The sequence below is a fragment of the Rhipicephalus microplus genome, chromosome 6, assembly GCF_043290135.1.
Source record: "Rhipicephalus microplus isolate Deutch F79 chromosome 6, USDA_Rmic, whole genome shotgun sequence".
Classification (NCBI taxonomy): Eukaryota; Metazoa; Arthropoda; class Arachnida; order Ixodida; family Ixodidae; genus Rhipicephalus; species Rhipicephalus microplus.
In genome coordinates, this window is record NC_134705.1 from 86,883,995 (window position 1) to 87,002,272 (window position 118,278).

The 118,278-nt window shown below is 45.4% G+C and overlaps 1 protein-coding gene and 1 long non-coding RNA gene across 5 annotated transcripts; both read right to left on the minus strand.

Annotated features, from left to right (window-relative positions):
• Positions 1 to 48,328: 48,328 nt before the first annotated feature.
• Positions 48,329 to 73,965, minus strand: LOC119167510 (uncharacterized). Of its 3 annotated transcripts, none has more exons than XR_012884202.1 (4): positions 71,977 to 73,957; positions 60,326 to 60,514; positions 53,371 to 53,451; positions 48,329 to 49,186 (listed from the first exon to the last, which is right to left on the minus strand). It is a non-coding gene; the product is annotated as an uncharacterized LOC119167510 (long non-coding RNA). The 3 variants fall into 3 exon arrangements; XR_012884203.1 differs by having other exon boundaries at positions 53,390 to 53,451; positions 71,977 to 73,956; XR_005109237.2 differs by lacking the exons at positions 48,329 to 49,186; positions 53,371 to 53,451 and having other exon boundaries at positions 57,954 to 60,514; positions 71,977 to 73,965.
• A 7,477-nt stretch (positions 73,966 to 81,442) lies between these two features.
• On the minus strand, positions 81,443 to 114,960 carry LOC119167509 (Transcriptional adapter 2B). Of its 2 annotated transcripts, XM_037419004.2 has the most exons (17): positions 114,879 to 114,960; positions 114,663 to 114,760; positions 109,893 to 109,952; positions 108,037 to 108,137; positions 106,746 to 106,786; positions 103,420 to 103,470; positions 102,040 to 102,096; positions 101,606 to 101,709; positions 100,381 to 100,628; positions 100,031 to 100,110; positions 92,907 to 92,978; positions 92,323 to 92,387; positions 90,815 to 90,870; positions 89,339 to 89,376; positions 84,908 to 84,990; positions 83,663 to 83,725; positions 81,443 to 81,840 (listed from the first exon to the last, which is right to left on the minus strand). In XM_037419004.2, exons 1-17 carry the CDS (start codon positions 114,883 to 114,885, stop codon positions 81,718 to 81,720), a joined length of 1,347 nt encoding a protein of 448 aa, XP_037274901.2. In that variant the 5' UTR covers positions 114,886 to 114,960; the 3' UTR covers positions 81,443 to 81,717. The 2 variants fall into 2 exon arrangements, 1 of the variants encoding a protein (XP_037274901.2); XR_005109236.2 differs by lacking the exon at positions 81,443 to 81,840 and having other exon boundaries at positions 83,677 to 83,725; positions 90,815 to 90,886.
• Positions 114,961 to 118,278: the final 3,318 nt, after the last annotated feature.

Here is a 118,278-nt window from a genome sequence, read left to right on the forward strand (position 1 = left end):
GAATGCAAGGAGCACACTTTTCTTTACGTTCAGGGTCATATGAATATTTTTAAGCCATCTTTCTATCATATTGAGATAATTTTGTAGACTCTCGTATAATGATTGAAGGTCGGTAGTACTTGCGAAGAAAGCAATATCGTCCGCGTACACATATAACTGAATATCCTTAGTTGATGGAATGGAGCTTAAGAAAATGTTAAATAAAACTGGCGAGAGGACAGCCCCCTGTGGTACGCCACGTGTCTGCTTATATCTATTTGATGAGTACCCATCTTTAAAGCAGTAATATTCTCTCCCTCTTAAAAACTCCGACACCCACGCAGTGATGTAGTTGGGAAAGTGGTGATATGCCATCTGTTTTAATAAAATTGAATGTTCAACCCTATCGTACGCTTTAGCCAAATCTAAAGTAACTAAAGCACAGTATTGGCGCCGACGCCGAGCCAGTTGTATTCGGCTCTCTAAATCGACATGCGCACACCATATTGAGCAACCGGATCTAAAACCAATTTGACTGGGGTTTAATATTGCGTTATTATTAATATATTTCATTACCCGGGCATTCAAAACTCTTTCAATTAGCTTAACCAGATTTGACGTGATTGATATCGGCCTTACATTTTCCAAGGCGAATCCTTTTTCCTGCTTTTTAAGAAGTGGAATCACTTTAGACAGCTTCCATTCCGCAGGTATCCAAGCTTTTGTCAAAGAAAAATTCACCAGATTAAGTACTTCAGTTGGAAAAATCTCGAATATTACTTTTATCATTGAATTTGTTACCCCGTCTGGTCCAGGTGCCGAAGGAGATAAGTGCCTTATTATCTCTGCCAGCTCATCTAAAGTAACCTCCTCGAAATCCTCGCCTGCCATTGGGTTCACAATGTGCAGTGGTAGAGTTGACATAAATCTATCTTGGAGCCCTTTCGCAATATTTTCTGCTAAATCAGAGAGCTCACGGGGGGAAAGAACAGAAGAGTCAATATTTTCAGTGGGTGGTAACATTTTTTGAGATCTTAAAAATCTGAAGAGCGCTTTTTTGTTTTTAGCCCTAGAAAGATACTCATGTCGTTTCATATTATAACCATCTTTTGCTGTACTTACTGTGCGTTTGAAGTCTGCTGCTGCGAATTTATAATCACGCCAATTTTTTGGACATTGGTTGACCAGCAGTTGTTTCCATGCAGCTTTCCGTTTTCTATAGCTCCTCGTGCACTCTTCAGTCCACCATGGACTAAAAGAACCTCTTGTGGCCGAGTCTAATTTAAACGTTGCGTCTTTTACTGATCTTTTTAACACTGCACACAGACTCATAGCCCTAATGTCACCTGGTATGTCCTTGCGGTAATCAAAAGTAGCCCTCAAGTCTTTTTCTAATTTTCTATAGTTGAGGAATGAGCGGGCCTTTTCGGCAACATGTATTCTTGGAAAGTTCAGTACAAAACTAATAGGCAAGTGGTCACTGTTAGTAGCACAGTCTAAAGTTTGCCACGAACATATATTTAGAGATGAGCTTGAAAATGTCAAGTCAATTACAGATTTAGAGAGACCTCGGACAAAAGTAGCAGATTGCGAATTTAAACAAGATAAATTCTTGTCCATAGCCCATTCCCACAATCTTTTTCCGCTTAAATCTGTTTTAAAACCCCAGGCCACATGATGTGAATTGAAGTCTCCAGTGATTAATATATCCTTTCTGCAGGCAGAAAACATATCGTCTAGACTTCGTGTGTTTTGCACCCCAGCTGGAAAATACGCATTTACAAACGACAAGGGAGAAGCGTCTGGTAATATTATGTCTACTATCAAAATTTCACAATCTGGAGTCACACAACGATAAGAGATCGTAGCTTTGTGACTACAGGCAACCCGACATGCTGGTTGTATTCCTCGACCTCTTCGTCGTCCACGCAGTCTCTGAGCAACCACTCCGTAGCACGGCAGGCAGCTATCTGCGGAGTGACGGTGAAACCGAACAGAACCGGTTTGTTCTATGCGAGATAAACAAACACGCACATTGCACGCATTCGCGCAAAGCAGTTTTAACAGGCAATGCGTAGCTGAGATATCACTGTAGCGGCGCTGCCATCAGCATCATACACGTTATCTGGTCCTGAGAGGGGTTATATTCCAACAGGGGAATCCCCTTTTCTCGGCGGCTTGTTTGTCTACTACCTACTATGAGTCATAAAAGAAAAAAAAACGCCAGGCCTCCACGCAGCACAAAGAGTGGCCTTTTAGAGCCTTTTCTTAACACTTTTTGAGTAACTGATACAAACACACTTGCTGGGTACCCACGGCACCGTAAATCATCATAATTTTTGTGTACTATGCTATCCTTCATCATTCTTCGGAGAAGCGTGGTATCCGTTGCAAACTTGCAAGGAGTTATGTGCACTATTCTCATGCATTAGCTGATGACGATGAAGAATTATGCCTGAAATGGGTATGCGCCCCTCACCTTTAAAAAATGTAACTAAAAAAGGGGGCAAGTGCAAGCAAGTAGGCAGTAACTGCAGCGGTTACTACCTCTATTGGACCGTTACTAAACTTTTGCTACATGTTTACTACCTACGTTAGTAAACAGTAACTAGCTGCAACCTTTACTAAGTTCTCGCTACCGGTTTACTACGTAGGTAAGTAAACAGTAATTAACTAGAATAAAAAAGGTAGTAACTGCAGCCCTTACTAACTTTCTTGCCCCGTTGCTACCTTTTTACTATGCAGCTGTTGGCTGTCTAATCGAAAACAGTAGGTGATTCTTATTGTGACAGTTTAACAAAGGAATCGTCTCCACGTATCATCTTTCAATTAGAAAAAAAAAGACGCAGGAGATATCCACAGATAATGAAAAATGATTTTGTTTCAAAGTACTCAAACGAGATATGTAAACGTCATTCTAACATTGCCGTAATAGAGAAGTAGAAGTTAACGAACCATAAAGACGTATCCCACGCACTGTAATAGACAATTACAACAAATTCAGTAAATTACAGCAAAATTAATAAGACAAGCGGATCACAATTAACAAGGTGGTGGAATTCATCTGGAGTCCCTCACTACGGCGCATGGTTGGTAACGGCTAGGGTAGTAACAGTTACTAAATGCTGGTTGTGACAGGAAATGTAGTAACTGTTTATAGCTTGGCGGTTACTAACTGTGCTTACTACAAGGGTTGTGACATATGTGCCAAACCATTACTACCTCAAAAATACAATACCTTTTTTATGAGTGCAGTTAATAGGTGAAGCAGAACAAGCTTTTGTAATGGGTTGGATCATTTAACGACCAACTCTTTACGCAATTCTCATTGTGTGACACCTGGTTGTTCCTTTGATGTTTTAACCGCTTTATTACTCATTTAGCGCAATTCTTTTCCCGACATCAAGCCTGCAGCCGCAGGCCAGTTTTGAAAGTTTCAAGGGCCGGCGTGGCTCAGTGGCACGAAGCGGGCTCGTGTTCGCATCTGTCTGTGTCCTTCTTACTTTTTTTTAATGATGATAGTCTTTCTTGGGGACCTTCGACGGAAAAATTTTGGTCCTTCTGTCTGTCTGCCTGTACATTTGTCAGTTTGTCTGCCCTAACGATACCTCAAGCGGCACCAAACTGCCAACACCACCTGCAGCGTCCACCAATATTGCTCAAGGTATAGCGTTCATAGTTGTGCGATTCTCAATAAAAAGCAATTATTCCGCATATCTGAGGCGCCACAACAATGCTTCGATGTTTTGTATGTCTGCCTTTATACTAGAAGAAGCACACACAAGTAACTCTAAGGAATGTAGCGTTTAATCGCGCTGCGCTCACAGTGCAACGTGATGCTCAAAAAGGTGTTTCCAACGCTTTGCTACGACGTCACGGTGGTGGCACCTGCCCGTCGCTTTTCGCCTACACCTTATCACCTCCGAGACTGGAGCGCATCTTTCTCCGCGGGCTGCACGGCTTCGTTTTCGAAGATAACTGCCAGATGGCGCTTGTGTCTAACGTACCTTGAAGCGCTCGTTCGCCTCCGCTCCACGCTCGAGGCACTCTAACGCAGCGCCTGCAGAATACCATTCACCGATATTCTTGCACGGAACATCAAATAAACGTTTTGTTCACTCTCTCCGGACGCAATTTATTTATTGAGTTGTTTTTTTTTTATTTCTTGCTATATCGGTTACGGACAATGACGGCTGTGGCAGCGGACAGCTGCGGCGCCACACGCGACCTGTGTTCTGATCTCATAGCGGCTTTCTCTGTGAAACAGGCACTGCTTCTAAACTCGCACAAGAAAGAACACACGAGGGCAGCACAAGATGTGTTCCTTCTTGACCGTGTTTTCCAGACAGTGCCTGTTTTCCTTCGTGATATATATTTATACGAATGAGCCCACGTTCAAATCTTTTAAGGCCAGTAGCTAACCTGTATCGTTCACCGACATTTGCCTGGCTCTGGCTTATAACTTGGTACTAGTCATACAATAAATGTCACTCTTTGGGATCACTTAATAAAAGGCTTTAAGTAAATCTACATCTTTCTTTTTCATCCTATGTGGCGTACTTCAGTCTGTTGTGGGTGTCAAGTCTGAATTTATATGTGCCCAGAAAGTAAAAAAAAGAGGTACTTAAAACAATGTAAGCCTAGGGGAGTGGGCAAGTATTATTTTTGGAACGAAGCGCCAACAAAAGTATAGCGTTAAAAATATGGCAGCATATTCACGGAGTGAATGATGGATAGTGGGGCGAAACATCCCTCCGTCCATTCGTTCTTGCTTCCGTCCATCCATGCGTTCGTCTGTGTGGCCGCCCGTGCGTCCACCTGCCCGTCCGTGCGTGCGTCTATTCATGCGTCTGCACGTCCATCTGTGCGTCCGTCCATGCGTCCATTCATCGGTGCAACCATCCGTGAGTCCGTCCATGCATCTGTCTGTGTGTCCGTTCGTCCATCTATTCAACACTCCAAGTACCGCCACCTCGCATCTTTTCATCATATATCCCTCATATAGACGCACCGCCATCCAGCGGACATTCCAAGGACTAAACGAAGAGGAGGCACACGCACACTTTCTTACGGCTTGCACTTCGTGTCTACTTCCCACCTTTAACCACCTCGAGTTCATGGTATACCGGGTGTTCAAAATTAAGCTTTATGATTTTTTTAAAGTTAGGCGCTCGAAGGCACGTGAGAACCACTTGTGCAAATAAGTTAAGCGGCCAGGGGGACAGAAAGTTAGATGATAATTATCGCTGTCAGCAGCCCAATTAACTAAAATTTAATAATTAACTTTTTACTGGCTGCGGTAAGTTGGCATGTTTATATTGAAAAAATGTAGGCAGTGGTGTTTGTACACAGTTTCAGTTGGAAGATTTTTTCTAGCACGCCTGTGTTCCGAGATATCCGGCTCCAAAGTTTAATTGTCTTTCGCACGATTACGCATGCAAGAGGGTGAGGGTCCGCGCAAAGCTCCTCCCTAAAGTGACGCATCTGTTGCGTGTGGTGTTTAGTGTGTGAAGAGGGTGGAAGCGTAGGCATAGGTGATAGCAATTACCCTTGCCCTCTTCGGCCGGCGAAATCAAAATGTGACAGCGCGGTGCGCCATGAGCCTTACGCATGATCCTGATGAACGCGATAACAGGAGACCATTTTTCGCGACGTTTTTTCGTGACTTTAGATCACACTGAGACATCTTCTTGTGAACGCGTTAGCAGGACCGTCCTGCACTAGGGTGCCTCCGGTTAGAGCACAGCGTCTCTGCATTGAAGGTCTACCAAGGAAATCCACGTGGAGTCCTTTCGAGCTAATATGGCTGCTTCTGGCGTGAGGTATTCTACCAAAGTAAAAGTAGACGTGGTGCTTGCAATGGCTGAAATGAATGGCAACGCTTCGTTAGCAATGGAGCTTTACGCGTCTCGCCACCCACACCGTCCCCTTCCAACAAGGCCCACTTTCACAAACCTGTTTCGACGCTTCTGCACAACAGGCTCTGTCCACCTTCCGAGACGGACCAGGAAGGCAATCGTCGATGAAGACTTTGAAATCGACGTTGTCGCGTGCGTAACCTCGATGCCAGAGCTCAGCATCCGACAGATTGCCGATCAGTGCGGTCGCAGCATCGGAACAGTCACAAATGTTTTAAGAAAGCACAAGTTCCATCCATATCACGTTTACCTTCATCAGGACCTAAATGAGGCGGACTTTGAAAGGCGAGTTGACTTCTGCAATTGGGGCCTCATCAAAACTGATCAAGAAAATGACTTTTTGCACAGAATAATTTGGACTGATGAAGCTCGGTTTTGCCGAAATGGAAGTGTTAATCTTCACAACGCCCATTATTGGGCACAAGAAAACCCACACTGGCTGAGGCAGCACAAGCATCAAGTTCGCTGGAGTGTGAATGTGTGGTGCGGCATACTCGGGGACAGGATCATCGGACCTCACTTTTTTGAGGACAACTTGAACGGAAAGATGTACACAGAAGAAATATTAGGTGTTGTCATTGATGATCTTGTCTGCAGTCTTTCCCTGAATGACCTGCGCCAAGTATGGTTTCAGCACGATGGAGCACCACCACATTTTTCTACCAGGGCGAAGAACTGGTTGGACAGACGTTTTCCACAACAGTGGATTGGGCGCGCAGGAGCGATGTTTTGGCCACCAAGATCACCTGACCTTTCTCCGCTCGACTTTTTCCTTTGGGGCTACGTTAAAGATCGAGTTTACGTAACAGAGCCCAGCGATGTTAATGACATGAAGGACAGGATAACATCTGCCTGTGCGAGTATTCCTGCAGAAGTACTGCGCCGAGTCATCGAGTCGACGCGACAGCGGTTCATGCTTTGCGTTGCTGCCGAAGGCAGGCATTTTGAACACTTTTTGGGGCATTGACGTCTTGAGAGGTGAAGAGTTTCGATGAGATTTGTGCATGACCGAAATATGCTTATGTAGCAGCAGGAAATATGCGTTAGCAAGGATAAAACTGTTTCAGTTATTATTGGTGGAGTTGTTGCTCTTGTTTCAATAAAAGTTACAGTACTCGGACATCAGCAGTCACGCTATTCGCGTAGCCCAGGCAACGACCACGCATGCTTCTCTAGTGATTATTACGCACGCGCACTGGCATCCAGATTCTCCGCTCGCACCATTATCTCGGCATGGTATCTGCCACTATCGTTAGAGGCTCTGCAGTTGCGTGTTACGACACTGGTTGCAAGCGTTCTTCGATTTTTGATTTCGACGGCCGAAGAGGGCAAGGGTAATTGCTATCACCTATGCCTACGCTTCCACCCTCTTCACACACTAAACACCACACGCAACAGATGCGTCACTTTAGGGAGGAGCTTTGCGCGGACCCTCACCCTCTTGCATGCGTAATCGTGCGAAAGACAATTAAACTTTGGAGCCGGATATCTCGGAACACAGGCGTGCTAGAAAAAATCTTCCAACTGAAACTGTGTACAAACACCACTGCCTACATTTTTTCAATATAAACATGCCAACTTACCGCAGCCAGTAAAAAGTTAATTATTAAATTTTAGTTAATTGGGCTGCTGACAGCGATAATTATCATCTAACTTTCTGTCCCCCTGGCCGCTTAACTTATTTGCACAAGTGGTTCTCACGTGCCTTCGAGCGCCTAATTTTAAAAAAATCATAAAGCTTAATTTTGAACACCCGGTATACTAGTTCAGTGTATTCATGGAACTGCGGCCCAACGCTCGCTAAACCTTTCTAAAACCAAGGAGGTTACGCCCAGCGAGTATAACGTAGCAACCCTTTCTTTTCTTCTGTGCGTTGTTGAACAATAAAAATTCGCAGCGTGCGCGTTAACTAAAAGCCGAATTCTCCTGCCTCTCATTCCCCTTTAGCAGCCAGTAGCATGTACATTGAGCGCTATCTTTTATTGTTCAACAACACACCGAAAAATATCTCACCGGCACCACCTTGGCGGTCAAACTGTTATACTTCTTACACACTACTACAACGGCTACAAGGGACGAACGGGTGCCGCTGTAAACAGCTTCGCCCATAAAAGATGGTGAACACTGAGTGACGTATGACATGTTTCTGGGCCCAATGCTCCTCTGGTCTTTCGTCCCCTGATAGATGTCCATGTGGGCGATTAATATTTATCAGTAATGACTACACACTCTATTACGAGCCGCGGGAGAGTTGTGCACGTAACTGACATGAGGCATGGCTATAACATATTAAAACTAGATTCGTTGGTTCGTTTTACCAGACAGCAGTGGCTCAACCCACCACGGGTGATCGGCCATAAATCGCGCGGCATTGAGATTTTGAAAAAAAGAGAGAGGGGGGGATGCCGAAAAAGATGTATTTATGTACACGAAAGAACTAATTGTGCCATCACTGTATCCGCTGTTTTATTTAGTGTTAGTGCACTGAGACCTGGCAACCACACTTAATGTACAGCACGAACATGATTGAGCATATCTGTATAAAATTCTGATAAACAAGGCGATGTCTTCGGTACTGTCAGAACGGTGCAAACGAATAAAGAATCAGTGCAATATAACCACCGAAGTTGAGAGCTTGCGTATTGCCAGAATGACTGCCAATAATTCTCCTGCAATATCGGCGTAAAGCAGTCTAAGTGAAAAAGAACAGTTTGATGCTCTTGAATGGATGCCCACTCGCGCTTTCTCGGCATTGCCAGAAGCTTCTGTGGCTATAACTGAACTTATCTATAGGGTATAGAGGTGGTCTTCAATCAACCAAGTCGAATATCTTATCGGCAAAATTTTAGAATTTTTTCGAAATGTGTCATCAAATTTTCTTCTTACCGTAGGAATTCGTACCTGTGAGAAACCGACGTCCCGGTTTTTACCCCTAATGGCTTTCAGAGAACACTCACAATAAAAAAATATATGGATGGCTCGCTTACAAATACGTATTAGGAGCGTGTCTGTGGGGAGGGATAGATGTTTAGAAATGTTTGAACAGTTAATATGCGAAACCTAGTTTTTTAGAGGAAGCAGATATGCTCCATGACGAACAACATTATTAGCGACAAACTTAGGGATGCCTAAACATATGCGCGATTCATCACGCTCTATATAGAGAAGATGCCGTTATTTATAAACGGATCTACCAAAGAACAGCACACATCCAAACTCTACTTTCGGGCGGACACACATGCAATATATCATCCAAAAACTTCTACGCATTCCAAATCGATCATTGTTGATGCGCCAGAACAACCCAACCGCACGTAATCGCTTAGACGCAATATATTTAGTATGTGACCAATATTTCAGATTTGCAGTGTATATTATACCCAAGTACTTTAACGAGTCTACTTGTAGAATAAAGTCCTGGCCATGCATCAATGCGATCCGCATAGGAGAGCTAAATAGAAATGCAAGAAGGGCACTTTTTTTAATATTAAATGACATGCGCAGGTCGCTAAGCCATAATTCTGTGGTATCCAATTATGACGGTCAAAATATTGTACAACGAGTGCGTCTTGGCAAGTTGGAAATAATGCTATATTGTCTGCGTGTATATACACTTGCACATTATCGTGAGTAGGGATGGAGCTTGATAATATATTGAATATAATTGATAAAATAATGGATCCCCGAGAAACCTTTTTTCTCTGTTTGTATCGCTTAGAAAATAGCCCATTCTGCGAACAATAAAATATACACTCACATAAAAATTTTGAGTCCATGCGATTAGATATATGGGAACGTTAACGCTTCGAAGTTTACTAATCAAGATGGTGTGCTCCGCGTTGTCATGCGCCTTAAAAATATCTAAGGTCACCAGAGAGGCGTATAGCGTTCTGTGCCGAGCAAGTTTATTTATAGCTTCTTGGTCAACATGGGCACATCATATGGGGCACCCAGCTGTAAATCTGATTTGAGATTCACTCAATATATGTTTGCGCACTACCTATTTCGCTCTATGTTTTCGCTCTACCAGAAAAGTTTATAAAGTTAACGAGATCAGTGGGAGATAAATGAAAGGATTTTTAACATCACTGTAGTTGTATCATCTGGACCTGGAGATGAAGCTGGGAGTGATTGTACTTCCTCTTCTATCTTTTCTAGTGTTGTTCTCTCTCTTCTATCTTTTCTAGTGTTGTTGCCTTATATTCATTACATTTTTCTGTGACTAGTACAGTGGGGTAGCACTGACAAAAAGCGATCTTCTAATCCTTTCTCAATTGCTTCCAATGACTGCAACGATTCTGCGGGTGATACACAAATTATTCTATATTTATTGATGAAAGAACAATCTCTTTATACCGCAGGAACCTAAAGAGTACTTTCTTATTTGGGGGGAAAACCGCTTAAGCTGTGGGTCGTGCGTCCGTGACTTTAGTAGTAGTAGTAGTAGTAGTAGTAGTAGTAGTAGGAGTAGTAGTAGTAGTAGAAGTAGTAGTAGCAGTAGTAGTAGTAGTAGTAGTAGTAGTAGTAGTAGTAGTCGTAGTAGTAGTAGTAGTAGTAGTAGTAGTAGTAGTAGTAGTAGTAGTAGTAGTAGTAGTAGTAGTAGTAGTAGTAGTAGTAGCAGTAGTCGGCAGCCACCTCCACGGCCTGCCTAGAGGAGCAGCACGCGCGCACTCCTTTGAATTGGGTAGAAAACCCACGCACGTTAATCATAAATAAAATGGTAGTTGTTTCTGATGAAATAATCTACATAGACGAGTATCGGGGACTTCATATTCAATAAAATTTGCCTTGAATTTTATGTTTATGAGAAAAAACTAGTAACGGAGCAACGCACTATTAGCACTATGTGACCAGAAGAGGTTTCCACGTTAAACTCGCTGGGCGTAACCCCCTTGGTTAGGCCGCAGTGCCATGAACTAGCGGTGGCGAAAGTTGGGAACTACACACGAAGCGCAGGCCGTAAGAGAAAGCACGCGTGCCGCTCCTCCAGTACAACCATGCCACCTCTCGTTTAGTCCTTTGAATGCCCGCTGGATGGCGGTAGTTCTATATGATGAATATATATCATGAAAAGATGTGAGATGGCGGTACTTGGAGTGTTCGCTAGATGAACGGATGAATGGACAGACAACGGACAGTTAGACGAAATGGTGACTGTGTGGTTAGACGAAATGGTGACTGTGTTTACCACTCCTAAAAATGCCATGTCATCATCTTCTGAGACATCGTCTTGCTTTATAGGCGACCTGGATAAGCAATCAGCATCAGAGTGCTGCTGTTCCGACTTATAGACGACCGTCATATCGATTTCTTGTAGGCGTAAGCTCCAGCGCGCTAGCCGACCGGATGGGTCCTTCAAGTTGGTCAGCCAGCAAAGGGAGTGGTGGTCGCTGACTACGTGGAAGGGTCGGCCGTAGAGGTATGAGCGAAACTTCAGAACTGCCCATACTACAGCAAGACATTCCTTTTCCGTTGTGGAATAATAGGACTCGGCACGGGAAAGCGTCCTACTTGCATATGCAATCACTCTCTCGGCTGAGTCTTGCCACTGGACGAGTACAGCGCCTAAACCTACGTTGCTGGCATCAATGTGGATCATGGTTGGAGCGTTCTCATCAAAGTGAGCAAGCACAGGTGGTGTCTGCAGGCGCTGTCGTAGACCGTCAAATGCTGCTTGTTCCTCTTTGCCCCATAAAAATGGAACATCGTCTCTTGTTATGCGTGTTAAGGGCGACGCTATGTGCGAGAAATTGGCGATAAACCTGCAGTAGTAGGCGCAAAGGCCAAGAAAACGTCTTACGGCCTTCTTTTCTGTTGGCACCGGAAATTTTCGGACGGCGTCGATCTTGTCGGGGTCCGTACGAACACCTTAATGGCTCACCACATGTCCTAAGACTCGGAGTTCCTTGAAACCGAAATGACATTTCTCAGGTTTCAGCGTTAAGCCAGCGGACCGTATTGCTCGAAATACTAATAGCAGCCGTCTTAGATGTTCCTCGAATGTTGGTGAGAAAACAATGACGTCGTCGAGGTATACCAGACACGTCTGCCACTTAAGGCCTAATAGGACGGTATCCATCAGTCTGAAATGTTGCTGGGGCTGAGCACAATCCGAAGGGCAAGGCTTTAAACTCGTAAAGCCCGTCAAGCGTAACAAAAGCAGTCTTTTCTTTGTCCCGCTCATCGACCTTGATTTGCCAATAACCGCTTTTCAGGTGCATCGACGAGAAGAAGCGTGCATGCCTCAGCCTGTCAAGTGAATCGTCAATACGCGGTAGTGGATATACGTCTTTCTTTGTCACGCGGTTCAGCTTGCGGTAGTCCACACAGAAGCGTAAGCTACCGTCTTTCTTCTTGACTAGCACTACTGGTGATGCCCAAGGGCTTTTTGATGGCTGAATGATATCATTATTGAGCATTTTCTGAACTTGTTCTTGGATTGCTTCGCGTTCTTTCGGTGCCACGTGGTGTGGGTTTTGTCGAATTGGTCTTGCCGTCCCTTCCATTATAATTTGGTGCTTTGTCAGTGGCGTTTGATTTACCCTCGAGGTCGATGAAAAACAGTTTTCAAACTGGCCGAGAATATCTAGAAGACTCTGCCTCTGCGCTGGCGATAAATCTGTGCTCACGTCGACAGGCAGTGGTGTTGAAGCGGCCGGCGTCTCTGCCTGTTGTACTGCGAAGCACTCGCGGAATTCTACAATTTCTTCGAAGTATGCGACTGTGGTACCCTCTGTAATGTAATGGACAATACTGCACGATGTGGCCTGCTTCCCCACAATGGAAGCACAGGGGCCTGTAGTCAGGGGTACGCCATATGTCGGTTTTGCGGAGTGGGGGTCGCATCGGCGTCGACGTTTCCCTGTAGTACCAAGGCACTGTCGGTGGCTGTTGCTGGTGGTACTGTTGAGGTGGCGGCACGTTAGATCTAGGCTGTCGACGGAGAATATCTGCATATGTTGGCCTAACTATTTCAGTGTTCGGCTCGGGAAGTGAAAGCGCTTGCCTTATTTCTTGGCGAACAACTTCTGTGACCGACGCAATCGCGCAGTCATTCGGTGTGGCAGCGAGCTTCTTCACCTCTTCTTGTACAATTTCGCGTATCAGGTCACGCAAAGAACGCTCGTAAGGTGTCACAGTGGTCACGGCGGTTGCGCTGATTTGTCCGCTGTTGTTTGGGTGGTCGTACAGGCGGTAGCGTAGCTGTAGTGCGCGTTCGATGGCGGTCGCCTCCTTCGAAAATTCGTCGACGCTTGAAGGTGGGTTCCGCACGAGAACAGCAAACAGCTGCTCTTTAACACCGCGCGTGAGGTGGCTGATCTTTCTGCTCTCGAACATATCTGGATTGGCTCGATGAAAGAGACGAGCCATGTCCTCAACAAATATAGCAACAGACTCGTTAGGCTTTTGAATCCGTGATTCGAGGAGTCGTTGTGCATGCTCCCGCCTTTTGGTGTTTGCGAAGGTGTCCAGAAACTTCCGCCGGAACTCGTCCCATGTTGACCACACGCGATTCATGAACCATGTGCGAGCCCCGTCTTGAAGAGGGAAATACACGTACCCCAACTTCTGTGCGGCTTTCCACCCGTTAACGTTGTCTGTCCGCTCGAACTCCTCAAGCCAGTCATCGGCGTCCTCATATGTGTTGCCATGGAAGTCCACAGGAATTTTAGGGGTGAAAACAGTCACATGTGTCGTGCTTGAGCTCGTCATGGTGGGGCAACTGCTTCCCGGCGCGGTCATGTTTTCCGTCCAAGGACCGAACTCTGGGCTCAGGCCTAACAGGTGGCGGCTGGTGCGGTGAACGGGTGTTTCGACAAGCGGAAGTCTTTGTGGACTAGATCCCGGGCTGTTTGAAGGTGTCCTGGACATGTACCCAGCACCTCCACCAGTGTCACGACGCAGACACAGCAGGAGTCCGATATAGAAGAGCTCCCTTTAAGTAAGTTGAAAGGCGCTCGTAAAGAGGACCAGGCAAGGGCTTCGTGTTTCTTTATGGCTGCGCGAGCTCTCCTCTGAAAGTTGAATGTGGCAATATATATATATATATATATATATATATATATATATATATATATATATATATATATATGTGTGTGTGTGTGTGTGTGTGTGTGTGTGTGTGTGTGTGTGTGTGTGTGTGTGTGCGTGTGTTGTGTGTGTGTGTAAATGAAGGAATTAAGTGCATACTTGAGATCTCGTTTTTACCTGTTAGACACAATATTAAGGAAATCTATAGACATTATTGCAAGGAAAGTATAGGGAAAATAGATTAACTTCGTGATTAACCAAGTGCCATGGCAGATCAACAACGGAAGGAATGCCTTTCGTGACCTGCAAGTACCCGAGGAAAGCGTTGCACAACCGACAGTCGTGGCTGAGGAGGCGCCAAAGGACACCTACACGCCCTTGTTTGATGGCTCCGCGAAAGCACAAGATACACAAACTCAAAAACAAGAGTCTCGAAGCTAACCTAAGCGTGCTGTCTCAGACATTAAAGAAAGCCAAAAGATAATGTGCTGCGATAGACGAGGAAGTCCTCGTCGAAATGATTCAGTCACTTTCTTCAAAGTAACAACATGCCATGCGCCATTGCTTTGAGGCGTCTAAGAGGAAAAGTGCACGTGGGATGTTGCACGACAAAGAGTGGCTACTCAAATGCATCCTCTTGAGAACTAGGAGCCCCACGCTGTATCAGCACATGCAAAAACAACAGATCCTAGCATTGCCCAGTGATTGGACTCTTAGGAAATACACAGCTCAGTAACCAAAGCAGTTACGGATTCAACAAAAAGTGCCTGGTGCACTGAAAAGAAAAGGTGGTCCACATGGATCAGTTCAAGCAGCATGAAGGGATAATCATCGATGAAATGAAGCTCTCAGAACATATATTCGTCACCACTGGTGCAAAAATTGAAGGCTTTGTAGACCTGCGCCCCTACTCCTCCGAGGAACAAAAGAACTTTACCGTGCAACCATGGCCTCGTGGTTACGTTCGTGCCCTTGATAGGAAAATGGATGCAAGTTCTTGGAGCTTTTGCAAGTAATGAAAATGTTAAAGGTGAGCTCCTGGCTAAAACTATGCTTGAAGTTACTATTCTCGCTGAGAAAATGGGTTTATTTGTAGACTATGTAACATGTGACGTGGCTTCGTGGAACAGAAAAATGTGGCGCGTCTACAACATACAAGCCTCGCTAAAAGAAGTTGTTTGCAAAAAGAGGCACACAGTCAACTCAAACCGGTTCCTTTACTTCTGTCCTGACTTTCCTCATCAGGTTAAAAATATTCGGAACAGGCTACTCCAAACCACTTTTGACATGACAGAAGGACGTGTGTCCATAGAGTTTGTCAGAGAGGCTTTCGCTATTGATAATCATGCTGTGACACTGAAGCCCATGTCAGACATAACTTGCGTTCACATCTCGCCAAACAATTTCGAAAAATGAGAGCTAATTACGCTTTTCAACTGTTTGGCCAGGGGCCTTTGCACGCCTTCTTTCTTTATCGCGTACAACTTCAAAGGAAACGTGGTCCCATTGACGCCACACAGAAATTCTTTTCCAGAATGACAGATTTGATCAGCATCATGACGGCCCCCTTCGCATCGGAAGCATTTACACCTGCTTCAGATAGCATAAAAAATATTGAAGACATGCTGCTATTTTTGGAATGGTGGGAACATCACGCCGATAAAAAAAAATGCTTAGTGAATCTACTGTGGAAGGCTTAAGGGTTAGTCTCACAAGTACCTTAGAATTATTGTGGTACCTGAACAAAGAGGGCGGTTTCACCTATTTGCTTACATCACAGCTCAGTCAGGACAAGGTGGAAAGTTTCTTTGGAATAGCCAGACTGTCACTCAGTTGCAATACACACCCCATGTCTCAGCAGTTCTTACTAACAGTTAACTGCCTTTTGTATTACAACTTGGCGAGCAATGTCGTAGGTAGCAACGTAGACAAGGACCTGATAATATTGTTGCTTAACACCGGAGAGCTAGATGAACAAACACATATGGAAGGCTTCTTCAATGTTTGCAAAGCGCACATCGAAGCAGAGTTGACTGCGGCTTCAACATCACAGCGCGAAGTTGAAGACCACAGGTACCAGGTACAACGAAGCGATTCGAGGCTGACCTACTACGTGTGTGGATATGTGGCAAAGAAATGCATGCTCCCAAGTGGTTGTTCCGCGTGCATTAGTCTCTTTTTGCTTACACCGGAGCAAGGCGGTTGTCTAGCAGCTTCAGCATTGGTGCTACACAATGACCAAGGTTGCTTGGTTTATCCTTCGATCAATCTCTTTCGCTTCATCACGCGCCTGGAAAAGGTGTTTACAGGGTGTTTTTCTACGCGGAAAGTTCACCGCGAAAATGTCCTTGACATACTCCATATAATCCATTGAGCTTCATCGATGAAGATTGGTTGTTTTGAGCATACGGAGGTCCTCACTCCGCAGGTTATCAGCTTTTACCTGACAACGAGGCTGCACTTCTAAGGGCTGAATAAATCAAAGCTGCAGGCGAAGTGGAATTCTGCAAAGCACCTGAAACTTTGTAGGCTTTATTAGCTTTTATGCCGAACTACTTGCTTGCATGCACGTGTTTGTGATCACCCTACCACACATCAGACATTGTGAATGATGTGCTGACACTGTTTTGTTCATAAGCCTGTGTTGTGCTGTTTTCGAACCATTTCTGTGCTTGTGTTGCATCGTTTTGGAAGTTAAGTCATTCCACGTGTTATGTGCCTCCGGCTACTGCGTTTATGTTACGTGACATCCACCGGACCACAGTTCATCTCTGCGCGGTAGCCGAGCTGAAAGCACCTGAAGATTGAAGTAATTACCTCAGACACGGTCTGCATGAGCTGTGCTCAGAACCTACAGAGCACTTATGCGTAGTCCATCACAGCAGGAACCATTGAAAGAGGCTTGATTTCATTACAACCACTTGCACTTTATTTATTTATTTATTTATTTATTTACACTCACACCCACAGCGCCATTTAAACATTACGGGGGAGGGGTTACACAGAGAATTTATAAATCATACATTTCAAGAACATTGGTAGTGAAAAACTAAGGAGAAATAGCGGCGTACATTGTTGTCAATACACATGAATTTCATAAAAATATCAGCTAAACCAGACGAAGAGAGAAAACAAAAATGAAATTTATACTTTACAAACATCAAAATACAAAAATGATGTGATACGAACTAAACACTGCATAAAATTCGACTGCAGCTGAAGACAGAATGAGATGTCAAAGAGCGGCCGCAAAAGCATCGTTATCTATTATGCTGACCTTGTCAGCAGGCAGACGATTCCATTCAGAAATAGAGAGACGCGCTTGGACGCCGGAGCGAGCGGACGCGCGTCGCATGCGCTCCGCCGAACGTGTGCTCTCGTTGACCGGATTACTTCGATATCGTCGCCGGCACTGTGTCGGATCATCAAGTTTTAACTGTCCTGGGAACCGCACACCCTTCCCGAGGCTGTAGAGCATCTCCATTTTGCTCTATCGCCTTCAGAAGAACCCATGTGAGCGCTGGGCCGCTAGGCCTAAGCGTCGACCCGGCTCGCCTGTGCGAGTACGGGTGACTAGGCCTAACGGCGGGACCCCTTCAACAACAATATGGACGCTAGCACTACGCCAATTGATGACGTGACTACTACCGGATGCGTTCAACCTGCATTCAGCCCCAACGACACCCATGTTAACACGGAATCTCTCGACCTCGACGAGCTCACCTCGGCAAGCGAAGATGAAGTTGCCGTGCACCATCCTACATCGTCTGCATCGCTGGGACCGGCGAGCGACACCGACGCCAACTGGAAACTGGCGATTTCCCGTCGCCAGCATCAACGCCAGAAAAAATTCGACAAAGCTCGAGCGGAATTGATGCAGCCGGCCGGTCCTGCAAGCATTCCGCCCAGCCACGTCAACGCCGGGGCAGCTGCGGGTGCGAGCGCTCCTGCTGCGCAGGCAGACGCGGCCGGCGTCGCACCGGCGCGAACACCACCACCCGTAACGAAGCCGCGCCAGCTACGACGGAAGCTGCCCCCGCTTCCACGCACGGACATAAAGATTATCATGCGCCCGAAAAAGGGCCTGGCCATTCGGAACTTCACTACGCATCAAATCTCCCGAGCCGTAGCACTGGCGGGCAATTCACGACAACATTGTACTGGTGATCATTTCATTATACGTACTCGCCCCGGGTCGAACATCATCATTGCCAGCTCGCCACATGTTGAGACGGCCGAAATTCTTCGTCGGATCACCACCCTCACGCTTGAGAGGAAGACCTACGAATTCAATACCTATGTGGCGGCCCCTGAGGGCACCTTGCGGGGAGTTATTCATGGGATAGACCCTGGCACAACTCCGGAAGAACTCACCGCCAACCTCCGCGTGCGCACGCAGGGAGTGACAGTGCACAGTGCACGAATGCTTGGTGCTACCAAATCTACCGTGATCACTTTTGAAGGCCCCCTTCTGCCCCGATATGTACTGTATTACGGTGGGGAGGTGGCCTGCCATCCGTACAAGCCGACGCGACAAGCCTGCCAAGTCTGCTTACAACCGGGGCACCGCTCAGACGTATGCTCCACGCCAAACACTCCTGTGTGTCGGCAGTGTGGTATACTCAACCCCGTTGACGGTCACCACTGTGCTCCCAAATGTCACTTGTGTGGAGATGCCCACTTAACGGGCGCGAAAGAGTGCTCTCAGAGACTGAAGGCCCCGCGCCCACGGCCACCTCCTCAACCAGCAGCACCAGCCAGGGGTCGCAACCCCTATCGTAACCCACCCACTCCCAAACGTAGGTGGTTCAGCAAGGAAAACGAGACCTCATGCAGCCACTCCCGCTCACGCTCGAGGTCACAGTCCTTCCCGCCCCTCCCTTCTGTGGAACCTGGCCAACAGCAGCAACCACAGCAGCGACAACATCCGAAGAACCAGATGACCAAGAGGCAGCAGCAGCAGCAACCCACCTGTCAACAGTCCCAGCACGCCTCCAGCAAGCATAATGAGAAGCCCAATCCCACTCCATCAGCCGGTGCCGACAATAAGGTGAGCTGGTCAACAAATGTAGATCCTCCCATCGCTCCACTCAGTACCCTGTCCACCGCATACGAACACCTTCTCGCGGAAAACATAAAACTCAAACAGGAGCTGGCGGCCGTCAGGGCACGTCAAGCAAAGGACAGTTCTCAACTTCATGCCCTAATGGCACGTCTTGGATCGCCGCCCGACTCCCCCGAAAAAAAACCCCCAACCTCCCCCAAGAGACAGAAGACCCCTAAAACGGCGCTATCAATTCCTGCTGCGTCGGGCACCACAGTCACACGCGAAGAGTTACGCGAAATGCTCTCAACGCTCGCGCAGCAGCTATCGCAACAATTCAGTGCCGTATTCACGCAGTTCGGAGAACGCCTCGACTCTCTCGAGACACGCTTCGAGGCGCAAATTGCTGAAACAGGCGAAAACATACGCAGGAAGAGGGCCACTCGTAGCTCGCACGCCACGACAGATCAAGGTTACCATAGTCTAGGATTGGAATCACATGCATCCGAAATCCTCGCTACCCCCGCATTGACACCCAGCGCCCTCACCCTCACTCCTACATCGGCGTCGCAAGCCGAGATTCCGATACCCACGCCTTTCCACTCAACGAATTAACCATGGGCAGCACAGCCCCACTCATTGGCGAACATTTAGATGTCTGGCAATGGAACTGCCGCGGCTTCCGCAGAAAGCGGAGCCTCCTCCAACAGTGCATTAACACACACCTTGCTCGGCCAGATGTCATAGCGCTTCAGGAGCCCGGAACGCCACCCATATTTTCAGGTTATGAGTCCTATAATAGTCAAACAAAGGGCAAAGCGGCCATCCTGATTGACAAAGCGCTAACCGCAGTTGGCTTAGACAATATCCCAGACACCAACATAGAACATGTGATTGTGGAGCTAGTTCTCAGGCAAAAAAAGAAAGGAGAAAAGCGAAGTATCATCATTGTCAACGTATATAGCGCCCCAAAGCAAAAAAAACACTGATTTCCATGCCCTCGTCCAAGGTGCCTGCCGATTGGCCCAGGGAAAAGAACTCTTTACTGCTCGGCGACTTCAACGCTCTCGACGAACGCTGGGGTTACAACCGTTCGGATGTCAAAGGCAAACAGCTTGCGGCTGCCACTGAAAAATTTCAGCTTGAACTGCTTACGGATCCCGCGTTCCCTACCCGGATCGGCAACAGTGTGTGCAGGGACACTTGCCCCGATCTCACCTTCGCCCGTGGCCGTGCAAACTATAACTGGGACAACCTGCAGGAATCCTTGGGTAGCGACCACTTCATTCTCCGCACAAAAGTTACAGAGAGCGCAGCGCGTCGGTCTATTGGAGAAGCACGCATCACAAACTGGGACGCCTTTCGTCGTGAGAGCGAATATTCACTCGACAGCCTCACAAGCCTCACCGACTGGTGCACCCAACTTAAAGAAATTCGAGAGCGTTGGACCACCACCATTAACAGAACACCTGCACTGCCGGAAGTGTACGGCCATCTGCTACATCTGTGGGAAGCCCGAATAAGCCTCATCCGCAGATGGAGGACGCAAAAACATAACCGACGCCTCAAGCTAAGGATCGCCACACTCACCACTCAGGCAGAGCAGTACGCTACAGAACTGGCGCGACTCAATTGGGCCCAGTTTAGCGACTCTCTTCGAGGCTCATTGGGCACGGCCCGCACGTGGCACATTTTGCGCGCTTTGATGGACCCCACTCGCACAAAAAATGAGACGAATAAGTCAGTCATGCGCCTCATACATGCCTTTGAGGGTACTGACGATGAGCTGCTGGATCAAGTCCGGCGAAAATGCTTTGGCGATTTCTACCCACCCGCATCTCAAGCTGCGTATCGTGGACGTGCCAATGACACTCTCGACCGACCAATAACGGTGGACGAAGTTTACGCAGCCATTCGCAGCAGCAATCGCAACACAGCTGCTGGGGCAGACGGAATCACGTACTCCCTTATCAGGAACCTTAACGACAGCGCCGTACAAGAAATCACGGCGTTTTTCAATGATCATTGGCAACGTGGCACGCTTCCTTCTGAATGGAAGCACGCGGAGGTCATAATGATACCGAAGCCGGGCAAAAAAACTTCAGATCGAAAACCTCCGACCAATATCCCTAACTTCCTGCCTTGGTAAACTCTTCGAACGCGTCATCACTAATCGCGCGCAAGATTACCTCGAAGACAATGACCTTTTCCCGCACTCAATGTACGGGTTCCGGGCACATCTTTCAACGCAAGATGTACTGCTACAATTAAAAGAAGTCATTGATAACGCCCCCCAGCAAGGAGAAAACATTATCTTGACTTTAGACATTAAGGGCGCATTTGATAACGTTAGCCACCAGGCCATACTTGAGGGCCTCGAGGCCCTTCATTGTGGGCAGCGCGTCTACAGTTATGTTCACGCCTTCTTGTCGGACCGCACTGCCACAGTCGGTCTCGGCTCCATTCGATCAGATGTTATCAAGGTTCCGAACAAGGGCACCCCGCAGGGCTCAGTGATTTCCCCGCTACTCTTTAATGTAGCTATGGTTGGCCTGGCACATGAACTCCACCGCATCGATGGCATCCATCACGCAATGTATGCGGACGATATCACCGTCTAGGCCACGCGGGGGTCCCTTGGAGAAAAAGAATATAACCTGCAGCAGGCAGCCACATGCGTCGAACAATACGCGCAGGCACGAGGTCTGGCCTGTGCAACAAAAAAATCTGAGCTTCTACGAATTTATCGACGCAAGCTCCCACCATCGACGCAGAACAACCAAGGCTCCCGCCTCCAGGTTGTCCTTGCTGGCAAACAAATCCCAGAGAAATCCACCATTCGAATATTAGGCATGTGGGTACAGTCGAACCGCCATGTGAATCACACACTTTCCCTTCTCCGCACCACTACACTGCAAGTGGCCCGAATGATATCTCGGGTAGCCACTCGTCGCCATGGCATGCGCGAGGAGGATACCCTGAAACTCATACGTAGCCTCGTGGTCAGTAGGGTGACATACAGTTTGCCCTACCAACGCCTCACCAAGAGCGAACAGGGCCAAGTAGACGCAATGCTCCACAAGGCCTACAAAGCGGCACTCAAGCTACCACCGGGTACTCCTTCTAGCAAGCTCCTCGCATTGGGCCTACACAACACCTTTGAAGAACTTTGTGAAGCGCAAGTCGCCACACAACTGCAACGGCTCAAGCAAACACCTACAGGCCGTGACCTGCTCCTACGCCTCGGCTACATCAGCCAGTTTCACGACGCAACTCGTCGCAAGCCCATTCCGGACCAACTTCGTGCCACTTATAAGGTCGCTCCCATCCCCCGCAATATGGATCCCCGACTACATCAGGGCCGGAGGGAAGCCAGAGTGGAAGCCCTCGAGCGAACTTATGCACACAAAAACACTACGTACTATGTTGACGCCGCCAACTACGACCATGCAAACAATAAGGCTGTAGCCACAGTCGTGGACCACACACTCACAGAACGTACCAGCGCTTCCGTGCGGTGCCGCAACATCACCGATGCTGAAGAAACTGCCATGGCGCTCGCTCTCGCCCTCGGCTACAGACAACGAATGTCGCTGACAGTTCTCACGGACTCTCAAGCAGCTTGCCGCAACTACCTACAGGGGCGCATCAGCCAACCCGCTCTCAGCGTCATCATGAGCGTTACAGACACTGGCGAGCATTCCATTACACATCCACTCAGAATTTGGCATCGGATTATATGGACTCCGGGCCACATGGGACTGGAGGGGAATCAGGCAGCGGATAGGGTAGCTCGAGGGTATGCGAGCCGAGCACCTTCCAACTCCGCCCCTGAGGAACTCGTTCCGGTCCCTTGCGACTATTCGGCCATCCTAAACCATTACAGAGGACTTAGGAAAGCTTATTCGCTACCACACCGAACACTAAATAAAGAGGAATCGGTCAGCTGGAGGCAAATTCAAACCGGCACGTTTCCAAATTTGCACATCCTGAGTAAAATGCACCCCTCGGCATACTCTCCTCTCTGCCCATGGTGTTCAGCTAAAGCCACTCTGTACCACGTCACGTGGGAGTGTCAGGCCATTACAGCCTTACAACCAGTACAAAATCCAACAGCGGAGCGATGGGAGGAGCTGCTGGCCAGCGAGAACCTGGAAGATCAATTGAGTCTGATCAACCAGGCCCGCAGAGCGGCTGCTGCAAGCGGAGCCCTGGACTAAGGGCCCCCACCGCAAGCCAAGCATGTCCGACTACTCGGAGCTTCTCCGCAGAAAATTTCATGTAATTAAATAAATAAATATGTTTCCACCACCACCACCACCATTCAGAAATAGTTTTGGGCAAAAAGGGTCTTTAAAAGGATTAGTCCTGCAGCTATATTCTCTAACCTTGAGCTCATGATCTGTTTGTCTTGATACATAATCGGGCTGAATAATATACTGATTACGGTCTATTCCAATGTGGCCATGATATATATTGCCGCGAACCATGCATTGGGTTTGTTTATTTGTGTTTTGTTTTTGTTTTGTGAAGGCACGAGCAAAACTCGGTTGCTCCGATGATGCCTAGAAGCCTCCGACGCTAGATGCGCCGACCTTTTACACGCGCCGAGACGCTGAAGGAGGACGGAGCAGCACCGCCATTTGAGACGCGTCCAGCGTCTCTGTGAGTCGCGCCCAGCGTCCGTGACGGACGCACTCGGTGTCTGTGCGAAGGGCGCCAGCACGCTAATAACACTGCGAAGCATCGGCGTCGTCTGCCTAACAAACAACGCTTGAAGCGTTGTTTCCATGCATGGTTCGCGACACTATCGAACAACGCCTGAAGCGTTGTTCGATAGCGTTTGTTCGAAACGCTGTGGTAGCGTTTGTTCGAAACGCTGCGAAAACGGCGATAGCACAGGCTGGCGCAGCCAGGCCGAAAAAACAAAACACAAATAAACAAACCCAATGCATGGTTCGCGGCATTACCCCCCCTCTAGGCTGAAGAAGAAGAAGAAGAAGAAGAAGAAGAAGAAGAAGAAGAAGAAGAAGAAGAAGAAGAAGAAGAAGAAGAAGAAGAAGAAGAAGAAGAAGAAGAAGAAGAAGAAGAAGAAGAAGAAGAAGAAGAAGAAGAAGAAGAAGAAGAAGAAGAAGAAGAAGCGCTATCGAACAACGTTTGTTCGAAACGCTGTGGTAGCGTTTGTTCGAAACGCTGTGAAAACGGCGATAGCACAGGCCGGCGCAGCCAGGCCGAAAAAACATAACACAAATAAACAAACCCAATACATGGTTCGCGGCAATATTGTGAAAAAGCATCAAGCGCAAAATTTGCCTTCTTTTTTCTAGAAGCTCTCATTTTAATGTTTCCTTTGTAGCAGTAATGCTAAGGTTTCTCCCATAGCTACCAATAACGTATCTTGCAGCCATGTTCTGAACTCGCTCAAGCTTGTCGCAATCGGCATTTGTGGTAGGATCCCACACAGTGCACCCATACTCTAATATTGGTCTGACATAGCTCTAGTAGAGAAGATCGCAGGCCTGCTGAGGAAACACCTTTGTGTTACGCCGCAAGAATCCCAACACCTAACATGCCTTTGCAGTAACGTAATCGATGTGCCTGTGCCAACACGTGGATGATGTAGGGAATACGCCCAAGTACTTATACTTTGAAACAGTTTGTAACGGAGAACCAGACAGACTATAAAGTGTCGTTTCAGAAAAAAAAAAACGTATAGACATTTTTTTCTGAAACGCATATGAACAGTTTCTTGAATCATTTTGTAAAATAACGGTATCATCAACACTTGTAACTTCCCTATATATTGTTACGCCTACGAGGGGTTTATTCGAAGCAGACGTAACGGTCGACTCGACGGTATACCGCAGTGAACGCGAAGCAGCAAGCTCTTGCCACGAACCGAACGTCCTCTTCTTCTGCTACCACCATGTTCCCCGCTACACAGGTGCACATACCTAAATTACACATGTGGTAACACTTCCCTCCGCGCAGACGAAGCCCACTGGGCGAGTCAAACAGTCTCTCGAGGAATAAAGCGCTTCAAACGTGCAACATAGACAAGTTCAGTTTTTGCAGACCGTCGGCCGTTTGAATGGAGACGCGCTATGCGGTAAACTAAATCACTGATACGGTCTGCAACAAGATAAGGTCCCGCATAGTGCGCTAGCAGTTTCTCGCTCAAACCACGTTTTCTAGTTGGTGTCCACAGCAACACTAGGTCGCCGCGATTGTACGTCACGTGTCGGCGTCGGCGGTCAAAATGTGCCTTCGAGCGATCTTGCGAAGCAATTGATATGTGGGGTTTAACGTCCCAAAACCACTATATGATTATGAGAGACGCCGTAGTGGAGGGCTCCGGAAATTTAGACCACCTGGGGTTCTTTAACGTGCACCCAAATCTGAGCACACGGGCCTACAACATTTCCGCCTCCATCGGAAATGCAGCCGCCGCAGCCGGGATTCGAACCCGCGCCCTGCGGGTCAGCAGCCGAGTACCTTAGCCACTAGACCACCGCGGCGGGGCGATCTTGCGAAGCAAGAGTGCGCAAGTAAGCAAGGCGTCTAGCTTCTTCTGCCCGACAGATGATCCCGGATATGCAGGGATCACGGTGGTCCAAACACGGGAAGATGGTATTCAGGGTATGACGAGGTGGTCGAGCATATAGAAGAAAGAAAGGACTGTAGCCGGTAGTTTCATGCTGAGCGGTGTTGAATGCATATGTGATAAAGGGTAGAATACTGTCCCCGTCCTTATGATCGGATGCAACATACATAGACAGCATGTTCGAGAGAGTTCTGTTCGTTCGTTCAGTTAGACCGTTCGTTTGGGGATGGTATGGCGTAGAGTGCCGAAACCTTGAAGCACAGACACGAAGCATCTCTTCCATCACGTCTGCTGTGAATTGTCGGCCACGGTCACTGATTACGATTTTGGGAGGTCCATGTCGAAGAATTACAAAACGTAGCATGAAGGAAGACACATCGGCTGCAGTTGCCGATGGTATGGCAGCTGTCTCGCAGTACCGTGTTAAATGGTCGGTGCAAACGACTATCCAGCGATTTCCATCAGACGACCGGGGAAAGGGTCCAAGGAGGTCAATCCCGACTTGTTCGAATGGAGCTCTAGGGGGCGGCACCGGATGTAATCGCCCTAAAGGAGCACTTGTTGGGCGCTTATGACGTTGACACTCGTTACAGCTAGACACGTATTGTTCCGTCGTCTGGCGCATTTTGGGCCAGTAGAATCTTTCTTGAAGACGGCACAGAGTTTTCGCTGTGCCTAGATGACCGGATGTTGGGTCATCATGCATAGCCTGCAAAACATAAACGCGAAGACTCTTCGGAACAACCAGAAGATATCGTGAGCCGGTGTTGGTGTAGCTTTTTTTGTACACTAGCCCGTCTCGGATGCAGAAGCGCGTAGGCGATGATTTTGGTTTGGTAGCAAGAAGCTGTTGTACGGTGCTGTCCCCTTGTTGCTCATCCTTAAAGGTCTTGTTATCGGGAAATAGGTGGTCGAGTGATGCAATGTAGGTATCGAAGGTGTCCGCGTCACATTCAATCGTTGGAAGCGGCAGTCGCGAAAGACAATCTGCGTCAGCGTGACGTCGGCCGCTTTTATAGGAAACCGTGAAGTCATATTCTTGTAGACGAAGTGCCCAGCGCGCCAGCCGACCAGATGGGTCACGCAGGTTGACCAACCAGCAGAGAGAATGATGGTCTGTCACGACGGTAAAGGGGCGTCCGTACAGGTAGGACCGGAAGCGCTGCACTGCAAAGACTACTGCAAGGCATTCTTGCTTTGTGACAGTGTAGTTACGCTCGGACTTGCTGAGCGAGCGACTTGCATACGCTACGACGTGTTCTTGATTATCCAAGCGTTGAACCAGGACAGCACCTACACCAATACCACTCGCGTCTGTGTGAATCTCAGTGGGAGCGAGAGGATTGAAGTGGCGAAGAATCGGATGGGACGTCAAAAGAAACTTCAACTCCGAAAAAGCAGACTCGCATTCCGGGGTCCAGTCAAACTGCGCACCTTTCTGAAGCAGACACGTGAGCGGGTATGCGATATTGGCAAAGCCAGGAATGAATCGGCGAAAGTATGAACAAAGCCCCAAAAAGCTTCGCAGTTCTTTCACCGAGCTTGGCTGCTTAAATGCCTCCACTGCGGCCGTCTTGGCGGGATCCGGTCTTATGCCTTCTTTGTTTACTAAGTGTCCAAGGACGAGTGTTTGGCGCTCTCCAAAACGACATTTCTTTGAGTTCAGCACCAAGCGTGCTTTGCTTAGACAGTCCAGTACGAGACCAAGGCGTGTGTTGTGCTCACAAAAGGTGCGCCCAAAAATTACAACGTCGTCCAAGTAACACATACACACTTCCCACTTCAATCCACGTAGAATGTTGTCCATAAATCGCTCAAAAGTTGCGGGCGCGTTGCAGAGTCCGAACGGCATCACATTGAATTCAAATAGTCCGTCTGTTGTAACAAATGCCGTCTTCTCCTTGTCTTCCTCGTGCATTGGAATCTGCCAGTAGCCTGACCTCAGATCCACAGACGAAAAGTAAGAGGCCGATGACAGACAGTCGATAGCATCATCAATCCGCGGGAGTGGGTATACGTCTTTTTTAGTGATGGCGTTGAGACGGCGGTAATCAACACAAAATCGCCATGTCCCATCTTTCTTCTTCACTAGAATTACTGGAGCGGCCCACGGACTACATGATTCTTGAATTACATTTTGCTTGAGCATCTCGCAAACCTGTTCATTGATCACTGCGCGTTCGGAAGGTGATACACGATATGGTTTCTGTCGGAGAGGTCTGTGAGATGTCGTGTCGATTCGGTGCTTTATACGAGAAGCAGGGAATGACGGTGAATCTTGCTGTGCGAAATCAAAAATACCAGCATGTTTGCGCAGAATACTCGCCAGTTCATTACGTTCCTTGGTGCTGAGTGACTTATCAATCATAGCCATAATGGTGGCGTCCCTGGCGTGCAGATTATCGCAACGGGTCTTATCCGGGGAATCATTGCTTTCTGCGAGGGTGGCAAGCGACAATACTTGGTGTTCACGAATCTCTGCAAGTTTCAGACCCTTCGGCAGCACTGTAGGTTCATTAGAGCAGTTAATCGCCCATAAACCAGTATGCCCTTGCGCAACCGATAATGTACAGTAGGGTATTAAAACTGTCTTCTTTATGCAACTGAGATGCACGGGCTCCACAGTTGCGTCAAATGTTTTCTCGCTTGCAGGTGAACAGGCAACAGCGACACATTTTGCAGACAACGGCGGCACAGTTGTGTCCACAGACACGCAAAGAGCACTTTCTTGAGAGGGCGAGTTTTCCATAAACGAAACTGGGATATCAGAATCTACTGTAATTTGTCCTGTGCGGCAATCAACAGTAGCACCACATAGCTTCAAGAAATCGATTCCCAGAATGACGTCGTGCGTAGTATGAGGAAGAACAGCAAACTCCGCGACAAAGTTCTGGCATGCCAAACTAACAGTCACAGTGCAGACACCAACAGGTTGTAATACCTCTCCGCTCACTCCACGAAACGTATCAGGACGATCCCAACGAAACATAACCTTTCGTCCAAGAAGGCGGGTGAAAACTAAACTCATCACTGACACGCTTGCACCTGTGTCCACCAACGCCATCGTCGGTACACCATCGATAAGCACTCGAACCTTATTTCTAAGCATGGAAGCTAACGGAGGTATATCTGTTGAAATCGAGGAATGTCCGGCGACCTCACCTCCAACGGCCGCGCCGGCTAGTTTTCCGTAAGAGGCGAGGAGTGGCGGCGCCGAGGAGACGGTGATCGGTTGGCACGAGGGGCAGGTGGTGGTGTCACACTGCGGTCAGAGGCCGGAGATTGGTTTCGTAGCGGTCCTGGGATCTCGTAAGACGCGCTTCCCGGGAATGTCGGTGCTCGGGTAAGGCCAGAACGGTTAAATCTCGGTGATCTGTCGTACCTTGGCGGCTGCCGGTAGTTGCAATACCTGGCAATGTGTCCTTCGAAGCCACAGTTGTAGCAGACTGGTAGAGGACGCTCGCTGAACCAATGCTGAGACCGCTCAGCTGTGAAGGGTCGGTGACGAGCTTGCTGAGCGGGGGCTGCCCACCTCTGTGTGGCGGGGCCGTGCCGAAGGCGTTGGCCATATCGCTGGTCGGCCGTGAATGAGTCACGACGTGGCCTCGGATTTCCAATTTCGGTGATGTCTGCCACACATACCGATGGTGGCAAAGTAGCTGATGGTGCCGCCGTGTAGTAGGGTGGATTGGTAGGTGGATGAGGAATGGTTTCGTCGACCTTGTCGCTGCAGCTCCTCACGCACGATTGCCCGAATAGTAGCCGCAAGGTCGGTGGGCGGGCTCACGTCGACGCTGGCAACCGTTGTCACATTTGCCAGCCTACCAAATTTCGGGGCGATGCGACGAGTCTTCAATTTTTCAAACCTGCGGCATTGGCGTTGGACGTCGGAGGCAGAGGTGAGGTCATCCCTGCCTATCAGAAAATTGTAAACGTCTTCCGCTATGCCTTTCAATAGGTGTCCGACCCTGTCTTCTTCGGACATCTGCGGGTTTATAATCTTGCAAAGCTTAAGGACGTCCTCTATATAAGCAGTGCAGGTTTCTCCAGGAGTCTGGGCTCTTCCAGCAAGAGTCCGCTCCGCGCTTTTCTTTTTTGAGTCGGAGTCACCAAAACACTTCTTGAGTTCTTGAACAAAAAGAGCCCATGTTGTCAAGGACTCTTCGTGGTTTTCATACCACATCAGTGCAGTGTCCGTGAGAAACAGCGCGACGTTTTCCAGCTGATCGATAGAGTTCCAGTGATTGTACCGGCTCACCCTTTTGTAGTGCGTTAGCCACGCGTCCACATCTTCTCCTGCCATTCCCGCGAACGGGCGGGGTTCCATGTAGTGATGCCGAGGTGTAGTCAGTGTAGATTGACGCGAAGTCGAGGCGGTTGATTCCTGACCTTCGCTCTGGGTCATGACGACTGTTGTCGGCGGCAGACCGGCAAGACGACGGCTCCGGCGAACTCCGAACAGCTGTGGCTCCGTGGTACGTCGACGTGTCGTACCCAGCACCTCCACCACTCTGTTACGCCTACGAGGGGTTTATTCGAAGCAGACGTAACGGTCGACTCGACGGTATACCGCAGTGAACGCGAAGCAGCGAGCTCTTGCCACGAACCGAACGTCCTCTTCTTCTGCTACCACCATGTTCCCCGCTACACAGGTGCACATACCTAAATTACACATGTGGTAACAATATTATTAGATCAACAGCAAACAATCTGATGGAAGAAGCGATGGTGTCGGGAAGATCATTTATGAATAATAAAAAGAGCATGGGGCCCAACACTGAACCCTGAGGGACACCGGATGTTACGCTAGCCATACCCGATATTGCGCCTTTTACCACTACGTACTGAGAACGCAAGGACAAGTATTCCCGAATCCATGTTATCACCTGTTCATTGATAATAAACCAACGTAGCTTACCTACAAGCAGCCCGTGATCTACGAGGTCGAACGCTTTCCTGAAGTCTACAAATATTGAATCAACACAGGAGCATTCATGTAGTCAACTACAAACTTCGTGAACAAATTCTGTTAATTGAGTTATACAGGAAAGCCCTCATCTAAAACCATGCTGTCTTGGATTAAGAAGATTTTAATTGGTTATGTGTGTCATTACATTGCTGCACAAGACGTGCTCTAATATTTTGCAGGCTATACTTGTCAGGGATATCGGTCTGTAATTGTCGACTAATTCACGAGGACCTGATTTATACACAGGCACAACGCTTGCCACCTTCCAGTCGCGTGTCAGGCTTCCCGTTCTCAATGATTTCGAGAATAGAAACTTAAGGAAAGGCGCGATGAACGGTGCACACATTTTTGAGAAAACCGCCTCTCAATTCATCCGGCCCTCCTGCTTTGCTAGGGTCTAAGTGTTCGAGAAGACACTGGATGCCGTTTTCATCAACAGCTACGTCATCCGTATCTGTCATACATCTGTTAGTAGGCGTAGGCAAAACGCTGTTTGACGAACACGACGAAAATATGGAGGAAAAAAATGTGTTAAAACAGCTGGCCTTATCTAAGCTATTTGCCATTTCTTTACCATCACGCTGAAGCGAAGGAATACACAGTCCATCTTTTTTATTACATTTGACCAGATTCCAGAACAACTTTTTTGTTGTTTTGAATCGAGAAGGTAGATCGTTGAAAAATTCTTTTTTCGCATGACGGATTTTTGTTTGCAGAAGTTTCGTGATGGTTTCAAATTGCTGGCAAGTCTCAGAGGTGGGATTTTTCTTAGATTTTGTATATACCCTATTCCGTTTACCGGTAAGGCACCGCAGCTCACCATTAAACCATGGCTTCGATTTACTACGTCATGTAGTCTGCACCCATGAAGGTACGTACTTTTCTTGTAGGTCAAGCATTTTTGTTTTAAAACGGAGCCATAACTCTTGAATGCTGCAAGCACCGGAACGGTGTTCGAATTCTGGAAAGAAAGCTTCCAATGCAAGGCCTATCTGGTGTACGTTTCCCTCGCTGTAATTATACATCTTTCCTGATGCGGCCGTCTGAGTCTTTTCGTATGTTAGCTTCATTTCACACAAAACCGCTTTATGGTAGCTAATGCCAGGTACCACCAAAACCATTTTTACCCAGTTTGGCTGATTAGTTAAAAATAAGTCTAAGATATTACTTTGTCTCGTGCTTTGCTTTACCATCTGAGTTAAGGAAAAGCTGTTAAGCATGTCCAACATTTCCTTTGCTGCTGCAGATGTAGCCCCCGCACTGGAAGACTGATCATTCCACGAAAGCTCTGGAATATTAAAGTTTTTGTCTATAACAAGATAATCAGTATGGACGGTCTCTAGTGTCTTTGAAAAATCGGTCATGACAGTTGTAGAACTTGCAGGAGGCCTATAAAATGAGCACACTGATAATGCTTTTCCATTTGGCAATCTGATCTTGCACCATACATTCTCGCAAGTGCCGCCACCTAGATAAAGTACGGAACAAGACAGCGAACTATCAACAAGTATAAAGACCCCACCGCCATGACGATTTCTATCGTTCCTAAAGCAGTTGTAACAGCTTGAAAAGACCTCGGCGTCTCTTACGTCAGCATCTAGCCATGATTCGGTTTCTTACCAGTATTTTCTGGGGGTGCGCTTTTACTGCAAGTCAGTGGACTCTTAAAACAAGTTTTTGCATAATAAATAATTTTTACGTATAAATAGGACCATTATTATGATGTAGTGCAACTCACTTGTGTTAAGCTTTCAATAATGATGATCTTTCACATCTCCGAAGCCATGTTGTCTTTAATCAATGCGTTACCAGCTGTTTTAGGCGATGCGCTCCTACCGATGTTCACAATACTAAAGTAATTTGAAGCACATCTAACTTCAGGTAACGTGTGTAATAATGCCAAGGCCGATCAGATTATTTTTCCTTATTATTTTTATACCTACAGTAACCATTTTAACGGTTTAACCTCAACAAAAACATTTTTGATCTCTCACAAGGGTTTTATGGAGCTTGAATTCAGTAGGTTGGCGCGTCATACTTCAAGGGTAATGACATCATGTGTTAGACATGAATGATGGGCAGGTATGAAGGAATCTGCATCGAAAAAAGCACGCTTGAGGAGCCGAAGCGCATAGCAGTTCCTGCGCGCGGCGGGTGGCTCTTTCAGTACTATTCAGTGCCGCCGCTACGGGCCACGCGGAAGGGAACAGGCGGCAAGGCGCGGCCACGCCACTCAACACTTCTAGTACCCTCTAGCTACACTGTAGTGCGCGCCATTGGGTGTTCTGTGGCGCCATGCTCAAATATCTGTCAATGGCTGATACAATGGCTGCGCGACCAAAGCCTCTTCATTGGGTCTACTGCCGGCGGAAAACGCAAGGAGGGGCTTTAGCTTCGACGAGCGATTTTTGAGCTTGTAGCAACATTTTAGAAATAAGAGGAAGCAATTTTTAGCTGACTGAGAATATATTGTGAATTCCAAGCCACGTGCTGCGTACTATATTTCACTCACGTGTTCTCGGGAGCCTAGACTAACGATCAGCAGCGTTTTCCCGAGGTGCTCAAAAGTGATGAAGAATTTCACTCATTGTCCTGTGCGATGCCCAACTTCACAAAGGTCATGAGCTCTTTTCAGCAGACTGGTACTAGCACAAATGCTAGATTACCAGAGCACCAGAGGAAATACGAAAAAAATTACGAGTTATCGAACTAATTGGTTGCTCATCGCACACAGCATCAATACAAGTCACCATTTAACAAGAAGGGAGAAATAAATAGGCACTGGCATGAACAAGACTTTATAGAATAGTTGCAGCATATTAACAAATATAAAGAGCAGTGTATTGGCCAGCCTTCTTTCACCTCAAGTGATAAAGATGTTGAATTCCTGATAGTCACGCACAGGCGGTAAACAAATTGCGGTGCTTGTGTTCTTTTCTTCAGTTTATAACTATTGTCACGTCGCTCCAGGGGTGTCGACAAGGTTTATTGACGTCTGAGCAACAGGGCTCTAACCAAGCGCGTCGGTTGGGCTTGTTTGATTGCTTGCTTGTTCCTTTCTTTTGTGGCTCTCACCCACTAGGGGGGGTCGGCCAAGAAGCCGGTGGTTAATGCAAGTCAATACGTATAGATTTTCTAGACTAGGCAAATATGATTACTGTGTTTTGACTGTGAAATTAATTTGGCGCATTGTAAAAAAATAAAAAAGGGGGGGAGAGAAATAATAGAATTTGTTGAATATCTGAGGTGGAATCATTATATAAAATTCTCCTGAAAGTTGAATCATTGCAGTGTATCAGCTAAATAATAAGTGGTAGTGTGGCTAGTAAAATTCGACAGCTGATCGCTGACTCAGCGAGGTAATCTTCTTGTGTTATATATGAATTCGCAGAGAGCCCCGCAGATGTTCCTGTCGCTGTGTCCCAATGAAGTGACCCCAAAAGACAAAATATTGGGAGTAATAAGTGATATTCCTAGTTTTCTGAATAAAATTTCGAAGCAGTTTTTTCTTTGATTTTTGAAACGGTGACATGTGATAAGAAAATGGTCGATATTTTCAGGTTCGTTACAGCTTGAGCACAGAGGGGATGGCACCAGACCAGACCTGTTTAAGTGGAAATTAAGAGGTGGTACACGGCAACGCAATTTTGTTATCAAGACTTCCAATTTACGCGTGGGACACCATTTATTATTCCATGTGAAGTGCAGGTGCGACAAATCTGGATTCGGAAACATGATTTTTGATGAGTCTTCAAGAAGGGAAAGTTTTCTAAACCTCGCTGCTGTTACATAAGCTGTAGGAGGCATGATTAGCACAATCGGAAGATCAAGAGATGTTTGCGCAAGTGTGTCAGACATCTCGTTTATAAATATACTACGATGGCCTGGCACCCATATCATTCGCACTAGACGAATGTTTGCTGGGATTAATGATTTAAAAGTTTCTAGTACTGCTGATGTCGACGACGATGATAAAAATGAACACACGGAATACGAGTCAGACGCTATCACAGCTGTCGAATGAGTCGCAGGAAGTTTACAAATAGCTAGTAGAACACCCATTAATTCCGCTTCAAATATTGGTGTATAATCTTGGAGGCGTAAAGAAAATGACCAGAATAATGAGAGAGAAAAAATACCCACACCTGGCTTCTCGCCACTCATAGATGCATCCATTGCAATTACTATATTAGTACCTAATTGAGACAGGTGTTGTTCTAATAAACCAATAAAATATTTTGGCTTGTTTGCCAGAGCGGGGGCCCACGCTTTTTTTTCTTTGTGGTGTGAGCCTTCACCTTGGCATACAACTCACTACTAGAAATAGGTGGCACTATTCCTCCTCAACAAAAAAAAAAGAAAGAGCATCGTCCCGATGCTGTAAAGTTATTGAAAAAAAAACAAAGTAGCTTAAACAATGAAAAAAGGCACCAATAATCAAATGTTACACGCGATAAGTTCACCAATTATGAGGCAATTGTCGGAGCAGAAATAAAAAAAAACACAGAAAAAGTGGTCTCTTAGGAACGCGCAAAATAAGGCTTCATGCGCACCACAGAACTATGTCAGACGTCGGTTGTCTTCGTTGTACCCATCGTGACGACGTATAGCGTCCGGAACCACTTCGTAGTTTACGTCACTCACGCGGCGTAATACTTTATACGGACCGAAGTATCTGCTGAGCAACTTTGCGGAGAGGCCACGGCGACAAGCAGGGGTCCAAACCCAAACTTGGTCTCGCGGACTGTAAGATTCGTCATTGTGACGCATATTGTAACGTCGTGCATCGACCTGTTGCTGCTGACCAATGTGTAGCCGGGCGAGCTGGCGAGTTTCCTCGGCACGCTCTGCAAATTCTTCTGCGTCAGTTGTTAATTGATCGGCGTCTTCACAAGGAAGCATCGCATCCAGCATCGTCTGAACTTCGCGGCCGTAGAGAAAGCGAAACGGTGTAAATCGGGTTGTTTCTTGAACGGCGGTGTTATAAGCAAGCGTCACATAAGGCAAAATGCGATCCCATGTTTCGTGTTGGACGTCGATGTACATGGAGATCATGTTTGTGACTGTCCTATTTAGTCGCTTGGTTAAGCCGTTGCTCTGCGGATGGTAAGCAGTCGTCGTTCGATGCCTAGTGTTGCTTAGCCGAAAAACTTCATCCATAAGCTGTGCAGTGAACGCTGTTCCTCTGTCAGTTATCACTGTAGATGGAGCACCGTGGCGCAGAACAATGTGGCACATGAAGAACTGTGCTACCTCAGAAGCCGTGGCTCGTGGTATCGCCTGTGTCTCAGCATAGCGGGTCAAATAGTCAGTTGCAACAATGACCCATTTGTTGCCGTCGGACGATAAAGGAAATGGGCCGAGAATGTCCATGCCGACTTGGTCAAATGGCTTGTGGGGTGGATCAATAGGATGAAGTAATCCATCCGGCTTGCTTGGTGGCGACTTTCGACGCTGGCATTCACGACAGCTTTTGACGTACTGCTTCACGCTTGCCGAAAGTCCGGGCCAGTAGTACGCCTCACTTACTCTGGCGAGCGTTCGCGAGTAACCTAGATGACCAGATGTGGGCTCGTCATGACACTCGGAGAGGACTTCATCCAGCATGTCCTTCGGAACGACGAGGAGGTAAGCGCGGCTCGTAAAACGGGCGTTTTTTTTGTTTTTTTGTACAGGACATTATCTCGGAGGCAGAAAGACGTCACGACGCGAGATAGATGGCGAGGTATAACGGCGCTATGACCCTCCAGATAGTCGATGAGCGGTCGAATCTCTTCATTTCTCGCTGGCGTCTGCTCAAGTCAGATGAGCTAAGGGCGCCCAGGAAACCGTCATCGTCCTCTTCTTCTTGATTGACTAAAGGTATGGGTGCACGCGACAGTGTATCAGCGTCTTCATGTTTCCGTCCAGACTTATATACGATGGTCACATCAAATTCATGTAGACGGAAGCTCCATTGGGCCAGTCGTCCAGGGAGGGGGATCACGAATGTTTACCAACCAGCAGAGGGCATGGTGGTCCGTCACCACTTTAAATGGACGACCATAGAGGTACGGGCGAAACTTGGTGATCGCCCACACTACTGCGAGACACTCATTCCCTGTGGTCGTGTAATTCACCTCGGTACGGGACAGTGAGAGGCTGGCATAGGCTATGACTCGTTCTTTGCCGTGTTGATGCTGGACGAGCACTGCGCCGAGGCCAATGTTACTGGCGTCAGTGTGCACCTCTGTGTCAGCATCATCGTCAAAATGCGCAAAAACAGGGGCTGACTGCATCCGCTGTCGTAGCTCGGCAAAAGCAGCCTGTTGCTCGGTAGCCCATACAAACGGTGTGTCGTCGCGTGTAAGGCGAGTCAAGGGTTCCGCTATCTTCGAAAACCCTTTAATAAATCGTCGATAGTAGGCGCACAAGCCCAGAAAGCAACGAACATCTTTTTGTCGGTAGGATGCGGAAACGCGGCTACAGCGGCAAGTTTGTCGGGGTCGGGTCGGACTCCTTTCGCGTTGACTACATGGCCAAGGAATTTGAGCCCTTCATAACCGAAGTGACACTTCTGCGGTTTGAGTGTAAGATCTGCTGATTGAATAGCCTGTAGCACACTCCTGAGGTGGTGAAGATGTTGCTGGAAGGTTTCAGAAAAAACGACATCATCATCAAGGTATACGAGACAAGTTTGCCACTTCAGACCAGTAAGCACAGTGTCCATCATTCGCTGGAAGGTTGCGGGTGCTGAGCACAAACCAAAAGGAAGGACTCGAAATTCATACAGGGCATCAGGGGTCACAAAGGCCGTTTTCTCGTGGTCCCGCTCGTCAACCACAATCTGCCAGTACCCGCTTTGTAAATCCAAAGAGGAAAAATAGTGGGCGCGGCGTAATCTGTCTAACGAGTCGTCGATGCGTGGCAGCGGGTACACGTCCTTTTTAGTCACGCTGTTCAGCTTCCGGTAATCGACGCAAAAACGTAACGTTCCGTCTTTTTTCTTGACTAGGACGACCGGAGAGGACCACGCACTGTTGGAAGGCTCGATGATGCCGTCGTCAAGCATTTCTCGAACTTGCGTGCGAATGGCTTCTCGTTCTTTCGCTGACACGCGGTAAGGCTGTTGGTGTACTGGGCGGGCGTTGTCGTAAGTGATGATTCTGTGCCTATTGATCGAAGTCTGGCGCACCCTAGAGGAAGTAGCGAAGCATGACTTGAATTCAAGCAAGAGTTTTCGCAGTGCTGTCTGGTTTTCTGGTGTGAGGTTAGAATTAATATCGATATTGTTTAGAGACGTATCGGCGGCCTCCACTGCGCCCGACGAGAAGCAGATGGGAACGGTTCCTAATTCATCTGCAAACGCTAACGAAGTGCCACGGAAAAGGTGTTCGTTGCTGAAATTTGCAACGAGCAGTTGAGATCGGCCATCACGTAGCTGTATGATACTTCTAGCCACACAAACACCTTGAGTCAGCAGGTGTTCAAAATTACTTTCTGCAATCACTTCGCCATTTCGCAATCCACAGCATGTGACTTCGACTATGACACTGGCTCTTGGAGGAAGCGTTATACTTTCAGCAAAAACACGAAGAACGTCAGCGCGTTGCTGGTCGTCCTGCTTGTCGATTGCTCGGTCGGCTGAGAAGGTGATGCAATTCTCTTGAAGATCAATGACAGCTCCATACTCCTGCAGGAAGTCAACACCAAGAATAACGTCGCGTGAACATTCACGGAGCACAAGGAAACTTGCTACAAATGTATAACCGCAAACCCGAACTCTACTCGTGCATGCAGGTTCCAAGCGGAGAGACGGTGTGGCCAGCGGCCGTTCGAATCACGGAGCCACGCCAGGGCGTGATTACCTTCTTTAGTAGTCTGGTAATTTTCCCGCTTTGTATCGAATAGTCAGCCCCGGTATCAACTAAAGCACCTACTGCATAGCCGTCCATCAGCACCGGTATATCCAGAGAAACCCGCACATATCGCTCAGTCGAATCTACACCCTTTCCTATTAGCGTCGATCGGAGGTCTTCAGCACGTCGACTGCCAGCGACCTCGCCTCCAAGGGTCGCTTGCGTTAGTTTTCCCGGCGGGGACTGGGGGACAGTGCGCCAGGAAGTCGCTGGGGCGAAGATGAAAAGCGCCTCGGCGACGGTGAGCGCGACTGCCGTCCAAAAGGCGGTGGCATGCGCTGTTGAGCCAGGTAGTCCTCAATGTCCCGGGGTCACTGGCCCTACCGAGGATGCGCTAAATATACCGAAAAGCCACGCAGCACGAGGCGCCGGTGTGGACACTGGCGGTACAAATGGTCCGCTTCACCGCAGTGAAAGCACAGAGGTCGGCGATCAGGAGTGCGCCAAACATCAGATTTCCGAGGTGAAGCGCATCTGTCGTCAAGGTAGTGTACTGGCTGTTCAGCAAGATGCACAGGGCTGGCGTAAATGAAGGGTGGGGGCGTGCGTGTGTTCTCGTAGTACCGTAGAGGCTGCGCCGACTGAAGTAAAACCGTAGGAGGTGCCTGAACAAACAGCGGGAAAGAGGAAGCTGGGCGCTTCAAGGCTTCCGGTAGGTCGCACCGTGGTAGTCAGCCGGGGAGGGTGTGGCGTTATCCAGACTCACAGGGTCACGAAGGGCATGATGCAGCTCGTCCTTGACGATGCTTGCAATGGAACTCATCGTAGGTAGTGGTGGTGCGGCAGCCTTTCACCGCTCCTCGCGTACTATAGAGCGGATAAGGTCGCGCAGACACTCGGTGTTGCTCCCAATAGTCGTGAGAACTTGAGCAGTGGACGTGTTCACTTGCCGCTCATACAGGGTGGATCGATGCTGAAGCATCTTTTCCATCGCGACGGCTTCAGACAAAAACTCGGCGACCGTGTTCGGAGGGCTCCGTACAAGGCCAGCGAAAAGCTGCTCCTTAGCTCCCCGCATCAGGTGACGCAATTTCTTTTCCTCTGTTATACTCGAATCAGCCCGTCGGAACAGGCGCGTTATATCTTCCACATAGGTCATGACAGTTTCATTGGGCATCTGATGCGGGCCTGGATCGCTCGTTCCGCTCGTTCGTGGCGATCAGCACTATATACTGTAAGTATCCAACAGCCGGCGGCGGAATTCGGGCCAGGATGTCATCTGTTCCTCATGATTCATGTACCAGGTACGCTCCATCCTCCAAATAGAAGTACACACGCCGTAGTTAGGCCGCGTCGTTCCATTCGTTCAAAGCCGCCACGCGCTCGAAGTCGACCAACCAGTCCTCGATGTCTTCGAGCTCGGTGCCATGAAACGGTGTCAGAACCTGTGGACTTTCGAGGGTGTACCGAGTCACCGTGGGGTTTTCTGTACCTGTTAAAGTGGTTTGAACGGACGTGCTCAACATACTGGTGTGAACTGTAAGGTCAGCTTTGGGTGGTAATTCCCTGATCCTGCGGCTTGTCCGATGAACGGGAGTGTTGACTCGCACTGGGCTTGTGGTGCCGCTTCCAGGAGGAGTCTGAAACATCCGTGAGGGGCTACCCAGCACCCCCACCAATTGTCACGTCGTCCCAGGGGTGTCGACAAGGTTTATTGACGTCTGAGCAACAGGGCTCTAACCAAGCGCGTCGGTTGGGCTTGATGATGATGATAAACCTTCAGCTTTGCTGGCACTCGCCCACGAAGGGGGATCGGCCAAGAACCGGGCGGCAGGATCATCAAGTGTGCTAGGTCAGGCATTCAGGCAGTCTCGTAGCCGTAAATAATAACAATAGGCTAACAGGGTAATCTATTTGTTGCCCTTATGTACTCGCACACAGCAGAGAAAACCTCCCTGTGGCTATAACCTAATGTAACGTCCCGAAGGATAAAATTAGTTCCACGTTTATTTTTTAACCTAGCTTCTCAATTGGTTCGACCAGGTATCTTTTCCTTTGATAAGCATAATGTTGACAGGATAAAAAGAAATGATCTATTGATTCCGATTCCTTGAAGAAGAGACACAACGGAGATGCTGTTAGTCCAGCTTTATGTAGGTAGTAATTCAGATACGGAATTCTGCATCGTAATCTGGTGATTGTAATTTCTAACTGTCGAGATACACCCCACTGTTTGTTCCAGCAATATCTTAGATGTACGAAGTCTTTGACTTTATCCAATGATAATTTTTCTATTTCTTTGTGCAAACAAGCCTTTCTATATCTGAGTGCTTAGGCGAAATCAGGTAAAATAGGTAAGAGTGGTTCACTTAAATATGCTTTGGCTAACGAGTCTGCCATCTCATTTGGATAAATCCCGCAGTGGCCAGGTATCCATAGCAAGTGAAATTTTTTCAGATTTTCTGGTAATAAACTGCTAATCATACTCAATTACGTCAAATTTTTTGCTGTAGATATTGCAGTGCATACTGAGAGAGAATCGGTAAGTATTACTGCTTCTGATTCGCTTTCAGGAAGTTTACGAAGCGCTAGAAGTATAGCAAATAATTCAGCGATGAATATAGGCGTGTAACCTGGTAATTGAACTGAGAAAGACCAGTCGAGAGAAGTACAGAAGATGCCTATTTCAGCCTTTTCGTTCAATATGGATGCATCCGTCGCAATAATGTTGTTTATGGACAGATGAGTCAAGTAATCTTTTAACCGAATATTTAAATATTGAAGGGGCAGTTGTTTCACATTAGAGGGGAAAATATCATCAAATTCAATTTCAAGTTTTGAATTAGGCATCTTCATTATACCAATCTGATAAATATTTACATTTAGAGGCTCTAGCAACGCTTGGACGAACCTAATCTGAGGGGAGTGTAGTCTAGACCATTGTGTTCCAAAGAATGCGGTTGGTTCCTGAATAAAAACGTATGAAGCTTGTCGCAGAGGCAAATTGTATATTTTTAAGAAAGTTTGAACTGTAAGTATTCTAAACCGAGTTAACAAAGGTGGAAGGCACGCTTCCACATTATTTGCCACAAATTTGGGGAGTCCAAGACACAAGCGCAAAGCTTCTCTTTCTAATAATATTAATTGTCTCATCTTGTAAGCCGTGCTGCCTGAAAATAATACACACCCGAATTCCATTATAGGCCGCACATACATCTTGTAAATCATTATCAATGTACTCCGACGGAATCCTAATTTTCTGTTTCCCAATTTGCGTAACCACCCCAAGGCACGTGACGCTTTACAGCCAACCTCCTCTATATGGCTTTTCCAATTTAGCGTCCTATTATATACAATGCCTAGGTATTTCAGGAAATCGACCTGGGGAATGAGCTCGGTACGATACATCAGGGAAATGTTGACACGATCCTTAAAAGAGAATGGCAGAAGCGCACTTTTTTTGACGTTCAATGACATATGGATATTGTCAAGCCATCCTTCTAGCATGTTCATGTAATTCTGTAATGCCTGATACAATGAGTGCAGATCACTGTTTGTTGCGAAGAAAGTAATATCATCTGCATATACGTAAATTTGGATATCCTGATGAGTTGGAATGGAACTTAGTAATATGTTGAATAACACCGGGGATAATACTGAGCCCTGAGGTACACCTCGTGTTTGCTTATATTTTTTAGAAGAGCATCCATCCAAGAAGCAATAAAATTCTCTGTCTTTCACAAACTCTGTAATCCATGCTGTTATATATTTTGGAAAGCGATAGTCTTGCATCTGCTGAATTAGGATAGGATATTCCACTTTGTCGTACGCTTTTGCTAAGTCTCGAGTGACAAGTGCACAGTATTTGCGGCGATGCGGAGCCAGCTGTATGCGACTTTCCAAATCCACATGTGCACACCAAATGGAGTATCCCGATCTAAAGCCAATTTGTCTGGGGTTTAGTATTGTATGTTCATTGATGTAGTTTATTATACGGGCATTTAAGGCTCTCTCTACAAGCTTGACCAGGTTAGATGTCAATGAAATAGGCCTTATGTTATCCAGAGTAAACTTCATTCCCTGTTTCTTAAGTATTGAAATTAATTTGGAAAGCTTCCAATCTGCCGGAATCCAAGAATTTTTTAGTGAATAATTAACTATATTACGGCTTTCATGTGGGGATATTTCGTATAGCATTTTAATCATTGTAGAGGTCACCCCATCAGGTCCGGGAGCAGCGGGCGGTAAGCTCTTCATCACATCTGCCAGTTCAGCTAAAGATACCACCTGGAAATCACAATCCACCTTTACTTTCACCATGGACTTTGGCATAATTGTCGTAAACCTGGTTTGCAAGCCTTTAGCAATATTTTCCAAGAAATCAGAGAGTTCGCGAGGAGACATAATGGTGGAATGACTGCTTTCTGTCTGTGGAATGATTTTTCTCGCACGTAAAAACCTGAAAAGCATTTTCTTATTTTTAGACTTAGACAGATAATTAAATTTATTCATATCATAGTCTCCTTTTGCTTTGCGCACTATACGCTTAAAATCGGTGGCCATGAATTTATAATCACTCCAATTTTTGGGGCATTGGTCAATTAACAGCTTTTTCCAAGCCGCTTTTCGCTTTCTATACCCCCTGACACATTCTAGATTCCACCACGGGCTAAAAGATCCCGCTGTGTTCGAGTTTACAGTAAACGTTGAATTTTTAAATGATCGTTTCAACACCGCAGATAGACTCATAGCCCTAAGGTCTTCCTGCATTTCCTCTCGTAAAGTTAACGTAGATTTTAAGTCTTTTTGTAATTTAGCATAATTTATGAATGAGCCAACTTTCCCTGCCAAACTAAATTTCGTGAACTTAATTTCAAACGTAATGGGAAGGTGGTCGCTATTTGTAGCACAATCTAATATATTCCACGAGGATATGCTTAAAGTGGAGCTGGAAAATGTTAAATCAATAGTCGATTTAGAGTTACCTCTTACAAATGTAGCAACGTGTGAGTTCAAGCAGGAAAAGTTATTATCAAGCGTCCATTCCCACAAACGTCTTCCGCATACATCAGATTTGAAGCCCCAAGACACATGGTGTGAATTGAAATCACCACACAGTACTATTTCTTTTCTGCATGAAGCTACCATATTATCGAGGCATCTCGTGTCTTGAACTCCTGCAGGAAAGTATACATTTGCAAAAGAGAAAGGCGAGCAGTCTGGTAGTGTTATGTCTAACACCAGAATTTCGTAATTCGTATCCATACACTGATACGATATCTTGGCCCTGTGACTAAATTTAGTTGATATTAAAAAAGCCAGACCGCCACCTCTACTCGGCCGATCCAGCCGGATTAATCGATAATTTTTCATGTAAAATTTTTTACCGTTAGCAAGCCAGGTTTCCTGAATGGCAATTATGTCGGGAGAAATTTGCGAAGAAATGTATTGTAAATCTGTAGTTGCCGACCAAATAGACCGGCAGTTCCACTGCAGAATTTTTAGAGAACCTATTTTGATGCTATACCGGCAGAAGAAACTGCCTGATCCAGAATATCTTTTTTCAGGAAATCATTTTTTGAAAGGTTCTCAAAGAAGTCTTTCTTTGACAAGTATTTTTTGGATTTTGGGTTCTGAGAAGACTTTTTAGAAGGGGAAGATCTGTTACGCTTCAAAGTTTTTAGAGATTCTGTGTCCATATCTGTAAAGTCTCCTGAATCATCTGTCACAGGTTCTGACTAAGTCTGAACTCTATTTTTTGAAGGTCCTGCTTTCGGAGAGATAGATCTATGATTGACTGTCTGATTTTCCTCCTCTGTACGCCTTGAAATCAACAGAGCGTGCGAATCCCGATTTTGCACAGAAACTGCACCAATGATTTGTGTCAGCTGTTATGTTAACATATCAGCCAAGGCTTCAAAAAGAGTAGCTGCCAGACGCTGCATTGCCTTTTCAGTAGACCTTTCAATAGCCTCAGTTATCGACTTTGCGAGCAATGCATCCATTGCCGCTGTGTGCCGGGATGTTATGCCTGCGTAACCTTTCTATCTTTCATGCATTTCTGCTACCGCCTCCCTCCTAGAGCAACGCCTGCGTTCTATGATTTCTAGAACACCCATTTCTCTTTCTTTTGCACCACGTTCAGCAGAGCCTGCAGGGTGCGCTCCGTTACACAAGCAGCACTTCTGATCATCAGATTTGCAATCGCAGCTGTCATGACTCTCTCCACACAGACAACATCTAGCCTGTGATCTGAATCCTTTCATGCTGTGGCGGAATCGCCAACATTTTGAGCACTGCAAAGGTTTCGGAAAAAGTGGCTCTACTTTGTAGATTAGTGGCCATGCCTTAATTTCTGTTGGTCTGACTCTTCCTGCAAAAGTTACTATAACTGATTCAGTAGGCGATATTGTTTTATCAGTCGTTCGGGTGCATCGATAGACTGAAACTGCCCCAGCTACAGCAAATAAGTCCAGAATTTCTTGAGGTGCCAGACTCGTATCCACCCCACGGACTATGCCCTTCGTACATGCAAGATTAGCTGGAATAAACGGGCTCACCGGCTGTGCAGCAAATTCTGAGCAATTCAGAAGCTCTCGGACGCAATCCTGGTCTGTAGAGCAGCACAGGATACTCCCTCGGCCGAACTGGCGGACCTCAGTAATCTTCTGGAACAGCGATGAGGCTTTCTGAAGCTCCACTTGTATCACCTTCGGATTCTTCATTGGAATGGAACCCCCATTTGTAGGAACCAGAGCCACAGGGAGGCTATCTCCACAGGGAGGAACCAGAGCCACAGGGAGGAACCAGAGCCACAGGGAGGAACCAGAGCCACAGGGAGCCACAGAGAGGCTAACCACAGGGAGCTATCTCCACTGCGTAGCAAGGTATCGAGCGGCCAATCCTTGACCGGTAGTGAGGCCAGCCAAGGGGAGTGCCCTTGGCTGGGTGATGAGAAAGACATCAGAATATTCTGACTTGCCTGACCTCCAAAGGGCTGCAACAACGTTTCAGTTGAGAGAAACTAACAAGCAATACGAGGAATGAAAAGCAAACCAAATCTTAGCTAAAAGGATCCTGCCGCTCGACGTTGGGCCGATCTTCGATGAGCCATGTAGCGATCAGGAGCAGACACCTGCGTTGGTGCTCCACCGTCGAGTTACCGGACACGACGAGGCAAGAGCGTCGAACGATCCGTCACGAGCCTTTTCTCTTCGCGCGATGCGCGTGGGCCCCGCTCTGGCAAACAAGGTTGGGCTTGTTTGCCAGAGCGGGGCCCACGCACACTTCTTTCTTTTTTGTGGTGTGAGCCTTCGCCTTGGCATACGACCCACTACTACAAGTAGGTGGAACTATTTTCCTCTGTGCCTATGTTGAATGTATCTTCAAACATTCGACATATGCACAAAGGAAACATGCATCTTCAGACATTCGCCTTTAGGCAGATGATTGAGTTTCATATGACATGATTGTTTCCGCAGCTGACGAAAAGTATTTGAGTGAATCCCTCAACTTATTTTGTGCTTGGTGGGAAAAATGAAAAATGAGCATTAATTTCAAAAAGACTTGTATAGTTCTTTACAAAAAAAAAAAACTAATGCCAGCTATTGCAACATACTCCTTCAGCGGTGCCTCTTTAATCAGAGTAAGGCAGTATAAATATCTTGGTGTCACATTCACTCATGATCTTTCATGGTCTACTCACAATTACCTTAACATGTTCTAAAGTCTTAAAGCAACAAGGATATTTTCGTTGAATAATGCAGAATACCCCAAAAGATTATAAACTTTTAATGTATAAATCTCTTGTTCGCCCTATTATCAATTATGCCTCTACGGTGCGGTCACTTTACGGACAACGCGACGTACACAGACTGGAAGCAGTTCAAAAAAAGGCAGCCTGTTTTCTTTTCCGCAGGTACGACCGCTACTTCTCACCGTCACTAGCATTACATGCGCTAAAGATAGAACCTCTTTCGGTACGCCGTCGTGTAGAATCATCAAAATTTTTGCATAGCATAATCGATCACTCATATCGCATTTGAAACACAGTCTTTTTGTCACTTGCCAAGCCTTCCTCTTTGCATAACTTACACAAGCTCAATCTTGTGACCTTTTTTTGCACGCACAGATATACTTAGGTATAGTTTCTTTCCCCAAAATATAGAATTATAGAATTCTTTACCTGGTCACATTTGATCACTTCCCCTGCCCCGCCGCGGTGGTCTAGTGGCTAAGGTACTCGGCTGCTGACCCGCAGGGCGCGGGTTCGAATCCCGGCTGTGGCGGCTGCATTTCCGATGGAGGCGGAAATGATGTAGGCCCGTGTGCTCAGATTTGGGTGCACGTTAAAGAACCCCAGGTGGTCAAAATTTTCGGAGCCCTCCGCTACGGCGTCTCTCATAATCATATAGTGGTTTTGGGACGTTAAACCCCATATATCAATCATCAATCACTCCCCCTGAATGATTATGGGACTACTCTCGTTGAAAATCATTATATAACAAAAGCTTAATTCCTTATTGGTATAAATGTATTTTTCGTTGTTCTGTTTTTACTTCTCATATATGGCTTCTGTTGCGATTTTTTTTTCCATACTGTATAAATCACCCCTGCAATAGCTCTTGTACTGGGGCTGCAGCATGTAAAGTAAATAAATAAATAAATGCAACAAACTTCAGATGATAGTCGATGGTCTTTGTGTGTGCTTCAAGTGTTTCGTCCTGTAGTCTGCGCTGTACAATTTTATACGTTGCGAATGTTATTCAATGGCCCAAACCTGCAAATCACGAAGCCCATCATAACATCACACCAAGATGAACTAAAGTAACAATGCCAACGCCCTGATAATAACACAAGTGAATAAACAACAAAAAAGCTCTATCTGCCTTGAGATGGTTAGAGCTTAGGTAAAAATTTTTCGAATACCTTCCGGAAATTTCAAAAACAGTGAAGATGAAAGTTTACAGAGTGATGAATTTTTGGGAAAGCACTAATGTAAACAATCAAGTTGGTATACAAACAAAATGCTTCATCAAGACAGAGTTAAAAATTGAAGCAAGAGCTATACGATAATAATTCTAGGAATGATGCAAAAAAAAAAAGAAGACTACGAAGTGACTAGCCATTGTTTTCGAAATGGGTAAGGCCTTCTTTTTTTTCTTTTTTTCTGCACTTTGTTCAACATGAACCCCATAATGAGGACTAAACTCTGAAACTGCTTGAGAAATTAAATTAGGCCGGCCAGCATTGTATCACAGCAACTTTTGTATACTTGCTGGCATTTATATTCTTGCCCAAGCAAATGACTGTGGCGACAATAGCCGCCCCTCCACTGATATCTATTGCAGCACTTTGTCCGTTTTCATCACCAGTAGCACCTTCATGTTCAAGTCTTCCTTTTTCTGAGAAGTAATTGGTTCTGACCGAACATGCGCACAGTCCAAAGCGCTATTGGGATTTTTAGCTAAGCATAAGGCCTGCTTTGATGGCTGTGCTGAGTCAGACTTCTGTGGCTCACACAGTAGACACTCAGTAAACATAAATCTGCTGAATGGAATTGCTGCTTGAATAGAACGACTGGCTCTATTGTGATTGGTTTTGTGCTTTTACTCTACACCCTCGTTTATCTCCCAGTAAACAGAACTCTTGTTAAATAGAAGATATTTTCCTGGTCCCTTTAGGTTCAATTTGATGAGAGTTTACTTTAATATAGTTTATATTTTACCATTTCGAGCCAGACTAAATGAGTTGGAACAGCACTTCTCAGAACTAACATGGCAGTGATAATGACATATGTGCATTGGGATTATGTCAATGACTTCCTGAAAGCAGCACTGAAGCACCCTGCTCTAAGCCTTTACCTACAAGGATTAAAAAAAGCTGTACCAAATTTCCCATTCAATTTGTAGAGGCCTTTTTTTTTTTCAATAGAAAATGGTAGAGTTTTTTCAATTCAAAGGGGTTCTTTTATTTGACTAACTGCATAAAAAACCAGCTTAATAATGGCTTCACACATGGCAATACAATGAAAGATAGCAATAAAATGAAAACCGAGGCACAAACAGCAGAACATGAACAAGTGTGGTCAACTAACGTCAAGAAATGCAACTATCACGAGTATAACCATCGTCGCTTCTATGTGCAACCGATCTTTGTTCATGACGAATTCTGTACCGGTACAAAATCTGGTAACTACACTCATCGCCAGAAGGTACGGGGTAAAAGCTCATCATGACCGGCGTCAACGTCACTGAGTCTACAAATTACATCATATTATGATCCTTTTCATGGGTTTATTACCAGAGTGCACCTTGTTGACGTGCCTCTTCAGTGTGTCCATCCTTGCACACACGTAATCGCACACGCCGCAAGCAAAGTTTTTCTCGCCCGTGTGCGTGCGCACGTGACGTTCCAAGAAGGTAGACGAGACCGTCGCGTAAGGGCACAAGTTGCACTTGTACTTTTTCTCTCCGGTGTGGCTCAAGATGTGCCGTTTCAGGCGGTATGTGTCCGGAAAAGTGCGCTGGCACACTAGGCACAGCAGCCCCTTCTTCCCACTGTGAGTGCGAACGTGGTCCATCAGCCTGTTGGCATAAATCGAGGAGAAGGAACACAGTTTGCAGGTATACACCTGCTCTGTCTTCTGCTTCTCGGACACCGTCATGCCGGGAGGACGTGGTGCCAACCGACGCTCGAGCGGCCGGCCAGTCTTGGTCGGCGCTGCCTTGGCCACTAGCACTTCGGCAAGTCCCGTCGCCGCTTGCAAAGCGATGTCATCGCTGTTGGCGATGAGCAGGATTCCTGCGAGGGCAAGTTCAAATGCTCATTACGAAACAGCGCAGAAGCGATTGCAGGGTATGTGTTTGTCAACCATTGTGTGCTGTGCGCCTGGAAATATTACAAACCAGTGCCTTTCTTAAAGGGACGCTGAAGAGAAAAGCAACTTTTTGTGCAAAGGTAAATCGCTGTTTTACAATACCAAAATCGCAACACGTACCTGGAGAAGATGCCTGGCACATGAGAAAACGCACCACAAACAATTACTGATGGCAATGCCACCTTGAAGTTTTTGCACAGTGTCGCGACGTCATATTTTGAAGGCGTCTACTACGGCGTACACGTTACAAATCGGCAAAAACGAAATTTGCTGTCAGATGAGAAAGTCAGAGACATAGCACCCCAAGTTCCAGAAAATTTCGTTGGGGCAATGTTGCCGAAATATGAAAACAAAAAACTTCAAAATCAATGAATTTATGAAAAAATTGACACGAAATGGATTGGGACCATTCTATTCTATTACAAAGCCTATAATGATGAAACTAATAAAAAAGTTTTCAAGGTATAATGGATCAGAGTAACCTGACTTGCTTTTTCACTTTGGTGTTCCTTTAAAGGAAGCACGAAGTATTGTAACTTTACATGTTCCATTGTTGTTCAAGTCGAGTGCTACAGCGTTGGCATTACAGAACTACAGAATTTGAGCAGTTAACTTATACAAGCCTGTAGCAAATGCACAGTGCGGCATTTCTTTCTCACAGCAAATCAGCTGTGCAATAAAGATGCACAAATCAGTATAGCGAAAAATAAACAGGTGAAAGTACACAGCTGGGTCAAGTATACGTAGAAATGCATGTTACTGTACATGATGAACAAGAACCAATAAGTCAAGCTGCATAATCTAGGCAATAATATAACAAGTATTTAAAAACAGTTTTCAATACTATATACAGCTCAACAAACGTCCAAAAAGCTTCAATGCACTCTGCTGCCAATGACACAGGCGCTATGCCGTGCTCCCAACAAGGCTGTAGAAATTAGGCCCGTTCTTCTTCTCCTTCTAACCACTGTTGAGGAAAGAACGAGCCCCCGTGCCCATGGCGAAACCCACCCAATCGACCTCTTCTCTATTCTGAACACCGGTCTGATCCCCTAATGATGATAGTGACTATCTTCGTCGTTCACACAATATTTAACATCCTCCACGCCCCCATAATGATGCATGACTACGAAGAACACTAAACACACACAGGTTCTTAGTACACAATACTAGTGAGTAGTTAATCGAGTTCACAGTCAGTCCATATGTGACAATTCAAGTTTTCTCCTGTGCCGGCTCTTCTAGCGGTGTTTCCGATGCTTGTTCCAAATCGTGCTTTTGAACGTGTTTCTCATGATGGACTTTCAATGAACACTTTAATTTCACATGACCAACGATAATGCAGTCTTTTCCACGATGTTTTACTGTAGCTCGCTTAGGACAGTTTTCTTGATTTTCTCGTCTTGCCTTTGTTTACCTCAGAAGCACCAGCCGTCTCTTTCTGTTCTGGTCTGCTGTGTCTTATACGTGGCTGTGATGCTATTTGGGCATTCTTTGCTGAAATAAGATGGGTCTTCCGCATTGCCCTCAACCTTGACATTTGTAGTTTCCTAAAAGAGGAGAATTTAAATGCAGTACAAGGAACTTGCATCTGTCCTCGCAGTATTCTTTCTGTTTCCACTCGCTTTAAGAAGTGGTCTTGTCTTGCTTCTGCCAGGCGCTTCTAAGCATATTGGTGGTGACATTATTTGGTCTGGAGTTGTCGTCTTCAGCGTGCATTCACCTTTAAGACCTGGCGGTTTACCTTTGTGATCTTTAAAGGCTTCCCAGTTTCCTATCAAAGAAATGTCTTTCACCATGATCAGCTGAGTTGTTGTAGACAGTCTGTCAATATTTTCGTGGGTACAGTCCGCTGGCGTGAATTCCAAAGTGGTGGAAGGTGTCTTCAGACTTGGAGGTTGTTTTTTGGTGTTGGGTTCTTGGTTTGCTTTTTCTGTTCTGGGAACCCTGGTTTGTATGCTGCTGTTATATTCCCGCTTTTGTCCTAAGGCTGACTCATCTAGCTTCTGTGCGACAAGATTGCTATTTCGCACGTAATGGCTAGATGGTGGTGACGGAGACAAAGAGAGTATTTTCCTTTCCTGCTTCTGCTCTCATCCGTTGTTTTATCGCTTCCACGTGACTTTGCCGAGCCTTTTGTGCATCTTGAATCTGATACTCCGCTCTCACCCTCGCTAGAATAATCTGGCCTCCATAAACTTCGGCTTCTTCCATTTTCACTTCCAAATGATCGATGTCAACTGTGTTTGCAATCTCATCGATTCCTCTCAGAACTCATACTGTTCAGTCAAAATTCGGTGAAACTTCTTCAACTCGCATATTGATGGGTGGTTCATATGCCAAAGGTGTCCGATATCTGCGATCACCTGCGTGGCGGCCTTGCGTGTTTGACTCCGCCTTTTGTAGAGGACCTTCATGATCCGGTCCAGTGTGGGAAACACGAGATATCACTGGCCGGCAGTGTCACGAGGAGAAGTGGTAGTCAACACGGCATCCATCGCAGAAGGTTCGCACAAAGAATATCTGTAGGTTGTCGGGCTGTCGTTCTTCATGACATTGCGAATATCGAGCCGTCATCGTGAAGGGCGAGTCAGGACGGAGCCGAAGTAGACGTGAAGGCTCCCATCTCGCGAGCCTCCAGACGATGCCTGCACTCACGTTGATGCACCTTCAAGATGTACCTAGTCGACCTTCTTGTACTGTCCTGCCTTGCGATTACCAGGCCGTTGTCGTAAAGGGCGAGTCAGGACAGAGCCAAAGTAGACATAAGGGCTCCCCCGTCTCCGAACCTCCAGACGATGCCTGTACTCACGGCAGTCTCAGTCTCAGTTGAAACCGGAGTCGCGCTCCCACGTCTCAGCGGAGGTTAGGCCTCGCACATCAGCTTTACCCACGGCGGCTTCCCAAAAGTCCTCGAGGCTACGACGGCGGTCGAAATTCATGAAGTCCGTTCCATCTCACCTCGGAAGGTCCTTCCTCCCGGGTTTTATGGCATCGAAATGTTGAGGAAAGGACGAGTCGCCGTCCCCATGGTGAAGCCCACCCAATCGACGACTTCTTTGTTCTGAACACTGGTTTGATCCCCTAATGATGATAGTGACTATCTTCGTCGTTTACACAATATTTAACAACCACTGCCATCACTACCCACCAATGACAAAAATTACTCTCGGAATAACAAACATTTCAGGTGTGTGCTCTCAAAAGAGAGACAATACATTCTCTATTGCCTTAAAATGTAACCATGCTCGTTGAATGATAAGAACAAATGACATTTTTCAACTAATAAAAACTGACACACAAAACGGTAAAGGTGGTACACATTAATATGGAACACTACAGCTAAATTGGTTTTCATACATGTACATGTAGAACCGTCAATGTCAAAGGACACTGTACACTTCATTAAAAATATTGTATTTTGCCCCTCAAGTTCATAATGCCCCGCAAGGACTAGCACATATGTGATCCCTACGAAATCAACAACGTGGAACCTGCACGGCAAAATGCCAATCTTTTTAATCAGTGATAGCAGAGCTGTCGTAGAGTGATGAAGTCACCCTCTGAAGATCACCGAGGTCATGTATTTTAAAAACCACCACCTGTGCATCTCTACGTTGATCTCATGATTAACAATAAATTCTCTTGTTTCTGTGACATCACTGTTATATGGTTGCACTAAAGAGAGTTCTCACTGCAAACACATACATGCAATTCAACGGCCATTGGTGGTGCTGAGATAAACACCAATAAAGCAACTAAATGGTCACCCCTGCAAAATTTAGAAACCACGCTGTCACTTTGAATGGAAATTGAGCTGTGTATTTATAAAGTATCAGCCACAAAAGCAATTGAGAAGTGTTCCAAAGAATTGGGTCACTGATAGATTTCAAAGTTCTTACATTCAAATGTGACAAAACTACAGCAAGAAAAGTGATGTAAACAACAAACATACATCAGCAGAAAATGCGGCAAGAATTTTTAGTCTTTCTTCATTAACTTCTACTGACCTTTGGTGCTTTTACAAACTTTTTTATAAACCATACACAAGATAACTAGGCAAGAAGGAATTTTAAAACAACATAGCTAGCATAGAAGAAGAACACACATCAGAGATGAAACAGCACCGATTTCTTCCAAGTGCTGCCAGATGTTCTGCTTCTTTCATCGCATAGCTTGCAACCATGTTCTGAAATGAACAGAAACAAGATTTATGTGAAGCAAGAATATCAATGTCTGTGCACTCGCAAAATTCAGAGCTGAACATCAATTTCCATAGCTCTCGGTGCTGCCAGTCCCGAAAGTCTGGCTGTTTCTAAAATTCCTTTGTTAATAAATTTTCAGCATAACATTACCTGAAACAACCGCAAGTTATGCCAAAGCTGAATAAACTCAACCTGCACTTTTTACGGCCCGTCTGAATGAGCCACTCTTGGAATGCACCGACACAACACATCCAGAGTGCAGTCAGTTTTTACTTGACCTTTAATTCTTGCAAAACAAGCAGTGTAGTGCACACAACACCCAAAATGACACCATACATGCCACTGTACTGACTTTTAAATGTGCAACTGTTTAAAAGCTGCCAGTAACTCTTGTGCTCTAGTGTCAAAAACTATCATTATAAGGCACCACCAGGCATTCTCTTCATTGTCTTTCCAGTAAAGCATTATTTTAAGCTATCAGGAATTGGTGCATGCTCTTTTCATTCTATTTACAGAAGCTCATTAAGTCATCAGTAACTTGTGCTCCATTGTGCAAAACTTCTCAGGTGGGTATACACCACAGGAATTGGGCAAGTCCCACTACTGCATATAGCAGGTGCGAGCGTTAAATAAAAACTCTGCTCGAAGAAATAGAGCATGTGAAACACATCAAAGAGAGATGAAAAATAAAGAGGTAAGCAGGAATAATTCAGAGAGTAAAGACATTAGGAGACATTAGGAGAAAAATAAGTTGCCCCGGATGTTAATCTTGACAGCCGGTTCGGCATTGGCATCATTTATTAACACCTGAGCTGTCCAAACAATGTCAAAGAACAAACAAGTTATTTATGGGGTAGCAGCTGTGCGACGATATGCGACACAAGAGGATGAGACATGAGCTCTGAAATTGTGATCACAATGACGTTATGCATTTTTTGTGCCTCCCTTACAAGCATGGCTAGTTTAACTTCCGCCCCTCAGCCCAAAATCATTGAAATATTAGAAACCTATTCCTCTGTCAAAGACTGCACCAAGTATCACAGCTTGAAACGCTCCAAGCAGCCTCAGGTTCAATGCTATGGCAACACAACAGAACTATTTCTTTCAATGAACACACACAAGTGCCATAGAAAATGCACAATCCAGCATTGCTGTCTTTTTCGAAGCAAATCAGTGGTGCATTAAACACACACAAATCAGTACAACAAAAGAGAGACATGAAAGGAATTGTACCAATACGAATTCATTATGAATCTTGTGTAGGTTGTTTCATATGTATGAGAAAACCACAAGCACGCTTCAATGTGCTCAGAGTTTTACCTTAAGGTGTTCAACCACCTCTATATGTAGAAATGCACGTTACTGCACACACTAAGCACAAATTACGAATTCAAGCTGAAAAATCTAAAAGTTACTAACATAAAGTTATAGGAAAACATGGTTCTAGTATAAATAGCACAATAATTGTCTGAAATGCTTCAACACATCCTGGCCAAAATCATGAAAATTTATCTAGAAATGACCAGTTAGCTTGGAGAAGCGACCTCTCAAAAGACAGGGCACTTCTGAAAGATGAACCTGCGCAAATGCTGTAGGAAATGCATAATACAGCATTTCTCCTTTGGAGCAAGTCAGTGGTACGCTAAACATGCACAAGTCAGTATGAAGAAAAATACTTTAATTGTTTTACTAAAAAGTAAACCTACTTCTTGGGCAAATTACCCATTTTGATTAATGCAAACATGCAATCATTACCGAAATGAGTTAGATACCATGCTATCACCTCACATGGAAGCTAAGCTGTTTTCAGAGGGTCAGCCATTAAAGCAATAAGAGAGTTCTCTTAAATTATTGATTTACAAAATGTTTCACAATCAAACATGACAAAGCCATGAAAAACTGATGTAAACACAAACACCAGCAGAAGTAATAAATATTGCCATCCGTCTTTCTGCACTAACTTTTACAGTCACATTGTGCCTGTAAGACCTTTCTCAAAAGTCACTGACCAGCTACTTTGGCAAGAAATAACATAAAAGCAACCCTGCTAGAACCACACAAAAAGAAAGACGCATCAAAGATGAAACAGCCAAGATGTTCGTGGAATGCAAGTAGTGTTGCCCGTATCATGTTGCGGAACTTGCATATAAGCCCTGAAATCGAGACCAAAGCAAAGAATTATACAAAGAAATAATTTTACAGTGATTTGACATTTTTTTTTAATGCATTCTCTACAATGTCAGTATTTATATATTGATTGCCATAGTTCTAGGTGCTGCCACTTTTCAAATACAGCTTATTTCTATAGAAAGCGTTATGGGCAAATAGCTATAACTCATGCCAGAGCTGAATGAACACAACCAGCACCTTCTATGGCACTTACAAGTGTGCCACTCTTGGAACGTTTCAACCCAACACACACGAAGTGTGTTCATGCAAGCTTCAAACCACGCACATGCAAGTCAACAAGCACAGTGCACACAACACCCAAAATCTGTTTGTTTTTACACAGGAAGATTGTTCCAATGTGCCATTTGTTCCAGATCACCCTTTCGCTTTAATGGCCCCAATCATTGTCACTGCCGAAGGTATAGCCCAACTCATCACGAATCTTAAGGTTTCTACTTCATCAGGTATTGATAACATTTACTCTAAAATACTGAAGAACGCCACAGATATCTCCAGCCGCTTCCTCTGTCTCCTATTTAACCAGTCGCTATCATCAGGCGAACTGCCCAAAAATTGGAAGATTGGTAAGGTCACTCCCGTATTTAAGTCCGGTGACAGGCACTCGCCCCGTAATTATCGACCCATTTCACTTACATGCATCTCTTGCAAACTACTGAAACATATCGTGGCTTCTCATATCTACGATCACCTTGAATCGCACAACTTCTTCTTCTCCCATCAGCATGGCTTTAAAAAAGGCTACTCATGTAACACCCAGTTATTCGAATTCACGACTGACCTTCACTTTAATATGAATGCTAACGAACAAACTGATTGCCTCTTTCTTGATTTCGCCAAGGCATTCGATACTGTCCCTCATTGTCGTTTAATGTGGCCGCACTCCGTATTGATTCATTAATCCTGTCTTGGCTACGAAGCTTCCTCTCTTCACGTCAGCAACTTACGGTGATCAACGACATTTCATCTAACCTTTGCGACGTCACATCCGGTTCCCCAAGGCAGTGTAATGGGTCCATTACTTTTTCTAATATACATTAATGATTTGCCCGATAACCTTTCATCCACAGTTAGGTTGTTCCCTGATGATTGCGCCATATACCGCAACATTAAATGTTTTAATGATCATTCCGCTCTCCAAAATGACCTTGACTTAACCTTCCGGTGGTGCGAAACTTGGCAGATGTCCCTTAATGCCTCTAAATGCAAGTTAATCTCTTTCACTCGAAAGCATAACAATTCAGCATTTCACTATAAGATTAATAACGCCGTTGTGTCAGCTACACCATCTTACAAATATTTAGGCGTTCACCTTACATCGGATCTATCCTAGACTACGCATATAGCAGCTGTCTCATCGAAAGCATCTCAATCTCTCGGATATCTCCGTAGAAACTTGCGCAACGCTCCTTCTAATGTACACGCATTATCATATATTACTTATGTTCGCCCACAGCTAGAGTATGCATCATCCACATGGTCACCATATCAAGATTACTTGGTACGTATGTTGGAAGCCGTCCAGAATAGGGCAGCGAGATTCATCTCCGGAAACTACGACTATCATTCAAGTATTACCCTAATAAAACAAGACCTTGCATTTCAGTCACTAGAAATACGGCGCAACATTGCTCTTTTATGTCTGTTTCATAGGTACATTTATAGTAACGAAATTCACTGTTTACCACTTTATTCTCCTGCGCGCACTTCCCAGCGCATTCACAATGCCCGTAGTTTTATGCGCATTCATGATCACACGCAGGCATTTAACTTATCATCACTACCTCGAGCCATTGCATATTGGAACGGCCTTCCGGATCATGTTGTATCCATTTGTAACCGTAAAATTTTTCGTGACAACCTGATTTCGTTGCACTCTAGCATTGTATAACGCTGTTGCACCTTGATTTTTTATTTTTGTAATCTTTTATATATGTATATATTTTTTCGTCTGCTTTTCTCCTTTATTGTTATTTCGTTTGTATACTGATGCCCCCCTTACTCAATGCCCTTCAGTGGGCCTGTAAGGTATTTTGAATAAATAAATAAATAAATAAACACCCAAAATCACAGTGTGCATTCTTCTCTAGTCCCGATTTTTCATTCATTCATCATGCCTCAAAACAGTATGAAATGATTTTCAAGAACACCATCATAGTTATTGACTTTAGCGCAATGCATGTGCTACGTAAGCAAGCAAGCTTCGCTTTGTAATGAGCAGCATACATTTTCCTTCCATGGAGGGACAATTTGCCGCACTGAACATTGCACTGGAATGCCTTACATCACTACAAAGGTGTTGAATAGTGCAAAGTCATTTATTGCCCGTCAGGCAATCTTTCTTTTTGCAAGACACGGTGATGCAAGAACACAAGCAATCACAATTCAACACTAAACAAAAGAAGTGAACGCTACAGTGACGTGACGTGTCGCCTGCTGTACGAATAAAATATGTTCACGAAGAGCACCGGCGAAGAAACCACACGCTACAGCACTTTCAGTTTTAGCAAAATACGGTGCGTAAAATAAATATTCTGTAGCGCTAGTAAAGCATAAGAAGAAAAAAGACTTGCTGAAATGTCTTCATTTTTCAATTTTTTCCAACTGAGCTACAAAAAAAAAGAAAACATACGTAAGATGTGTCACCAACGAGACCAAATTGCATCACTTGGAAAACAGGCTCGCAGAAACTTTGGCTGTTTTATCGGGAAAACGATCAAAATGATGAGCTCAACACCATTCACACTGAAATGTCAAAACTCGCAGAATCACTTACACAATCGCCGAAGACCACTCGAAAAATTTTTTTTTTTAATGTCAGTCGATGTTACTGAGCTTTCCACCTGCCTTCCCTTCCGAAAGATTTCTGCACTTAATGTGGTTTAGCGCTTTCTCGCACCTCCGGCCAAAAGAGACAATGCGTGATGATGTCAAAATGTGACGTCATAAGAGCGTCATCGTGCAGACCAATTTTCGTGATCTGCAACATCATGATGCAATGACGTGACGATTGTTTCCAGCATGACCTGTGTTGACACCGAAAGACGATTTTCGTGTTTCATGAAGCATTTAAGGTACTTGCCTTATTAAGAGGCAGTTGCAAGCACAGGAACTGGTTAACAACATAATGAAATACACAGACGATGTTAGAAGAATCCACCATTGTACACAATGCATTACAGGCAATCGGTTACTTGTAATCGATTACATTTTTTAGTAACTTTTTAATAACTTCTAATACTTTATCAAAACTGTATGTTGAGCATAATCAAGTTAAATTATCTTGCGACTAATTGCTTTCAACTGAATACTTTTTTTTTGCAAAAACCAAGTTTCAACTAGTCTTTAACGGCATTCCTCATTCCGAAAAGTATGCTGTAATAAGGGCAGTGTACAGTGAGCTTGAGCAATGAAAAAAGGACAATGCGTTGTGATCACCAACCTGCGATCGAGTTCACCCTTGTGCTAAATAAATAACCGCTTCATCGACTCAATTGCCATCAGTAAAACACCTCGTATATTGACAATGCAATCATCGTGTAGAGACCCCCCCACATCCATGCTAACGGACTTTTCTACAAAGCATATATTTCACCTTTTCCTCGGCATTACCTGTAGCTCCTAACACAAGTGCCACCAACAGTGGAGCCCAACGCTTTATAGAGGACACGGCGACTATCACGGAAGCAATGTCCAACTATGAGCTAATCTGCAAGGTGTGTCCGCATTATCACACTACCCTTCCCTCCAGCACATGCATTGAGAGAGTGTTCACGGTAGCAGCCGGTCTCTAAAACATCAGCGGCGACAATTAGAAACAAATTTTGTAGAAAGTTCGCAATGTGTAACACTGCATCACAGAAGGTACAATAAGCTTGTATTGTGCTCTGGCAATAAAATTTTGAAGGAAAGTAATGCAAAATTTACCGACTACATTTTTGTAATAGCTCAGTTACATTTCTGGAGCTGTAAGTGACCACTGTAATCAACAACATTCAAAATGGAGTAATTATAATTGCTTGCCTATTTTTTGTAATGAGTACGTGTCTGGAAGAATTAGTGATCACTTAGACGGCAGTATCGTATACCCACAACATTTGCGCATTTTATAGTATCGATTTCTCAGCCAGACTTTGGAGCCACACTGTGCGACTCGGAACGCCATTAAACACTAAACAAGGTAGTGATAACAGAACAGGTCAAGTGAGACGGTGCCACTGCCTTCAAAGAGCAGCTTCGGAACGCCCTGCTCTTTAAATTCACAGCAAGAAGTGTAACTGCAGAAGAGTCTACGAGTTACACCGGATTATCTTTTTTTTTTTTTTTCTGGCAGATTTACCAAGGTGCACTATGTTTATGTGCCTCTTCAAGGTGTTTATCCTGGGAACATGTTTGGACACAAGCTGCAGGCAAATGTCTTCACACCCGTGTGTGTGTGAGTGTGTGATGTTTCAAATACTTGGTCGAGACACACGTGTACGGACACAGGGTGCACTTGTGCCTCTTCTCTCTGGCATGCATCGAGCTGTGATTGTCAAGCCCTCCATATCTGGATACGCCTGCAGGCACACGAGGCACGACAGCTTGACTACATCTACGCAGTGAGCGCGGAGGTCTTGCTTTAGTCTGTTGGGGTAAATCGCGGAAAAGGAACACAGGTCGCAGTAGTACCGCTTCACATTCTCTTGTTTGGCGTCAGGCCGGGAGGATGAGACTCCGTCTGGCTGGGAGGACGTGGTGCCAGCCGACGTGCGCGTGGCCTGACGGTGTTGGTCGGCGCTGCCTCGGTCGCCTGCATTTCGGTGAATCCCATTGTCACTTGAAAAGCAATGTTGTGGCTGTTGGTCATGAGCAAGATTCCTGCGATGACAAATGTAAATGATCTTTAAGAAATGATCCAGAAGCAATTGCAAAGTTTGTGTTTGTCAACCCCATGCAATGCTCACTCGTCAGTGTAATTAACATGGCCTTAACAGGTTACTGACAAATTTTAAGTTTGAGATGTGCCCTTCATAAATATTTTTGGCTAAGTTTGAATGGTGTCTGTCACCTGAACGTTATTTTATTTCAAGTGCAAACAGCTCTTGGAAACTAAACGGTGCATTCAGCACCCTGTGGCATGGATATTACTACGACGTGCTTTGGTGTGGCCCGTACCACCTCAAGTCATGATGTGCCAGTCACAATGACGTCGATGATCCGAGTGTTCTTATTGTGGCGCCAACTGATGCCAACATTTCAAAACGTCTTATCATTCCTCATGCCTAGTCTTCGTCGCACCGCTTCAAATATATATGTCGTGTGCTTGCTAATCAACATGTCGTGGAACAGTCGTGCGCTGCAGAAATGTTCTTTGAAGTGCAGAAAAAAACTGTAAAAGTGTGTTGCTTCATTTTACGCATGGTACACCACTAGCAAAGTCAGATGCCATAGAAATAGAACTGGTAGAGGAAAGTATGGTATATAGAAATATTACTGCCAACAAGTAACATATAGAGAGTGTTAATAGAAAATCATAGTTCGTACATACACTGTTGTGCATTAGTATATTGCCTAATTACCATAGCCACTAATGTGAGAAACAGGATCAATGGGGTCATATAATGGCTCAAGAAAGAATCTTGCAAAGGACAGAAATTTTAACGTAAAAAACCTAGCATAATCCACTTTTCTGCTGGTGAGTAATTCTGAATGGATGGCCTGGTCAAAGACTTTTTGTCAACAATACTCACTAAAAGCAAAGAAACATACGTATATATCATTGTGGCTATTCAAAGTGTTGCAAGATGTGGATATCATCAGGTAAATCGATATTTTGCAGGCCCCTTTGCATGTACAGGAATGCCTTACACACTAAAACTGTCTAATAAAGCTAAATGCAGCACATCAGCAAATATGGCCCAAGCGTGCATCCCCAGGCACTTTCTCATCACGATTTGAATGGCGTCTCTTTCGGAATCGCTGCCTTTAAAGGGTCGATGCTAGAATGCTTAGCAATGTCGCAAATTACAGCGATTCCCGATTCGACGTCATCTTCATAGCTTGTCCACACTCTTGATGGCAACGACAGGGACGCTGGTGACAATGACAACTTCATGTGCGCGCCTAGCCAGTGAAATGTCAGCTGATCCTTGTGTCACTTCTTTCTGTGGCCAGTTATTAGCCGTGACGTAGTCTGGAGGTTACCTTGAGTCAGCGCTGCTAGCGCTACAAATTGGAGGTCTTGCAACGCAATCTTATTCGTCAATTCATTGCATTTTCAGTCGCAAATCACTATGGAAAATATACGAGTGCACGCAGCCCTTCCCCTGTGCTCTGTGAGCCCTTGTTTGTAACGTACCGAACTTGTGCTCTGCAGTTAAGCATAAACATAGCCAATGCACTTAAAAGTCGATCCTCAACAAATGCAAAAAACTGTTTCCAAGGATTCATAGCATGGCAAGGAATAAAACCAACCAATAAAGAACAAACAGAAAATGTACACAAGCACTTGTTGCAGAAATGCAACTTATGCCATCCAATGAACTGGCAACATGACAGACGCGTTACATTTACAAAAAAGTTTCCCAATACCTGTTCTGCCTCGGTAATACCATAGCGAGACTTTAAAAACCCATTTTGATTGATTGATTTGTGGGGTTTAACGTCCCAGAACCACTATATGATTATGAGAGACGTTGTAGTGGAGGGCTCCAGAAATTTCGACCACCTGGGGTTCTTTAACGTGCACCCAAATCTGAGCACACGGGCCTACAACATTTCCGCCTCCATCGGAAATGCAGCCGCCGCAGCCGGGATTCGATCCCGCGACCTGCGGGTCAGCAGCCGAGTACCTTAGCCACTAGACCACCGCGGCGGGGCTAAAAACCCATTTTGCCCAAGAAAGCAATGTCGGAATGCTTGCTCGCAGTCTTAGACAACTATAAGACTACAGAAAAAAAATTTTTCAATGAATTTTTCCCTTTTCCTTGAGCTCTCATTTTGCCGTAAGCAAGGCCTTTTTTTTTTTTTTATCAGCTAGCCTATCTTTTAGTTTCACACATTGATTTTATTAAAACAAGGATGTTATTACTGACAATTGATTCTGCATTTGCTTCTGTTTACAACCCAGCTGTCTGAATTTTTCATTAAAAATAAAGAAAAATTACAAGACAGCACGTACAGTAAGGTTTGTAGCCGAGGAGGTTGAGATGAACTCCCTAACTATAACCACAACAACGAGATTAAATTTTTTTCCTTCACCTTTCTTCACACACAGCTTGTTCAACTTCCACCCCTCAACCTCAAATCATGAAAATATTGAAAACCTATCCCTCTGAAGACTGCACCAAGTATCACAACTTCAAGTGCTTCAAAGTTATTCAAGTAGAATAACTATGGCAACATCACAGAACACCTTTTCAGCCATGAACATATACAAGTGCTGAAGCAAACGTACAATCGAGCATTTCTTTTTCTTTCGAAGAAAATTAGAGATGCATTAAATATAGACAAATCAGTACAAGGAAAACAAAGACGGAAATTACACAAATACAAATTCATTATGAATCCTGCATAGGCTGTTTCATGCACACAGGAAAATTTCCAGCATGCTTCAACGTGCTCCCTTAAGGTGTGTAACAGTGTCCACATAAAATAAATGTACATTATTGTACGTGCACTGAACACAAATGACAAATTCAATCTGAAAGATGTAGTTACTAACATAAAGTTATAGCCAAACATTGTTCTACACAAAGCATGATGACGGTCTGAAATGCTTCAACACATTATGATGAAAATCAAAGACGTCGTGAAATGACACACGCGCTTATGGAAGAGACAGCCCCTCCTAAAGACGAGAGATTATTTGGAAATAAACATAGAGAAGAGTAGTAGCAAATGCATACTGCAACAGTATTCTTTCAAAGCAAATCAGCAGTGCTTGAAACATGCACAAATTAGATAACAAAAAAAAACAAGCACAGAAAAAGAAATACACAAATACAAATGCAATCTGAATAATATACATGTAGAAACATATGCTACTGTAAATTGTTTGTTGCCTTAAAAAAGTGAACATGCTTGTAGGTGAAATGACACCTGCAGACATTTACAGACATTTACACAGGATGTGCAGACATTTACATTTGTGCAGACATTTACACAGGATGGTGGTACGCTTGATGGCGAAACTCCCATTGTACCCAAGAGCATGTGCCACAGTTAACTGCAAAAAACCCCATGAACCTCACTTTTCAAAACTATCTTGAACATCCAGTTTGTAATGTTACCCACAGCATTAGCAGTAAAGTGGCCTCTCTGCGAATTCAACCATGCTAAACCAGAGTTTCAAAGCTGCAATGTTTTCCAGCAGCATTAGAAGAGTTGTTGCATAGTGATCAAGTCAACTCAACTATATCATTGAAACCACAAGTCTCAGAAACTACTCTCATCTCCTTGTTGACCTCTCAAGCAGCGAAAGTTTATGTTTCTGTGGTTGCAACAAGCAGTTTTTACTGCAAACACGCACATTGAATAAAGAGATGCAATTTAGCAACCAACATTGGTGGCAGAGAGGCAAGCACCAATAATTCAAGTATGTGATCACCATTGTAATGGGTTAGAAATCAAGCTATCATCTCAAATGAAAATTGAGCTGTTTTGAGAGAGTCAACTATTAAAGCACGAAAACAGTCTTCCAAATACATAATTGAATTACTAAAATAATTCAAAATTTTCAACATTCAAACGTGATTCAGCTACAAGAAATCCAATTTAAACGAAAACATCAGCAGAAGAGGCAATAAGAATTTTAATTAATCTTTCTCTATCAGCTTCTACAGTCATTTAGTGCTTGTACAAGCTTTTTCACAAGTCACTCAACAGCTACCTTGACAAGCAATAACTTTTAAACTCTGCTAGAACAATACAAAGGAGGTACACATTAGAGATGAAAAAGTCAGGATGTTCCTGGTGATGCCAGCAGTGTTGCCCTAATCGTTTCTCAAAACTTGCAACTAAGCCTTGAAATCGAGACCAAAACAAAAAATTATGCAAACCAACAATTTTAGTAATCGCACACTTGTGAAGTACAGATCTATCGAGTCAGTGTTCATACGCCGATTGCCATAGTACTAGCCAATCTTCACATATAAAACATTATTTCAAAACAGCTATGATTCACGCCAGAGCTGAATTAACTCAACCATCACTGTAAGGTCGCACTCGGCGTGACATCCCCCACCCCCTTCTTTTTTGGTAACACGTCTTCCCGAGAAACGGAACCGGCTCAGCATGGCACCCCCTTCCTCGCTTGCCTGACACATTCCAGAGAAACGATGCCCAGCAGCTTCCTCTCCCAACCCTGCTCCTTCCATGAAACTGCCTGTCCAGTCTTGACGAGGGCCGCGGGCAACAAGGACAGGGGGATAAAAGAAGCGCCTGGAAAAAGACGGAGGGGGAGAGACGGGGGGAGGCCTTTTGCTACTAGGAAAGCTTGCCAGACACCAGCCCGACTGCTTTAGGCCCCACTGCGGTTCATACTTTTAGGCGCGAAGCTCCTTGGGGTGTGGGTCTGTCCTTCCTCCGTTGTTGTTGCACGTAGCCACCGGTGACACATACCCGCTCTAGTGGCACATACCTGCATCGGGCGTTCGTCCGTCTGCTAGTCTACCTGTCCGTCTGTCTACGCATCCGTCCATGCGTTCATCTTGTGAACACTCCGAGTACCGCCATCTCCCATCTCGCATCACCTGTGTCCAGGCCCGAACTGAGCAGCGCAGTCCGCCAACATGCCCGAAGGTCTTCATTGGAGGCCGCGACCCTAGAATTTCTAACGCTGGACATTCCCATAGGATAGGATATTGCCGCAGAGACTACTTTAAATTAGGTTTCTACCAGGAGAACCAGCGAGCAGCTATGCAAGCGTCCACAATGCAGCGCGCCTGCTCACGCTTTCTGCGGCACCGCGAGACATGCTCCTCGTGCTCTTGACAGTGGCCTGATATTCTGACTGTAAGAAAGGTGTCCGAGAGAGACGTTCGTGTGGAACGCTTTAGTGGACTCAGTTATTTCACCTATTTTTATGGGCACAAGTTCACCCTTTAATATAACGATTGTTTGTGAGGCCCTTTCGCAATACGGGACAATGTGGCCAGTGGCTTTGGTGGTACAGTATTGGCAGACACTAGAACTATAGATGTGAGGATATATCTGGTGCATAATGACAGGGTTCGTATATGTGCATGTTTGTAGCTACCGCTATCGAATGGACCGGGCCCGATTCAGCTTAATTTAAATATATTCTAGACGTTTGCTGTGTAAGACCATTCGTATAGAGTGTCATACAGAGGAAACCCACAAGAGGTTTGTTACAGCCTCAAAATGTGATGGCGCTATCCTTTTAACACTGAGGGGCCTGAAGTAGTGAAACAATTAAACCGCATACAGCTCCGAATACTCAAAAGATTTAGCAGTTTTCAGCAGTTTCTGGGCATTGTCCAAGCAGGTGCTCTATTAGTTCCTGAGAATGCAAGACCCTACACAGATTAATTTTTTTTCTTCATTTACAAGTTCTACATATCTGTGCAGTTGCCTAACACAGGTGTCTAACGGTCACTTTTGATTGCAATTGTTCTCGATGCAGATGTAATTTCACGATCATCATTGTACGATCAGCTTCGTACGTTGATGTGGCAATGAAGGGCATATATACGCCTACTGGGCTGTAGTCAAAGCGCTTTCTTTAGGAACAATCGGCTCAAACCACTCAGAGCGAAGCCGCGGTGCCTACGTAGTACAATACATGGGATAAGTCCCTCCGACCGCGTCGCGCAGACTTCGCTCAGCTTCCCTCCGAAAGCCGCGATGGTGCTGCCACATGTAGCCTGATATCTCATGGCTACAGGTGGCAATGCACTACGAGTAGGCTGTACGGACTGCTCCATTATAACTAGGTGAATGAGACATTTACATGTCCAGATGCGGGAACGCTGTAACTACGGTTAGCGTTGAAGCGGTATGAGCCTTTGGACAGAAGATGAAGAAGCGCGAGGGCCGGGGCAGGAAAGAAGAGGAGGATGAAGTGAAAAATAAAGCAGATTAAGATGGACGCCAGTTCCATACTGAAGCTTTAATGCTGTTCCGTTATTTTAAGTAGGAACACTACATTATTTTGGCGCAGCCGGCCATCGAAGCCATCATGTGGGTGACGTTCTTCATAGACGAGACCTCCGAGGAGATCATCTTTTCGAAGTACCAAGTTCAAGACGAAGCAGCGGTAGACCTACCTCGTGAGCTCAGCTCGGAAGAACTCGTAAACCTGGTTGTGGAAAAGGCAGCCGTAGACACTACTGAACTACGACGGAAAGGTGCTGTGAAAGTGAACTTGCGTGTGGCGACCTTCAACGACCTAGTTCTTGAACCAGCGCGTCGAAAACACTCAGGATCACGATCTTCGACGGAAGAGGTGAGCCTCGTTTTGAAAGCTTTTCAGCTGCAACAGGAACAGATGCTTCAACAAAACCAAATAATGACATCTCTTATAAGCTCTCTGAATGCTGAGAGACCGACACCTAATTTCGTAGAACCTGATGCTTTCGACGGTGTGTCTTCAAATCCAGAAAGTTGGCTTGATTTCTACGAATATGCCGCTGGAAAAAACAAGTGGCTCTCTGATGAGGCTAAAATCACCAACATGCGCGTTTACTTGAGAGGTGTTGCGCGAAAGTGGTATGAAACATGCATTCTGGAAGACAGTGACGACTCTTGGAGCCAGTGGAGGAAAAAGTTTTTGACTGCATTCCGAAGCAATCCAGTAGAAAGATGGAACACGGCGCTTAATTTCAAGTCTGAGCAAAGCTGCCTTGTCGAGTACTTCTTTGAGAAACGCCGTCTTTTAAAGCTGGCGGAGCCTTTGCTTCCATCTACGGCCGTAGTTGCCTTAATAATGCACGGATTGCACACTAACGTGTTGAAGCAAGTGCAAATACTGTCACCAAAGACTCTAGATGACCTCCTCGCGTGTCTTCAGAACATACCATCAGCTTCGGAAACAAGCATAACCGCCGAGTCAAGCAGCTGTTTCAGTCGGAGTAAATCGGACTGGTCAAGCCGCGCTCAGCGAGAACCGAGCCACCTCGCAACTCGCACAGATAACTTGCCCTGGCGTGTTCCAAGAGGTCGAGTGAATAATATCGACACTGAAGCTCAGGAGTATTCGACAGAAAAAAAAACTAATAAACGAGGGTGATCAGTCCCACCCGATGACTCCAAATGAGACTGTTTATTTAAGTTGCTCTAGCCTACTTCACATTCCCGTCAAAGTAGGAAACAAACATATGATGGCTCTGGTAGACAGCGGTGCTTCTGTGTCCATTATAAATGCCAAGCTGGTGGATGCAAATCGCTTGCATAGTGGAAGAATTCTACGAGTACAAGGCTATGATGGAAAAGTAACGTTGCATGATCAGTGGGCCTTGGTAAACATCGAGTTCCAGGGTCAGCAAATAGAGAGCGAAGTGTTGGTGATAGAGGGGGTAACGTACGACTTTTTGCTATCAAGACCAGATATAAAGAAACTAAAGATCAACGTGTACTGGGACGATGTGGTTCTAGTAGAAGGAGTAGCAAGGAACGAGACAAATCAAGGTAGACAAGATAATCTACGAGTTGTCAAGTGCGCGGCGGATATCGCAACGACCTACCCTGAACTTGTATGCATAGGAAGCTATCCTCAGGCGATGAAGTCCCACAAGGTTCCTTTCGAACTCGCTGACAAGACCGTCATCCGGAAAGCACCTTACAATATGTCAAGGGAGCGAAAGATGTGGCTCAAGAAAGAGTTGCAGGAGATGCTAGATGCTGATATCATACGACCTTCGGTATCACCCTTCGCTTCTCCCATAACGATCGCACCGAAAGAAGACGGAACCTTCAGATTATGCACCGACTACAGGGTTCTCAATCGTCAGACAGAACTCATACCATTTCCTATGCCGAAGATCGACACAATTATAGATGAGACCGGGGGTTGCCGACATTTTTCCCGCATCGATTTATGCAAAGGTTTCTGGCAGATCCCACTAACCGAAGAAACAAAAATGTACACCGCTTTTATCACGCCATTCGATCTCTACGAATACAACCGGCTCCCTTTCGGTTGGAAAAACTCGCCAGCGTGGTTCCAGAAGATCATGAACGACGTCCTAAAGCCATTCCTTGGTGTTTTTTGTAATGTGTACATAGACGACATTATAGTCTTCTCCAAAACAGAGGCTGAGCATCAGGACCATCTGTCTCAGGTGTTAAACGCCTTGAGCTTGGCACATCTCAAGGTTAATTTTAAGAAGAGTGTATTCTTTCAACAAAAAGTGGTGTTTCTTGGAAGAGTCTTCGATGGGAACACCAAAAGCACAAAACAAGAGTCCGTCGAGAAGATCTCCCAGTTGAAGAAACCATATGACGTCCATTCACTGCGTGTGTTTTTGGGATTGGCAGGACATTTCCGATCTTTCATAAAGGACTTTGCTGTCAAAACTAGATGCCTCACGCGCTTAACGCAGAAAGAAGTTCCCTTTGAATGGAGTGACGAATGTGAGAGAGTCTACCGTGACTTGGTGCACAGAATTTCTTCTGACCCCGTTCTGCGTATACCAGATTTCACTTTACCCTTTGAATTGAACACTGACGCCTCACATTATGGGACTGGTGCAGTGTTGTATCAAAAATGTATTGAAGCATCTGGCCGAGAAAAGCGACACGTAGTCGGTTACTACAGTTACACTTTCAAGCCGTCTGAAACAAACTACACTACTACGGAAAAAGAAGCACTGGCGGTTCTGAAGGCCGTTGACTACTTCCGCACGTACCTGGAAGGTACGAAGTTCACTTTGTTCACCGATCACCAGGCACTCACTCATCTCTTGAATATGACCCAAACTAAAGGGCGTATCGCCAGATGGGTGAATTACTTGCAGCAATTTGACTTTACCATCTCGCACCGACCAGGACCGCTTTTAACCAATGCAGATGCTCTATCAAGATTGATGGTACAAAACAACACAGAAAAATCTGAAGAAATCAATGAAGTGAAGCTGTGGGAAGGCTCAGAACAACTGGTTTTTACGGAAGGTCGGTATCAAGTCCCACCAACTCTTGTTTCCAAAGTGCTTTACTTGTACCACGATAGCCCAGAATCTGGAGGACACGACGGCTTTTGGCGTACCTACAACAAGTTGGTCAAGAGGTTTACGTGGCCTCACATGAAGAAAGACGTTAGTCAGTACGTTCGTTCATGCCATGTGTGTCAAGTACACAAAGTCAAGTATAAACAGCCTACGGACACCATGATACTACCTTGCCACTCGAACGTGCCTTTTGAAGTAGTTCACCTGGATTTCGCCGAACTTAACAAGAAACGGGAAGGAGTCAGAAAAACGCAAGCTTTTCTGCTGGCCATAGATGAATGCACCAGGATGGTCGCGGCACGAGCAGGAAAAGAAGATGCAAATAGCGTCATAACCCTTCTCGAAAGGGACATGTTTAGAACTACGCGGACAATCGTATGCGATAACGGCCCCGCGTTCAAGAGTGAAAAGCTAGTAAGATGGGCTCGAGATCACAATGTATCGATCAAGTTCTGTGCGCCATACCATCCTGCGGCGAATGGGCTTGCAGAACGTGCCATACGGGACGTGAAACAATACATCAAGATGTACGATAGTTTTCCTGGGGGATGGAAATGTTCTTTAGAAGCAGCCGTAAAACATCATAACCGATCCTACACCAGTGGCTTGGGGTGCAGTCCACAGTACGCTTCTACAGGAGAGACCCCTATTCTGCAGGCAGACCGTGAGTTGGGACTCTTGGAAAACCTCAAGATTGTCGAGGAGAGGCAACAAAAATCACAGGAGGAGAGGTACCGAAAACGAATGAAAAAGAATTTCGACAAGAGGCATCGAGCAGACATGCCAGACATTCAAGTCACCGACCTCGTACTAGTGAGAAAAGGAATAAGAGATTCCAGTGCCAAATTTTATGGGCCTTACTTTGTGACCAAGACAGCCACCCAGAACGGAATTTTGAAGACTGTCTGGTACACTGGTGAACGTGGATCTGTTGAATGTGCTTCAATTGGGAATGTCTTCAAGTATTACCCCAGGAGGGGTAATTAAAAGAAAGCGGGAAGGGTGAAGCGGTATGAGCCTTTGGACAGAAGATGAAGAAGCGCGAGGGCCGGGGCAGGAAAGAAGAGGAGGATGAAGTGAAAAATAAAGCAGATTAAGATGGACGCCAGTTCCATACTGAAGCTTTAATGCTGTTCCGTTATTTTAAGTAGGAACACTACAAGCGTATGGGAATAACACTAGTGAACGCTTAATGCATCAGCATGGGCACACAAACTGTGCTTCCATCCAGTTGGAGAGCTGCAGTTTACCACTAACCGCGATGTGGGCAGGGTTCCATCATGATTGCGCCGCTTGTTGACCGCTTCAAAGACGCTAATGAAAAAGCAGCACCCAAGACGGTGGCTGCAGGCAGACTGATTTCGGCAACGTCTTCCAAAAGTTCGTCAGCTGGTTTGTCTCAACAGAGCTGCTGATACACGAAAAAGTCTGGCAAAATAAACGACACAGGTTTCAACATTCAAGTGATACCGGTAAATCGGTGATACGACAGTGAAACTGAGCACATGACCACTTAATTCAGCGAGCAACAGTGCCAAATATTACCGTAGCAGGTGCAAACGTCACCGTATTACCGTGGACGTAAAGCAAGTGGTAGCTTTAGTTAAGTCGTTATGTCTAGACGTACTGCTACTGTTGGCTCTAGTTGCTGTAGTTACGGCTGGATGTAACAATAGCGCTGGCTATAGTTACGTCTGGATGTAACGATAGCGCTGGCTATAGACGTAACTATAGCCAGCGCTATCGTTACGTCTGAACATAACCCTAGCCACACCGAAAAGAAAAAAAAAGCTCCAGACGCATTTTGGGCTGCAGAAATCCGGTGGTTTCTTCCAACCACTACCACCACATCCGGCTGACACCCGCGTCGCGCTAGAGATGGCGCCACCGCTTTGGCAAGCGCGCATTTGTCAAGAGAATCGCTGGGTTGCCCGTGCTACACACTCCCTCGAGTTTCGCGTGATTCAGGACTGCACTATAGGTGAACGCATGGGGGAAGGGTGAAACAAGGACGACAGTAGCGCAATATTCCGAGCTAAACCACTACAATAGCGTTACATTAGCAGCAAAGTTCACGCTAAAATTAGCGCTGCACTAGAGATACGTTTCGTGAAACAAGGCGTTTTCGTACGCGTGGAAACGCAGCGTACTTACTTCAAAGGGTTCCTGCTTGACCGTTGCCGCAGTGCTGAGCACACTTCGTCGCTTTGTTTATCACTCTGCTGCTCTTGTGGCTCGCACCTGATGACGCCCAGACCTAGCACAGACGGAAAGATGGTCGGCAAAGCGTCGCCGCTGACATCCGCTTAACGTTCGAAGTGTAGGGAACACACACACAGCCTGTGACGGCCGCGTCGCTGAAGCGAGAGCTTGGGTATCGCGGTGAGCCATTCCTTGCACCGAAGGTCGTCCGCCGTGCAAACGTACAGTAGCTGAGACGGGTCGTTCAGTTCGAACTCGTTAGGACAACCCCTGATGCTTCACGCAATCTGTTCCATTGCTGTACGATGACTGAGAGTCTCACGGTGGGGAGAATTTTGAGCGAAGTTCCCTCGCGGCACGTCGAACGACGACTCAGCTAAAAAAAAAGGTAGCTGTACGCAACATTATGAAGCAGAGTGTCGTTAGCCTTATGTAAGAACGCACGGTTGTCGAAGGCACAGGACATAGAGTTTCCATAGCACAGGACACACGCTGCGAGCCTGGAATAAAGAGCCCGCCCACGGAACACCTGCCCGCCTCAAAACATTACACAAAAAGCACACGTGCCTCAAAGCCATGCATGGCGCGGATCGACACGGATTGATGAAATATAGTAATCAAGACGTGTACTATTTCAAATTGTAAGGAAAAAAATCAACTCAAAAGTTTATAGCATTTAAAAAGTACTAAGCTAAACATATACATCAACTGTAGTTTCGGTTCTCGTTTTGGCTCTCGGGCCGTTCTGCTGCTGAATTGTGTTTCGAACCATTCGAATCCGCAACCTGCACGGACCGCAAGCTCGAGAATCGAGACACACAGATACGCAAAACATGAACCGCCCACGTGAAATGTTAGCGCGCCATTAGGGGAGCGAGTTGAGAACACACACCAGCTGCAAAAAGGACGCTACTACAGGAAAAAAGGTGTCTTAAGACACCTTTAGCATTGCGGATCCTTTTGTGTGAAGCCAGCACCTTTAGATCTGCGTCCTGTCAGTTGCCTCCACCTTGCCCCCTTTTTTTTTCCCGCGAATTAGTTGTATATCACGTCAGTTGACGCTGCATTAACTAGCGAAATACCAAAGGAGCGTTGCGTTCACGCAATGCATACTCATAGCGCAAAACTTGCAAGAATCTATTGCCTCAAGTCCTTGGAGCACCTTCCAATGATAACCAATGGACACGTATGATGATGTTTGATGTTTTATGGCGCAAGGGCCATTTCACGGCCAAAGAGCGCCAGTTCATCTTACTAAAAATATTGACAATGATTCTGATAAGCGGCTGTATAAGGGCCATAAAATTCCTCGCAGTAAGGCGGGTAAAAACATACAAGTAATAAAATCATGACCGTTGAGTGAAAGGTGTGTGTGGCGTGAATAGATGACAAAAGTTGGTGATAATAAAAGACGATGGTGGATATGTATGGCATTAGCACAAGTGCCTCACTCGTTCAAACCCTTGCGTCCAAGGGCCGTGAGGCACGTGCTTTCTTGTGTAACCACCGCAGCAAAAACCTCTCTGGCCCAATGGACACGTAGCACTAGAGCCCGATTAATTCCAGTAAATACAAAGTATCCCACGGATATCCTGTAATGTTCCAAACATGCTGGCACTCTATTCACGACAGATTTCGGGAGGACATCCACGGGAAAAAACTAAACTCATCCCACAAGCAGATCACTACTCAGAACTTGAGGTTTTTGTTGCGGTCATCGAAGCAGCAATCAGAGCCCATTTTGGGTCATCAATTAAATCTTAATTTCGTTGTTTCGAATAAATGCGTGCATTAATAATTTAGTCACAATGTTTCTATCATTTGAGGAGATAGAATGCTGTCCAAAAGATAATTGTATGGTCAATAACCCTTTGAAATGGGCAGACTTAATATCATTCTCTTGGTCAAATTAAAATAAAAATGCAAAAATTAGGACCTCAAGTTTCTTCTACCTTTAAGGCTGTGCAACAAAGGTGTGCTGTGTGACCTTGGAGGTTGTGTTTTGTTGTTTGTATCAAGCAGCATTCAATAGATGGCAGTACACTGCACACGTGCCTAAAGTCCCTCTATCTATATATAGGGACCTTACACGTGCCTAAAGTCCCAGGGGCTTTCACGTGCCCCATACGACACTACCAAATAAAAAATATATATTAATTCTTATGTGGCGATATCTGAGTGGAAGTGTTGGTGTTTAATCACGATTTCTGTGATCCCAAAGATAACACGACCTGCCCACGAACAACACCGTTCTGTGCACAGGCATTTCCATCAAAGGTACGAGGGGGATCTCTTTTAGACATCAGCAAGGTCCGGACAAGATTTATGTGTCAAAGGGACTTCCTTTTGAGTTAGTCTGGCAAGGAAGGAACCTGAATATTTTTGATAATCTTCAGCGAATGCCTTAAAATGTCTTGCTAGTCCTAGAACAAAGCGCAAATGAACAAACGTTAAATGTTCCCTATGCTTACCACCCACAAGCTGAGCCGCTGAGAAGTTTCCAGACACCGTAACGATTCGCTGTTACAGCCATAGGTGGGAAAAACTCACTCATCAGTCGACTCACTCGGACTCAGATCGAGCCCCGAGTTGGATTGAGTCCGGGTGAGTGATATTTTGGCGAGTTTGAGTCCCGGCTGAGAAAAAAATTGAAAAATTTTCTCAAGAGTAAGTTCTAGTGGGTTCGGCTCAGGAAAATTCTGGTGCGCCTAAATCTGGGTGAATACAAAGGGCAACAATTATTTCTTTAGAGAGTCTGAATGAGTTCCCCATTATTTTGCCAACCTATGGTCATTTAGTCTCATCTTCAGCATCACTATCAGCCTAACCTGGATTTACGTCTATACTCACACGCATTCTAAAGCACTGTTGTTCATACTTTATTCCACTATTTATTGATCAGAGGCGTGAACTATGTAAGGGAGTGAATCAATGTTCCCCCATCACCAGCTATTATTCCACAGAAGTTTTTGATATTCTCATGTCATCTTTTTCAAGAAAATGTCCTTGCTGGATCGCAACTACTCATAACTCGTACTTAAGGTACTGTATGAAACGACATCAAGAAGCACACTGATTATGTGCGATAATGGTGTCATAGAGCACCGACACTAAGGTCGAAAAAGATGCGGAACTCTAGGCTAACTGTGTGTCGACTCACATACTCTCAGATCCAGTCGTGAGTCTGACTGAGTAATGTTTAGGTAAGTTTGAGTCCAAGTCAGTCCTGCTCAGGTAAATTTTGCCAAATCTTAGTCCGAGTAAGCTCCACACCGTTTCAGTAAGTCTCTAAGTCAATCAATTAATGCACGCGAACCCAGCAGTTGAACTTGCTGTCCTTGTCCAAGAAAGTCAGAATTGAGACAAAAGTTGCAAATAAAAAAACGCCTTTTATTACATCTCAAATATCCGTGTGAGCTTTCATCTGTGTACTATAGAAAGTTTTCAATTCCACACATTGCGAAACGGGTATAAATGCACCTCCACACCTAAACCACTGGCTAGCCTGCGTGGCGATTTCACCATACACATGAAATTATGTGGTGTGTTTAGACAAGGATAAAATTTTATTTTGTTATTTGTATAAAAAAATTGTGTGAACAATGTAATGTTCTATCAACATGAAGGGTTTTGCCTAGACGTATATGGAAAGAGCAGTGCCAATAAAGGATATTAAGACCCACCCAGTTTACCCAAACATGCAAAACCATTTGTATTATAATTACTGGTTTCGTTCTACTTGACTGCTGGAAATGGCTTGCTGCCAGCGATGATAATCATTTTTGGCACTTACTTAGGATAATTAAAGGTGTAGCTTGAAGCATAGGTCGACGTAACTGCTTGCAAGTGCACAGACTCATACTCGCAGCGCACATTTCACAGGCATGAGATCGTACATAAGTTAAGAAACGTGCGAGTGCACGTGGGCATGACCAGAGGTGGTCTCAAATTAAGTGTGGTTGAACATTAGCTGTAGCCACACTCTTCTTCACCTGGTTGCCTTCTGAGATCTATAGTGTTCTAGTATGGTTCTCATGATCACAAACGCTTTTTGGCATACCCATCATGCCCTTATGAACAATTTCTGGCCCTACCCTCGGTTACATGCGAGGGAATGTATGCAAGTATTCACTCACGTATGGTATTCAGACATGTGAATGAGCGAGCGTACATACAAGTGTGATTGCAAGTGGCCGTTGGTGAACAAGCGAGTACGACTATGAGCGAGTCTCTGAGAATGGGCTTTGCACTAACCCGTGCAAAGTGCGAGTGTACATGTGTGCAAGTACCACACGGCCTGCGGAAATATCGGTAACGAGCACGAGCGAGTACACGGCTCATTTCGCCGACCTAGGGATTTAAGCGTACACCGTGGCTGAGTACGTTACGACATGTTTGCGCCTGCACTGCTCTTCACTTGTACGCCCACTACAAAATGAATTCAAACTGCGAAATTCAGGACTGCACGAAAACTTGCCACCATATATTGCCAACAAAAAAATTTTGGCTGCCAATGCCTAGCCAGCAATCTATGCACAAAAAGCACCTACACCCCTCACCCATGCACACCAGTGTAACTATCAAAACTTAAGCCTCACGAATAGCTGAATTTCTCAAAAATAATCTCACCGAGGAACACAGCCTGAAACTGGGTTTTATTGCAAATGGCATATATTATAATTCTCTTTACACAACACTATGGGAAGGGTGTACTGAGGCAAGTAAAATAGACTTTACAAGCTGATTGATTTGTGGGGTTTAACGTCCCAAAACCACCATTTGATTATGAGAGACGCAGACTTTACAAGCTCATCAGACACGAGGTGAACGATGGACAGATGTCGCCACGTTGGCATTGCGCACACTACTGTAGCTGTTGCATCCTCCACTGTGTTCTCAGTCCCCATCGCTGCTCTTGGACAGCAATATTTCGCAAGCCATATCCAGGGCTTGAAAGTTTGTATGTGTTTACGCAGCACCAGTACCAAGAGACCTACTAGCGGTCAAGACATGGCTTTTGGCAACACCTGCAGGCACCTATAGCTGCTGATAGCAATAAGCATGCTCTGAAAGTGCAAGCTAGCCTTTGACTTGGGATTGATTCATTTTTCTTTCGTTGAGAGTGTGGCATCTAATTCCAAGATTTAGTTTGTGAAGTAACATTTACTTCAGCTAGGTCTAATGCAGATATAAACCTTATTATGCATAGCTGTTTCGTGCATGTATCCTGTGCTGTCAATGCCCTGCCTTTCAGATGCTTTTTTTTTTTATGAAGGAACATAGAAGAGCCTTCAGCCATTATTATTATCACCATCAAGCTGCTTAATTTCGCTATAAACTATGCATTCACCGCTTGCTCCTTTCAGTGCTGTAGCAGTCATGGTTGAAACTGTGAGGCGACATCTGTCCACTACCGCCGGGATGGCATTGGCTATTCCGACAGCGAATTCACACCGTACACTCACAAAATATTGCTCAAGAAGCAAAGAGTTTTCTTCTTTACAAATTGTGCGACAACAAATCTGACAGAAAAGAAAATTGTACAAGTGTTGCCACCTGGTGTAGCAAAAACGTACAAAATGACAATAAAATGGCAACAATACATGAAAGTCGCATGAGCAGTCGCTTGCACATTTCCCCTGTGAGCAAATAAAAGCATAGTTACCTACACCAAAAGCCCAAAGTGGGTTGACAAGTCAAATAACCACCTGGTTATTTTAATACTATAAAAATATCTTATCTCACTGTTCCGTGTAATTTCACAGAACTTACACATGTTGGGATAAAGACAAACAGGTACTGATGCACACTCGTGAATAAAAAAAAGCCAGTGCATCACAAAAATTCGGTGGGATTTTTTAAAAAATATATTTCTTTAATGCTTTCTTGTTCCCAGATGAATGTAATACAACATAATTCCATAAAAACATTTAGAACTGAAAAAAAAAAGGGTTAAAATTCGAAACAGATTCCCGGTTTGAGAACTAAACATGTACCACAGACCGGCCTAATAATGCCACTGTATATGGCATATCACAGAGCAAAGCAGACACGTGTGCGTTTTCTGATGACACTGTGTACGATTCAAATAAATTTTAAGAAACATCAGAGTTTAAAAAAGGTTGCACAAATAAATTCAGTGTTGCAAGAAACTGCCAATGGCACTCCGCTACACCTCCTGAATCTAAAGAACAGTAACTGCATTAGAGTAAAAATGTAAGAATTACCGGATAAATTCACAGAAATTTTAGCAGCACTAACCTGGTGCCACATTCACCACCTCACAGACGCACTTCTCAAAAGAGTAGAAGCACAAAAACCACGTTTTAAATGTAGTTGTGATGGCAATGTACCTTTTTCAGCACGATGCCAAAACTGTGCGTGAGAAAAGACAAGCAAAGAAAGAAAAACTCAATGAAAGGTGTCACATATATGATGATCTATGTTGTGAAATATGTACATGAGCAATGTGATAGCTTTTTAAAAAAAATCTCAATGAACAAATTTACAAACTATGTACAGACACAGTGCCACTGGCTAGCGTGAGCAACCGCCCTTCCCACTTCCGTATCAAAACACACTGAACTCGACACTCTTCATGCACGTCTTCGCAACATTACAGCAACCTCGACCGAAGCCACACACATGCAACCAAGCACACGCAAGGGAAGTTGATCCTGACTGAAACCAAACACACATGTGCACACATGAGGGACATTTGAATGCAAGTACTTTGCAAAGGCATGCAGCAACCTTGTATGCAATGATTGAGGCCTATCCTTCAAGGTCACTTCTCTTAGAAGTGTCCTTCAAGGGTACTGCAGAAAATTTCAGATGCATAAGAAGCCTAGATATTTTTACTGTGCAGAAGAAAAAGTGTCGCATCAAATTACACATTTGAGGAAAACTCAAAGGCATCGAGAGAGATGGTTCGCTAAAATAGGAGTTTATGGGGATAAAATTACGGAAACATTATTGCTCCCCTTTAAAAGACATTCAAGACTAGGACGGCATTACCTCAGAGACTAGGGGTACACTCCTGAAAGATCAGAGTAAGCAGCTTGTTGGTGCCGCCACAAAAAATTACACCGGTCTTCTCGAAGCTTCGAAGTTGCGTGCGTGAATCACTTTCGCATATTTCATCGTTTCTAGTTTGTGAAACAGATTCCAACCGGTTAAACGGGTTTACCAATAACATATCCCATTGAATAAGTACAGACACAAGCTTTTTCAAAGCTAGACAACAACTTGCGAGGTTGATTTGTGAGGAGGCACATGCACAGTCTACAAAACGGCAATGGCAAATACAGCCCAGAACATATTTAAAATGAATTTTAATATGTGTAGGAGACTGGGGATTTAAGAATATGAGTAAGCATGGCAAATGAACAACATTCAATGACAATGTTTCATCATCAAAAAAAAAAAAATTGTGTTATATCGAAAAATTCGTTAGAAAGGTTTAACGCTGTATCTACTGCAAGACTATTCTTCATTTACTTTGCTTTAACCAATATTTAATTATATCCGTGTTCGTTATATTGAGATTCGAGTGTAAGATTCGAGCCTGTAAGAGCGCATGACCTCACGCGTCTTGTGTGGCCACAGCATTTCGAATGTTGTAGGTAGCCGACGGATCTAACCTAGCAAAATTTACACACAATTGCCCCACCTGATTTTGTCTTTTCCAGTTGTAAGCAAAGCACGGGCACATTTTTAGATAGTCGCACGCAACGCCGCATAAGCCAGTGTCCTGCGAGCTATTCCGCATGCAGGGTTGTACCGGGGACAGAAATATTTGGATTCACGCTTACCTGGACTCATCTTACTTGTTGCACGAAACTGCTACCAAGCTCTATAAAAAAATGTCTTTGAATAAATACTTGCCATACAATGAAGCAAACAATTAATCCGACAGAGAAAAGTGGGTCATTAGCTACTTATCGGTGCCAAAGAAAAACAACATACAATATTTGTGCCAGTACTCCCTTTACGTGATGCACGGCTCAGATGACAAGACTCCTTGGCATGGCCTCCGAGATGGGGCACATGCTCCTCTGAAAATAGTGACCGCCCATTTTGGGCAAACACTAATGGTGGTTTTTGATGCTGCCACGGCCAATTGTACTAGTTCTTTTTAAGAAGCTGCCTTCAAAGCGAGCGACCACGTAATACTCATGATTCTAAGAGATGAAGGCAGCGTAACTGCCCCATGATGTCGGCACCACTCTACATGCCTCCCAAATTTCCTGCGAACTCTGTGCCAAAGTACTGGAGTGTGATGATCCAAAAGAGCCAGTGAGAAATTTACAACTGCTAGCCTGAACTGAGCAGCAGAAAACATATTGATTTGCGAGTAACTGTTTCATGTTGACCATATGATTTTTACTTAAAATTCCTCACAACTATACCACAGCAACGATTGTTATTGTGATTAAAAAAAAAGAAAGAAAGAAAGACCACGGGAACAGTGTAGATGTGTTATACATGAAAGAGGAAGATATTAAGAAAGAAAAAGCTCCCATCAATAGGGTGTCCAGTACATCTGTGCGCTGTTGGTCCCTTTGCAATTGAACAAAAGATGAGTTGCTTGCAAATACAGATTGAATTTCGTGCAGTAACAACATCAAGATCCCTTGCTCATGCTGCGAGAAGCTCGCCCCGCCTGACACTTCCACACAAGAACTTTTTCTTAAATAATTAAAGAAAAGCCTGTATGTGCACTTGAAATGCCACAGATCAAGCATCAAATTGACAAAGGTAACCAGTATTTTACCAATTTACACATTCAAACTCACGCACCATAGCTCAAAAACACATCCTTTGCAAGCAGACTTCACATTCTCACACGCTTCAAGCCACACCTCCGTCAACTACTGTGCACTTGCACGCGCAAGAATGCTCCGAACAACTGAGAGCACCACGGGGATCACAGTTCCTGGCACATTTTATCAAAGAAGGGAGGACGCCAACTCTTCGCCGGTTTGTGTCCCGGAGGCCATCTTTCTTCGACTATGTGCTTTCTTTTCCTGCAGTATGGACGTGAAACGTTATATTCGAGATTACCACGTAGTGCCGACCTTGGATTGCTAAGTTGTGCGGACTCTGGACGTTAGAGCAGTGTTGTGCCATTTTCAAACGATTCCATTGAAGCTGCAGTATCGCTGGTGCACTTCTACAGAAGCTGAAAAATGTCACTGAGAGGCATTGCCAACCTCATCGCCAACCTCGGGCACACCCAATCTATAGTCTCGAAGGGCAAGATCTGCTGCCTTCAGCACATGTCGTTTCACGAGACGAGGGGAGTGTTCCACATCGACGGCACACTTGGTTCACTTGGGTACAGCAGTTCCCGGACTTACAAAAGCTGTATCGCACATGCTGACGAAGGAGTATTGTTTTGCGAAGTGCTTCACAAATACCATTCTCGTACGAGTAAATCCAGCACCAAGCCAGCAACTTCCGATACAAGAAACAAAACACAGAAAAAGTCCCTAACTATGCTACAAAAGCAGCAGCACTTCTTTTCTTTTTTTTGACTGGTCAAGTGGAAGAAGAAGGAAGCTCTCGCTGGGATCACAAGTCGTGCCGTAGCTATCGGTGCGGAGTGGTGTCGTCGTCGGTCGTTGCGGAAAAAAGGTGGCAGGGCTGTTGTGGCAGGTCGCTCTCGGTTGCTACAGCAGGGCACCGGAATCAAGTGGCCGAGATCCAGCCACTGTTTGCGAAGTGGTTCAGGATCCGCCGGCAGTGCGACCTGTCCATGCCCGCGAGGGATCGGAACTTGGCCGTGCTTCCCTTCTGCCGCTGAGCTTGGTCCTGCGGAGAGAACATGCCCGAATGCGGAGGCATCGTATCATGCAATGACGAGGTGTGTTTGTGAGAGGGGAACAGAGAGGCGAAAGACGGACACAAGGTGAGGAAGTTAACCAGATTGCAATTGGTTCGCTAGTGTCAGGGCACTGCTGTAGGTGTTTGATATTACCAAGATCATGATGCAGAACAAGCACTTTGCTCCTGACCTCATGTGAAATAATCTAAAAATCAAAAGCTGATTAAGATCACAGAGTACAGTCGAACCCCTCTATAAGAGACATTGATGTCAGGCACAAATGGGAATAAGAGACACCAGTGGGCCTATCGAAAAACAGGGATTGATAAAAAAATGCCATAGTTGTACCCTGCTTATAAGAGACAACTCATGCAAAAGGCTAGAATTCCTCCCCGGTGCATGTCTATTATAAAGTGGTTCGACTGAAGATGATACTCTGTGCTTCAAAATATGCTCCTTCAACCAACAGTTACACGGCCTTCAGAAAAACGTCGAGGCCGATAAAGTAAGCAACTGGATCACCACATGCACCTACTACAGTCGCCGACCGATTTTCCGGACTCCAAAAATTCGGACTTGTTGGATATTCCGGACTTCATAAATGCACCGTCAGGGTTCCCATAGAGCTAATGCATTGTTTCGACCGATTTTTCGGGCGAATTTGCCCCTGAAAGTTCGATTTTTCGGACTAAATCGCTCGTTTTGTGCCACGCTCTAACCCGCTGTGAACGCCGCCATGTTGGATTTTCTGTCGGCTTGGCTAAGCTTGGTCTTCAGATGCCTTTCTTGCCTCCGAGATTGGAATGCGCACGCCATGTTTTAGGTTTCGGAGGCCGTGTTTGCTTTTTAAAAGACGCGGTGATGGATGCCGTTTTTTCGTCTTCGGTCAGCACTATCGTCATCACATCGCACGGGGAGGAGGCGAAAGAAGGATTCTTTTATTGTCGTTGCAGCTTTTTTCAGTCGCCATTCTGCACGTGTTGTGTCGCGCAGCGTCGAGACGTTGTGTGCTTCGCAGCGGCTATTTGCGGCATCGAATTTTGTGTTCTCGGTGCCATGGCTCCGCTATCTGTGCCATCGCGGGAGCCAGGTGGTGTGAAGAAGCGTGGGAAGTATACGACCCTGACGATGGAGAAGAAAGCTGCCATAATCAAGCTAATAGAGAGTGGACGTTCGCAGCTAGATGTCGCTGGATGACGGTCGACGCCGGATGGCGGTCGTCGTTGTCGTCGGATGACAACGACGACCGCCCGCAGCCGTCGGAGATCGCCAACGCGGTGACAATTTTGTCGAGCGTTTACGGCGACGATGTCACCTTGGCGCAAATATGGGCAAACCAAATTGCCTCCAAGCGTAGTTTGAGGCAAGGCAGCATCAAGGACTTTTTTAAACCTGCTTGATGCAATAAACTTCAGATTTTTGGCGAAAACGAATTTTTCGGACTGTTCGATTTTTCGTACTTTTTTTCGGTCCCCGCCAGGTCCGAAAAATCGGTCGGCGACTGTACCTCTTGAGAGGGTAAAAAATGTGAAAGCACTTCTTTCTCGAACCTATGTCATTTGTCAGCATATGAACCGCTAAATTTACTTTGCATACGGAAGTAAAAAAAAGCATGCAAGTGTGAGTACCAGCTTAGGCAGACTGCTCAGGCTATTCTTGCTTGCTTGGAGCACAAAGAAGTTTCACTGGCCTTCTCAAAGCACGCATTGTAAACTTCTGAACATACACACACACAACCTTAGAAAATTTCGTGCAGTTCACTGCCTGGCTCTTATGCCTAAAAATGCTGCCAATGCAGAAAATACTCACCTTCAACACTACGGTCTTAAAGGTGATATAGCACGCAGGGCTGATTCCTATGGACTGGCACAGCTGCAAGAGACAGAAGATAGATGAGCGCAATGAACAAGCCAGCATTGAGAACTTGTCGTGACAGTGAGGTGTATAAATTATGGCTAGATGAAGACAGTTGATTCTTAGGCACTGCTCGTAACGTTAGAATTATTGGCTGGCATGTACACATGGTTACAATGGAATAAGAAATGCTAAACACCTTTCAAATACAAAAAACAGTGACGCTAGCTGGTTTCCTCTCGAACCTGAAGTGCTCCCTTTTGGCTCGTGCATTAAATACTAAGCACTACAAGAGTTCGAGGCTCGTCTTTAATGCGTAAAACATAACGTTTGGCCGAGCAGCAATGTCAGAATCTCTAACAGAATTTAGAAAGATGTTCCAGTTCCAGAGCCAACAGTAGCGACACACACATGAATCTGAATGGGAGAGTCACCTGTATGAAACACTAGGAAAATGATTGACATCACAAAAATGAGTAAGTGGATAAGGGATTCACATAAGTTCCTTGTGGGAGGTGCAGCAACGGTTGTGATTGGAGCTAGCCATAGAGTTTCATACAATAATACCTGTAGAGGAATCTGGCACTGTGATTGTGTACCCCCATAGAAATTATGCGAAGTCCAGGCTTCAGATTGGACTGCGTTAGCTAGCGAACTGTCTTTTTCTACAGTTTCAGTTTCGTTCTTCGAAACTGAAAGGGGGAAAACTTCTGAGGGAAAAACAAGAGTGTTTGTTTCAAAGTGTTGTAAAAAATAATTCATTATATATTGATGCCAAATTTGGAGTGCAATGGCAGAGCAATGCACACCCTGGTGCTAAATTCATCCATTTCCCTTCAACCTCATGGTCACAGAATCTCTTTGCAATAAGTTTTATGTATAAAAGAATGGAGCAGGTTTTGATTAAAAATAACTTCGTATCACTTTGTTTTACACTCGAAAAAGAAGCATCGCGAATGTCAAGAACGCGACCCATCCAACGCAGATCTGAAGCCTGTACTTCCCATAATTCCCATGAGAGTAGTACACACGCCACCGAAGGAGTCCGTGTAGACACTAGCGCCAGATTCCCCTCTAGGCGTTACTGTATGAAACTCTATGAAGCTGGCATTATTTCTTCTTCTTACTCTTGCAAATGACTACAGTTGGGAAAGTAATGATGCCAGAAAGATAATATAAGTGTAGAGGAGACTTGCATACCTTCCTCTCCTTGTCGGAGAGCAGCTCGTAGCCAGGCAAGCTGGTGATGTCGGTGGCCTCCTTGGAGACTTCCCTCGTGTCACCTTCTCGTTTTTAACAAGAGCGTCCGTCCAGGCAGGAGGGGGAGGGGAAAAAAAAGAATGGGCGGAACGGTACCATCAGACAAGTGCAAGCACACAAACTCAGCAGTGGCTGCGACAAATGCGGCACAGTAACTGCTCCTCATCCACCACACTGTACAGACAAAACCACATATAGAGCAAAACACCACTTATACGTTCCTCACTTGTACATTTCACACCATTTGATTTGTGTAACATTTCTAGTTTACAGTCAGAAAAAAATAATAATCCACAAATGCCAAAGTATTGCGACCACCTTCTCGCACCTCATTCCCGCAAATCTGCCAACTGTCTCTGCGCTGAATCTGCCGAGAAGGTATGTCAACGAGTTTGGCAACGTGGGCTGCCACAGGGTTATACAAGAGCTCGAAACAGGTGTGGTAAAAGGGGCACAGGCACAAAAGAAGCTCCAGACTTTCATCGAGGCCTCTATAAGCTATAAACTGATGAATAAATTATTCTGAGATAGAGCAGGGTGAAATGCCTGTTTTAATACTTAGAAGCCCTTCATCCCCCAATTTTAACCACGTCACATGTTTCCTGGCTACATTTTTTTTTTTTTAGTTGCCCTGTAATATGTATTAAATCAGTTATAGTGCATAAAGTCAAACTACCTCGTAATGAAACCATGGGTGGACACAAATATGCCCTGGCCATAAATCTGATGCTTTATGTAATAAGCGGTTTATCTTCACTACATGCTAGTCTTGCGAGAGATGTTCTAGAATTATTATTCTGTGTCTGATACTTTGCTAATCTGCATCCACCAGTAAAGGCATGACTGTACAAAAAGTGTTGCACAAAAAAGGTAAACTCGGCTAGTTAATATGCATGCATCTTTACATCCATTCAAGGCTCACTAAGATGAGGACAAAGTGAAAAAAATACTCCATCGATTTCTCGGTCTTGTCCTTGTTGCATGAGAAAAACAACAGTGCCGCACAAATAACATGTCTGCTGTGGTGACATACTTGGAATTCACCATCGCCGATACATTCCACATTAACTATAAATAACTTTTTTCTCATTCACAGATATAAGTGATGAAAAAAAAATTGTAGGCTGCCTCAACTCTTCTAGTGCTTAGAAAAAAATATGAATCAACCTCATTTTTGTAAGTTTTCCATGCACCAGACGCCTGTAGCAAACTGCAGTTGGTGTTACAGGTTGAGCAATAAAGAATCGAGTTTAGAGCACCCAAGCGGTGACGTTTAGTTGCCTGATCATCACCACAATTTTCATGCTGTCCCCACCTAAGCACTCTTTTTAGATAAATGAGTTTTAGAGGCAATTCATTTAGGATAGTATTCAGCTACTCCTTAAACAAAGAACACTAAGTCACAAAAAAATAGAGCAACAAGGATATGAATGGAAGAAAACACTGACAACTATGAAATAAAAATTATGGCATAACAAATACAGTAGAGCCCCGATTATACAACTTTCAGGTGATCACGCAAATCCGTCATATAATCGAAAAACTAAGATTATAGATAGTGACACTCAGCCTTGCCCAAAAAATAGGTACACACCCCCTAAATATGCCCACAGTACGACCTCACGCCTCTGCAAGCAAGATCGATAAAATTATTCTTTCTAGTCACAGCTAATGGCAGCATTACATAATTGGAGGAGGTGCAAGCAAGAATTTATTCTACAAAATTGAATCTAACGTGCATGTTTCTACCGAAAAAACAGAGTCCGAAAATTGCGTGGGCGTGAGAATGAAACCAAAACCGCGTTGGCAACAGCCTCCCATAAGAAGAGTTGGACACAGTGTCATTCCTATCACATAATGGCAACGAACCAACAGTTTGCATAGAATGCCCTTGTGTGCGACTGAGCTGTAATTTGTTGGCTCGTTAACTGCAAGTAATCATGTCCCACTGTTATTGTGAATGTGGATGATAGGTGAAAGTAATTTTGCATGGTGAAAACAGCTTCACCACGCCCTTATGCGTGCACAAGCCTGCAACTGCGAGAGAGACAGAGGCAGGAGATCAGCTGTACGACGACTAGGAAAAGTTTCCACGGGCCGAAAACGTGAAAATATCAGCTTTCTGGCCGGCTGAAGCTACTCTGTGTGGATAGAGCTTAACTAGCAAACGTACCCAGATATGTACGCATGCAACCGAAGCGTATGAATAAGTGCACGAACTTCCAGGAGAATAAATTTTCCATCCAAGAAGACATCCTCTTTCTACTTTTCTAATCATCACCCTAAGGGAACGCAAGTTCACATTTTGCACCCGTGAATATTTGGACGACGTTTTATTTGAATAAAGGTGTTTTTTTTTTCTTTTGGACGAAATTTGAAATTCCCAGTAAAACAGCATGGTATAACCAAGGCTTTTAATACATTACTTCTATGGTGATTTCGCCAGTACCATACCAATTCGTCGTCAAATGCAGGCCAGCGCGAAACTAGGGGATATATACCGTATTTACTCGCGTAATCTTCGCACTCGCATAATTCTCGCACCCCCCCCCCCCCCCTCCATCGCCCAACCAAAATACGATTTTTTTTCCTCGAGTAATTATCGCACCCCCCAAAAACTGCCGCAATAATGTCGTCCGCTTGTTCCAGCCACTGATGATCATAGCGCACCTTCTCTTCACCATCAAGCATACTATTGCACAGAGATTCAATCCAATCCATGCCAAGCTGAAGTGTCCAGTGCACGTTGCGGCGTGTTTTGTATGTTGTGTCAGTAATCTTGTCACGTTATGAGGCGATACTCAAGCTACACGGCTGCTTTTAAGTTGCAAGTGGTAGATCATGCACCAAACGGCCACAGGGCCGCCGCTAGGCCCTTCAGAGTCTACGAGTTTTGTGTTCGCTACTGGTGACGGCAGCTGAAAGCCACCAAGACGCGTAGGGCCTGCCGTGTGCCCAAAACTGGAATTGATGGTAAACTTTATTTCTTCAGAAGAAAACTGTGGACAATTCTGTTAAATAGCCATCAGCCCAATACTGACATCCCACGCTTACCTTTTGAGGGCTTCTGTTGAGCTACAAACGCTATATCGCTACGCCTGAAACATCCACAAGCTTTGCGTATGGTATTGTAATTCTCGACTATTTGCTTTCATTTTTTGTGTCTCAAATAAATCTTGTCTTGTGTTGAACCTCTGCTTTTATTGTTGAGGTAAGTTTTAATTAGTGCTTCTTAAAGCTTGCTGTTAGTTGCTGGTGTGAGAATCTCTATTTGCGGCCACTTCGTTTTCTTTTTCGCCCTGTACGTTTTAGTGGTAAGTTTCCCTCGTATAATTCTCGCACCCCCCAACTTTGCATCGGTTAAAAAAGTGCGAGTATTATGCGAGTAAATACGGTAATCAAAGTTCCACTGTACCTTCAAAACTGCAGAGCGACGTACTGTGGTTCGCTTTTATGAGCTTCAAGATTAAGTCGCTTGAGTAGCAAGGTGGATGATTTAGCAAAAACTCATAATAAACACCAACATGGGAATAATAAAAACAGAATGCACAGCAAAAAAAGGCACTGGCAGTTCAAGCTACCATAACTTCCAACAGCAATCCATTCATGTGGGCAGCACCAGTTTGACTCCCCCAATTGCCTATTGTGAAACCATCCAAAAAATTTTCCTCGCATAATGGGTACTCCATTAAAGCTGTTGTGCTTTAGGCTTTCTAGCCGCAGCTCTAGAATACAATAGACTGAATGCCTGGCAGCAGTGGCACATTTACTAGTCTGTTTCAGAGCTGTGCTATACTACACTACCTCAGATGTCGCAGCTGGTTGGCATGCAACCAGCTCCCACTGAGTGCGGCCACAGCGTCATAGTGCCACCGCAAGTAAAAAAAAGAAAGACGTCGGCATTGATCGGCCTTCACTAATAATTCATTTTAACGCACTACGAATTCGAATTTGCAAATTTTGTTGTTTACGTTGTTGTGGCAAATTTCTCACTACAACCAGGGGGTAATCATCAAGGAAGTCCATCATAGTGGGAGACAAGGAGCGCTAAACGAAGCAGAGGCAGTGCCTTACAATTGTTATCCTTCGGTTATACCTATTTGTCACTCTGAGTGCACATTCTAGCTGCATGTTTATTGCGCAGGTACTTAAGCCTTTGTCTTAACAGTAAATAACTGAACCATAAGGCTTTCGAAATCCATCTGTGACCTGAGTTACAAGATAGCCAAGTGTCTGAGACCAGGCCACAGATCCTGTTGTGACAGGGCGACAGTATTGGGCAACACCAAAAGAGCCTCCTCTGCGAGTGCGACGTCTTTCAGGGTCAAAGTGCTCCCACACGATGACTTGCAAAACACAGAGACAACGTACCTTGTTCGCTTAGCATAGTGTCGACGCCTCCTTTTTCTCTGTGGAAGAAAAGTTCAGAAGTCAATCAATCCAAGGAAAGTAAAAAAAAAAAAGACAACACGAAGATGAGAAAGAAAGCACTGCCAACAAGGCATAGTGCATGGTATTACAAAGCTCGTATGCAACACACCCCTTGTCATAGTACCACTCAAGGGTGCTATCATGCACAACATGCACTGAGAACCTCACTGTGGACTAAAAGGAAAAAAGAGGTAAACTGCAGGTGGGAAAATCTCAGCAGCCATTATCAAATTTCACATTATCATTATTTCACATTTTCCATTATCATTATCACATTTCAGCAGTTATTACAAGCAGCAGCAATGCCATGGCCTCACTTCCTCATCACACCCAAAAAAGCTGAAGCAGATGCGAGACTTATAGTTAAACAACCAATCACTATTAAAAGAATCGCTACATTGCTTTCAAATCACACTTGCAACTGTGTTTTACTTTTCCTTCTCTGTTTAAGGCAATCTGCTAGGTACCTGCATCAAACTTAAAACACGAAGCAAGATCAGTTGCATTCTAGTTCACCCTACTCAATTCCACACATAAAGTTATGTGTGGAATTGAGCATCCGTAAACATTTCCGAAGCCTTGTTCGTAACAGTTTCAAGGGGCAACAGAAAATGTCAGCATCTTATTTTCTTATCTTACAAGGCTGGCTATATTGAAATCGGGCACAAGTGACGCAGCTCAGCACTAAACTTCACTCATTTTGACAGTTTTCACTTTCTGAAGCGGCCATCTACAGGATAATCACACCTAGAAGCTATACCGATTCAGTAAGACAGCTGATCTGAGAATTTCAAAGCACTGTAAAATTTTTGCAGCTTGGTCAGAGCAACCAGAGTTAATATCATATGACTTGCGAAACTCCCCATAGGCTCTGTGTATCAAAATTCAGACAGGTCATTGCCCCCCCCCCTGGGGAGTGAGCAGATTGTCGCGCCACCTGTTGATCCACACGCTCACTGTCGACCGCATTATTTGTGTTTTGTGTTGCAGCTCTTGGGTGGCGCGGCAGTCAGCTACCTTCCAAAAAATCAAGCCAACTGCATGTCCGGATTTCAGAACGCAGTTTCGCAACAGGTACGATTGAATAACTCTCGAGTTCAACAGGCCACGCTGACACTGCACCTTTGCAGTGCTGGTGTTTCCTTGCCACAGGACCTTTTTGCTAGTACGGAAGCAAGAAATACAAAGGCAACTTGCCCTCAAATGTGGCCAGGAGCGTGACATCATGGGTAAAACAGGGCGAAGTGCCACGATTATCAAAACAAGCCTGAATGTGATGTTACACTTGTCCAACTCTGCACACATTTAAGTGAGCAAAGGAGCAGCAAAAGCTGAACATGTGCAACGTGCATGCGCAGCAACAGGGACCACATATGGTAAGTGGCATGCAGCGCTGCAAAGTGGAGGAACACTCACTCGTATTTTTTTGATGCCGTTGAGATGGGCTTTTTGTGAACGGAGCTGGCGGGTGCCTGCGTTGAGGGCAAACTGATTTGGCATGAGCGCCCCTCTTCCTTAGACTAGTTGCAAGGCGCACACACACACACACATCAAGAAATGCAAGCTTCTAGAAACAAGCTCGCACAAGTTGGTAGCTTTCGCATTGCATTAAAGGCAACAGAAAAGGCAACCAAAAAGGCAACCAAAAAGGCATAGCAAATATTACACCGATTTAATTTCTATATAACAACTACACTCGGCAACAACTTTTCTTGACAGCACTGTTAAAGCTTCAGAACCGAAGAAGGTGCCTGTTGCCGGGCCAAGAAATAGTGCTTAATTTTATTGATAACATCCTCATTTTGCCCTCCCGAAATAAATGCTGCTTTTTAATGAGAAACAACAGTTGCGAGAAATCGTACATAGAACACAGTTATTATTCACTTTGCAAGAATGCCTTCCTTTTCTTTCCATTTCTTCGACATCTTTTTCAGCACACCCGTTTTCTAAAGTAAACACGGCGTCCATGACGTAGTGCGTCAGTGTGCAGCCCTAAACACTGTTTAGTTTTCCAAGCAAAATGTACTCGTAATATGTTACACTGGACCTTCAAAAAGTTTCTCCTATTCACAATTCCGTGTAAACAGAAATTTTATGAACACGTTAACGATGTGAGCGAGTAAAACTGAAATCAGCCGCAAGCCACTATACTACTTGCGGCGTGACACAATTGTGCGGGAGCGCTGCCTCTGTAGCGTTCGCTCCACCGTCAAAATAAATTGTGGCCGACTATGAGAACATGTATAGGGTTAGATTGAAGCACAATATTTTGACCTTGTGTCAGCATTTTTTGCAACACCGGAGAGGGCTTAGATGACTCAACGCATGATTATGCAGAGTTGCAAAATCTCATTCCATTGTACACTGCAGTGCATCTCTTTCGCAGCCCAGCATAAAGCAGTAACAGCAGCGACGTGTTCTACATGACATCTTTGATTCCCTGAGCGCAGTATAGTTCCGAGCCAAAGCATTCTTGTTATCTAAGTTCGGAAATTGGTCCTAACTAGTTTATCTAAACCTTTGAAGCTCACCAGAGAGCTTGAAAACATCTGACCAAAACGCTAACCTGTACAACACAAGGCATGCCACAGTGCCACTTAGAATCAGTGAACACGCTGAAAACATGTCGTGTAGCATTTAAAAAGCTCAATTTAAACCCGTTATAGAAGGGTTCAACTGTGCTCATGATCGGCTGATCCCAATTTCAATCATAACGATAGTACTAGCAGAATAGCCACCTAAAAAACAGAGATTGCATGTCTGTAGTAATGATGCTGGGATAGACCATGACATTGTTCCTGTGCAGAATTTGAAAACTGCTCGATTTTTCACGCTCCACGAACACTTGTTTTTTCAAAGGCACCAATCCTCTCTGCATGCAGCAAAAATCAGCGAGAAACAGGCAAAAGAGAGATAACACTTACAGACTTCTTTTTCACTTCCTTCCGTTTTTCTCGACGATGCCTCGCGACGTCAAACTCTGAGCAATCTGACAAAAAAAAAAGAACGCAGACCATAAGATGGGGCGTTTTGTAGTTGGTACCATGCACACCAGTCCCCACAAACAACATACCAGAGAAATCTCACTCATTGACCAATAGAATTGCACTAGACTAGTTTTCAGAGTTCTTAGAAAAGCATCATCACTGCACCCGCACTGCGACATTTGATAGGCTGAACTTTGCCCTGTTTTCCAGAACAACAGGTTTTCAACACCTTTTGCAGCATCACGCAGCATCAGATGAACCACAAGTCAAGACAGCAGAGTCAAGAGTTTACGCAATAAAAAGTAGTCGTTCGCACAAATTGGTTAGTCTACAATGAGCCACACGGTTTATGTGGTTGGCCAAAAAAGTTCACTCCCCAAAGACTTCACATAGCATTCACTGCCACCATCACTCTCAACTGTTGGTATGTCTTAAGTTTAGTAAATGTTAACAAAATTTTACCGATCTTCAAATGTGACCAAGCAAGAACGCTATTAACAATCCTCCAGTGCAGTTCTTACCGTCGAGCTTGGTGATGCCATTCCGCCGATACCTCAACAGCTCCTTGATCCTGGCTTTGAGCTCCTTTTCCCCTGAAACGCAGCAAAGTGTAAATGCGATATGCTCGATGCAAGATGTTGCGAAAGGGATTGAAAAGAATAGTGCACCATTTAGACTGAAGTATGCACATAAATGTGAAACAAAACAGTACAATGATATTTAACACTACATTTTTATAAGCTACAAACAGTGACGTTTTCCATTGACAAAATGTTCAGACTGCGATTGGCACAATTTTCGTATATAAGCTTCTGCAGCAGCTGCTACGGCAACTTTTAAAGAAGTTTTGTCTCGTGATTGCAATACTCCTCGGCTACCATCTAAAATCGAATCGTTCATAGAGCTGCGCTAATAGCAAAACTTTGGCTGCAAAGCGAATTCACACATTCAAATATGATTGCAAATTAAATAGAATATTTCTTAAATATTTCTAGAATATATTTCAAAATGAATTTGCAGAGACTGAAAGTTGGAGAGAACTCCAAAGCATATGCTTATCAAATAGAAACATGAGAGTTTCTTTTGGTTAGGTTGATGAAGCGCTGCTGTGGTTGTGTTTCCCAGTCGTCTGATCAAGACTGAGGCAACAATACAAAGGCTGAATTGTATTTATGTACATGATTTGGAGCAACCAAAGCATTGCCCGAGTTTCAGGTCCAAACAGCCTTAAAGGGGCCCTGAAACACTTCGTCAAGTAACCATGGAATGAACTCTCCGCAAGAGCTTATTGCCTCACAAATGAAACGGCGAAAAAATTTAAAAAATTCGTCCAGTGCGAGTGAAGTTACAGTCGAATCACATTATTTCAAACACACCTAATTCAAACTTCCGGTTAATTCGAACTCGCGATGAGGTCCCGTCAAAGCTATGTGTATTTTAATGGGCGAAAATGCCCGGTAATTCAAACGCCCAAGCACTTCCGACGGTTAATTCGACCATACCGCGCTCCGAAAATGCTCTCAGCACCTCGCCCAATCCTGCGACGGCACCTGAGACACCTTAATGCTGCCCGCGAAGGAAATGAAAAGGAAAGAAAAGGTTGCAATGGAAGATTTGCTCCCTCTCAAATGCCGATCTGCGATGCACCCGTGTCACGCTTCTCCCTTTTCCGTCCCTGCCTCGTGTAAAGACCCTCCTCCTTCCAATGCCGCCCGTGAAGAGAGAGAGAAAAAAGAAAGCCGTTGCTGGGTTGAATGAATGTGTGGTTGAAGGAAAGAGAAAAGGCAGCCCTTGCGAGCGGGGGGGGGGGGGGGGGTCTCACGCGCGGGTGCCATTTTTCCCACATTCCCCTTTTCTGCCACGTAACTCTTCTCCCTCCTTTCTCGTCACGTGTTGGCCATGCTGCGGCTGCATAGTGGAGTGCGGGAGGCTCCGCTACGCAGCAGTCGTTACTGTCGTCGACTTTAGAAAGTGTCGGCGCTGGACATTTCCGCGCGCAACTTCTCTTGCCAGGAGAATGCTGAAGCTGAAGTAGAAATGCTTTGCAAGCTGCGTGCGAAATTGATTGACTCACTGCAAGGCAAACGTGTACAGACGTGCATCATCGATTACTTCCACTTATAAGGGATGCCTTGTGATTTGTGAATGTAAGTTTTCCTAAACTTCCCCTCGTGTGTTAGCTCAATGCACATGCGCCACTGCATGGAGAGCCTTCCGTTCATTTAGCTTTCATTAATCCGAATTTTTTAATTCGAACAAATTTTCAAGCCCCTTTGAGTTCGAATTATCGAGATTCGACTGTACAAAGATTCGTCGCATGCTGCGATTGCATTCTCTCATCCTGACACCATCACTGGAAGCTAAGCAGGGAGAAATGGCAGGCGCAAAGAAAGACGTCACGCGGACCTCGTGACCTTGAGCACTTCTTTCTTCTTTTTTTTCTTTGAATGCGCGGCTTTTTCAGTATGATTGTACGCACACGCGTGGACAAGTCCCGGCCTCTTGCGGCAATCTCCGTAACGACCGAACGCACAATGTTCTAATCAGACAATGGCAGGTAGATGGGCTTGCTGAGTGTGATTTTTGGGTATATTGCGTGATATGTCGAGAGAAGAGAAAGCAATTTTTAGCTGACTGATAATTTATTGTGAATTCCAGGCCGCGTGCTGCGCCATAATATTTGGCTCGTGTGTTGTCGGGAGCCTTAACTACCGATCGGCAGCGCTTTCCGACCTTGCTCAAAGAGTGTTGCAGGGCCCCTTAATTCAGCTCGCACATCTGCCACATTTATCCCCTGTTGGAACCACAGTTTTTCATTAGTCAATACTTATGTTACCGTAGCCGAGCTTGAAAGACGGCTTTGCCACAATATGAGAGTGTTATGGGATGAAGCACATTGAAACTCTGAAGGGGCCACTGCTAATCGGCTATCAGTATTTGTCTTTGGGAAGTTCGGATAGTAAAATTTCGGTGCAAGTTGAATCGAATAGTGAACACTATTTGAAAAATATCCGAAATTTCAAATATTCCCACATTACCAGTTGTTACCTATTCAGCTTCCATGTGCAGCAACTACAGTAAAAAAAATACAGCCTAGGTATGACTCGCATGGAAGCACGTGCTTTTAAAAATGTGAGCACACCATCCACACTCGAGTCACCGATAACCACGGTTCTGCACGCAGCAAATGTGCTGCTTAGCAGCCTTGCTTTGTCTCAGTGCCACGAGTGCGTAAGGACACAAACATGGCACAGGCTCTCTGCGATGAGGCACAGATTCTACAGTGGCTCACAAGCTGGCATCGAACACGCTGGCTAGGTCGTGATGGCATTTTCACATTGTTTTACTGACTCTGTCGGTAAGTGCGCCTTCAGTATTGATTTGGGAATACAGTCAAACACGGTTATATCGACACACATATAACAAATTTTCAGGTACAGTCAAACTCTGCTACAACAAACTCCGCTTCAACGAAATTTCCGCTAGAACGAAAAATTCACGATACCTCGTCAGTAGTCTAAAGAAGTCAATGCATAAATATTGTCACCACAACACTTTTTCTTCGATCATTTCACTTCAACGAAATTTTTCCATGCAATTCCATGCTCAGATACTTATTTCTATGCAGTAAACCCAATCTTTAACATCTTGATGCATTTTCAGAGCCTGAAAAAGCGTCAAAGACGCGTTGGCACCACCAGAAACCGCCGCTATACCGCTGCTGTTTAGCAAGCATAGGCGCCGCCACTGCTCAATAGCGATGGCAATGAGACTGCCCTGCTTTTGCAACTGGTGCTTTTGAGCCACAGACGATCCTAAGCTGAAGCTCAGTCGCTCAGTTCATTGTTTCCTTCACGTGGTTGCACCCAACGATGCCTATTCCGATGCCTATCATTATGTTTGTTCTTGGCAAGTGTAATAACTAATCAGAGCGCCTGTTCATCTGCATTATCAACAAAATCAGCTAGCCGCGAGTGATGGATGATAAGAATGGCATAGAATAATGCCAATGCCGCCACTCCACGATACCCTGCCTCCATCTCGGCGTTGTCAGATACTTTTGGCGGCAGACAGCTGCTGGTGTTAACGTGTTAATGCAACTGTTTGGTTCATTCACGAAGACTATTTTAGGCGTTGTTTCAGCTTACTTTTCAACATAGCCTCGCTTTGCATAAATGAGAATCGCGACGTGACGCTGCTGGGAAAGAATAGGAAGCAGTGGCCATTTTTTGAATTTTGAGAATAAACATTCCTTTGTTTTGCTAGCTCAGATCAGCTATATTTTTTCGATTTTACTACAACGAAATTTCCACTTTAACGAAATTTTCCCGGGCCCCGTCAGTTTCGTTGTAGCGGGATTCGACTGTATAATGCCACGTGAGCTAGAAGGTGCGTTTTTGGCCCTCGCAGCAGCTCCCAGCGATCTCCGTGCAGCATCACGCTTCCGCCAAAACACTAAACGCTCGAAAAAAAAAAAAAAAGGCAAGGGCGAGAGGGCTCGGACTACGCAATCTCCAACTTGCAGACTGGCATTTTATTTTTTCGTTTCTCCTTTTCTCTCTCATGCTTTCTCCGCGTACGTGTCGGCTCGGAGAGCAGGAATGAAGGACGTCCTCCTCCTTTCGCCTTTCCTTTTATTTTTTATTGGTGTTTTGCGAGGTTTGATCAGCCAACCACAGCTCGTGCCATTTTTGCTGTTGTTCTCGCAGGTAGCCATCACCTCGGGAGCGCTTTGTTGCTCTCGAGCTGTTGAGTCGTCTGAGTAACACCGCATGTTTAGCCTTTATCTTTTGCAAGCATGGTGAGCAAAGCCGCTAAGGACTCCCTGACTTGTCGACTTCTCGTGTAGCTATGGCCAGCGTCAAGAAGTGCAAGACCCTTAACTTTGCGACGAAGTTAAAGGCTACATATGAAGCAAGCCAGGTTTAGCGATGCCCTGTCGCGGTGGTCTAGTGGCTAAGGTACTCTGCTGCTGACCCGCAGGTCGCGGGTTCAGATCCCGGCTGGGGCAACTGCATTTCCGATGGAGGCGGAAATGTTGTAGGCCAATGTGCTCAGATTTGGGTGCACATTAAAGAACCTAAGATGGTCGAAATTTCCAGAGCCCTCCACAACGGCGTCTCTCATAATCATATGGTGGTTTTGGGACGTTAAACCCCACATATCAATCAATCAGGGTTAGCGATTTTTTTTACACAAATAAATTATTCTGTTGCAACGTGTGTGTGGAATTAGTTGTCATTCTTCAATGCACTTATTGTGTATGATGATCCGCTACAGGTAAGCTCTTGGGGCCTGTATTTTAAAGACGGTAGTCTTTCTTGGGGACCTTCGACGAAAACATTTTGGTCTGTCTGTCTGTCTCAGACACACACCCGTCTCAGAGCCATGTGCTTCGTTTTCCGAAAAAAAAAAAAAAAACAGCCAGATGGTGCTCATGTCTCACTTGTGACGTGTTTGATGCGCTCGTTCGCCTCTGCTGCACGCTCGAGGCACAACGCAGCGCCTCCAGAATACGATTCACCAATTTTCTTGCGCAGAACATCAAATAAATGTTTTGTTCACTCTCTTCACACCCATGACTACCTTTTTTCGATGACATCTGCAGATTAACATGCGGATATGGGGCCAATTTTTTCGTTTTGAATTTTTCATATATCAAACCAACTCATGATCCCCTTCGGGTTCGATATATAGTCGAGCCCACATATAACGGCCCCACCTAAAACCAACGATATCCGCATGATCGTGAAAATATACATTGGTTCAATGGCACAAAGTCACACTTGCAACAAACGCCTCCGAGCGCCGCTGACTGGTTACAGTGAACAGAGTCAGCGGTCTGCCGACTTCCTGGGAAACCAATTTCGAGCACTGATCAGGCATCGGCGAGGTGCCCATACATTTTTATTGTTAAACGCCGACCCTGCCTCCGCGCCTCTCTAGTTACCGCTCTCCCCGACCGCTTTTGTTACGCACCCCTCCGCCCTTCGTCTTCCCGCTACTCTGAGCATTCCGCATCGCCAGACGAGGCCCTTGTTTTCACACTGCCATTGATCTTTCTAAGACCAATCGAAGATCTACCCGTTTTGATCGCTGGTACTGTCATTTACGTCGCCAGCCTTGAGTGACCAGACCATTTGCCAACATCGTCGGCCACCGACTGAACCCGGTAGTCTGTGTCTAGTGCAAATGCGAACGCTACCCCACCAACTCTGATAATTTGCGATTAGTTTCGTGTTTAGAACTTGCTCTTGCTCACTTTGCACTTTGCTCAGCATGCCTTCCGCGCGCGTGAGGAAGCGCGAAAACAGGTGTTAATTTGTGTAGAACGAATCGCGAAATATCGCAAACTCACGGGCGCGTTAACAAAACGATTTTTTGACCACGGATGCCAATTCTCCGAACACAGCCGCGCGCACCGAATCAGGCGGCCATGCACTATTTCCAAGTTTTTCTACGTGCGAGTTTCGCAGACTATTCAAGCAAGCTACCCAACCTGCATCCTTCCCGTGTGTTTGGTTTTCAAGGTCGCCCTCCCGCCGCATCCTCCCCTCTCTTTATCGCAACTCCATGCCCATCTCTCGCAAGTCTGCTCTCCTCACTCTATCACAACCCCTTTGCCTGTCTCCATCGCTCCGCGACGCCCGCCGTGCTGGCTCCAATTAGTTTCGTTTTCTGACTGGAAACGGGTGCACAGCTGTTTCACGCGTTCTGGCACATGTGTCGCGTGTGCGCGTCTTGCTCGCTCTTGGTGTGCGTGTGTGGTCATGATGGCCGACGGGAAGACTAGCACGCTTTTTCGTGCCGCTCAACAAAACGTCGAAAGTGTGGCCACTTGGCTTGAGCGTAATCCAAGCGTTAGGTGCCGCGTTGCGGAGCGCCTGCTCATAGCTGTTGATCACCTGGCAGCCACCTTGCCGCTTCGGGCGTCCCGGTATTCAGTTGTGGAGATGGTGAATATTTCGTGGGTGGCGGTGACGGCTATATGCGCGCGAAACTGTTTTTGCGAGGCCGACCTCGTCGACGTCGGGCCCGATGTCGAGCCTGAAGCTTCTGAACAGGACCACTGCGGCGGCGATTTGTGGCAGCACGTCATCTACTCCAACCTGGGAGAGCGGGTGGGACATCTGTGTCGATGATTTAATTACGGCCGATGATGATGCCGACACTGCGAAACCGTGCATGGATTTGGGCATTGTGAATGAAGCACGTGGCGAGAGCGATTTGGAGGAATCGGATTGCAAGAACAACGAAACTTTGGAGTCAGTGCCTCAACAGCTTATGCCACGGGCCTCGGCGAACGAGCACTCTGCCGTTTTAAATGAACTCGAGACCACCCTTATCGCTTCTGCTATTCAAACACATGGACCACGGACTCTTTCGGGCATAAAAAGTTTGTGTTTTCACTCGCAACTTTTTTTAAAAGCAGTGTTTCATTTACTACAAACTTCGGGATACAGCAAACGGATGCCGCGTCACGCTCAGGTTTGTTGTAAGCGGGCTCGACTGTATCCATGTTCAACTGTATTTCTTTCCTGGCCCTCTGAAATCGCAGTTGATGAGGTTTTTTCATTTTTAAATTGTATAGTAGCTTCTATAGTATGACGAAGATATCTGCATTTAAAAAAGAAAGGCAACTCACTTTCGAGATTTTCCAGAAGTTGCTCATGCTCCGTGGCCGACTGAAACTGACTGAATATGCGCATCTTCTCCTGGAGTTCCCTGCGTCACAGCACGATGACAATTACCAGAGGGAAAACGATGTCAAAGGTCGTGACATGCCCGGCGACTTCAGTTTCATTTACATTCTCCAGTTTTGAGCTGGCTGTCAAACCAGCTTAAAATGCTGAGTACAAGGCATATGAACGTCTTCTATGCTGCAAATCCCATCAAAAGAATTTTAAGGCATACTGACACACTGCTGCTGCTTTCATTTTACAGAGAGGTTGCGTTTTGTGGTTTCCACATGCCAGTGCAACTCTTGGTACTCACTTGTCGGCCTCACGGGAAGGCTTCTTGCTGCGGGACACTGGGCTGGCCTTGGAGGCCGGCCGGCCCGCATGGCAGAACTGCTCGAGCAGGCGGTACTCCCGTGCCAGGCCCTTGCGGCGCATGCGCTCCCGTAGTCGCCTTGAGTACATGTCCACCTGGGCCAGCTTCAGGGCAACCTCCAGGTCGTCCTCATCTGGGCCGCCCATCGACAGCTGGCTGATCAGGGACTCGGCTTCGTTATCATACTCCTAAAGAGTGGAAAGCCAAGAAGATAAAGGTAATGACACCACTTGGACACAACAAATCGATGGATATTTGTAAGGCAGCCGAGAAAACACATTGCATAACCAACGTAACGTTGGTCCAAACAAAGGCAGATGCGTTCAGGGGAAGATAAAAGCGCGAGGAGATAAAAATCTGGAAACACGAGGCGCTGCATTTCAACAAGCGTACTTGTTTTCTTTTGGGGGTGCAGCCAGCTTACAAGGTGCAGTTGCAGCTTTGAATAAGGCAAACCCGCTCATCAAAACGTCGGCTCCAACCACGCCCTTTTTACAACCCCAGCCTGCTGCATTACGAGATGTGATCAAAAATGACCTAATAAAAGCCCACAATTGAGCTCTGTACGTGTGATGAAGAAAAACTACTGACAGCTGAGGTCTTGTTTTACTGCTTGAAGGCCTGTTTACGAGTAGGCCTTCGTTCGAGCACGTGTATGTACACAGTAAGTAGCGCAGCTGTTGCTTTCTGGAAGCATGCAACGAAGTAACCATTTGCCGCGCAAACTCGTTTCCGTCGGACTATGGCATTCTCGGATAATTAAGCTCCAACATCGCTGATAAAACATATTACTAGGCTAAGTGGTGCCTCTTTTTTTTTTTCTTAAAAAGTAATGGGCTGCCTCAACATGTCCACGAAAAACGCTGCATCTGCACGCACGTCTGGCAAATAACCTCAAATGCTGGGCTCTAGTATGCCAGCGTTACCTCACCATGAGTGAAGTGCGACAGGTGATGATGATGATGATGCTTGACATTCCTGATCGGAGGCAGCCTGGCGACCCGGGCTATTTCCAATTTATTGGGTAACTTGGGTTAACCTGGGGTCTATAACTTTGGAGCTTTACGGTGATGTGAGCTGCTATCTCAATTCTAATCATAAATCACTATGGCCACATTTAGTCGACAAAGTCAATGACGGACCGATTGATGGACTGATTGCTCACCCTTTCGTAGTCGTCCCGACAGGGCATGTAGCCAAGCTCCTGTTGCTCAGTGGATGCGATGTCCACTGTGGCCACCGGAGTGCTTAGGCTTGGAGACAATGGACCTGAAGGACAAATAGAACCTTAAGCCAAAGCACACCAAAGAGTGCAGCAGTCTACGCTGCAAATCGGAACACTGCATTTCTTCGACTCTAATGTGCATCTTTTTTTTTTTTCTTCCAATTCAGTGGCTTCTACATAGTGGTAACAGAGACTAAAAAAAAATAAAAAAAAAGAGTTGCATGCGCCGAACAGCAGACAACTTACATCCAGACTCTCAAGAATAGAACCCAATGCACAACCTCATTAATTTAGCCCCCAGAAGTTAAAGGTGACTAGTTTGGCTGCTTCCAGAGCAATAAGCCATTTGGCAACTGATGGGCACATCCACTCACCTCCTTCAGGCACTGTGTGATCCTTGATTTGCATTGCCACCTCCGTGGACCATGTGGCTGAAGAGAGAAAGAAAATTTATGTCATATGTAACAACTGATGTAAATAAATGCAATCTAGGCAACGAAACTGGGTACAAATTACTACTTCATGGTCTCTACTCTAGGCACAAACTGGTGTCCATTTGACACGTAAACCCATATTTAGGTTGCTTGGATTACATAGTAACACCTTCGCTGGATAATTCAACCTTGCTTGGGCAGCCGGCACACACTGCTGAGCCGTTTAGAAAAGCATACATCTTGGCAGAGCTTTGTCCTCAGATTTTTGTCAACTTTCACGTGAAATTCCAACATAGGAAACTACAAACAATGTTGTACCAACCGGTACCAGCTGATGCCTTACAGACAAAGCCTTGACAACACTTCCAGGCGACGTTCAGTGATATGCCGAAAACAACGCCAATCTCCCCAACTTTAACATGTGGCCTTCTGCATCTTGATTTAGGGAGCTAAGCAGCATTAACAGCTTCAGTTCCAAAATTCAAGCAAGTTCATTACGGCAAAACTGAAACACGCTCCTTGGAGTGGTTACCCTAGACCTGAGTACCGACATGTTTTCGCAGCCTTATACACAAAGGGTGACCTTTCAAGATTAGTTTCATTACAGTTTGCTACCAGGTGGTGGTACTTCACGAGCACAAAGACTTCTTGGCAACTGCTTAGCACACTATAAACTGCCTTCACAGGAAGACATGCGTAAATGCAGGGCCACACTGAAAAGGGAACTCTTGTGGCCAGTAGAGACCGGCCACGAAAGAGGCACTTAACCTAGATTCATGCTCGTTTGCACGACAAAAATTCATAGGTTTTTAACGCCTTTTAAGGCTATGTGTGATAATTTCCAAGGACAACATTGTCCGTTATAAACCCAAATAAAACTTGTTCAGAGGAGGATAAAGGCTTGAAGTGACTAGAATTCATCGAAAAAAGGTCAAATGACTGGAGCAGACATTAAAAAAAAAATTGAACACCTTAAAAGCTGCTACAAAGTCCTTTTTTTTTTTTGTGAACATTTTAACCTCCTCCTATATTCGGCAGTTGTTTTTCTGTTTCTCATTTTGCTACTTGCCTTTTCTGGTTCCATGCAGAAAGTACTGACAGTCTCAATTCTTTTGTGATGGGCACATTACATATGCTGCGTGCTACATTTACAGCATCCCAGATAATGCTTTGAAAAATGTGCGACATTGTTTATATATAAAAAAAAGAAAATCCAAGAATTTGCAAACATTCCAGCACTTTCAAGGCCTTGAAAATGAACTTTTGAAATTCAAGGGTTTTCGAAAATTTCAAGGACTTGCAAGAACCCTGTAAACTCACCTCTCCCAATGTTCCCCTCGATGTAATGGTTGTTGTAGTGCTCCTGCACCTCTGTTAAGAAAAAAGGATGTATTGGTGAGACAACACAGACCACCACGGCAATCACTTAAAAAAAAAAAAAAAAAGAGAAGTGTTGAGTTCTAAGCACAGAATCAAAAACCTGATCATGAGCTACGCCATAGTACGAACTTCTGCATCAATTTTGACCAACGAGCTCTTCAGCTTGCACCAAAATATAAATGAAGCACCAAATATTATTTGCGTTTCGGACACATCGAGACACACTAGGGATTTAATCTTGCCACCTGTTACTTAGCAGCCCAATGCCATTAGCTGCTAAGCCACCATATTTCATGCGTCAAGGAAGTGATTCGAAACATTTTGCAACACAGACTTTGTTCTTCCCTGCTGAACTGTGTTTCACTGTTATTAGTGAATGATTACATGTAATGAAGTTTTAAGTGTACACTCAAAAAACACAGACTTTGTTCTTCCCTGCTGACCTGTGTTTCACTGTTATTACTGAATGATTACATGGAATGAAGTTTTAAGTGTACACTCAAACGTGCTGGAATTTGGACTGTCAGTTGGATCAAGTGCCAAATTCAAAAAAAAAAGAAAAAAAAAAAGCTGAAGCCTGAAGTCGTTGTGTGTTCACCACGTCCTATCTTCATGTTTCCTCCGTGGTTAAATAGAAACAAAATGACTTCTATACATTTACATAACAAAACTACAATACAATTCCAAGGCAAACCATAGTGGGGGTTATTCTGGGACAATTTTGACCATACAACCTGCGGTTCTTCAAAATTTGCCCAAATCCAAGCATGTGGGCATTCTGGCATTTAGCTCTTCGTGAAACGCGCTTGCCGTGGCTCACAAAAAAACCTGCACCCCCGTGCTTAGCACACCAACACCTCAGCCGCTGCACTACCACAACAGGTTCATCTTTGCGGTGCTCTTATGGACTACCAAGTACCAGGAGGCAAATTTAGTAAACACTGCACATCATCGTGGGAAAAATGTCAGGAACACATGGCGGCATTTCGGTCTTACGGCGATCACAGTTTGTACCAGCTTAGTGCTACTCTTTTGAAGTATATTCCCGACCAAGTCTATCGGCTAGCGGAATGATGACAATGGGTTTGGGACCTTATGTGGCCAGACCAACTGCAAAATTTAGCAATGAAAATTGCTATAACATCTCGCAAAATTATTTGGAAAAGCAGTCCGGAGTTTTTTTTACAAGTAATTATTGAATGACATGAGTATCAAAGTGCCCAACTAATCAACTGTTGTAAAATTTCTCGAATCCACCAATAAGGAGCAGATTTGGAGATTTGTTGTGTGCATAAGCGCTTGCTCTCGTCCTGAAGAGTGTGCCACAATGGCATGGGGGAATCAAGTTACGCCAGAAAGTGTCGAGACTTTGGGTTCTAGAGATGAAAAGCGGTCGCTGGCTCCTGTTGTAAATCTTGTGCCAACTAGAATGGCTACTGTGTCTATGTTGGCAGGCTATGGAGCTCGTTGCTGGCAACCTACAGGAAGAATTGCATAAATTCAAATGCTACTCCATTAATTCTTGCTATGGGCCAATATGGCAATATGACCTCCGAGTCATCGAAAGTATCAATAAAACTTTAAATGAATGCCTACTATATCCACGCCCTCTTACTTTCTTATGGATTAGGAAAATTCAGTAGTTCCTTTGCATGAAAGTAGTGCAAGAGCTGCAATTTGTCATTTGAACCTCCATTCACATTGTGAACACTGCTCAAGACCCATGTTTCAGTTGGAAAATTGCTCTGAATTATATAAAAAGCACGCGATTATGATCATGCCTTTTCAAAATCCTCTGACCTACTGCTGTCCATGACCACCATTTTTGTTCCTTTGAGCCTTACATATGCGGCGCTTCACATGCGGCGTGCTTAATCGGGTTGAGGTCAGATATCAGTGAACTTAAGAGTTTGATGCCAATAAACCATATGTATGACCAGAATTATCTGGCTTTCCAAAGTGATGAGTGTCAAATTAACGAGCTTTAACCATATCATGCTACCTGTTTGATGTTAAACAGCATGTGCCTGCAGCCCCTGAGAAAACTTCAAAATCGCGCTCAGCTCGTAAACTCTCCTTGCTGCGGACAGCTGTCAGATTCTGCTGAGCTGTTTATAGCGGCATGTGTTAATTCATCAAGCCAGAAAGGTGGTTCGTGACCTCTTTAAAAATGACACCTCTGGATTGTTGCACTTCACATGAATACCAGCATGGGTACAGTTGTTCAATCATTACCTTTTCATACCCACACAACTTCCACGTCATCGTCACTTTTCATTTGAGATGCTGCATATCAAGGAAGGCTAATGAACATGAACTGTATTCAACACGGGCAATACTTCTTGCTTGCTAACACAGGCACACGAAAGCAACATTGAAATGCTAGTGCCTTCAGTATCGATTCTATTTACACATGAATGAAGGTAACGTCACTGGTTTTATCATCCCTTCCCCACTATTGCAACACAGCCATAACACCTTTGAAACTCTGCATTCCAACCTGCCCAAAGGAAATCAACTGGCGGATGAAAAAAGCAGCCCCAAAATATCAAAACAGAAGAAAAAGCACAGACAACGATGAGTAGCCTTACAGAAGGAATTTTATTGGGTACTACTAAACGTACGACGACGTACGTAACGAGCCAATGCCAGGACACTGAAAATTCGGTTGCACACGAGTACTCCCAGATCATAAACACACTGTCGGCCTTCGAAGAGACATTTTGCATGCAAACAACTGTAATTAGAAAAAATCTTTAGTGTCCGACAATTCCCGAGATTTGGTAGGCCATTGCTGTATTGGTAGGCACATAGCAAAAGTAAGCAAAACGTCGCTACTCTGATTTACACACAGTTTATTACCAAACGAAAACAAGCGGTAAATTTCACTGCAAGATACGCACTAGGACTAACATCTGATGCAGCGAAAATCACAGCTTTTTTTGCTTATTCAATGCGTGAAAACTTGCACAATCTGAACATTGACCCCTGAACTCGCATGAAATTTCAACTTCTCTTGCTACATCCTCAACCACCTCTACTAATTGCCACAGTAACGTCCCTTCTAAGTGGCTGCAACGTGATCCCAATTTGACTTTCTAATTCTTGATGCGGAGTGACAACATAATCCAAGGGAGGGGTTTGCTCTTGGGATACTTCGCAAAGCCAGGAAGGAACAGCAAAGGCTCAACAGATGCCGCAATGAATGCAACATAGCTGCGCGTAATTAACTCATCTGAAAGAGTTTTGAAAACTCGACATCATACCTTCACAGCTTCGAGCTGGCAGGCACTGGGAGACGTCCTCCCTGCAAGCAAAGAAAAGTATTGATACAGACAAACTTTCCAAAAGAACTTCCCAAGAAGCACTACGCTACCAGAGGCACACGGGCACCTTCGCACTTGCTGCCACTCACCCATCCTTGTAATTGATGCCTGGGGAGCAATCTTATACATGTTCTGCGATCATAGGTTGGCAAAAATGGTGGGAACTTGCACTCACTTAAGAAATATATTTTGTGCTCAGGCCTAACTCAGACTCACAAAAATTTTCCTGAGTCGGGCTCATTCGTGCTCGCACTCACCAAAATTTTATTCCACTGGAATAACTTGGACTCAATCAAACTCACCAAAATATTACTCACCCGGACTCCCGGCTCGATCTGAGTATGAGTAAGTCGAGTCATGAGTGAGCTCGCTGACCTACATCTGCGATTTAACGTTCTATAGCGCTGCGAGAGATTGGCTGAGGCTCGTTTAGTGGTCACACATAAGGACAGCAAACAGAAAAGGCATTGCCGACAGTCACTTAGTCGTCTAGCGGGCAAAGAACGAGCACAGAACAGGCACACAGCCGATAGAACAGATGTATAGAGCAGCCTCCAGATGACTTGGATTGGATCAAAACGTAGGTGTTTGGGCCAGAGAAGCAAAGTGGCCTGCTTTGTGCTTGGCTTAATGCGACTGCGTGCCAACAGTTTGCAAGAAATGTCCATTAGCCCCACCACCAAACGTGTCGTGAAACTGCGACACCACCCCACTCAATTCATCAACAAAAATAAATTGTTAATGTCACATTTTTCGATTCGATGCTTTAACAAACAATGCCCTCAATTACTATCAAGTTATAATATACTAAAATTGAGATAACACACATAGATATAACAAAATAAATGAACAGTCTTGTCATAGACAGGGTGCTACAAATTTATGTCCATAATGAACTCTCAGACATAAAGTTAGTGTCAAAACTGACTTCGTCATAATGGGATTGCAGTGCATTTCTGAGTTCAGACTGTCAAAACATAATGCATTCTTCTAGTGTGCCTGTCCTTTTTGGCAACCTCCAAATCTCCCGTGATGCTATGCTCCGTTCATCCACAGGAGCTGTTCAAGGTTTCACCCCTGGTTTATCATTTAGACAACAGCCACTGCGTAACCCCAACACACTAACACTATGCTGCTCTTTTATACAAGAAAAACCAGAGGCCCTGCCACCTGGCCAACCCGTTCACACGATAATACCTGACAAATAATGAAAAGAGATGAAGGAATGTACCAGTTGCCGAAGCCGTACTGCTCGATGGCCTCCAGAAGCACCAGTTCCTCCTTGGCCTTCCAGTTGCAGGGAGCTTGGAAGATGGGGAAGTTGCCACAGTCCTGAAACGACAGTGCGCACTTTGAAACAGGGCTTTAAAAAAAAAGGTTGCCAAGATCAAGGCTTCTGTGAGTTGGTACATAGTGCAAAGGGGAAAAAGTGCTGAAATTTTGACAAACACAAATTTCTATAGTTCGTCGTCAGCCTTTCCGAGCGTTTGCCAAATTTTCAGTGCTGCTTTTCCCTTCGTTGCTTCAAAGGGCATGAATACAAGGAAAAAGAGAGACTACGACAGAGGAAGAAGGGTCCACATACAAAACAACGCTTAGTCAGCAGGTGAAACAGCACTACCAGAAAAAAAAAAGCGCAGGCAGTACATTGTTTGTCGACGCTGGCCATTTCATGGCTACCGTATTTCCTCAAATAATTGATGCACTTTTTTCTTTTGCAATTTTGGGACTCTGAGAAGGAGGTGTGCAAATTACCCGAGGATTTGGCGAATGCATGCAAAACAATGTGCAATAGTCCTAATGTGCGCAGTATATAATTTAAAAAGTTAACAACATGGAGCACAAACGAAGCACACTTGTTTATTTAAAAGAATTAGCGCGTACTTAAACCAGTCAGATTTGGTCAAGCACGGTCTAGTCGGAATCACTGATCGAGAGGCGCGATTGAGAATCATCGTCGCAGCCGCTGTCACCGCCCTCCCAGAGTGCATCGCTCTCGGTTCCATTCAGTGCGTTTGAATGTCTCATTTTCTTGAAGCTCTTCTCGACAACTAGGTCCCAAGACAACGATACCGGAGGGCCTGAGCGTTTACACATAACTGAAAATGCCTTTAACAGACAGGAAACTTTTGTTAGCAGGCGCGGACGCTTTTGCTTTCTCTTGTACCGATCATCACAGGTTGAAGCACTTCACGCTGAAGTGCTCGGCGGTGGCATGATTCCCGTTCTCATCAGCAAAGTTTATAATAGCGAGCTTGAATTTTGTCTTATGTATAATTACTGTAGCCCCTTGCAAGAGAACAGTAAAAGCGCGGTGGACAAATGGCGAAACCTAAACTTCCGAAATCAACCAAGCGTGTTGCAGTGCGGACGCAGACACGAGAGGAACAGTTGGCTCAACAGGCCCTCGCAAGCCTGCGGTGCCGAAAGTTATCGGTGCTGTGACGCGAGCAGGTATGCCCACGGTGGTAGAGATGAAGAGATAGAGGGACGAAAACCATAGAAAAGAATTGGGAAAACACTAGAGCTATTTCGGCGACCCATCAGCGTAGACCCACCAATAGATTGGGGTGTTAGGGTACGGTATTCTAGTAACGCAAGTTCGGGGGAAGTCCTCGGAAGAAGGGACTTCGCACTCTCAGCCCATTTGATTGCGCTCGCCTGATCAGCGTGGCGTGCGCCCGTGCAAAGAGTCCAAAGGTGCAAAGTTTGCGTCCGTGCACCGGCGAGCAAGCTCGGGCGGGTCGAGGAGCGCGAAATATGCAAGTAAATATTTTTTTCCCTAAAGCTGACAATATATTAAGGGTGCACAAATTATGGGAGTAAATACGATATTTATTCTTTAGCAATACATTTGCAGATATCGTCTGCACCTAGATCACAACTCATAGCTCATTTCCAGGTTAAAGAGACTGTCAAAGCCTCGATAGGCAGTGAAATTGCAATTATAGAGAACAGCACACACTGTACCAAGGTGTGCTGTTCACTGTCGGTTTTGCATAGGGACAAGCGTAAGTCACTGTGCATGGGAGGCACAAGCTTCTAAGAAACAAGGTTGAAAGATTTTTTCAATCGTCTGGAACTCACTATTAACTGGTAGCCGTGCCTGTTCTTGTGCGCTCCCATCTCCGCCCCGCAGGAAAAGCACTGTTGCAGGGAAAAAGAAGAAACAAAGATGAGTGAGACTGTGAATGCACGAGAGATTAGTATGGCCCCTCGGACAAATCACCAATCGTGGAAATGTATTCATGAGCTCATTAGGAAGTGAAATCATCATAACAGGCTTTATCATTCCAAGTCACGTGTGAACCCTCTACAGCACTCGCAGAATGAAACACTACATTTGGGGCTAAGCAATGCATTTCTATAGTCTTCAGCTTGAGTGAGATTGTCAGAGCCAACATTGCCTGGAGCAGTCAGATTTGTAGTGGAAGGAGAGTTACCAAGAGCAATCAGGCATACTAGTTGTTTACTAAAACCTTATGAATTCACGAGTACTGCACGTGGCACAAATTGGCACTGACTACACACCCCTCTGGGGCAAGAATTCGGAAAACTTCTTGCCTAGAAAAGAAGCCCCAACACCTTTTCCAGAGTCCCAAAGCCACCCTCCACCTTTTCCACTGATGTGCTTTTGGAGGTGGTGATGGCATGGTATCAGTGCTTCCAGATCTGCCTAACCAGTAGATCACTACTGCTACATTTGTATATCAAACTTCAATCTGAAATGCCACTGCTCTTCACAATGTACTTTCGATAATATGAAAGATTTTTTATTGCAACAAAAGCAGTTACGAGATCACACCAACATCCGATTCTCGTGCCATAGTTGTCTGCCACTGCCATCTGTAACCATTTCCGCACGAGAAAGTAGATTTTGTAAGATTGGATCCAATTTTAACCCAGGCCTGCTGAAAGGCAGTCAAGTATTCTACTACAAAGCCATGCAGGCACTTGACACACCTTCGAAAATCGACCCTATAAAGGGCTTATGATGGGCAACGAACCGCATTAACATTTGTAATATGAAATGGCAAAAGAACAAAATCGGGCATAACACAATATGAATCGCATGAGTGGATTAATGAATGCTTTCAAACTATTAGAAAGGACTAAGCCACATTTTTACTTCATTAGCCACAGCTTAGAGACTGAAAACCGATTTTTTTACCCAATCTCTTTTTCTGGCATGACAAAAAGCTTACCCTTCGTAGGGTTTGTAGCTGCCATAGTTAATCCCAAAAGCACATAGTATTTATATAAGCAGCATTTTTTAGTCTGAACAAAGATGAGCCCTTTCATTTAGCAATGTTGTGAATTGATAGCGATGCCGGTAGCTTTTCTGGCGACTTGTGCATGCTGTTATTGTTTGGCTTTCGCAGGAGTTTCTATAAGCATGCTCAATCACGTTTATTCTGAGCTTTACAACTATTTTTTTTAAGTAACAAGCCATTACATCTCTGTATTTGTACTGTGTTACGTGCACCTGTGCCCAAGGTTGTTGCGCCTGTGTCGTGGATGGCCTTGTCATGTCGTTACTCTCTCAACAAAGGACCCAAGACAAGTCACCGAAAATGTGACTGTGTATATGCGCGACCGTGCTAACTAGCAGTACACGTCATTTCTGAGACAAACTGTAAATAGCCAAACCACGTCACCCCAAAATCTTAGCGACCCAGAAACTAGACGTATTATTTCATGAGCACGCACAAAAGTTGCTTGAGATGCGCTGACAGGCATGGGATGATTACGTCATGCCATTTTAATGCATACAACTAAAGCAGGCTTATATGTACATTTTTATTGAGTAGCATCATAAACTACACACAAACAAGCAATATTTGAATACTAACATGAAAATTGTTAACCACACACACCAGTTTACGGTCACATGACAGGGCACATAGGATAATTGAAGTTTCAGCCACCAGTGGTGCCGCAAGCTATTTTCGCAATTTTCAATAAATATTTAATTCTACTATTCACAGGAAAACGGGGTTGGTTTCAGTCGCTGAGGGACAGACACTCTTTCCATTTGTGCAGACATCGACCAAAAAGCTTTTCTTTCTGAGAAATCCATATGAATTTCCTTGTGGCTTCGTGCTACAAACAGGTGGCTGTCTTCTTTCCTTTTCTTAATACTCCTGCATGCCAACGCACAGACGGACATATCAACAGATCTTCAAAATGGGACAGCTATGCTGTTGCCACCTTGCATATCCAGGTTCCGCGCATACAACCCATAGATGGCTTGCACCGATATCACTGAAAGCCGTGCTGGAGCACCAACATAGTGAGGGCGAACTTTGTATGTCAGGCTACAATTATAAGTACATCACATGCTTGCTCGGGAGGCCTAGTGGCGTCCGCTGCCATCGCTGTGATCCATGGTGGCGCATATGTTTTTTGGTGTAGCATTTTATTGGTTCTGTCGAAGCGGCGCATTGCTGTTCAGTGTCTACGGATAGAATGCAGTTGAGCGCCTATGTGGAGCCCCCTCCAAGATGGTCGTGCTGCCGTTCACACCGACACCATCTCGTGCCCTCCCTCTCTGTTTAACCTACTATCCTGCCTTGAAGTCATCTATGTCTTGTGTCAATGCTGTGATGTGCAAGCTATCAATATTAGAGGCACGACATACACCAAGCATGGTGGTATCAAGATCTCCAGCTTCTATCGCCATCATGTTTGGTAGCGCCCCACGTCAACATCAGCAGGTGCTACGCATATTCGCAATGTTCATAGACTGTCGCGCCGCCTAGCGGAATTCGGGAGCATCTCCTCAATGGTGATCAGTACACAGATGCTCCCAATGCGGCCTTGTTCGGGGGTGCTAGTCTCAGTGTTAACATGTTAGCAAGAAATGAACACAAACCACTCTATGTTTCGTGCATCAGTGAATATACCGGACCGTCTGTGACACAATAAATCTGATCCGCTCTTGCGAGACACGAAGTTTTTGCAAAAATACGTGGCAACTCGCGCTTTCGATTATAGTTAGCGCAATGAAATATGCAGTTACAACTACTGTCAACGCTAACTTCACTGGTGCCGTCCAAACGACAGTGTTCGACAAATTTCGGCAATTTTGGCGTTGCAAAAAGCGTACGTGTGTGTTCGTTTCGATCACGCTGATGAAACCTGTAACATCCAAGTGCAGGGGATTGCGCACTGTTTGAGTCTGATCGTAGCTGTGACACAAGTGCTACTTAATAGGAAGTTAAATGCTTGTGTTCTGTTGAAGAAGGAGCTACATTATGCTTACAGCGCAAGTAACGATGGCGTAATATATTTGCAAAGCATCGGTACGTTAAACATTTATTCCTGTGCAGCCGCGACGGTGTGCTATTCACTAGTGGCATACTACTGCGGCAAATCTGCCAGACAGGCTCGGCACAAATAATGTCGGAATGCCGTTCAGTTCAGTACGTGAATTCTGGTTCGCGCAGTTTTCAGTAGCATGCACAGGATTACGCAAAGCATCATTGATACACGGACGATTAGGTGACACCACCGCCCTTCACACTGTGGCGAGAAATGAGGTAGCGAACATTCAGCAGTTCCTATTGGTTGGGAAAGTACTTTGGTTCGATATACAGTCATTTGACATCAAGAGTAGATCCGGTGAAAGCGGTGCGAGGAGTACGTCCGGGTGCCCTCTCTTTTCTTATACGAGTTCACGGGTTGATCATCCTTCTGTAGCCATCTTGGATCGCACGGCGCGCCACATATAGGCCGTGGGTGTTGGAAATAGATAACTCTGGAGCTGCCTTGCAGTGGTTTGGAAAACGAATTCGTTCGCTTGCTCTCGCATGAATGGCCAGAATAACGATTACGTCAGCAGAAGGGTTGATTCGGACCAATCACGCGAGGGTAAGTAGACGGTTCTATCCTGAAACATTACACACAATAACGCCCCAGCATATGATCGCAATGTTATGGAAGTCCAACCTCAGAGAACTGGCGGCGTTTTCGTGTTTTATTAAAAAAGAAAACCTTTTCACGAGAAACGATCACCGTGGGACGTGTGCACGAAGCCTGCCTCAAATTATTTCGCAACGTTCATATTTTAGTCGGACGTTTCGCAGAAAACAGCTTTTTATCGCATAGCGGAAGCAACGGGTACATAACAAACTCGCCGGCTGGCGATCGGGAAACATCTGTGGAGCGTAGGACGAACGTGAACGGCGTTATTCGGGCGGTTTGATTCAAACGCACAAGAACTGGCGCCCGCACAAAAGCGACGCCTGCTGTTGCTACACCGGCCGAAACCGAACGGCGAGAGTGCAGCGGCGGAATAAAATGAAAGAAGCGAGAAAAACAAACGCGGTGTGCAGCTGCATACACGACCGATGAGCAGGCGACATGAAGGGAAGGGGGGGATCACGCGTGAGCTAGGCTGTGACGGCTTGCCCGCCGCTTATCTCAGCATTTCCCTTTCCTCGTAAATACGAGAAAGCGCGCTCGGCTTCAAACAGACACAGCGCCACGCTGGTCTGTCTCAGACAGCGGGGGGGGGGGGGGGGGGGGGAATCAAACAAAAAATATTGTCAGCACCACAAAAGTAGACGGTTAGAACGCGCGCACACAGGCAAAACTCGCGGCGAATCCAGCCGGTGCGTTCTGCCCCAAGTTTCGCATCCCAGCGGGCGCGGAAGCCATGCGCTTTTTGTTGCTAATTTTTTTTTTACCGTTCGCCGCCTAGGGAACGCGCGTGTGCCCGATTCCGCCTTGCGGAAAAATGCACGAATGCCGAGTCCGACAGGCCGAATCGCGGTCGCGGCCGTCGCTAAACACCCGCTACGCGATAGCCTCGCCACAGGCGGGCAGAAGGCCGCCGTGAGAAACGCTACCAACCTGTAAACAAAGGTCAAAGTCTGGGCACTCTGCACATTTGACGCGCACTCCCGTGATGTCTTCCTGACAGTAGTTGCAGTGGTACTTGGCGATGACACCTGCGAAATAGCGGAAGATTCGTTCGGTGAAATGGAGCGCTTTCCGAAGCCGGCGTAGAACGGGAATCGGCCGCTTTCACGGGAAAGCCCGATCCCGCCAGCGCAGCGTCTCTCTTACCGGACATCTTTCTTTGTCCCCCTGCCTGCCAGGACTAGCGTCGTGTAGGTGTTCTGTGTACACTGCGCGTGCGCGCAATAACGTCACGACCGGCATACAACGCGCGCCTGAGCGATCGCAACGCCGCAGCACGGCGTTTTTTCTCTTTTTTTTTCTGTCCTCACGCTTTTCCGAGTCGTCTGCTCAACGCGCCAAAATGATGCGCGCCCGTTTTGGCTATGTTTAGCGCCAAAGAGAGCGTGCCAGTTGTACAATGATCAGACAAATGCGTATTTTTCACAGCAATAGTAGCGCGCAACTTTGAACATTCATCGTGAGCAAACTTTCATCGTTACGTTGCGACGAAGTCCTAAACACCGATGGTACGACAAAATGAAGCAGCGTTAAACAATAGTGCCGTTGGTTAAAAAGGCTGGTGGCGTCATCTATTGCCGCATCTGGTAAGATCAGGACCCGATAATCATCTCCATGTTCGCTAGATGATGCTATCGTGCGATGTATCACAAAACTAGCAAACCAGCACTGGTGTCGCTTTCGGCAGTTTGGTTTTAGCCTCTTTTCAAAAAGCACACTTTCCACACTTGCTTGTCCGAGGTAAAAATTTAAAAAGTTTAAGCGTGAATATTATTTGTACGAACGCTTATAGAAAAAAGAAACGAAATAAAAATGCATTCCGACCCCAACGTGGGCGCGGCCCGCAACTACGACTCCTTCCTTAGGACCCAAATAAAGTTTGTTGATGACTGACTGATACTACTATATCAGTTTTTGACTGTGTGATTCCTGAGATATATTGATTATATAGTATATTTTTGTTACTATATTTACCGTTATCCATAAGGCTTGGACATAGATTGTATCATTTAGCGTGACAAACAGTTTTAATGCAATTTGGTTATGTGGCAGAGCATGCTCTTGATTAATGTAATTGGCCAAAGTTAACGTAGTTTTAATCATAACAGAACTTATTTATTTTGGAAGTTTTGAGCACACACTCACAGAAACTCGGTCGCACACAGGGCTGTATGCAGAATGTTTTTCGGGCGGGGGGGGGGGGGGGGGTACCTTATTTATCTAAAGTAGGGGCCAGGCAGGCAGATGGTCATTTTGCGCGATGTATTCATGGCGAAAAAAAAATTTGGGAAGGTGGCGGGGGCATGGGCTTGGAGTGCCACCCCTTGGCTATGCCCCTGGCACATTATATTTTTATTGAAGTTTGTTTTGATGACGAGAATCTAACTGTATGTGCAATTAAACCCTTGAATTTCTGTTGCTAAAGCGAAACAATATATTAGTTTAGACTGATACCTTTACCTCGAAAACTTTAATGTTGCAATCAATACCAAAGGTTTCACTTTTCCATTTCACGCCGAAAGTCTCCAATGGTGACGCTACGGATTTCAAAGTGCTTTTTGTGTTGTGGCCGCGTTGGCTCGACAAAATTCCATTAAACTTAGTATGTTAACCATCTCCGCGGCTTCTCAAAAGGCAATTTTCACCGATTGGTAACTATATAAATAAGCGCCAAGATATTGTTACGTTTATAAATGGGTTCATTACGCTGTGGCGTACTGGGAGGCTTGAAAGGGTCGTGAACCGGAGGCCTATGTTGTTGTTTGTTTGTTTGTAGCCTCTAATCTATGGCTCATACCCGCACTCGATGATGATTCCACAGCCGTGGCTCGTACCCATTCAGGGGGATCGGCCAAGAATCGATTACTTAATTCAGTAAGATTTTTTTAATATCGAAACCACCCACCAGAAAAAAGAAAAAAAAAGACACCCTAGGCAGAATGAAAGGAGTGCAGTAGTTGTTTGTCACCCAGACTCGTTAGCCGAACGTCCTCTTCTCTAATCTGCCTGTTCCCCGCTACCCAGAGGCTCATACTCAAATCACATATGCAGTAGCATTTCCCTCCGCGCAGACGAAGCCCACCGGGCGAGTTAAAGAGTCTATCTGGGAATATAGCGCTTCAAACGTGCTATATGGACAAGTTCAGTCTTTGCAGACCGTCAGCCATTTGAATGAAGACGTGCTACGCGGTAAGTTAAATCGCTTATACGTTCTAGAACAACATAAGGGCCCGCATAGTGTGCAAGCAGTTTTTCACACAACCCCTGTTTCCTATTTGGCGTCCACAGCAACACGAGGTCTCCGCGATTATACGTCACGTGTCGGGTGGTCCAAAAACGGGAAGACGGTATCTAGGGTATGACGAGGTGGCCGAGCATACAGAAGAAAGAACGGACTGTAGCTGGTAGTCTCGTGCTGTGCGGTGTTAAATGCGTAAGTGATGAAAGGTAGTACGCGATCCCAGTTCTTGTGATCTGCTGCGACATACATAGAAAGCATGTTCGTGAGAGTCCTGTTCGTTCTGTCAGGCTATTTGTTTGGGGATGATATGGCGTAGAGTGCCGAAAGCTTGAAGCGCATAGACGAAGCATCTCTTCCACCACGTCTGCAGTGAATTGTCGCCCACGATCACTGATAACAATTTTAGGAGGTCCATGTCGTAGAACCACAAAACGCAGCATGAATAAACACGTCAGCTGCAGTTGCTGATGGTGTCTCGCAGTACCGTGTTAAGTGGTCGGTACATACGACTATCCAGCGATTACCACTAGAAGACCTCGGAAAGGGACCTAGAAGGTCAATCCCAACGTGCTCGGATGGAGTTCTAGGGGGTGGGATAGGATGTAGTCTCCCTGGAGGTGCACTGGTAGGGCGCTTGCGGCGTTGGCACTCGTTGCAACTAGAGATGTACTGTTCCGTCGTCTGGCGCATTCTCGGCCAGTAAAATATTTCTTGAAGCCGGCAAAGAGTTTTCGCTGTGCCTAGATGGCCGGACGTTGGGTCATCATGCATGGCCTGCAAGACGGAAACGCGAAGGCTCTTCGGAACCACTAGAAGATATCGTAAGCCGGTCGTAGCATAGTTCTTTTTGTACACAAGCCCGTCGCGCATGCAGAAGCGAGTCGCCGATAGTCTTAACTCGGTAGGAAGGAGCTCCTGTATGGTGCGGTCCCTTTGCTGCTCAATCTTAAAGGCATTGGTATCAGGAAATGGCAGGTCCAATGGCGCCATGTAGGTGTCCAAGTTGCCCGCGTCGTAGTCCGTCGATGGGAGTGGTAGTCGCGAAAGGCAATCTGTATCAGCGTGACAACGACCACTTTTATAGAAAACCGTAAAGTCGTATTCCTGCAGAAGGAGTGCCCAACGCGCCAGTCGACCAGATAGGTCACGCAGATTGACCAACCAGCAGAGCGAATGATGATCTGTCATGATGGTAAAGGGGCGTCCGTACAGGTAGGACCAGGAGCGCTGCGCTGCGAAGACTAGCTGCGAGGCATTCTTGCTCTGTGACGGCGTAGTTACGCTCGGACTTGCTTAGCGAGCGAC

Bases quoted from the DNA above. Each gene is read 5' to 3' on its own strand.
- LOC119167509 (XM_037419004.2), bottom strand. The intron at 109,953-114,662 runs GTTGGTAGCGTT...TCCCTGCAACAG, and splicing joins ACTTTGACCTTTGTTTACAG to TGCTTTTCCTGCGGGGCGGA. The intron at 108,138-109,892 runs GTGAGTTCCAGA...CTGTCGTTTCAG, and splicing joins GGCACGGCTACCAGTTAATA to GACTGTGGCAACTTCCCCAT.